The sequence below is a fragment of the Pelophylax lessonae genome (genome assembly GCF_965119305.1).
Source record: "Pelophylax lessonae genome assembly, chromosome: 11".
NCBI lineage: Eukaryota > Metazoa > Chordata > Amphibia > Anura > Ranidae > Pelophylax > Pelophylax lessonae.
Window position 1 is genome coordinate 205,704,465 of NC_138778.1, and position 144,179 is coordinate 205,848,643.

Genomic DNA, 144,179 nt, shown 5'->3' on the forward strand with positions numbered 1-144,179 from the left:
AATTATTGAAATGGTTTACCAGATCCAATAAATGCCAGAGAATGATGGAGAATAGATGGACATGTATGTATGTACTGGGAGTATGGACAGAGTTTTATGGTTAATATTGAACATAGAGAAATCATCCTTTAACTTTATTATACGAACATTGAATTATCAGGAGAGGTGTGTCTATGATCTCACCAGTTAAGGTATAGAATATCCCAACCAATGCAATGGGGATAATGTTTCATCCCTCTGGGTTTAACTTATGGTGATTTTTATAGCCCTTTGTTCATACCATATAAAAGAACAACCCAGATATGAGAGAGCACACATCACTACTGACAACACACCTTACACTTACATCACACACGCTACTACATCCATCTATAGACTCCATACTCCATCTTGCTACATCATTCATCTGAAACTTTGAGGGACGCCAAACGAAACTCCTCCCTCACTGGCATCCATCTTAAGACTCTGGTAACGACCATTTGAAGCTAGCCGCCATCTTAAGTGTGGTAAATATGCCTTGCTATGTTATTTGATTTTATTCAATATTGTTTATTTCCTTCCTTATATGTTTTATATTGCATATTTAAGGGTAATAAGATTACAATCCCAGCCGTATAAACCATGGTAGATTTTTCTCTAAAAAGCTGATTTTTGTTTTTATACATTTTTATTAATATCAGATTTAGCGCATTATTGCAAATTTAGTCTTCCGTTTTGCATGGCTTATTCTCGCTCCATCTACAGTGGAACGACTTTCGGAAATGCGATTCGCAGACAATTGTGGTCTATTTATATAGAACATTTACCTATGGTTTGTGCCATACCTGGAGAAATGGTAATCTTGCTTTCGTTTTACTTTCACTTTGTTTCAGTTTCACTTTCGTTATTGAGCTAAACATCACATTGCATTGATTGTTTGAAGTTAGTATTTTATGTAAGAGTTATCTTTTTTTGTGTCACTTCCTGTTTGATCATATATTGTGATTACATGTTTTGAGAATAAATATTTTATATATATTCCATACTGTAGACTGTACTCACTAAGATTGGTATATGCTTTTAAAAAGAAATTAATCAATTAAAAAGAATTCACTACATATTGATTTGTGGAATAAGTAACGATTCTCCTTCTTCACAGATCTTTGCTTATTAACCATAAATAGACACTGCTATATTCAGAGCAGTATAAATATTCTGACATAATGAAGTACAAGCGCAAGATATTATTATTAAATATTCTTACAGTACAGATAATATTTATAAGAAGTGCTAAAGGCTCTTTGCTTTATGTGAAAACGTGTGACGTAAAAAAAAAAGACAGATTTCCGCAAGTAGAACATGACCTTTATTTTTGATGTGAAGTCAGGTTGATTTTTGAAAGTTCCCTGAGACAGGAATCACAGTATCTGAAAGATTATCACAGAACAACAGCAAGTAAGCCTTGACCTTCATTGCAACCTTTTATTATTAATATTTTTTTTTCGTTATTTTACTTTAAATATTAACAGGATTTTTTTTCACATAAACAATCACAGAACAGACTCACAAACATGACAAAATAAATATACAAGTTTCACAAGTTCATTTTCTTTTTTTTACTTAAATAATTAATAAATAAATACAGCATTTTAATATACTGTTGTCAGTGCCTGGAATATCGTGGCCCTTTTTGTGATGGAGAAGGACGCAGTGGATTGTAAAAATTTACCACTGAAGCCTTCACCAGCAAAGAAGGGTGTTACATAAATTAAAAAAAATTACAACAAAAAAAAAAAGAAAAAAATAACTTTTTTTTTCCCTTTGCCCAATAAAATAAAATTAAACAAAAATATCAAAACTCCTGCTTTATAAAATATCTTTAAAAAAATCCCATTGCTTAAAAGAATAAATAACAAAATATATAAAAAATAACTAGGTTTCTTCAAAACTATTAGCTGTAGATAGTGTCTTTTATTTTTTTTCCCATGGAATATAATCTGTGAAAAGTTTTTTTTTTTTTAGTTACTGTTTTTCCATATTTTTTTCTTTTTTTCTTTTTGCTCTTTCCCCTTATTGACATGGGTGTCCAGTTAAAATAGGCAAAAAAAAATGAATAATTTAAAATAAACTTTAAATAAATATGAAAAATGTGTGGATTAAAAGGAATAAATTACAACAGAACTTGTTAAAAATTAAATAATTTACACAATTAATTAAAACTATCGCTATGTTTTTTTTTTTTTTCAATGGAAGTGCAGCTGTTCTACGGGTTATTATGCTAACTGCTTCGTATTCACAAACCTCGTGGATTCTATTTACAAAGCTAGGGCTTTTTCCTTTTTTTTTTTTTATTTGCAAACTACATGCAAAAGCTTTAAAAACCAGAACTTGAAGACGTCAGCTTGTACAGATCTAATTGTTTCTTAGGGACTTCATTCTCTAAAACATCTCTGCTGATATTCTGCACCATAAGGAAAAATACAATTCTGGAATTTTTTTTTTGCCCGTCAATTCAAAATACGTATCCACGGAAAGCCTCAGTGCACTAGTCAGTAGTTCTTTTTTTTTCGACAGGCAGTAAGTTAAGAGTTCATGTAGGTTCTAAAGTGCACAGTGAGAAGTTAAATGATATTTTGAACCCCCGTCAGTGCTTTGTGTCATGCAGTAAAATTTTCCTAACAGTCCCCAAAAATGAAGATTATATGGGGGGGTGGAAAGAATAAATAAGAAAAAAGTAAGGCTGGACTTAGCAAATTAAATTTTTAAAAGTTAAAGAAAACACTTAAAACTATTTTTTTTTTTTTTATCTCTATGCCTAAATACAATAACCTATTATCTCCGTTACAAAATAATTTGAAAATACGAGCTGTGAATAACTTTGTTAGGAGCGGTATTATTTACAAGGAAATGATTCCAGAACTTAGGACCTGACGAAGGTTCCTTAGCGTTTTCTCTGGAGTTCATAACCAAGGTTTAGCCATGGGTTTGCCTAGGTTTTTTTTTATTTTTATGACTAAGATGTAGACATAGATGCTTATTATAGGTCAGTTAGCTAGCGGTTAGGCATAGGCTATTCAATTATCTTTCTTTTTAATGGGGTCCAGGCGTAGGGTTTACCTGTTTATGGTATCTGGTTAGCTAAAATCCAGACCTATATTAAATAGTTATATGCCCTTTTTTACCGGGATTCAGGACTAAGGTCCAGGTATAAGTTACATGCTTGGCTGTTACTACAAACAGATATAGGGTGCCTGCTTGGTTTTTTTTTTTACAGACGAACAGATACAGGTCACTTTGTTTTTGTTTTTTTTTTTTATGGGAAAAATAGAGACAGGTTACCTATTTCTAAATTTCACGGTGAAGGATCATTGACTTATTCGCATTTCACTGTGGCATAGACATAGGTCCCCTAGTCACCCACCTTTCCCCTAAAGTTCACCTAAAAGCCTATTATAGGATTGGAAAATGTATTGCAATTAATGTACAGCTGTTTTTTTTTTTTTTTTTTCAGCTGTTTTCCTGAATAATTAAAAAAAAAAAAATAAGGTTAACAATAAAAATGTCCAACAAATTTACATTTAGGCACAGCAGACTCCAATAAATGCAACAAATATTGATGCCCTCGTAGGTGGGGTGGTACTGCTATCTTTTTCGTTAAAAAACTGGTGCCAGGCATCCAATCGAAAAAGGCGTCCCAACCCCTTCCTGCAAGATGCAAGGAACATTGTTGCTTTACAATTCTTGCACTGCAGCACACAAGGGACAAGAACGATACCGAATATAAAAAAAAAAATTATAGACACGGTAACATGACACAGAGATCTGGCCCTCCCACATCCACTCGACATCGGCAAATTCACGTTTTTTAAGGACGTTCACGTTATGCAACGCATTTTTTTGAAGCGGCTAGTCTTCTGATCTCCAACTGCTCATGGTAGGGTTAAGACACAAAAAAAAAAAAAAACGGCGCAGTTGGTAACTCCAAAAGCTTTCCCTGAGAACCGATAATCCTTTGCGCTTCTGTCGGAATTAAAGAACTGCTCTTCAAATGTTTCACGCAGAAAAAAAAAAAAGTAAAAAAAATAGTGAGGACTCTTCTTGTGTATAATACTTTGTCTTTATCTTCCCCTGCCAGACTTAGCTGCAAGACAATGACTGACATGGCCCAGACAGTTCATCCGTGGAGAGAAGGCTCCCATTTTGGCTTCCAGTTGGGTGTGGTCCATGTACAAATCTCAGGGATTTGCGGCGGTCAAGTCTTTTTCCGGGTTTCTCGTACGCGGGATGTAGACGGCGGTGGGGGGGGGGGAGGGGGGGCTGGCCCTTGACCAATATTCACTTTCGGTAAACCTCCTTTTTTTTTTTTGCAAATGATCCCCACATTCTGTCTGGTAGCCACATACAACTGACGGAAAAAAAAATGCAGTTTTTGTCCAACTTTTTGGGCTTCCTCATTTTCTTTTAAATTATTTTGGTCCTTTAGGTTTTGATTCAAAGTACAAACCGTGAAAGGTTCATGAACCTGAATACTAAATGGGAAAGTCCATCTATTCCCTTTTTTTTTTTTTTTTTTTTTTTTTTTTTTTTTAGACCTGAATACCTTTAACCGCTTGTTTGATACTTTCGAGCAAATCTTTGTTCTCTGGGTTTTGGTAACACTCTTTGTTACTGTACATGTCGGTTAGGGTGTTGACATAGGAATCGAAATTCTGTTCACTAATGGGCTCCTGTTTGTAGAAAGAAAGCAAAAACATAAATTATTTTTTTTACTAAAGATATATTATTATTATTTCACATACTTATATAGCACTGTCAATTTACGCAGCGCTTTACATATACATTACACATTCACATGAGTCCCTGCCCTCAAGGAGCTTACAATCTAAGGTCCCTAACTCACATACATACACAGTAGGGCCAATTTTTTTTTTTATACAGGATCCAATTAACCTACCAGCATGTCTTTGGAGTGTGGGAGGAAACCGGAGTACCCGAAGGAAACCCACGCAGGCACAGGGAGAACATGCAAACTCCAGGCAGGTAGTGTCGTGGTTGGGATTTGAACCAGTGACCCTCTTGCTGCTAGGTGAAAGTGCTAACCACTACACACCACTGTGCTTCCCTATGTACATATCTTTATAGAAGTTTAGTGGCTTGGTGTTCATTCTTCATAAAGTTTTACATTCTAGGTAATTCAATTTCGTAACTGTCAAAAATTGTTAGGTTGGCCAAACATTATACAATTTTTTGTACATTTTTCTTTAATTTTACTATCAACTATGTAGTAGAAAGGCATGCCTAATTGGATACAATTGAAAGTGTTTAATTTTGACCTTATATTATATGGTTTTTGGTAAATCTAACAGAAATTTGTACAAGAAAATTGAACATGTATGGCTAGCCTTATGCCTCGTACACACGCAACGATTATCGGCCGACCGATCGTCCGACTTTTGTCCAGAGTGGTGTTTTGTTGGTTGGAATGTGCCTAGACTGCACACGAATTTTCTTGGTCAACAAAAATCTACTTCAGAAGTGATGTCATGTGCTGGTTTACTTTCCGTGTGTTTTTTCTTCTCTGAGCATGCCCAGTCTTGCTCATGAGATTTTTGTCTGCCAAAATCTGTACTGACTGACGGAAAATCGGCCGTTGTGTTGACGGCCAACAAAAATTTTATAGTCTGCACACTAGATTTTTTTCAGCCGAAAAGTCGGAGTCGGTTGTCGGAAGCATCATACTAACAACCTGAAAATCGGCAGATCGGACGTTGGCCAAAAATTCCCGGCCAATAATCGATGCGTGTGTACGAGGCAATAGGCAAAAAAGTGAAGAATGGGAACAACAGCATTTGGTTTGGGATGATAATTACTTATGCTATAAAAATGACTCACAAAGATTTAAAGCATATTTTTGGTGTTAAGTGATGGCAGAGTTTGGCTTTCTAGAGGTGGCTGGAGTTCTGTCTAGTCTTAAGGATGAGGTTTTTGGTCTTTTCTGTGAAACAACAACTCACCAAGTGTGGAAGGCGAATGTTGGTAAGACTTCTTATGAGGGCGTGACTTAGTCCAGAAAGTTCTACAAATAGGGCATCGTTTTGCTCCTCGATGACCTTGTTTTCATCTTCAATGTTCTTCAGATTCTTCTCCATTGATGTTATCTGTAGTCATTAGAAAAAAAAACACCATTAATGTTTTGCAGAATTAAACTTGAGAATGCAGCCTACCTATTCATTCACTAGAGATGAGTGACATCATTGAGAATGCAGGTAATCCATTCACTAAAGTCCAGTGACATCACTGACAATACAGCCTATACCAGTGATGGCGAACCTTGGCACCCCAGATGTTTTGGAACTACCCATGATGCTCATAAACTCTGCAGTGTAGTAGAGCATCATGGGACATGTAGTTCCAAAACATCTGGGGTGCCAAGGTTAGCCATCACTGGTATACATCCTATCCATTCACTAGAGACCGATGACATCACTGAGAATGCAGCCTATCCATTCACTAGAGACCGATGACATCACTGAGAATGCAGCCTATCCATTACTAGAGACCAGTGACATTGTTGAGAATGCAGCTTATCCATTCACTAAAGTCCAGTGACATCACTGAGAGTTCAGCATATCCATTCACTAGAGACCGGTGACATCACTGATAATGCAGCCTATCCATTCACTAGAGACCGGTGACATCCCTGAGAATACAGCCTATCAATTCACTAGAGACCGGTGACATCACTGATAATGCTGCCTATCCATTCACTAAAGACCGATGACATCACTGAGAATGCAGCCTATCCATTCACTAGAGACCGGTGACATCCCTGAGAATACAGCCTATCCATTCACTAAAGACCGATGACATCACTGAGAATGCAGCCTATCCATTCACTAGAGACCGGTGACATCCCTGAGAATACAGCCTATCCATTCACTAGAGACCGGTGACATCACTGAGAATACAGCCTATCCATTCACTAGAGACCGGTGACATCCCTGAGAATGCAGCCTATCTATTCACTAAAAATATAACTAGGCTTGAGGGTCAGAGAGGCTTTGATAAATGTCACTGACCTGAGACTGTAGGTTGACCATGTCTGCTTCCATCTCGGTGTTGGATTCTGTGAGCTCGTTAATCTCCTTGTTCAGCTGTTTAATCTCTTCATCATTTTCTAACACTGAAAGAGGAAGCCAGCTGTCAGGAAGGCACAGGAGAGCAAACCAAATGTTGATAGCGATGGTTTTATATAAACTTTATATCACCTTGGTATTTATATAGTAATCTAAAACAGAAAATCCCAACTAGGGTTTTTAAAGACCAATCACCCAACTTTACATCTTCTACCTATTTATCTGTGCAAAATGACAAGTTCCAAAACATTCTAATGTATATTTTCTTCCATTTTCCTCTGCGCTGTCACTCCTTTTCAGTTGTGCAAATCTCCAAGTATGAGTTAGGATGTGCACAACAGATTTCCATCATTTCTGTAGGGCTTTTTCAGGACATGTTAATAGACTTTTACATATTGCATATCACTTTTCTTTTAGAAATACCTGTAGTGGTCTTTTCCGTACAGTTGGTAAGGGTGCACTTATATCTAAGAACAACAGACAGCAACATATCTGTCCAGTTCTGCGGAAATTACCTGTTCCAGGACCCATTATGACTTTAAAGGGGACCTCCCCAAGTGGGTATTATTTGGCACAGTGCAACCTCTCCCGTCCAGTGCTGGAATGAGGACAAAGAATAACTCTGCTGTGGAGTCAGAAGCTGCCTTGGGCTTGATAGTTAACAAATGTATTATGAATATCATAAAGGATTTAATAGCGCCTTACATCCCTGCCTGGTTGACATGTGGATGAGGTAGGTGACCGTGTCCCTATTTCTCAGAGAAAAGGGAAGTGTGAAACAGCCAATCACATGCGTTTTGACAAAGCAACCTGTCAAATTTTGCCAATTAAGAAATGTAGATCACTTACCATCACTGGTCTTGAATTTTGTCCCTAGAAGCTCGTCACCTGAGAGTTTTCCTTTTTTGGAAGCAAAAGAAGCCCGTGGGCAGCCTGACAAGCTGTGGATGAAGAAGTGAGAGAAATTCAGCATTGTTTACTGCAGGCAAAGCAACAACGACAGACACTCAGATCAATTTAAACCAAAGGGGGACTGGTGACCATGGGCAGGGTGATACTAGGGTTACCACCTCATCCCTTTAAGCCAGGACACATAATAATCACACATGTTCTGTGGCTGATTAATGTGGTAATTAAACTCACTTGCTGCCTTCTGTGCATTATATCAGCCTCAGATCCTGTGTGATTATTATGTGTCCTGGACTAAAGGGATGAGGTGGCAACCCTAGGTGATACAAAGATCAATGGGGAAGTGCTGCCATTTGAGTCTCCACAATTTATAAGACACCAGTGGGTGACCTGGCTCTTTAAACTCCATGATTAGAGATGGGCTCGGGCCTGTCCCCAGTCCCCATGTTCCCGATCCTAACAGGAGGCCAAAACTGCACTCCTGCTAATCACAGGCAGTCAGATATGATCTGTTCTTGAAACAATCACACACACAATGCCTCTTGCGCTTAGGAAAATGGCCCCTTCAGGAGGATATGCTTAGATCTTCATTATGTTTGGAAGCGGATAACCACGGTCTTGCTGCCCTCAAAGACTTGGGGAAGTCTATGTAGCACCCTCCTAGATAGGCGCTAGGAAAAAGCATTGTTATGCCCCATCTGCTTATCAGGGGAGCCTGATCGGTTAGTTGTGCCTGTTACATGTGTCCAGGTGTGAGTCACTTGGTCTAAGGGAGTGTCCCCACTGTATTCAATGGGGGAGTCTGTTGGACAGTGGAGGAAACATAGCCAGTGGCAAATGGGATTTTGTGGCAGTCCCAGTGGGAGGGCACCCTTACAGTGCATCCTGAGATTGACCATAAAAGCTGAGGGCGCATGTGACAGGGCGTCTTTGGCGGGAGGCAGAGTCCCAGGAGGAGGGTGACGGCTGTCTCTCCTCCTGCTGTTTGAGGAAGGTGGTCACAGGCAGTCGGCCTGGTGAACCAGGTGTGGAGCTGAGCTGCAGAGGATCCAGAGTGCTGACAGTGGAGCTGCTGGCAGAGTCTCTCGGGAAAAACAGTGTCCGTGAGTACCAGGAGATTTGCCACAGGGTTTGCCCAGGAAAGGGGACCACTCCAATGAAGTCAGGGGATCAAGGAGCCAGCTAACACACAGAGAGTGTTACAGTAAAGCGGGTGCCGTGTAGAGAACCCTGAAGAATAGGGACAAAGGGGGTGCCAGGAAGGGCCCTGAAGAGTGTTCTGTAGTAGAGTACAGCGTATCTAATACAGTTCATAACTTCTTCTTCACTGCTAGTGACAAGGTGAAGCAGCGGCCTTGCCGCACTCAGCGATACTTAGAAGTCCCAGAAATTGTGCATAGTTTATTCAAGTTGGAGTATCCCACTCATTCCCTTCTCCTATCCAAGTTCTCAATAAAACCACAAAAAAAAAAAAAAACCCTGGACTGTTTCTTGACTGAGGCAAGCACATTGAAAATGCTAAACTGTGGTGTTGTTGCTATGGGTAACCCAGGGGAATCCGTAACCAGAAGCTCCCAAGGGAGTAGTGCTCCATGTATTACCTGCGGTGGGTTAGGAAGCTGCCGTTAGCATGGCCCGATCCATCGCAGCCAGGCGTTGGGCAGGTGGGGCCCTCGTTTTTCAGAGACTTCCAGGAAAAGGCAGATCCGTTGAGAGTTCCTTCTTTTTGCCTGCGAGCAGCTAACGGGCAGCCGGACGCACTGCGGTGAGACGCGTATTTTCCGCTGATGTGCCCCAGTCCATCACACCCTGGCACTGGACACCTGTATGGAGAGAAATGTGTTATATAAATGCTTTACATTCTATTAACATGAACAATATATTTAAAGCCCAACACCTTTTTTATAACATTTTGGGTAGGGAATGGTCAAGCTTTTTTGGTGGTTTGTGTCCCGTTAGGGAGATTTACCTTCACTTCCTGTCCGGAAGACACAACAGGAAGTGAAAGGAAATCTTTTGAGAATGAGGAAAATGCCTTAGTAATTGTCACTGGAACAAGTGTCCCCATTGGAAGACTCCCCTATTCCTGTTTGGAATATTTAATTCTGAGAGAGTGACTGTCCCTGACGGGTGTTCTAATCCTTTACCACTCTATCCAAAAATAGGAAAGACTTTAGATACACTCATAGGAGTCCACAGTCTATTGGATTAGGGTGTACACCCCAAAGCTCACACACACGCCTTTCTCTGCAGCCTCAGCTGCACTGTACAGTGAATGAATGGGAGGGAAATTTTGGGGTGGGCGTGCGCCGTGCTAGGAGTGATGATTTGTATTGGGAGGGAGGGGGGATGGGGGAGGAGGATTTGTACTAGGAGTGGGGATTCTAGGGGTTTCTCCAAAAGAAGTAATATGGTAGAGGGGGGGGGATTTTTTTTTTTTTTTTTGGGGAGGGAGTTGTGCTGTAAGGGGTGATTGGGGGTTATGTGTGCCAGGAGGGGGGTATTTGTGCTAGGGGGGCGGGATTGGAACAGGGGGGAGGGGGAATGTACAGGGGTGGAGGATTTGTGATTGGTGGGGTTCTTTTTATTTTGGGGGGGGGGCATTTGTGCTGGGATTTGGGGGATGAAGGGGCAAAGATTTGTGCTGGGAGGGGAAATTTTGAGGTGTGCTAAGAGTGGTGATTTGTGTTGGGAGGGAGGGGGGATGGGGGAGGAGGATTTGTGCTAGGAGTGGGGATTCTAGGAGTTTCTCCAAAAGAGGTGATATGGTAAAGCGGGGAGGGGGTTGTGCTAGTAGGGGTGATTGGGGGGTATTTGTGCTAGGAGGGGGGGTTGGAATAGGGGAGAGGGAGAATGTGCAGGGGAGGAGGATTTGTGATAGGAGGGGTTATATTTATTTTGGAGGGGAGGGTGTTTGTGCTGGGATTTGGGGGATGAAGGGGGCAAAGATTATTTTTTGGGAGGGGGTTGTGCTAGTAGGGGTCATTGGGGGTATTTGTGCCAGGAGGGGGGATATTTGTGCTAGGAGCAGGGGGGTTGGAATGGGGGGGGAAGGAAAATGTGCAGGGGTGGAGGATTTTTCATAGGAGGGGGTTCTTTTTTTTTGGGGGGGGGGGCGTTTGCCCTGGGATTTGGAGGATGAAGGGGGTAAAGATTTTTTTTTTTTTTTGGGGGGGGGGGGGAGGGGTTGTGCTAGTAGGGGTGATTGGGGGTATTTGTACCAGGAGGGGGGATATTTGTGCTAGGAGGGGGGTTGGAATAGGGGGGGAAGGCAGAATGTGCAGGGGTGGAGGATTTGTGATAGGAGGGGTTATTCTTATTTCGAGGAGGAGGGTGTTTGTGCTGGGGGGGGGGATTTGGGGGATGAAGGAGCAAAGATTGAAGGGGGCAAAGTATTGTGCGGGGAGGGGGGGATTTCATCAGGGGGGCATACAGCATAGTGCCCAATTAGTTTTATTTTGGGGGGGGGGGATGTTTGCTGACACACAACGCTCATACATCTTGGGAAAGGGGTGCAGTTTGGCATGTTCACCCTGGGCTCTAGGTTACCTTGCCTTCACCAGTGGCGGCCCATCCATTGGGAGCGCAGGGGCGCCGCCCCCTATCCATACATCCGGCCCCCTAATCTACATGCAGGGCGCCGGACGCATGGATTCCAATGTTTTTTTTTTTTAAGCACATGATTAGAGCCAGAGGCTCTAATAGGCTTCAAAAAAGGGTGAGCTCAGGGCGCAGAGCACTGTGCCCTGAGCCCACCCAGTTGTGTGACAATAGCGAATAAATATTCGCTATCCCTACACTGATTCTCCTCCTGGCCAATCAATAAGCGGGTCCTGGGACCCGTTTCCCGATTGGCCGAAAGGGGAAGCCATGCTATTGGCCAAGGAGGAGGAGGGGGGAGGAGATGCAGGGGAAGCCCATGGGGGAGACTGAGGGGGAAACCGCCACTGTCGCTGCCTGCCCAGGGTGAGTGAGCCAGAGACTGGGGGGGGCGGTTGGTGTGGTCCGTCTGTGGCCCCCCCCCCCCCCGGCCCATGGAGCACCAGCCACCACTGGGTTTCACCATTGGATTAAACAGCAGAAAAGAACATAACTGGATTGCATCCCAGTAGCTGTGTTTGTCCAGTTCACAGTTACATAGTGATCCAAGCCACACTGGGGAGAAGTGTGGCACAAGATTTGAATTTATCCGCATGGTCTGGACCAGGGATCCTCAAACTACGGCCCTCCAGCTGTTGTAGAACTACACATCCCATGAGGCATTGTAAAACTCTGACATTCACAGACATGACTAGGCATGATGGGAGTTGTAGTTCCTAAACAACAGAGGGCCATAGTTTGAAGACCCCCTGTCTAGGCGATTAGAAACGAGGGCACGCCACGTTAACTGGGCTATGCTGTGTGAAGTAGAGTTTAGCGGAGCCCTTCTTTAATTGTCTCTCCGTGCCGCACAATTTCCTTCCAATATCGTCATCAGCGGGAACCCAGGAAAACATTAGAAGAAAGCCGCTGTGCGCCGATACATTTGCAAGCAAATTAGGAGGTCCTCCAGAGAGGGGGAGCGCCACACCGTTATAGCAGTTAATCTACCAGGTTTACACGGCTATTAGAAACTTTATGACATGTTAGAGGGAATAACTCACAGCGCTGAACATCTGTCTGCTGTACACATTCCGCCCTCGGAGGATTTCCTCTGATTCGCTTTTCTACTCACAAAAATGGATCTACTAGAGCAGTTCTAACAGTGGCTGAATCTCCTTCTGTGCCGCCAGGACTTGCCCTATCAGTAGCTCCCTGACCACATACTTGAACCCCCTTCCAAGATTTCAAGAGTTGAAACATGAGACTGTCAGATCTACATTTTCTAAACCTAGAAAAAGCCTCTACTCCATTTCTTAACACATGCCTGTGCGCTTTGTAGCACCCTCCGAGATAGGTGCTAGGAAAAGTCTTTGTTATGCTCCATCTGCTTATCAGGGGAGCCTGATCTGTTAGTTATGCCTGTTACATGTGTCCAGGTTGTGAGTCACTTGGTCTGAGGGAGTGTCTCCACTGTATTCAATAGGGGAGCCTGTTGGACAGTGGAGGAAACCTAGCCAGTGGCAAACAGGCTTTTGTGGCAGTCCCAGTGCAGTGCATCCTGGGATTGCTCATAAAAGCTGAGGGCACATGTGACAGGGCATCTTTGGCAGGAAGCAGAGTCCCCAGGGGGAGGGTGACGGCTGTCTCTCCTCCTGCTGTCTGAGGAAGGTGGTCACTGGCAGTCGGCCTGGTGAGCCAGGTGTGGAGCTGAGCCTAAAGGATCCTGTGGAGCTGCTGGCAGAATCATCTGGGAAAAACAGTGTCCGTGAGTACCAGGGGGCTTGCCAAGGGGTCTGCCCAGGAAGGGGGACCACTACAGTGAGGTCAGAGGATAGAAGGTCAGCTCACACAGTATACCAAAGTAAAGGGGGTGCCAAGTAGAACCCTGAAGAGTAGGGGTAAAGGGGGTGCCAAGTATATCCCTGAAGAGTAGGGGTAAAGGGGTGCCAAGTAGAACCCTTAAGAGTAGGGGTAAAGGGGGTGCCAAGTAGATCCCTGAAGAGTAGGGGTAAAGGGGTGCCAAGTAGAACCCTTAAGAGTAGGGGTAAAGGGGGTGCCAAGTAGATCCCTGAAGAGTAGGGGTAAAGGGGGTGCCAAGTAGAACCCTAAAGAGTAGGGGTAAAGGGGGTGCCAAGTAAAACCCTTAAGAGTAGGGGTAAAGGGGGTGCCAAGTAGAACCCTGAAGATTAGGGGTAAAGGGGGTGCCAAGTAGAACCCTGAAGATTAGGGGTAAAGGGGGTGCCAAGTAGAACCATGAAGAGTAGGGGTAAAGGGGGTGCCAAGTATATCCCTGAAGAGTAGGGGTAAAGGGGGTGCCAAGTAAAACCCTTAAGAGTAGGGGTAAAGGGGGTGCCAAGTAGAACCCTGAAGATTAGGGGTAAAGGGGGTGCCAAGTAGAACCCTGAAGATTAGGGGTAAAGGGGGTGCCAAGTAGAACCCTGAAGATTAGGGGTAAAGGGGGTGCCAAGTAGAACCCTGAAGATTAGGGGTAAAGGGGGTGCCAAGTAGAACCCTGATTAGTAGGGGTAAAGGGGGTGGCAAGTAGAACCCTGAAGAGTAGGGGTAAAGGGGGTGCCAAGTAGAGCCCTGATTAGTAGGGGTAAAGGGGGTGGCAAGTAGAACCCTGAAGAGTAGGGGTAAAGGGGGTGCCAAGTAGAACCCTGATTAGTAGGGGTAAAGGGGGTGCCAAGTAAAACCCTTAAGAGTAGGGGTAAAGGGGGTGCCAAGTAGAACCCTGAAGATTAGGGGTAAAGGGGGTGCCAAGTAGAACCCTGAAGAGTAGGGGTAAAGGGGGTGCCAACTAGAACCCTGAAGAGTAGGGGTAAAGTGGGTGCCAAGTAGAACCCTGAAGAGTAGGGGTAAAGGGGGTGCCAAGTAGAACCCTGAAGAGTAGGGGTAAAGGGGGTGCCAAGTATATCCCTGAAGAGTAGGAGTAAAGGGGGTGCCAAGTATATCCCTGAAGAGTACGGGTAAAGTGGGTGCCAAGTATATCCCTGAAGAGTACGGGTAAAGTGGGTGCCAAGTATATCCCTGAAGAGTAGGGGGTAAAGGGGGTGCCAAGTATATCCCTGAAGAGTGGGGGCAAAGGGGGTGCCAAGTAGAACCATGAAGAGTAGGGGAAAATGGGGTGCCAAATAGAACCCTGAAGAGTAGGGGTAAAGTGGGTGCCAAGTATATCCCTGAAGAGCAGGAGTAAAGGGGGTGCCAAGTAGAACCCTGAAGAGTAGGGGTAAAGGGGGTGCCAAGTAGAACCCTGAAGATTAGGGGTAAAGGGGGTGCCAAGTAGAACCCTGAAGAGTAGGGGTAAAGGGGGTGCCAAGTAGAACCCTGAAGAGTAGGGGTAAAGGGGGTGCCAACTAGAACCCTGAAGAGTAGGGGTAAAGTGGGTGCCAAGTAGAACCCTGAAGAGTAGGGGTAAAGTGGGTGCCAAGTAGAACCCTGATTAGTAGGGGTAAAGGGGGTGGCAAGTAGAACCCTGAAGAGTAGGGGTAAAGGGGGTGCCAAGTAGAACCCTGAAGATTAGGGGTAAAGGGGGTGCCAAGTAGAACCATGAAGAGTAGGGGAAAATGGGGTGCCAAATAGAACCCTGAAGAGTAGGGGTAAAGTGGGTGCCAAGTATATCCCTGAAGAGCAGGAGTAAAGGGGGTGCCAAGTAGAACCCTGAAGAGTAGGGGTAAAGGGGGTGCCAAGTAGAACCCTGAAGATTAGGGGTAAAGGGGGTGCCAAGTAGAACCCTGAAGAGTAGGGGTAAAGGGGGTGCCAAGTATATCCCTGAAGAGTAGGGGTAAAGGGGGTGCCAAGTATATCCCTGAAGAGTACGGGTAAAGGGGGTGCCAAGTAGAACCCTGAAGAGTAGGGGTAAAGGGGGTGCCAAGTAGAACCCTGAAGAGTAGGGGTAAAGGGGGTGCCAAGTAGAACCCTGAAGAGTAGGGGTAAAGGGGGTGCCAAGTAGAGCCCTGAAGAGTAGGGGTAAAGGGGGTGCCAAGTATATCCCTGAAGAGTAGGGGTAAAGGGGGTGCCAAGTATATCCCTGAAGAGTAGGGGTAAAGGGGGTGCCAAGTAGAACCATGAAGAGTAGGGGTAAAGGGGGTGCCAAGTAGAACCCTAAAGAGTAGGGGTAAAGGGGGTGCCAAGTATATCCCTGAAGAGTAGGGGTAAAGGGGGTGCCAACTAGAACCCTGAAGAGTAGGGCTAAAGTGGGTGCCAAGTATATCCCTGAAGAGTAGGGGTAAAGGGGGTGCCAAGTAGAACCCCGAAGAGTAGGGGTAAAGGGGGTGCCAAGTAGAACCCTGAAGAGTAGGGGTAAAGGGGGTGCCAAGTAGAACTCTGAAGAGTAGGGGTAAAGGGGGTGCCAAGTAGAACCCCGAAGAGTAGGGGTAAAGGGGGTGCCAAGTAGAACCCTGAAGAGTAGGGGTAAAGGGGGTGCCAAGTAGAACTCTGAAGAGTAGGGGTAAAGGGGGTGCCAAGTAGAACCCTGAAGAGTAGGGGTAAAGGGGGTGCCAAGTAGAACCCTGAAGAGTAGGGGTAAAGGGGGTGCCAAGTAGAACCCTGAAGAGTAGGGGTAAAGGGGGTGCCAAGTAGAACCCTGAAGAGTAGGGGTAAAGGGGGTGCCAAGTAGAACCCTGAAGAGTAGGGGTAAAGGGGGTGCCAAGTAGAACCCTGAAGAGTAGGGGTAAAGGGGGTGCCAAGTAGAACCCTGAAGAGTAGGGGTAAAGGGGGTGCCAAGTAGAACCCTGAAGAGTGATTCATTATACATTTCGCTTATTAACTACTTCACTACAGTGGCAAGGTGAAGCAGCGGCCTTGCCGCATTCAACTACAGTTAGAAGTCCTGAAATGGTGCATAGTTCATACAGTTGGAGTATCCCACTCATCCCTTCTCCTATCTCAGTTCTCAATAAAAACAACAAAAACCAAATCCCCTGGACTGTTTTCTGACTAAGCCACGCATTTAGCCCAAACCTACTTAAAGGGGCTTGGGGGCACAATGGACGCCGACCGCCGCATGACTATTTACTGCAGCAGTCAGCCCCCTACAGGCAAACCGACGTAGGGCTACGTCACTCGCCTACGAGCCTCTAGGGGGCGAGCGCGCGTCGCCAGAGGCGCGCTCCCGCTGGTTCACTAACATCCCCAAAATCAATGCCTGACCTCACAAATGTGCTTCTGGAAGAATGGTCAAACATTCCTAAACCTTGTGGACGGCCTTCCCAGAAGAGTTGAAGCTGTTATAGCTGCAAAGGTGGGCCAACTCAATATTGAACCCTACGGACTAAGACTGGGATGTCATTAAAGTTCATGTGTGTGTAAAGGCAGGCGTCCCAATACTTTTGGTAATATAGTGTATAAATTTTCCTTTAAGAGGAATAAAGATTCCATTAGAAATGTGTCTTCTTGTCACGTGGGGGGTAATTGCGGTGAGAATTATTTGTGTTAACATCTGTGATGGCTTCTTTGAAGGATAATTAACGTGGCGATGGGCTGGGAATCGCTCGTTGCCCAGTGGGTGGCCCCATAGCTCAGTCTTGTATGCTGAGTGGCGCTCGGTACCCCGCCGCTGCCGCAGAATAGAAAACTTAGCCCAGCCGCTGGGGGTGAGTATTGATGGAAGGCCCTTCTCCTGCCCCCGAGGGCCACAGGCAATTGGCAGCTGTGGGGGTTGATAAATGTGCCGCTTCTATGCGATGCGCTCACCATGGTGACTGTCACTCCATGCCGGCGGGAGACACTTAAACGCGTTTCATTGTTCATCCCCGGCTGATATCGCCCCGCACTCGGGAACAAGGGATTGTTGTTTTATAAAGGTGACACCCAGGAAGACACAAAGTACAGGAAAGTAGTGAAATTATTTTATGGCAAATTTTTCCATCTTCGGTTTGCAGGAAAGCCAGCAAACCAGCTGAAATGTCAAATCATCCTGACAACCGAGTGCCCAAATGAGGGAGGAGAACGGAGGGAGGAGAACGGAGGGAGGAGAATGGAGGGAGGAGAATGGAGGGAGCCACACATAAACCTTTCTGCAGGGTGTCAGCTGTGATAATGTAATAGCCGGTATCAGCAGAGACGAGGGGGAACACACTTCCCGCACCTCCAGCACTAAATATATAATATACCATGGGGTGCTGGGATGTGCTGGAGGGTCTATTGATGCTGGCTGCTGGGGATCTATTGTCACTGGGGGATCTATTGTCACTGGGGGATCTATTGTCACTGGGGGATCTATTGTTGCTAGAGAAGTCTATTGCTGCTGGTGGGGGAGATCTATTGTTTCCGGGGGTTCAATTGCTGAGGGTAGAGATCTACTGTTGGGGGGGGGGGTAGGTCTATGGTTGCTGGGAGGGATCTATTATTGCTGGATACTGGCAGATCTATTGTTAAGGGCATCTATTGTTGTTGTGGTGGATCTATTGTTGCTGAGGAGATCTATTGCTGCTGAGTGAATCTATTGTTGCTGTGGGGATCTATAGTTGCTGTGAGGGATCTATAATTTGTAGATACTAGCAGATCTATTGCTGCGGGGATCTATTGTCACTTGGGGAATTTATTGCTGCTGGTGGGGGTCTTGGGGGTATTGTTTCTGGGGGTTCAAATGTTGATGGGAGAGATCTACTGTTTTTTGTCACTGGGGGAATCTATTGTTGCTAGAGAAGTCTATTGCTGCTGGTGGGGGAGTTCTATTGTTTCCGGGGGTTCAATTGCTGAGGGTAGAGATCTACTGTTGGGGGGGGGTAGGTCTATGGTTGCTGGGAGGGATCTATTATTGCTGGATACTGGCAGATCTATTGTTAAGGGGATCTATTGTTGTTGTGGTGGATCTATTGTTGCTGGGGAGATCTATTGTTGCTGTGGGGATCTATTGTTTCTGGGGGATCTATAATTTGTGGATACTAGCAGATCTATTGTTGCGGGGATCTATTGTCACTTGGGGAATTTATTGCTGCTGTTGGGGGTCTATTGTTTCTGGGGGTTCAAATGTTGATGGGAGAGATCTACTGTTTTTTGTCACTGGGGGAATATATTGTTGCTAGAGAAGTCTATTGCTGCTGGTGGGGGAGTTCTATTGTTTCCGGGGGTTCAATTGCTGAGGGTAGAGATCTACTGTTGGGGGGGGTAGGTCTATGGTTGCTGGGAGGGATCTATTATTGCTGGATACTGGCAGATCTATTGTTAAGGGCATCTATTGTTGTTGTGGTGGATCTATTGTTGCTGAGGAGATCTATTGCTGCTGAGTGAATCTATTGTTGCTGTGGGGATCTATAGTTGCTGTGAGGGATCTATAATTTGTAGATACTAGCAGATCTATTGCTGCGGGGATCTATTGTCACTTGGGGAATTTATTGCTGCTGGTGGGGGTCTATTGTTTCTGGGGGTTCAAATGTTGATGGGAGAGATCTACTGTTTTTTGTCACTGGGGGAATCTATTGTTGCTAGAGAAGTCTATTGCTGCTGGTGGGGGAGTTCTATTGTTTCCGGGGGTTCAATTGCTGAGGGTAGAGATCTACTGTTGGGGGGGGGGTAGGTCTATGGTTGCTGGGAGGGATCTATTATTGCTGGATACTGGCAGATCTATTGTTAAGGGGATCTATTGTTGTTGTGGTGGATCTATTGTTGCTGGGGAGATCTATTGTTGCTGTGGGGATCTATTGTTTCTGGGGGATCTATAATTTGTGGATACTAGCAGATCTATTGTTGCGGGGATCTATTGTCACTTGGGGAATCTATTGCTACTGGTGGGGGAGTCTATTGTTTCTGGGGGTTCAAATGTTGATGGGAGAGATCTACTGTTTTTTGTCGCTGGGGGGATCTATTGTTGCTAGAGAGGTCTATTGCTTCTGGTGGGGGAGAACTATTGTTTCCGGGGGTTCAATTGCTGAGGGTAGAGATCTACTGTTGAGGGGGGGTGGGTCTATGGTTGCTGGGAGGGATCTATTATTGCTGGATACTGGCAGATCTATTGTTAAGGGGATCTATTGTTGTTGTGGTGGATCTATTGTTGCTGGGGAGATCTATTGTTGCTGAGTGAATCTATTGTTGCTGAGTGAATCTAATGTTGCTGTGGGGATCTATAGTTTCTGGGGATCTATAATTTGTGGATACTAGCAGATCTATTGTTGCGGGGATCTATTGTCACTTGGGGGATCTATTGCTGCTGGTGGGGGAGTCTATTGTTTCTGAGGGTTCAATTGCTGAGGGTAGAGATCTACTGTTGAGGGCGGTGGGTCTATGGTTGCTGGGAGGGATATATTATTGCTGGATACTGGCAGATCTATTGTTAAGGGGATCTATTGTTGTTGTGGTGGACCTATTGTTGCTGGGGAGATCTATTGTTGTTGAGTGAATCTATTGTTGCTGAGTGAATCTATTGTTGCTGTGGGGATCTATAGTTGCTGTGAGGGATCTATAATTTGTGGATACTAGCAGATCTATTGTTGCGGGGAATCTATAGTCACTTGGGGAATCTATTGCTGCTGGTGGGGGAGTCTATTGTTTCTGGGGGTTCAAATGTTGATGGGAGAGATCTACTGTTTTTTGTCGCTGGGGGAATCTATTGATGCTAGAGAGGTCTATTTCTGCTGGTGGGGGAGATCTATTGTTTCCGGGGGTTCAATTGCTGAGGGTAGAGATCTACTGTTGAGGGGGGGTCTATGGTTGCTGGGAGGGATCTATTATTGCTGGATACTGGCAGATCTATTGTTAAGGGGATCTATTGTTGTTGTGGTGGATCTATTGTTGCTGGGGAGAGCTATTGTTGCTGAGTGAATCTATTGTTGCTGTGGGGATCTATAGTTGCTGGGAGGGATCTATAATTTCTGGATACTGGCAGATCTATTGTTGCAGGGATCTATAGTCACTTGGGGAATCTATTGCTGCTGGTGGGGGAGTCTATTGTTTCTGGGGGTTCAAATGTTGATGGGTGAGATCTACTATTGAGGGGGGGGGGTCTATAGTTGCTGGGAGGGATATATTATTGCTGGTTACTGGCAGATCTATTTTTAAGGGGATCTATAGTTGCTGGGAGGTATCCAATGTTGCTAATTGTATCTATTGTTGCTGAATGAATCTATTGGGGCTCTATAGTTGCTGGGAAAGATCTATTGTTGCAGGGATCTATTGTTGCTGTGTTGTATCTATTGTTGCTGGGGCGATCTATTGTTGCTGAGTGAATCTATTGTCGCTGTGGGGATCTATAGTTGCTGGAAGTTATATAGTAAAAAATGACAGCGCTAAATCTAAATAAAAAACATAAAGCTGCTCGCACTTAAATTGACGAAACATTGTGATACTATATATAATATAAAAGTGCAGCGCTGCACTTTTATATTATATAAGAGATCTATTGTTGCTGGGGGGGGCTCTATTGTGGCTGAATGGCTCCGTAATTGTTGTGGGGATCTATATTGGCTGGGAGGGGTCTAATTTTGTTGAGGGTATCTATTGTTGCTGAATAAATCTATTGTTGCTCTGCAGATCTATAGTTGCTGGGAGGGATTTATTATTGCTGGATACTGACAGATCTATTGTTAAGGGGATCTATTGTTGCTGTGGTGGATCTATTGTCGCCGGAGAGATGTATTGTTGCTGAGTGAATCTTTCCTGCTGGCGAGTGGGCGTGCCCCCGGGATCGCTCCCGCGGACCGCCGTACAGCGATTCGCGGGAACCTGACGACCCGCCGCCGTATAACTGCAGCGGCTGGTCGGCAAGTGGTTAAAGCATTCTGTGTGCATGAGTTCCGATAGCAGTGATGGTGAACGTTGGCACCTCAGATGTTTTGGAACTACATTTCCCATGATGCTCCACTATACTGCAGAGTGCTGGAGCATCATGGGAAATGTAGTTCCAAAACATCTGAGGGGCCATGGTTCACCATCACTGTTCTATAGCATAAGGATAATCATTCACACAGCACAGCAGGTGCTCTATGGCTCTGTCAGCGTGTCACCCGGCTGTTAGGTGTGACTTTGCTGTGGCTGTACTGTGTTGCAATCTGTATAATCTGTAATATATATTAATATATTTATATTAATATATATATGAATATATCATTAATGTATATATATATATATATAATCTATATGTAATCTATATAATCTATAATCTGTGTTGTAACCACTTTAAGACCGGAGGATTTTCCCCCTTAATGACCAGGCCCTAGTTTGCGATTCGGCACTGCGTGACTTTAACGGACAATTGCGCGGTCGTGTGACGCCGTACCCAAATAAAATTGACGTCCTTTTCTTCCCACAAACAGAGCTTTCTTTTGGTGCTATTTGATCACCTGTGCGATTTTTATTTTTTGCGCTATAAACAAAAAAAGAGCGACAATTCTGAAAAAAAAATCAATATTTTTCACTTTCTGCTATATACCATTCCCAAAAAAAAAAAAATGTAAAAATCACATTTTTTTAAACATTTTAGGCCAATTTGTTTTCTGCTACATATTTCTGGTAAAAAAAAAAAAAAAGAAAATCGCAATAAGTGTATTTTGATTGGTTTGCGCAAAAGTTATCGCGTCTACTAACTACGGGAAAGATTTATGTCATTTTTATTGTTTTTTTTTTTTACTAGAAATGGCGGCGATCTGCAATTTTTAGCAGGACTGCGACATTGCGGCGGACAGATCCGATCCCTAACTGACATTTTTGACACTTTTGGGGGGACCAGTGACATTACTACAGTAATCAGTGCTATAAATATGCACTGTTACTGTAATAATGACACTGGCAGGGAAGGGCTTAACACTGTGGGTGTTCAAGGGGTTAAATGTGAGCCTAGGGGAGTGATTCTAACTGGGGGGGGGGGGGGGGCGTGGCTTCTGAAATGATCATAGAGACATGTGATCCTATATAGAAGGGTCGCATGGTCTCTGTGATCATTGGAGGCAGAAGGATGGATGGCTGTGTTTACATCCGCCGTCCGTCCTTCTCTGTCAGCGGGGAAGTATCGCAGGTGTCAGGTGGCATTCGGAGCTGCATGACACATGCGCCAGCTTCTCCGCTGACAAGCGGGAGCGCGCCTGCGGCGGCACGCGCTCGCCCCCTAGCTGCCTGCGCGCGACCGACGTAGAGCTACGTCAGTTTGCCCAGGAGCGGCTGTCTGCCGCAGTAAATCTGCGGCGGGCGGTCGTAAAGTGGTTATTAAGGTTAATGAACAAAGTCAGCACTCAACACCTGCTGTGCTGTGTGAATGATTGTCCTTATGCTGAAGATTATGAGGCACTGAGAGGATTCGGATGATTCCACTAAGATGACAACAGGTGTAACACCTCAACTTACTGTGTTCTGCCCAGCGCCTGCCGCACTACCCTCCTCCGCCGCCACCGCCAGGATTAGTTTGACCGTTCCCTCCCTGTCAGCTGCCTCACATCAGTTCTGAGAGAGCGGAGCAGGTAAAGCACTGTACAGATCACTCCGCCAAGCATCGGGGACGGAGAACAACAACAGGAACTCCACAGCATGTAATTCCACCCGAAAATTAAGAAAATAGTCCCTCAGCTCCCACCTCCTGAGTCCCTCTGCTAACCTAATGGAGCCCAGAAAAATATATCTATACACCCCCTATGCAAGTGCGGAGGTGTAATTTATTGAGCCCTATTTTTTTGTTTGTAAGAAATGCACACTTAGGCCTCTTTCACACAGGCATTATGTTTTTTTCCTCCGCTCCGGCACTTTTTTTTTTTCACGGACACGGGTGTCATCTGGTCTGTATGTCCGCATATCATCCCATCCGTTTGCGGATGATATACGGACATAATGTATGTCTATGGGGATTGCAGATGACACCGCTGACATCCAATTTTGCTTCCGTTCCGTTTTTTAAACGGAAGAAAAATAGGGTTCTGTTCCGTTCCAAAAAACGGAACAGAACTGAAAGGACGCAAATCGGATGTCAGCGGTGTCATCTGCTGACATCCGCAATCCCATTGACATGCATTATGTCCATATATCACCCGCAAACGGATGGGGTGATATACGGACATATGGAACGCCCGTGTGAAAGAGGCCTAAAGCTGCCTGGGCCCCCCCTGATCCGCTGATGGGGCCCAGGCTTGGTACAACAGGGCTGCTTGTACTGCCTTATCAGCGGCCCTGATTGGATTCTTCTTCTGTGTAGGCTAAGTGGTTACTGCTACAGTTAGTTTGATGAGAAGATCTCTCCAGTTGGTACAGGCAACAGTGGCAGCTGGTGCATTGGGGGCACAGGGGCGCCGCCCCCCTATCCATGCGTCCGGCCCTCTAATCTACATGCAGGGGCGCCAGACGCATGGAGTTCAATGGGGTTTTTTTTTTTTTAAACCATGTGATTAGAGCCAGAGGCTCTAATAGGCTAAAAAAGAGGGTGGGCTCGGGGCGTAGAGCACTGCACCCTGAGCCCACCCAGTTGTGTGACAATAGCGAATGAAAATTCGCTATTGACACATGGATCCTCCTCCTGGCAAATCAGGAAGCGGGTCCTGAGACCTGTTTCCCGATTGGCCGAAAGGAGAAGCCATGCTATTAGGTATGGAGGACGAGGGAGAAGACGCAGAAGACTGAGGGGGGAAGAAGCCAAAGCCGCCGTCACTGCCGCTGCCTGCTGCTGCACACCTCCAGACAGGGTAAGTGAGCCATGGGGGGGTCCTGGGGGGTATGGTGCATGGCCTTCTGTGGTCCTGGGGTCCTAGGGGGGTATGGTGCGTGGCCTTCTGTGGTCCTGGGGTCCTGGGGGGGTATGGTGCGCATCCTTCTGTGGTCCTGGGGTGGGGGTATGGTGCACATCCTTCTGTGGTCCTGGGGGGGGGTATGCTGCAGGGCCTGGTGTGGTCCGGACGGGGGGGGGGGGTATGGTGCGGTCCGTCTGCCGCGCCCCCCCAGCCCATGGAGCACCAGCCGCCACTGACAGGCAATAAAGCATGGTTTCAACTAAACAGGGAAGCTTTACAACCACCCCCCTCCCTCTCATTTTCAGTCCTTGTGTCACTGGGACAGGAAGCGAGGTGTAATATGTCCATCAGGGCTTACAAACACAGAAAAAAAGGCAACAAAATTATTTACTATCAAGTCTATCCTAAACTTTAAAAAAAAAAAGTTTTGGCTGAAGTTCAGCTTTGAGGTTTTTTTTAACCTTAGACAGCAGCCTAACTTTTATGGTGGTGTCACAGCCCCGCCCCCTTTTTATTACCTGAGGATTGCGTTGTGTGGTACATTGGCTACTATTACATGCTGAGCCAATCAAGAATACAAAGCAACAGAAATAGATTTTTTTGGCCAACAAAAAATTTCTGGAACTTGCATAAATAATCTTTTAAAATACAAAAGAAAGCTGCGCTTAGACTTGACAAATAATGAGCTAAAATGAATTCATTCAATTACTGCTTATTACAAGCTGCTGACACATATGTAAGATTAAACCATAATAACAAAATTAAAAAGAGGGGTGCAGCGCTAAGCTTCTCAAAAAAAGTCCACAAAAAACACACCCCTGACAACGTCATCGCTGACGAAACGTGTCGGGTGGGACTTGGACGCGTGACGTCATCGTGCATCGGGATGCAGCGGCCATCTTTGTGGTTTGAAACTAATCCAACCTTCATGTCATTACAGCGCTTTTACATCATGCTAAATGTGAGTTCAAATCAGTATCCATTTAATACATTTTTGCCTATTTGGAAGGTACAGTGAGCGATCGGTACTGGTCACGCCTGTGTCCATTCATAACTAAGCATTACTAAGCTGTGTTTACAATGTTTCAGTTTGTAAATGAACAGGATCCCGCTTAGTACAGAACACGGAGGAATCTCTGTCCTCAGTCCCTTTCTCTGTCTCAAAAGTGAGACATCAGGGGTCTGTTTAGACCCCTGATATTTCACCACACACCTCCCCCCCCCCCAAACACGGCTCCCAAAAAATGTAACATTTCTTTTATAATAAATAATGTTGTAAAAAAAAAAAAAAAATAAAAATAAAAAAATGCTGACACCGTCCACTGCCCTATACTGACACTGCACATTTTGTGTGTGTCTGTGTGGTATATATATATATATATATATATATAGATAGATATATAAACATATATATATATATATATATATTGTATGTGTATATATATATATATATATATATATATATATATACAGTGGGTACGGAAAGTATTCAGACCCCCTTAAATTTTTCACTCTTTGTTATATTGCAGCCATTTGCTAAAATCATTTAAGTTCATTCTTCTTCCTCATGAATGTACACATAGCACCCCATACTGACAGAAAAACACAGAATTGTTGACATTGTTGCAGATTTATTAAAAAAGAAAAACTGAAATATCACATGGTCCTAAGTATTCAGACCCTTTGCTGTGACACTCATATATTTAACTCAGGTGCTTTCCATTTCTTCTGATCATCCTTGAGATGGTTCTACACCTTCATTTGAGTCCAGCTGTGTTTGATTATACTGATTGGACTTGATTAGGAAAGCCACACACCTGTCTATATAAGACCTTCCAGATCACAATGCATGTCAGAGCAAATGAGAATCATGAGGTCAAAGGAACTGCCTGAAGAGCTCAGAGACAGAATTGTGGCAAGGCACAGATCTGGCCAAGGTTACAAAAAGATTTCTGCTGCACTTAAGGTTCCTAAGAGCACAGTGGCCTCCATAATCCTCAAACGGAAGACGTTTGGGACGACCAGAACCCTTCCTAGAGCTGGCCATCCGGCCAAACTGAGCTATCGGGGGAGAAGAGCCTTGGTGAGAGAGGTAAAGAAGAACCCAAAGATCACTGTGGCTGAGCTCCAGAGATGCAGTCAGGAGATGGGAGAAAGTTGTAGAAAGTCAACCATCACTGCAGCCCTCCACCAGTCGGGGCTTTATGGCAGAGTGGCCCGACGGAAGCCTCTCCTCAGTGTAAGACACATGAAAGCCTGCATGGAGTTTGCTAATAAACACCTGAAGGACTCCAAGATGGTGAGAAATAAGATTCTCTGGTCTGATGAGACCAAAATAGAACTTTTTGGCCTTAATTCTAAGCGGTATGTGTGGAGAAAACCAGGCACTGCTCATCACCTGTCCAATACAGTCCCAACAGTGAAGCATGGTGGTGGCAGCATCATGCTGTGGGGGTGTTTTTCAGCTGCAGGGACAGGACAACTGGTTGCAATCGAGGGAAAGATGAATGCGGCTAAGTACAGGGATATCCTGGACAAAAACCTTCTCCAGAGTGCTCTGGACCTCAGACTGGGCCGAAGGTTTACCTTCCAACAAGACAATGACCCTAAGCACACAGCTAAAATAACGAAGGAGTGGCTTCACAACAACTCCGTGACTGTTCTTGAATGGCCCAGCCAGAGCCCTGACTTAAACCCAATTGAGCATCTCTGGAGAGACCTAAAAATGGCTGTCCACCAACGTTTACCATCCAACCTGACAGAACTGGAGAGGATCTGCAAGGAGGAATGGCAGAGGATCCCCAAATCCAGGTGTGAAAGACTTGCTGCATCTTTCCCAAAAAGACTCCTGGCTGTATTAGATCAAAAGGGGGCTTCTACTAAATACTGAGCAAAGGGTCTGAATACTTAGGACCATGTGATATTTCAGTTTTTCTTTGTTAATAAATCTGCAACAATGTCAACAATTCTGTGTTTTTCTGTCAGTATGGGGTGCTATGTGTACATTCATGAGGAAGAAGAATGAACCTAAATGATTTTAGCAAATGGCGGCAATATAACAAAGAGTGAAAAATTTAAGGGGGTCTGAATACTTTCCGTACCCACTGTATATATATATATATATATATATACACACACACACACACAAACATATGTGTGTTTGAGCTAATCCAATAGACTGCGCACACCTATGGGACTTTAGATTGTCAGCTCCTTTGGGGCAGGGACGGAATTGAATGCACATTAGGTAAAGTGCTGCATACATTGTAGGTGCTATATAAACACTCCATAAAAATAAGTACAGTATACTCTTTTGAGACTTCTTTCCAGGCTGACACTATATACAAAAAAAATTTGATTATATTTGTATATTTTGTGTTTGCTTCCTTCATAGCTTGACAAGCCTTTTTATTTTATCCTGGGCACGCTCCCGTGAGGTACTCACTTCAGGAGTTCTGGGTCGTCCTTGTCGTCTTTCGTGGGCGTAACCTTCATTCCGCTTTTCTTGGCACGAGGACAACCTGACAAGCTGTAAATCGAAAGAAGAGGATGTAATTATTGCCGTATGGCGTGCTGAGATGTACATTCTATTCCCAGGCTGCTGTTCACCTGAGTGGCCTGGCAGATGCTATAAGGAGGGTTTTAAGGGAAATGAAGGCCAGTGAGTCAGACACTGCTGGGTCCCCGGGGCAATTAAACCAATCGCTTTTTTTCAGGGCTATTCAAATGCAAAGGCTTCTCTTTCCAGGAACGTTATCAAGTCTTTCAAAGGTCGTTTTTAAAAAAGGTTTTCAGTTTGGCAAGCAATACTTGTATCAAGGCAAGGCTTTCATGATATGTCAGTTTTTGGTGGATGATGACGAAAGGTTATTTTACTTGACAGCTTCTTGATGGCCAGGGTGATAAGATCTTCACACTTGAATAACCAAGGCACTTCACCTGTCATGGCCATTATGATGGTTCCATTCTTTCTGTTGGGTTTTTACATGGATTTATATTAAAAAAGAGATGGGAACATCACAAGATGAGGATGCTTAGTGTTTTAATGTGGGTGGAAACAGAGCCAGGAACTAGGGAATATCTTATCACCAGACTCTGTATTTTGGCCTAGGCCAACAAGGCCCAGGCCTAGGGCAGCACTTTGCAGGGGGGCAGCAAAATAGCGGCTTCCGCCTCCATCTGAGACTCTATTGGCGCCTGGTTGCTAGAGCTGCCTGGCGTCTAGCAACCAGTGGCATCACGGCCATGACTCCCTGGCCCTGCCCATATTTCAAAGTGGAGTAGGATTTAACTTCCTCCTCCTCCGCTCCTAGAGCTCCCCCCACCCCCCTCCACTCCCTTCTTCCTCTCTCGCCCATCCCCCTCTCTCTCCCACCACCCCCTCTCTTTCTCTCCCATCCCCTCTCTTTCCCTTACCCTCTCTCTCTTTCTCTCACCCCCTCTCTCCATTCCCCACGTCTCTCTCACCCACCACCTCTCTCTAACTCCCCTCCCTCTCTCTCACCCCCCATCCTCTCTCTCTCTCTCTCATCCCCCCTCTCTCTCCCACCACCCTCTGTCTCTCCCTCTCCCACCATGCTCTCTCTGTCTACCCTCACCCCCCTCTCTCTCCCACCACCACCCTCTCTCTCCCACCATCCTCTCTCTCTCTCCCACCACCCCCTCTCTTTCTCTCCCATCCCCTCTCTTTCCCTTACCCTCTCTCTCGTTCTCTCACCAACTCTCTCCATTCCCCCGTCTCTCTCACCCACCACCTCTCTCTAACACCCCTCCCTTTCTCTCACCCCCCATCCTCTCTCTCTCATCCCCCCTCTCTCTCCCACCACCCTATGTCTCTCCCTCTCCCACCACGCTCTCTCTGTCTACTCCCACCCCCTCTCTCTCTCTCACCACCCTCTCTCTCCCGCCACCACCTTCCCTCTCTCTCTCTCCCACCACCCTCTCTCTCTCTCTTTCTCTCTCCCACCACCACCTTCCCTCTCTCTCTCTCTCCCACCACCCTCTCTCTCTCCCACCACCATCTTCCCTCTCTCTCTCTCTCTCCCACCACCTTCCCTCTCTCTTTCTCATCTCCCCCTCAACCTCCCTTACCCACCCCCTTTCACCCCCCTCTTGTGAGATCTCGGGGATCCTTGCTGGGACTTGGACTTTGGAGGGAGTCACATCTGTTAAACAGGAAGGGGTGGGCAAATTTACATAGGAGGAGGAGGGGGGCGCCCATTTTTAGTCTTGCCTAGGGCAGCACAAAACCAAAATACACCACTGCACCCGAGTCTTCAAGAAATACAGGACACAAGGGCTTGACTCAATCCACCAGGCTTCTCAATACTCAATATAATAGCATTGGGTGCACATACCCTTTTAAAAGAAGGTCCACCCAAACTTTGTGGTGGGATCTCTTTGCCAGACTCCTCGGATATTCCTCTCTCCTTAGCCCTTAGAACAGAGGTCTCCAAACTGCAGCCCTTTGCTTGGCTTTATCTGGCTCTTGGGGCATAATATTCATCCCACTGATACGAGACACTATTCTGCCCACTGATAGCAACAATGGGGCCTAATTCCTGCCACTGACATCAACAACGGGGCAGTGTTAATTTTGGCAGCAAATTTCAATTTACCGTAGTTTTAGTCTTGGGACTAAAATGGCATTTTAGTTTTAGTCCCATTTTAGTCTTCTGCAAGTGTTTTAGTTTTAGTCATATTTAGTGGACTAAAACTCCAGTACATTTTAGTCGACTAAAACTCATTTTAGTCATCTATAATCGAATGGGTGTAGTTCAATTGTGATTTGTAATGCATTATTTAAGCATTTCTCTACAATTTCCAAACTCATTATATACTACTGCTGGTCCTGGAGTGAAAAATCTAATATGTTATTATTTATGGTATTAAGCTTTGAGCATGCACCAGTGTTAATTTTGGCAGCAAATTTCGATTTAGTTTTAGTTATAGTCTTAAGACTAAAATGCCATTTTAGTTTTAGTCGTATTTTAGTCATCTGAATTGTTTTAGTTTTAGTCGTATTTTAGTAGACTAAAATTGTGTTAATTTAGTCGACGAAAAAGTTTTAGTCGGTTTTAGTCTACGAAATTAACACTGCAACGGGGCACTATTCTTCTCACTGACAATAACAATGGGGCACTATTCCGCCCAGAGACACCAAAGATGGCACACTGTTTACCACTGATACCAGAAAGAAATGTATTTTCCCGCTGGCCACAGTTTGGCCCCCCTAAAGTTTGAAGGGCAATAAACTGGGCCTTTGTTTAGAAAGTTTGGAGACCCCTGTCTTAGAACAAAGTCAGCATGGCCTTCTTCCTGGATTCTTTATGATATGAACATATTGTAGGTAACTATCTTGTAATGCAGGGGCGTCAAACTCCCATTTCATTGCGGGCCACATCAGCATTATGGTTGCCCGCAAAGGGCCGGTTATTTGTTTAGGATTAGATGTCCAGAGCACCCCATGTCCTGGGGGGGCAAAGAGAAACCTTTCTACAGCTGCACAGAGGAGTGCAGGATCTGGCAAAGGAGTTCTGTCCTCTCTGCTGTCGACTACAGAGACAAGGTGGGGGCAGAGACAAGGGGGGTGCCGCAGCTGCAGGAGAGGTGCGAGGGCCACATGAAATGGCCTGGGGGCCGCATTCGGCCCATGGGCCTTGTGTTTGACACCTGTGTTGTAATGCCTTGGTAGGGTAGGTGGAGCGAAACATTATAAGAACCGGCTGCTGGGAACTCTGGAGAAGAGATGAAAACACGCCCTTTTTGTTGCCCTCTTTCTTCAGCCAATGCCAAAGATGTCCACAAAATTAAAAGCTAGAAAATGACATGACTTAATGCTATGCCTTGAGGAAACATCAGCCTGGCATACTTGCTTCAACAATCTTATGTAGATATTATAGAAAAGGCTTGCTTAATTATTCCACTGTCATGAGGATCATAATGCAAGTCATGGAAAAAGTTTCTCCCGTGTGTTTTGGGTACTTGTTTCGGAAAGGTGGTTGTATGAACATGACTCAGGTTATAAAAGAAACATAATGAGTTCTCAGGGGACCATACCTCCGATGAGACGCATAATTCCCTGTAATGTGTCCGGACCCATCACATCCTGGAGTGGGGCACCTGGGGAAGACCAAACAAAAGAAGAAAGTTAAGGCTCCAGTGTCTTTCACCTAGGACTTTTCTTACTGTAAGTACAGTAAAGAATAATTGAACATTTTACAATGGTACTTCTGTTCATGTAAAGAACAAATGTCTGGGAACCATAGCGGCTCCAAAAACTAACAATGTTAGGACAACACCACTGTATGGAGCCAATGGTGGACAATCAAGATATACACTATTGGCACTTTTCCACTGCAAGTACCGGCTCGGCTCTACTCGGCCCTGCTTGGCCCGGTTTGCTTTTCCACTGCTGGTACCGCATGGTACGGTTTTGGAACGGTTCAGTATGGTACGGTATGGTTTGCTTTTTCACTAAAGTAGTACTAAAGTTAAGTGGGTGGGATAACAACGGGGTGGGTGGGATTCTCTGACCAATCAGTGGCTAGTAGTGACTGCATGCAAAGGATTGTGGGATATGGTACCGGGTATGGTACCTCTTGGAACCACAATCGAGGTGGTACTGTTTTTGAGAGCCGTACCGTTCGGTTCCATGCAGTGGAAAAGCGCCGCCGTACCGTACCATACCAAACCGTTCCTACACCATACCATGCGGTACCAGCAATGGAAAAGCACAAAAGCGAGCGGAACCGTTCGGTTCCATGCAGTGGAAAAGCGCCATTAATTACCAAAAGTATTGTGATGCCTGCCTTTATAAGTACATGAACTTTAATAGCGTTCCAGTCTTAGTTCGTAGGGTTCAATATTTAGTTGTCCCACCCTTTGCAACTATGACAGCTTCAACTCTTCTGGGAAGGCTGTCCACAAGGTTTCACAGTGTGTCTATGGGAATGTTTGACCATTCTTCCAGAAGTGCATTTGTGAGGTCAGGCACTGATGGTGGAGAAGGCCTGGCTCTTAATGGCATCCCAGTCTTAGCCCGTAGGGTTCAATATTGAGTTGGCCCACCCTTTGCAGCTATAACAGCTTCAACTCTTCTGGGAAGGCTGTCCACAAGGTTTCAGAGTGTGTCTATGGGAATGTTTGACCATTCTTCCAGAAGCGCATTTGTGAGGTCAGGCCCTGAGGTTGGAAAGAAGGCCTGGCTCACAGTCTGCACTCTAATTCATCCCAAAGCTATTCTATTGGGTTGAGGTCAGGACTCTATGCAGGCCAGCCTAGTTCCTCCACCCCAAGCTCGCTCATCCATGTCTTTATGGACCTTGCTTTGTGCACTGGTCCAAATCATTTGATGGAGGGGGGATTATGGTGTGGGGTTGTATTTCAGGGGTTGGGCTTGGCCCCTTAGTTCCCGTGAAGAGAACTCTTAAGGCGTCAGCATACCAAGACATTTTTGGACAATTTCATGCTCCCAACTTTGTGGGAAGAGTTTGGGGATGGCCCCTTCCTGTTCCAACATGACTTCACACCAGTGCACAAAGCAAGGTCCATAAAGACATGGATGAGCGAGTTTGGGGTGGAGGAACTTGACTGGCCTGCACAGAGTCCTGACCTCAACCCAATAGAACACTTTTGAGATGAATTAGAGCGGAGACTGCGAGCCAGGGCTTCTCTCCAACATCAGTGCCTGACCTCACAATGGAAGAATGGTTAAACATTCCCATAGACACACTCCTAAACCTTGTGGGCAGCCTTCCCAGAAGAGTTGAAGCTGTTATAGCTGCAAAGGGTGCGCCAACCCAATATTGAACCCTACAGACTAAGACTGGGATGCCATTAACCACTTGAATGCTACTAGGACATGTGCATGTCTCTCGAGAGACCCCCTTATTTTATTTATTTTTTCCTCTCCCTTTCCCCTTTTGGTCTAGGAACTATTAAGGTGCAGTAAAGCTGGTATTGACATGTATGGAGGTACGAACCTAATTTTTCTTGTTATTTGTTGTTTCTTTTTCTGATTTTTTCCTTTTATGACTTTATGTATTGTTGAAAAATGTAATATATAAATGAAAAAAAAAAAAAGACATGTGCATGTAAAGACAGGCATCCCAATACTTTTGGTAATGTAGTGAAGCTTGTTCATAGTGTATAAATGATCCAATTTTTACGACAACCTGTCATTTCTATACAATGATGAATATTACAGATAATTTTTACATGCATTTTTTTTTTGCTGTTAACTATAAAAAAAATTTCATGCAAGCAGCTTGGCAATTTGCCGTGAAGAAACATGGACAAAATCTGCTTAGAGTTGGGCAAGTCTTGAGTGGCTCTATCATATCTTTTACATAACACTGAGCTTGTTTTGGAAATGTAAAGGTTTATTCCACCTTTCTGAGAAACCCGATATTCTGAACCAGAAGATGCTGGTAATGACCTTTCTAGACAGTGAGGGTACACATTTGAGACAAGAAGAGTCCTGAAGAAGCGAATGGCGCCCGCAAAACACATAGAACCTGGATCTCATTTTTGTTTTTTAATTGTATTAAATTTCTGGTCAGAGGCGTAACTAGAACCTTCAGGGCCCCGGTGCAAGAAACAACGAAGGGGCCCCCGGACCCCTGGCCAAGGCCCTTCCCTTCAAGCCTGGGGCTCCTCCCACTGATCCTGGGGCCCTTCACTCTTGTTGCGGGGCCCTTTATTACGGTCCTGCAGCGGGACCCTTTCACAAGTTCTGCAGTGGGCCCAGTAGGGGTGGGAGGACCAGGGGAGCACACAGGGGCCCAGAGACAGCAGAACACAAGTGAACTGGATAGGAGGAGTGGTGAGAGCAGCATACAGAGGAACCAATCTCCTCCATTTTCCTCTTGCAGCTGCAGGATGAAAAAGGAGGACAGTGATTTCTCTACATGCTGCCCCTCCTATCCAGGTATACAGTGGAGCTGCACGGGCCCCCTGGAGCATGGGGCCCGGTTGCAATTGGAACCCCTGTAGTTACACCCCTGTTTCTGGTCCTTTATATGCACTATGGTTAATGAAAAACATTCTACATGATGTGTTTTAGGTCCCTTTTGGGTAATTTCTTTTGCACATTTTGAATAAAAGCAATACTTTCAGTTTTATCCAATATTCTGTGTTTGAGTGCCTATTGGAGGTACACTACTATATTGTCAAAAGTATTGGGACACCTGCCTTTACACGCATATGGACCTTAATGGCATCCCAGTCTTAGTCCACAGGGATACATTTTGAGTTGGCCCACCCTTTGCAGCTATAACAGCTTCAACTCTTCTGGGAAGGCTGTCCACAAGGTTTAGGAGTGTGTCTATGGGAATGTTTGACCATTCTTCCAGAAGCGCATTTGTGAGGTCAGGCACTGGTATTGGACAAGAAGGCCTGGCTCTCAGTCTCCCTTCTAATTCATCCCAAAGGTGTTCTCTCGGGTTGAGGTCAGGAATCTGTGAAGGCCAATCAAGTTCCTCCACCTCAAACTCGCTCATCCATGTCCTTATGGACCTTGCTTTGTGCACTGGTGCGCAGTCATGTTGGAACAGGAAGGGGCCGTCCCCAAACTGTTCCCACAAAGTTGGGAGCATGAAATTGTCTAAAATGTCTTAGTATGCTGACGTCTTAGGAGTTCCCTTCACTGGAACTAGGGGGCCAAGCCCAACCCCTGAAAAACAACTCCACACCATAACCCCCCCCCCCTCCACCAAATGATTTAGACCAGTGAGCAAAGCAAGGTCCAACAAGTCATGGATACGTGAGTTTGGGGTGGAGGAACTAGACTGGCCGGCACAGAGTCCTAAGCTCAACCCGATAGAACACCTTTGGGATGAATTAGAGCGGAGACTGTGAGTCAGGCCTTCTCTCCAACATCAGTGCCTGACCTCACAAATGCGTTTCTGGAAGAATGGTCAAACATTCCCATAGACACTCCTAAACCTTGTGGACAGCCTTCCCAGAAGAATTGAAGCTGTTATAGCTGCAAAGGGTGGGCCAACTCAATATTGAACCCTACGGACTAAGACTGGGATGCCATTAAAGTTCATGTGAGTGTAAAGGCAGGCGTCCCAATACTTTTGGTAATATAGCGTACATTGAAAGTCACCTTTATTTTGTTTGTATGAGAGTACACATTGTGCTCACTGGGAAATGTTCATGGCATAGGCTGCTGCTGGCTAACTACACATTACAATGGAATATTCTGATAGAAGAAGGATTGCTTTTGTCTACAGTCCCTTTATTTCTGCCCACCAAGCATTTAAAAAAGCACGGTGAGTGCGTGAAACAGTAATAAGTAAAGCGATGAGCCTGCAGGTCTAAGGATCTGCGTACAAATATTCAGCTGAGTTAAACATTTGCTAGTTTCTGATTCTCCTAACTTAAAAATCGAAATCTGACTATAATAAACCGAATTTGGACTTTCAATAGCTAAAAATCCTATGCAGAGGTAATTAGGAGGCAAACTACCATTAGGGCACAACGGATATTTCTAAATCCCGTACAAACACATCAATGGGTAGGGTGGTTTAAATACCTGATAATGGCCTGAAGAATAATCTAGAAAGTTGCAAAAGGTGGAATAATCCTTTAAAGCACATGTAGGATTAAACATCATGCTGCAAAAGAGGAGGGTAGGGGAAGGAAATGCCGTAACTGAACTTTCCAATGATAAGTATATTTTGGAAGCATTATATTTTAGGCCTACTAAAATCTGGCCATAGGCATTATAACCTGATTGTACAATTTAAAGGTCTACTTAACCAATTAATTCCATTTGTATGCAGTCAGGCAGGGCATTGTGCTATGTGGTTATTTGAAATTCTACAATCAAACTGTAAGATATATACCCAGCTCTAGACTATGTTCCTCTATACCAGTGGTCTCTAAACGTTGGCCCAGGGGCTAAATGCAGCCCTTTGCTTGCCTTTATCCAGTCCTTGGAACACTTTTCCTCAAGCTGACACCAACAATGGGGCATAGTTCCTGTTACTGACATCAACAACAGGGCACTATTTCTCCCAATAACACCAATAATGGGGCACTGTTCCTCACACTGGCACCAATGATGGGGCACTATTTCTCCCACTGGCACCAATGATGGGGCACTATTCCTCCCACTGATACCAATGATGGGTCACTATTCCTCCCACTGACACCAATGACGGGGCACTACTCCTCCCACTGACACCAATGATGGGGCACTATTTCTCCCACTGGCACCAATGATGGGGCACTATTCCTCCCACTGGCACCAATGATGGGGCACTATTCCTCTCACTGGCACCAATGATGGGGCATTATTCCTCCCACTGATACCAAAGATGGGTCACTATTCCTCCCACTGACACCAATGACGGGGCACTACTGCTCCCACTGACACCAATGATGGAACAATATTCCTCCCTTTGGCACCAATGATGGGGCACTATTCCTCCCACTGACACAAATGATGGGGCACAATTCCTTCCAATGACACCAATGAAGGGACAATATTCCTCCCTTTGGCACCAATGATGGGGCACTATTCTTCCCACTGACACCAATGATGGGGCACTATTCCTCCCACTGGCACCAATGATGGGGCACTATTCTTCCCACTGACACCAATGATGGGGCACTATTCCTCCCACTGGCACCAATGATGGGGCACTATTCCTTCCACTGACACCAATGATGGGACACTATTCCCCCCACTGAAACCAAGGATGGGGCACTATTCTTCCCACTGACACCAATGATGGGGCACTATTCCTCCCACTGGCATCAATGATGGGGCACTATTCCTCCTACTGATACCAATGATGGGGCACTATTCTTCCCACTAACACCAATGATGGAGAACAATATCTCCCACTGGCACCAATGATGGGCACTATTTCATCTACTGGCACCAATGATGGGGCACTATTTCATCTACTGGCACCAATGATGGGGCACTATTCCTCTCACTAACACCAAAGATGGAGAACTTTCTCCCCCTGGCACCAATGATGGGGCACTATTCCTCCCACTGACACCAATGATGGGGCACCACTCCTTCCACATACACCAACAATGGTGCACTATTCCTACCCCTAATGCCAAAGATGCCTCCCACTGACTCCAGGACAATTTCTACTTGCAATGACCACAGTCCGAAGTCTGAAGGACAGTAGACTGCCCCTTTGTTTAGGAAGTTTGGAGACCTCTGCTCTATACTGTTTTTCTTTTACCATGGCACCTTTTGAGGCGGATTGTAGGGAATTTAGTATTTAATTGAGGTATTTCACAATCAAACTTCAATCAGCTGTCAGGGTACCATGAATATCTGTCGCTTAGAGAATGACGACTTATCATTTTGCCCTTTTTCCTTGCAGTGCAGGGATCCTTTGCTTGACTGCAACCAATGACATAATTTGGATGGAGTTTGCAGGGGAGTTTCCTTATATTTCCTACCCTCCCCAATATTGTACAATTGACAGGGGAGATCAAATTGGGTCAATCTAAGCAGATTTTGGCATGAAGCAGGAGGATACAAGAGCAGGGGGAAGAGGACAGGCAGAGGCAGCGGGAGCTTCAGCAGCAGCAAGTGCAGACATATCTCAGTGCAAACATACTTGAGATCAGCAGAATGGGCAGCCATGAGATTTCTGAGACTCTTGTCAGCAAGAGGACAACCAGAAAGGCTGAAAGAGAACAGATAGAAATCCGGATAAGCAAAACAAAAAAAAAAAGGAGAATGCGGGATAGTACTAAACAGCCTGCAAGCCAAAAGCGGAGAAGAGCATTGCAGAAACCACTAACCTGCGGTGGGAGGCATAGTTCCCTGTGATATGCCCACTGCCATCACATCCTGGGGTTGGGCAACTGTGGGGAGAGAAGACGGTATTAGAGCCTGGTACAGAATATGAATCACACAGAACTTGGCAAGTGTCAGTCAATGGTTACATGACTAGAAGGCCTCATTAGCTAACATCTGGATCTGCATTGCCTGCAGCAACCATTTAGAGCAAGGGTCTTCAAACTGTGGCCCTCCAGTTGTTTAGGAACTACAATTCCCATCACGCCTAGTCATGTCTGTGGCTATCAGAGTTTTACGATGCCTCATGGAATGTGTAGTTCTGCAACAGCTGAAGGGCCGTAGTTTGAGGATCCCTGATTTAGAGGACAGCTGTCATTTACCAAGACCAAGTGGGAAGATTAGGCATCTGCAAGTGTCATATGGCATCATTTCCTTTTTGCCAGAGGTTTATAGGTGATCCACGGAGAGAAAGGCTCATTTGGCAAAACTGCAGTCAATGATACTGCCTGTAGCAAGAAGCTTGCACTAGAAAAATGAGAGATGGACAGCATGCCCTGCTAAAAGCCCCAGCTTACAAAAAAACGAATTAGAGGGAGTTTTTATATCGCAAGGGTATATTATAAACAGAAAGAATAGACTGAATTCATATCTGATGGAAAGCAAGTGAATTGTTTCGCCACGTTCCATCAGAACCCATTGGTTACCCAGCAGATATTTTGTTCAATTTTATTTTTATTTCAGTATAAAATTTAATTGAAATTGAGATTGATTTATTGTATTCCTAAATGTATGTCTGGCATAAGAGCTCACTTAAACAACTTTATGTGGTTTAACCACTCTATTGGCAAGGCCTAAATAGGCATAGAAAACAAATTCTGATCTTTGCAGACAGAGACTGAGCAGACATGCTGCAATGCCCCATTACCTGGCCACTAAGAATGAACTGCACCATTCATCGTTTAGCATTTCAGGGGTGCTAACCATAGGGCCCAGCAGACGTCCAATGGTAATGAAACTTGTAGGGTGGAGTGGCTTGGTCACGTCATTGCGTTTACCCGGAAGAGGAGGCGGACGCCATCTTGCTTTATCGGAAGTTGTTTACGGAGACATACGCATGTTTTTTCACTTAAGTGAGTAGCACTCGCTTTTAAATAAAAGTTTGTTTTAAGGTTTTACACTATCTAGTGCTTTTTATTCATATGTTCCACGCAATGGAAGTTGGTTATATCTTTCTGGATTTACACCCTGAGACATCATCCCTGAGGTTGTGCTTTCTGGTTCAAGTACCGCTAGAGGTAGCGAGTGCCCTGCCTGTATTTAGGGGTCCACAAACACTGGTATGAGGACATCTTATTAGGTGTTGGTGATTGGCCTCCTTGGTGAGTGGAAGGAGACAACATCCATCTTCGATCTTTTGGCTGTTGGAACCATACATCTTCAACTTTTTTCTCTTTTTTTGTGGACTGTTTTCACGTTGGATTTAGATTTGATTACTATATACTGACTATTCAGATTTCTTTTAGCGCAACACTTTATGTTTACATAGGATGACCTACCAAGGGCCCAAAAAATGCCAGGAAGGGTCACAGGCAATTGCTATTTTCAGAGGAAGAATATCACAGCTAACCCCCAGATTGTTATCATGTGACTGGCAAATTACCTGTTTCAGTAAGCAACTAATGGCACTTTTCCACTGCAGTCCGGCTCGCTTTTGTGCTTTTCCACTGCATGGAACCGCATGGTACGGTGCAGGAACGGTTCGGTACGGTACGGCGGCGCTTTTCCACTGCATGGAACCGAACGGTTCGGCTCGCTTTTGTGCTTTTCCACTGCATGGAACCGCATGGTACGGTGTAGGAATGGTTCGATACGGTACGGTACGGCGGCGCTTTTCCACTACATAGTACGGCTCGCTTGAACAGTACCACCTCCGTTGTGGTTCCAAGAGGGCCGTACCGCTACCATATCCCACAATCCTTTGAATGCAGCCTTGATTGTTTGTCACTACTAGCCACTGATTGGTCAGAGAATCGTTGTTATCCCACCCACCTACTTTAGTACTACTTTAGTGGAAAAGAAAACCGTACCGAACCGTTCCAACACCATACCATGCGGTACCATGCAGTGGAAAACCAAACCGGGTCAAGCAGGGCCGAGTAGAGCCGAGCCAGTACTTGCAGTGGAAAAGTGCCATAATATTGTATATAATGCCATTATATAAACGTTTATGTCCTTTCTTGGTGCTGGTTGGACCATATTGTTTTAAAACTTTATTGATAATACAAGAATCTAGACACTGGCACCACTTTATAGCACACACAAGGGAATAAGCAACAAAAGGTTACCCCAGAGCAGCCTTTGCCAACCTTTTCAACACAGACTAACCCTTGAATTAACTTTCCGGTCTCAGGGAAAGGTATAGTCTTACTATATCTACAACTCATGTTACATCACTGTGATGGTCAGTGGGAAGAATGCTCCTTACACTTGTGGTCATTGGGAAGAATTGCTCCCTTACATATAGCTAAAAGATCAATGGTGTCAGTGAGAACTTATCTGAGAGTCAGAAACTGCCCATTGGTCAAGGAACCCCTTAGGTACTGGAGGAACTGTGGCTGAGGAACCCTGCCCTAGAGAAACCAAATTCTTGCTTAGGTTTTCAATAAAATTAAAGCAGATTGGTTGCTACTGGAAAGAGGTCTAATTTTCTGCTCACATTGATTTCTCTGGTTCTAATTTTTCAAACTCAACTAAAAAACCCTGTATAAGGTGGGCTGGTGCACTTGATGCGCACATTAAAACAAACATCAAACGCAACAAGAATTACAACACAGAAAACTACACACAATGCTGTGGACAATTGTCAACCTCTATAACACATGAGGCAACATGATCCTGAGAAAACGAGAAATAAAAAACTACAGTCTATTCTGGCAGGGATGTCGAAGCAGGTGGCGTCCGTGGAATAAAAAACTCAAATTACTCCCTCTGCGGAGTTAAACGTTCTAGGGTTACCGGGGCTCCTAAAATTAAAGTCTCATCGGTTTTCGGAAGTCTGCTCTGTTCCAGGAAATCTAGCCAGGCAGATAATCATCTTATCTATTTTCTAACACGTTATTTCACACAATGGAGTTTCAACAAAACACGCAGTCTGGATGGGGAAGGGATGAAATAGCGCGGTCCTGGAAAGACCACAAGAAACCTAAGCCGAAATTTGGGGTATGTTGTTTGGAGGGGGTTGCAGGGTTATAACTTTGATAATGGTGATACAGTTCTATGTCTAATTTCACAAGAAGAAATCCAGTCTACAGCAATGATGCATAGGTTAGAGTGAGAAACGGTGGTAGACTATCCAATGAAAAGAACAAAATGCAGAGCCTGGGGCTAAATAAAGCTAGATACTTTATTAAAGGTCTATAACTCTATTTTATAGAATACAAGAATTTATATTTATATATTTATATATATCTATTTTATATTCAAGACATTTCGCTATAAAGTATTTCTCATGATGAAATGACCACATGCTGTTCTGAAATTTGTAAACTTTTTGACCTGTGTATGTGTATATAAATATCAACTGCCAATCTGTGACAGATGAAGAATTTACAAAATTAATAAATTAAGGGTTCATGTGATCCCATATGAGCTAAGACTTAAAACCCATCCCAAATAAAAACTTGTTTTTTTAGATTTGGATGGGGTGGGGAATTCTTAGAAGGTTTGTCAACATTTTACTACAAAAAAAGACGTCCTCAATTGAAGTCGTGATGACGAAATGTGTCAGGGCGTGAGCATGCAGTCACCATAGCAACCTGGACGTGTGACGAAACCTCCGTACAGCTAGGTACCAAGCGGCGGAGTGTGGAGTGATAAAGCGGTGCACCAGGAGAGGTTATGTTTTGCTTTTGAATGTCATAATATATGTAAGTGCATTGGATGAGGGGGACAGGGAATTGTTTTTTTAAATAAACCATTCGTTTTTTAACAATATCACCTTATGAGTCCCTTTATCGTTTTTATGCAACTTATATGACTATGGAGTGATTGGTTTTGGGCTGCACACTGCTGAACAAGGCTGGACATCCCACGGATCTAGGAGGAGTGCAGTGTCTTGGTTCTGTTGGTGGAAGGAGCAGGACAACCAGTCCTTGGATCAGTAAAGGCTCAGTATCCATGGCCATCCGGTGAGTTTTTACTACCTAGGGGATTCCACTGGAGGTGCGGTGATGGTACATCTTAAGATCCCCAAACACTGGTGAAGGACTCTATCCCTTGTTTTTCCTGCTAAAAGGATCACGCCTTTAAGGATTCTGGCAGAGACTTTTTGCAGCGGAACCAATTCATGTAGCGCTGCTAATGTGTTGATTGCTTAGTTGGACTTTTGAGTTTTAGGGCATTTACACATATGGTATATTACTGTCAACATTTTACTGCTGTCTGTGGCCCAATTGCGAAGATTTTCCCTACTTCCTGTGTGTTTGAGGAACGTTGGAACAGAAAATATGAAAGGAGTGATAAAACACATGGAGTACAAAATCTGGTGCAGCTCTGCACTAGAAACCAATCAACATCCAGGTTATATCGTCAAAGCTTAATTGAACAAGCTGAAGTTAGAAGCTGATTGGCTACCATGCACAGATTCTAAGTGCTCCAGTTTTAGTAAATCTACCCCACTTTGTTGACAGTGAGGAAGTTTTAGAACATCTGCGAGTATTTTTTTTTGTTGCCAACACCCTATGGAAGATTTCATCTTACTTCCTGTCAAGGATAAGGTGTCAGACAGAACAGGAATTGAGAAAAATCTCCCCAACAGGAACATATGGTTGATAAGAACACATTTTCCAGTAGAGTGGTGAAGGTTCGGAGCCTCTGATGATTGCCATGGGTTCACACTGGGGAGATTTCTCATCACTTCCTGTGACGGATATCAGACAGAACAGAGAAAGAAGAGATGGGCAGCTTTGAAAATCTGAGTTTCTAGAAAAAAAAAAAAAAAAACAGTTTGGCTGGAGATGGGTTTGGAGCTTCCCAAAAATGTTTTAATAAAGCAAATTCATCAATCCAACTAACTGCTGTTTTACCAGTTCTCACGATCTTGTAAGCTTAGTCATAAATCATTAAACATTATAATCTCACTATCCAAGAAGCATTGCAATTTACACATTTCCTAGAGTATGTATCAACGCAGCAAAAGAAGCCATGAAAGTCTTGGCAGATGACTAGTCTGCTTTACTGTGGAAGGTTAATCAGTGCAATGTTTGACCCATTAAACTAAATTTTGTAATACCGTATCCCCATTCTCATGGTGCTCTTGCTGTACAGATACATGGCTCCCAACAGCTACATCATTCTACTTTAAGGATTGAAGCAGAACTTACTCATTCAGGAGAGCTCCTGCCTTTTTTCCAGCTTCTCCCCCTTTTGGACTTGCGCACCCCCCATCACGTACTGGCCGAAAATCCCGTTGAGCAGCAAAATATCTGGGAAAATATTGGTTTCAAGTAAGTTCAACGGGAGGGCCGTCTTATGCCAGACTTAAAGTGTACCCATCCACCTACACATGGTGGATGCTGATATTTTAAAAGGCTCGGCAGTTGCCCAACAAGTAAGCAGCCAATTAAATCAGGGCACGAACCATCCCGCCAATGGTGTTAGTGCTAGGCTGAGTTCTTGTTAGCATGTGTTGAGCCTACAATAAGTCTTTCTTAGCCTTTTGTGGGTGAAGGGTACGCTTTAATGCAGGGGTACGTCTAGGCAAAACAGGGGACCCTTTATATTTCTTAAAGGAAAAAGGAGCTGACTTACCTGGGACAATGAGCTCTAGGCTAAAAAATGGGACACTTATTTGTGCACCATTTTGTAGTCTAGAGCGGCTTTCCACAAACGCAAAAAATACAATATCCTACAGCCTATTGCAGTGATGGCGAACCTTGGCACCCCAGATGTTTTGGAACTACATTTCCCATGATGCTCAGCTACACTGCAGAGAGCATGAGCATCATGGGAAATGTAGTTCCAAAATATCTGGGGTGCCAAGGTTCGCCATCACTGGCCTATTGTATAATTGTGCAGTAGTCAATAGATCGAAGCCCCTCTTCTTGGTGTTCTTCAATACACTTTGGTTATATCTAATTTTTGAGAGCCATTATTAAAGAAAAGCATCCTAGACAACTCAAGGAACTCCTTTTGTCCACTTACCTGGTTGTCCTAACACATGTATGGGAGGTTATAACTGGAACATTCAGAAAAGTCTCACGGATTTTGCTACTCGTTGACTTAGAACTTACGTTTCCCACTCCCAGACTAAGCTATTGACCTATACACAGTTTACTTAACCAAGCCCCTTCCAGATTTACTTACGTCAGTAACTCTTTCTTGCTGTCCTTGGAAAGAAACTTCAGTTTGAAGTTGCTGAGCGTGACATCACCAGGATATTTGCGGTCTTCAAAGCTCTCCTCCTGCATCTCTTGATCATCGGCTTCTGATGAAGCAAAAGAGGCGCCGGCGGGTTCGGACTTTAAAGGAAGATTTCATAATTAAGTTTTACTTTTTTACGTTAATTAGAAACTCTGTATCACCAGACAGGGTTGAAGGAACATGTCCTCCGCAACCTACTTCTTCTGGCTCTTCTTCCCGCTGTCGATTTGGCTTGGTGTAGTCGATGGGTCCATCCCAGTCATCCTGTCGGGAGGTCTGGCTGGACTGGGGTGATGTCATGTTGCTGCTGGTGGCACTTGTGCAGTTTTGGCGTTGTGACTGGTCTGGGGATTTCATGCTGGGACTGCTACTGCAACTGCTGCTACTGGGGAATGTGCTCTCCCGTTTCCGGTGTTTGTTCATGCTTAAATCCAAAGTGCCGTTTTCATCTACTTCAATGTCCATTGACTGCAACCACAGACAGATCATTTTGTTTTTTTTTTTCTTTACTGAACCATTATCAAAATGTACTGGTGTAACTGGATAACATCTCCAGAACAGGAAGGAAAAAGCATGAAATGGCCTTCTACCAGTGACTATAAATAACTAAAATCGTATTTAAAGTGCCCCTGTCACTTTAGGCCTAGATTCAGTACAGAAGGGGCAGCTCTACACTTTGTCAATCATTAAGATTTTGGTCAGTTTTTTTTAAAACTGAACCTGCCCCCACCCTGAATAATTTAAACTGAGCAAATCATGAGTACATTAGCTAAGGTCTTCCTCAGTGAAAACTGCATGTCAAAATGACCAGTTATGTAAAGTCACATGCAAGTATTGACTTTGATAAAGTCTAGCTTGGCCTCACCCTCTTCTGCTTCCTAAGCCTACCTTTTCTCCTAATGTGATAGGGGGGCTAACCGACTAATGGGGGGAGTTTGGAAGGTTGGAGAAGGCGGTGCCATATTCATCTTTTGCTATACCTTTAGCTGCCTCTATCTTAGCATCTACTTATCATTTTGCGATACTTTTTTACTTAAAGTGTCAACCCATATCATTTAAACTCTCGAAAAAAATGTTGTATTACAGGCTGTTCATACTCATTTAGTCACTATGTGATTCGTTTTCTGTATTCTGCAAAAAAAAAAAAACCTGGTTGATCCTGCTGTTCTCTGTCTTCCCCTTCTGTTCATGTCCTCACTGCAGTTAGGGATTTTGTAGAGCAGTGTTGGCAGCCAGAGCACATGCTTAGTTTTCAGGGATTTTCTACCCTGAGCATTTCCTCCCCATCACATCTGAGCAGCCCATGTGACTATAGAGTCACACATGTGGGCACAGCGGTAAATGGCAGCCCATTTCCTCCCTCCTCCTTCATGCCCATTACCCAGCTAAACACAATGGGGGTGAAATATTACATCTTGATTGACAGAGGCTTCACCTCCCTCTTATTTTAGGACACAAGGCTGGAGGGGCGTGACACACCCTGTGACTGGCAGAAATCCGCCGACACCATGTTATTACCAAAAAAAATAATAAAGATTTGATTTCAAATATATATTTGTATGACAATTTAAAACAGTTTATTGATAATAAATATTATTTTAACTCTGTATCCTAAAGGCAGGTGTGACAAGGAGGAGAGGACTAGAAGCTCCTCCTGCCACTGTTTCCCTACAGACAGGCTGGGGAAGAGCTGGGTCAAGTGACAGCTGTATATCGATTAGGAAAGAAGGAACTTAGATTTTTTTTTTTAATTAAAATAATTAAAGTGCCATCATCCAACTGCAGAAAGAGAAGGGAGAATGTAAATTAATCAGTGTGAGTTTCATATTACTTTAAGGTGACCAATGCTTATGTATTTTTCATATACTCAGTTTAAATTGTCCAAGCGTGACACTGTTTTATTTTAAAGATGTATTTCTTCTGCAGATGTTACCAATTGCAGTGATGGGAGGTTAGGTTGTATAAATTAGGTGTGATTAGCACTGATGTTATACTCAGACATTTATTGAAGAAAAGGAGTAAATCAGTATGACAGGGCCACTACAAATGTCAAACCAACTTATTTTCCATCATTTTTAATATGTTGACTCTGATCTGGAGCTTGAAAAACAAAGGAATCCCCCTGGGGATGGGACTATGTAGGCAACCACACTTCCAAACAAGGTAAATCGCGGCTTTTGCCCGTGCCACCTACGAGCTATTTCCGTCCAGACACACCATCTTCCATAGCAGTGCCCTGTGTGATTTTACCTGCATGCAACTCCTTTGTCGCCTTGTACATTTGCCTGGTATGTTCTTACCTAATGTCTTTATTGTTACTACTATGTTTTGATTACTGTCTTTACATATATATATATATATATATATATATTGTGACAGGAAGTCAGGTAAATCTGTGGGTGTTGCCTTGTTTAGACAATTCACCAATTACTATCAGGTGTCGGCTGCGGAGGTAGCCAGAAAGGTTTAAGGATGTTGGAAAGCTTCAGCTATTCAGAATGAGGCAATTAAGGCCTCTATAAGTTATCCAGAGGATGACTACTGATTGCTGCATCCTGAGGCTTTGTGCGTTAAGGAGAGCAGTGAGCTGAGAAAGACTTCTGAAGGTGAGGTGGTGTTGATTTTTTCTGTGTGAAAAGAAAACAAATAGACTATTGGTTTTCTGCTGTATGACCAGCATTGTCTGCCCAGCAGTAGGTTGGGACAGACACCATAGTTAGGTTCCTGTGTTGTGAAGGTAGACGCCCCAAGTAGCCAGGGTTTATTTTATGTTTGTTTGATTTATGCTGTTTGGATGCTTGCACTTGTTTCCAGCAAATTGGAAGAATAAACCATAGACCGTTGTTTTCAACCACTCCTCGGCTGTCTCTCTGTGTAACGAACCCACCCAAGGGGTCACCCACACCCGCTAGAAAGCCAACCCCTTACAATATATATATGCGCACCTGAGATTACTATGTAATGACATTTACTTTTTTACCAATATCATTCAGGAAATCATATCTCTCCATTGTTATACCCCTGAAGAAAGGCAGCTGTGCCTGAAACGCGTAGGTTGGAGGATTTCCATATGTACATCATGCATCGGTGACTCACACCGCATACCATTTACATGTTATGTGGTTTTATTATTGCCTTCCAGGTTATCATAACTATGTAGTTTTTTTTTTCGTATGTCATGCACCTATATGTGACCAATTTCTGGTCATAATACCTTGTATATTCATATTCTACGACTTGTTTTTATCTATTGTTAACAAAATTATATCTTTTTTACTTTGTTTGGAAGTGTGGTTGCCTACATAGTCCCATCTCCAGGGGGATTCCTTTGTTTTTCATTTTGCGTAGGGACGGATGGCAACCCACATCCAGAGTTTCCATTAACCGGGGACTTTCTACACTGATCTGGAGCTTGGCTTAGATTTCTTGGCTTCATGCTTTTTCCAAGCCAAAAATCTCACATTTTCATTGGTTATCCTAGAATTAATGGCTAATCAAACATGGATTTGCCTAACCTGGGTGGTATTTCTCTGAAGATGAGGATAAATCCCCTGGATTTCAGGCATGCAGTATATAACTTTTTCCATGTCACCAATAATGGAACTGACAGAGCTAGGGGAGCACCATTTATCTGAATGGACATTTTTAACCAATGCTTGTCAATAAGACCTATTCTTTTAGAACTGAACTCACTTTGTTTGGCAGGTCCTGCTGTTTCGTGCTAAGATTCTCTGGCATCTCCCAGCACCGGGTGGAAAGGTTCAAGATAGCTGTTGCTGCCATGTGAGCAGCCTCTGCATCATGGGTGTAGTCAAAACCAGAGGAGGAAGAGGAAGTGCTTTTAACATAACTGCTGGATGGACTGTGGTTGGGGGATGAGGCCTTTGGATAAGGTTTAGCTGCAAAAAATAATAGCACAAGTTAGCATTCAAGACCCAGAGGGCCAACACAGGGTACAACATCAGCTTTAAATCACTAGGAACCATTGACATCGTAGAGAGGATCAGCACCCTGAACCAGTCAATGATGTCAGGCTATCCCTGTTGCTTACCCAAGGGGAAAGGTTATGGATGACCTTGCGGGTGTTCTGCTGCTCTTTCATTGTCAAATCAGAGGAAGGGAGAAATAGGGTGACTAAAGCCTGCCATAGACTGTTTCGAACCTCGGCTGGTTCAGCAGGAACCAGCAAGGATTCTAACCATGTATGGGCAGGCTACATGTGCCCAAGTTGATCGATCAATCAACATGGGTACAACCAGCCTGATGAATTTTACATGCATCTATAGCTAGTGGCTCTCCCAGTGAGGACGGCTGCCCCTGACGGGAGAATACAATGGCTTGATGGAAGGGATTGCCCTGTCAACACTGTCAACCCATGGTTGCAGAAAATAAAATTGCTCTGTGTATGACATGCTTAAGAATGCAGAGCCTCGGTGGCCATACTTAAGCAAGCCATACATAGAGCTAATTTCTTTCCTGCAACCACATGTAAAATCTGACACTCTGGTTGTACCCAAGTTGATCAATCAACTTGGGTACATTCAGCCTGCCCATGCATGGTTCGAATCTTTGCCAGTTCCTGCTGAACCAGCCAAGATTTGAACCGTCTATGGCAGGTCTTAGTCACCAATTAAATGGGGAAGAATCATTACTGAGATTTCAGTGGGAGGAGGTTGTCAAACTTTGTTTTTACACTCTGGTTGTACCCAAGTTGATTGATCAACTTGGGTACATTCAGCCTGCCCATGCATGGTTCGAATCTTTGCCGGGTCCTGCTGAACCAGCCAACATTTGAACCGTCTATGACAGGCCTTAGTCACCCATTAAATGGGGAAGAATCATTACCAAGATTTCCGTGGGAGGAGGTTGTCAAACTTTGCTTTTAGCGGATAGTTGAACTAAGGTAGGTTATGTATGTAGACCTTTTAATTGGTATCCTAGATTATGATTTTGCCTTGATTTCTGCTTGCATATTTATATAACTGACTGCACAGAGAGGAGTCTCTGTTTACTTTGCATGACTTAATTTTGTCAGTGCAGTTGCCCTAGTTACCCTAGTTAGACCTTCTCTGCTATTAGTGCAACTGAGCATATTTTATTACACCAGAGAATTATATTTTCCCATGGAGCAAAAATGACTCTTTCATTGGGGCTAAAGCGAGCTATCAGCAGCACAGGCATATTTGGCTAGCCGCCAACGTTGCCTCTGTGCCGTGTGCATGTTCGGCCTTGGCAGCAGAGGAGAGCGTACCACTGTGTTGCAACAACCAGGCCTATGTGCAGCCTGAACGCTCCTTGCTGAGCATCTGTGGCAGGATTACATAAGGCTCTTGGAAAGTCGGATTAGTTATGAACACTAAGGACTCTTGAGGCCACCGGCATTCTTATAACATTTTTCTACAGCTTCAGCATACCGAACAACACTTCCCAATCCAGACTGCCACCATCTTCTCAGACTACTCGAATACATTGTAAAAAGTTTAATCCAAGTACTTATGCTTTTCCAAAATTATAAGATTATTTTCCATTGTTGCTTCTGAATGAGCTGAAAAATTTAAAATCAGGCTTGCAGTGAAAATGGCTGCTCGGGAAGTTGGTGGGTGTTAGAGAAAGGACTTATTCTGGATGTGGCCATGACCAGTGTGGTTAGGAGAACCAGTAGCCTAAACATCATGCTGGAGGCAGTAAATGGCATGCTATGTGCTAAACTACAGACACAAAAAATTGTTGTGACCCCCTTATGCTATGCAGTTTTTTTAGCACACCAGGGGGAAAATCTTTTGTTGATTCTGTGGTAGAATTCACAAACTGCACAAACTGCACAAACTGCACAAACTGCACAAACTGCACAAACTATAAGACCCCGTTCACATAGGGGTGACGCTACTTGCTGGGGCGACCTGCGACCTCGGCGCGACTTGTGTCGCTCCTATTAGAACAGGTTCTGTGCTAATCTATGGCAGGCGACCCACCGCGACTTGTCAGGCGACCAAGTCGCGCTAGTGTGAACTGGTTCTAAAAGGCCAATTTTACATTCTTACATAGTTACATAGTAGGTGAGGTTGAATAAAGACAACAGTCCATCCAGTTCAACCTGTGTAGATGTGTGTGGCCGTAATCATCTCACATTCCCCTGAATGTTCTTCTCCTTGAGATGTACGTCTTAGAGTCTTTTAAAAGCCACCATACTACCCGCAGAAACCACCTCTTGTGGTAGACAATTCCACAATCTTGTAGCCCTAACAGTAAAGAACCCCCCTCGTTGCCTGAGGTTAAAACGCTTCGCCTCTAATCGCATTGTATGCCCTCGAGTCCTCATGCAATCCTAGCTTTTTTTCTATGCCGAGATCACCATTGAGATATTTATAAATTGCTATCTTGTCCCCTCTCAGGCGTCTCTTCTACAGGGAGAATAAATCAAGCGATTGCAGACGCTCTTCATAAATAAGGTCCTCCAATCCCCTAATTAGTTTAGTTGCCCTTCTCTGGACTCTCTCCAGCTCCATCACATCTCTCCTGAGGACTGGCGACCAGAACTGGACAGAATACTCCAGATGTGGTCGGACCAGAGTTTTAAAAAGCATTGTTGTCATTCCAAAATCTAAAACTTGGTTTCCATTATGGCTTGATGTCTTTTACTTACATTTAAAGGCTTTGGGTGAGTTTTCGCATGTCTGAATCTTTGGGGCAATCAGGCGTTTGCCGAAAACCTGAGCATCGAAACTTGCATAATCGAAGGTAACCTTGGAGTACTTTTCCAGTTCCTTGGCTAGATTGGCTCTTGGCGTTGAAGGAATCATATTGGGTCTGTAGCTGCCATACTGAGGGATCTCCAGCTGCTTCACAAAACACATGGGCCTGTTGGGTACAAGCAAGCAATTATTTTTTTCAAGAAGCCTCTGACCCCGCCAGAACCCAAATCTCCCAGATCTCACGTTTGGTGGGCAAGTCTACTTCCCGAATCTGAACTGTGTAACTTGCTCTCTCTATGAGTAGCATTATTAGGTTCACTAACCGATCTGTGACTGCTGCCCCTCTCTGCCAATCTCTCTACTGGCTTCCCCTACCCCATTGTATAAAATTCAAAATACTAACTACAACATACAATGCCATCCGCAACATCACCCCCAGCTACATCACCTACCTCATCTGCAGATATCACCCAAATCTCCTCTCTACTCCTCCCAAGACCCTCCTGCTTTCTAGCTACCTTGTTACCTCCTTCCATGCTCGCCTCCAGGATTTCTCCAGAGCTTCCCCCATCCTCTGGAACTCCCTGCCCCAGTATGTCCAGTCAGCTCCTACCCTGTCCACCTTTAAGCGATCCTTGAAAACTCACTTATTCAGGGAAGCCTACCCCACCTCCACCTCCACCTAAGAACTGCACTTGAGTCACCTCCATCAGGTCATCCCCTGGAGCTATTACCTTTTGTACCACCCCCCTTAGATTGTAAGCTCCATGAGCAGGGCCCTTCTATTCTTTCTTTTTTTAACTGTACTGTAATTGTACTGTCCCCTTTTTTATTGCAAAGTGCTGCGTAAACTGTTGGCACTATATACATCCTGTATTATAATAATAATATTTATTTCCAAGGCAAATATGATTTTGGCATGTGGCTGTTGGTAAATTCTTAGTATAAACCCTTATCCTAGCAGGCTTTACATATGTGGGAGACATCAAGGAGTCTGCAGTGAGCATGGTGAGGAACAGTGCTGGGACAAGGTCATCCAGCGCCCAGGGCGAAGATGCCAAACTGTGCCCCCTCTCCCGTTCACGTTGTGCAAGCTTAGGGGATCTGACACCCAGGAGTCACCCAGGTGCCCCCCCCATAGAGTAAACCATTGCTCCCAGGGCAACCGCCCCTCCTGCCCACCCCTTGTCCCGGCCCTGGTGAGGAATAACTCTTCTGTATTACAAACAAGTCAGCAAAAAGGGTTCCCAGGTCACCAGTTTACTCACAAAAAAGCGAGTTGAATAGAGATGTATTACAACAATGCCTGGATTGAAAATTGAAGCTATTAGCAGCTAGGCTACCTTTAACCCATTGCCCCACTTTCCCTTTACCTCTCCACAGTTTCTAGATCAGTCTGTAATCTACTGTATATGTAGGCCACTTGGTCTTCCCTAACCTGAGTATCCTGTCGGAGTTTGTGTTATTTTTGGTGAGATCTCCAGGCTGTTGTTGCTTCTCGTGGGACCGAGCCAACTTTTCAGCTGCAGCGATAGGACATCCAGATAAACTGAAAGCAAAAAAAAAGAGAAAATGCCATCAAGACCCACGATTCACATGATCTGCAGTATCCAATTTGCTTCATGTAATATTTAAAAGGGCACAAGGCTCCAAAAAGTTTATTTGTTCTTCATGCTCAAGTAAATGGATAGATATAAAATTTGACCAACAGTCGTAATAATACCTTCATAGAAGCTATGGGAAAGTTCGAAAACTAAGACTTGCCCCATTTAGGGGGCTTGTAATTGATTTACAAGCATCAATTTTTTTTATTTGTGAATGATCTAAGACAGCCTTTCTTAACCTTTTCAACACAGAGGAACCCTGGAAATAAATTTCTGGTCTCGGGGAACCCCTGCTAAAAATTAAAACTCATGACATTAGTGTGACAGTCAGTGGGAAGAATGCTCCTTACTTTTGTCATCACTGGGAAGAATTACCCCCTTACAGATAGCTAAAAGGAACAATGGTGTCATTGGCAGTGGCGGCCCGTCTATTGGGGGTGCTCCCCCTATCCATGCGCCCGGCCCCCTAATCTACATGCAGGGCGCCGGATGCATGGATTCCAATGGGGTTTTTTTTTTTTTTTGAAGAACGTGATTAGAGCCAGAGGCTCTAATAGGCTTCAAAAAAGGTTGGGCTTGGGGCGCAGAGCACTGTGCCCTGAGCCCACCCAGTTGTGTGAAAATAGCGAATGAATATTCGCTATTATCACACTGAATCTCCTCCCAGCCAATCAGGAAGTGGGTCCTGGTCTCGGGGAACCCCTGCTAAAAATTAAAACTCATGACACATTAGTGTGACCGTCATTGGGAAGAATGCTCCTTACTTTTATCATCACTGGGAAGAATTACCCCCTTACGGATAGCTAAAAGGAACAATGGTGTCATTGGCAGTGGCGGCCCGTCCATTGGGGGTGCAGAGGCGCCGCTCCCCCTATCCATGCGCCCGGCCCCCTAATCTACATGAAGAACGTGATTAGAGCCAGACGCTCTAATAGGCTTCAAAAAAGGGTGGGCTCGGGCGCAGAGCACTGTGCCCTGAGCCCACCCAGTTGTGTGACAATAGCGAATGAATATTCGCTATTATCACACTGAATCTAATCCCAGACAATCAGGAAGCGGGTCCTGAGACCCGTTTCCCGATTGGCCGAAAGGAGAGGCCATGCTATTGGCCAAGGAGGAGGAGGAGGGAGGAGACGCAGGGAGGCAGGGATGGAGGGGAAGGGGTGGTATGGTGTGCGAGCTGGTGTGGCCTGGGGGGGAGTATGGTATGATCCGTCTACCCCCCCCCCCCCGGCCCATGGAGCACCAGCCATCACTGGTCATTGGGAACTTATCTGAGAGGCAGAAGTTGCCCATTGCTCAAGGAGCCCCTAGCAACCTCAGGAGGAAGTGGAACCTTAGGGTTCCACTTCCACGGAACCCTGGTTGAGAAACCGTGATCTAAGGTAAGGGCTTGGTCCTTATATACCTCTGAGCTTTATTGTAGAAGTTAATGAGGTGAAGGTTCTAAATCATAGAACAGTAGCCTAGGTAGAGTTTAATTAATTCACAAAGAACGTCCAATGGTAGAAAATAAAATAAATTGTTATCTAGTCACCAGCGCAGTTACCTTCGGTGTGTGTTGCGGTTGCTGTTCACGTGACCCTGTCCTGTACATCCGGGTGTTGGACACTTTAATACATTCTCATGCATGGCCAGAACTGTATAATAGTAAAGGGACAATGAGAAATCTGTACAAAGAACTTGTTATAGAAAACACCCCACATCTGCGTCCTATTGCATATGTTCCTGTCCTTGATTATATTGGTAGCAAAAGCCAACTTTGTGACCCAGTCTGAGGAACAAAAAGTGTTCTTACTTTCTGGAGGGATTCTGTCTTTGTGAGGACATCCTGAGAGGCTCCTATGATGAGGATAAAGGCCGGTGACGTGGCCGGTGCCATCACAACCTGGAGTAGGGCATTTGATCTCTCGCTTTTCAGGTCTTGCTGCATCTGAGAAACAAAAGCAATTTTTTTTATGAGAGAGACATCAAAGCAGATCTCACGAAGGTTCATAAAATTCAAACTTCTAAATATTCTGATGTGAGGGAGAGTAGGGGGGGTTTAAAACCCCCTAGCATGATTGGGAGACATTTCCCCTCACCTTCTGTCCTAGAGAAACAAGAGAAAATGAGGGAACATTTTTTAAAAAAAAGGACAATCTTCTCTTAGATATGTGTCCCCATTGGATTCTTCTTCCTTTATTTCTATTCTATTGGTGACAACTCAAAATGTCACTTACAATCCTAGTAAAAACGGTGATCAGACCATAAAGAGAGTAAAAATCGATTTACCCACTTGCCGACCACCCTATAGCAGTTTTACTGCTACAGGGAGGCAGCTGTGTGCCAGATCACGTATATATACGCAGTCCCGCACTTCCGCCTGAAGGGGGCGCGCTGTGTGATTATTCACAGCAGAAGCTGATCTGTGGGTGACGGGCACTCGATGTCCGCTGGCACCCGCCGATCGTTGAGCAGAGACTCAGAAGGGACCTCTGCCTATGTAAACAATTCAGAGTTCTGTTCTGACAGGGAAGAAGGGATGGATTCGGTGTTTCTGCAAAGCAGGGGGTCAAACCCATCTCTTCCCCTAGCAGCACACATAGTAAACACATAGTAAACACAAACACTGGCTAGGCACACAGCTAACACAGTTAATTAAGGGGTATGAGAGATGATTACGGCCACGCGCGCCTACACAGGTTGAACTGGATGGACTATTGTCTTTATTCAACCTCAACTACTATGTAACTATGTAACCCTCTAGATGTTTAACACCTTCCCAGCCAGTGTCATTAGTACAGTGACAGTGCAGATTTTTAGCACTGATCACTGTATTAGTGTCACTAGTTCCTGCATAGTGTCAGTTAGTGTCAGATTGTCCGCTGCAATATTGCAGTCCCGCTAAAAGGTCGCTAATCACTACCATTACTAGTATAAAAAAATTGAAATAAATAAAAATTCCATAAATATATCCCATAGTTTGTAGACGCTATAACGTTCGTATACACCAATCAATATACGCTTATAGGGATTTTTTGTAGCAGAATACATATTGGCCTAAATTTACGAAGAAATTTGATTTTTTTCAATTTTTTTTATCGGATAGATGTTATAGCATAAAGTAAAAAATATTGTTTGTTTTTTTTTTTTTCAAAATTGTCGATCTTTTTTTGTTTATAGAGCAAAAAAAAAAAAACGCTGAGGTTATTAAATACCACCAAAAGAAAGCTCTATTTGTGGGAAAAAAATTATTTGGGTACAGCGTTGCATGACCGCACAATTGTCAGTTAAAATAACGCAGCGCAGTATAGCAAAAAGTGGCCTGGTGTTCTATCAGAATAGCACTACCTATCAGATTCTGCAACCGGAGGTGACGTACGGACTAGAACAACTTACTGCGCATGGGCCATGTGTTCCAACATGGCCGCTATGCGTTCCAATAGGCTATAGAGACAGAACATGAAGCAGCGGCGGACATCTTCTTACACCCACGCAAGTCTTGAATTTTACATTTATTTTAGCAGTAAACTCACCTTATATACCGAATCATAGTATTACTAGAACAACTTACTGCACATGCACCATCCATTCCAACATGGCCGCTATGTGTTCCAATAGGTTTCCTAATGTGACAGAACACGAAGCAGAGGTGGACATCTTCTTTCACTGCGACCGAGTGAAATAGTCTATTTCACTATATAATCAGTTTGTCACTGAGCAGTGCAGGGTGTACCAAGATGGCCGCCGCCGCCTTCTGTCTGCAGGTATCTCGCTATACTTACTAGAATAGAATAATAATACAAACGTAATACTGTGATTCAGTATATAAGGTGAGTTTACTGCGAAAATAAATGTAAAATTCAACACTTGCATCAGTCTAAGAAGATGGCTGCCGCTGCTTCGTGTTCTGTCACATTAGTAAACCTATTGGAACACATAGTGGCCATGTTGGAATTCATGGCGCATGCGCAGTAAGTTGTTCTAGTAATACTGCGATTCAGTATATAAGGTGAGTTTACTGCTAAAATAAATGTCAAATTCAACACTTGCATCAGTCTAAGAAGATGACTGCCGCTGCTTCGTGTTCTGTCACATTAGGAAACCTTTTGGAATGCATAGCGGCCATGTTGAAACGCATGGCGCATGCGCAGTAAGTTGTTCTAGTAATACTGCGATTCAGTATATAAGGTGAGTTTACTGCTAAAATAAATGTCAAATTCAACACTTGCATCAGTCTAAGAAGATGACTGCCGCTGCTTCGTGTTCTGTCACATTAGGAAACCTATTGGAATGCATAGCGGCCATGTTGAAACGCATGGCGCATGCGCAGTAAGTTGTTCGCGTCCGTACGTCACTTCCGGTTGCAGAATCTGATAGATAGCGATATTCTGATAGAACAGCGGTCATGAAGGGGGATAAATCTTCCCGAGGTCAAGTGGTTAACAGGGACACAAACAACAAGAACCTGACAGGGGTTCTAACCACACTATCTATAACTAAATTACGTTTTGGTTTTAGTTATGCTTTACTATAGGACATTTGTGGTCAGGCTGGTGGTAAAAGACGAAACTTTTCGAGCTTATCATTTTTTTTTTTTTTTTCGAAAAAATCTTCAAGGATGAAAATAAAGTGGCCAAAGATTTATAGTCAAGCTGCTGATAAAAAAAGGAAATGTCCCAGTATCACAGGCTTGTCATTTTAATGGGGGAAAAAAAATAATTTGAGATTTTCAGTAAAACTAAGCAGTAGCAAGATGCTTTTTTTTTTTTGAGAAAAATGATACAAAATACAAAAAAAAAAAAGAAGAAAAATAACACATCAGCTAAAAACGAGACGAGGATCGATGGGGAAGATTGTTTTTCCCTCTCGTTTTGGAGGATCTGTTTCCGGTAAACCATCAGACGGCCTCGGAGGGATTATTTTACACGTTGTGTTCATGAAGCTTCTCAGATAAGCGAGAGAAAGCCGCGGAAGGGATCAAAGGCTCGTAAATTGCTTAGGAAGCAAAAGTTTTAATCACCCTTGGCAACAGAATAACGATCATTATACTGAAGAGCGCCATTATTTCGGAAAGTGTGTTTCCTTCACCAGATAAAAAAAATAACTAATAAATAATATGACTTTTATTAGAATATGAATAAATAATATGACTTCGTAACATGTTTTTGCAGAGTCAGAACCATTAGATTCCTAAATATTTAAAAAAAGAAATCCAGGCTGAGCTAAAAAAACACACGAAGGCCGACTTAAAGCGGAACTAAACTGCATCTGAGCATCACAAACTGAAAACACTATTTAATTCACTTTTAATATTCAAAGCAAACTCACCTATGCATCCATCCATGTCTCCATGTTTAATTTTGTTGAGAAATTGCTTTGTAGAACACCCCCCTACCATTTCCAGCCACAGCCATCAGATGATTCATGTAACTTTTACTTCCTGGAATCCATCTGCCCTTAGTTCAGGCATGCAAACAGGAGGATAAGCTGAGAAAGCCCCTCCTTCCCTTCTCCAGATGAAAGAAAAAAAATGCCCATGAAGACTCATGGGATGTATGACATTATTTATGCCTAGGCCAGAAAGCAGGAAGCAACTAAAGGAATAAGTTTAACCTCTAGCCGACTGCCCGCCGCAGGCTGGCTCAGTTGCACGAACCGTCATACCTGTACGGCGATTCGCGAAAGCGCTCCTGGGGGCCCGCCCCTATTAGGCAGCGGGGAAGCTGATCCACGGGGCCAGCGGCTGCGATTGTCGCCGGGCATCCGCGATCGCTCCCTCCTGAGAGAGAACGACGACCTGCTGTTGTAAACACAGCAGACCGTTGTTCTCTCTGGAATGAACACAGAGAGCCAGTGATCCTCCGATTTAGGAACACTGTGTTGATTTCACAAGTCCATACCCCTTACAGTTAGAAAGAACTCCCTAGGCTCACACTTAACCCTTTGATCGCCCCTGAGTTAACTCCTTCCCTGCCAATGGCATTAGTACGGTAACAGTGCATATTTCTAGCACTGATTACTGTAGTAATGTCACTGGGCCCCCCCAAAAGTGTCAAAAATGTCAGTTAGGGGTCCGATCTGTCCGCCGCAATGTCGCAGTCCTGCCAAAAATCGCAGATCGCCACCATTACTAGTAAAAAAAATAAATAAATAAAAATCACATAAATCTTTCCCCTAGTTTGTAGACGGGATAACGTTTGCGCAATCCAATCAAAATACGCCTATTGGGATTTTTTTTTACCAAAAATATGTAGCAGAATGCAAATTGGCCTAAAAGGATTAAAAATTTGAATTTTTTTTGGGAATGTTTTATAGCAGAAAGTGAAAAATACATATATATTTTTTTTATGAATTGTCGCTCCTTTTTTGTTTATAGCGCAATAAATAAAAAACGCACAGGTGATCAAATACCACCAAAAGAAAGCTCTATTTGTGAGGAAAAAAGGACATCAGTTTTATTAGTGTACAGCGTCGCACGACTGCGCAATTGTCCGTTAAAATAACGCAGTGCCGAATCACAAAAAATGCCCTTTTCATTAAAGAGGAAAATCCTTCCGGTCCAGAAGTGCTTCAATTCACAGAGGAGGTCTTTTACTAGAAATATTACTCTTGCTCTGATGATCCCGGTGTGATTTGAACACCGTTTACATTAGTGGGCACAACTTACGGTTAAAATAGTTGATTGAGCGAGTTTAGCTCTGCTAGGCTGTGGACAATCACAGATATAGTAAGTCCCCCCACTTACAAACGAGTTCCATTCCGGGAGTTCGCTCGTAAGTCCAACTTATTTGTAAGTCCAACAAAGATCAGTGCTTGAAGGCAAAGGCAGTGCATGCTGGATGGGGCAGTCCCCCTGTCAGAACACAATAGCTCAGCTGGGGAGATCGCTGTACCAACATGCTTGGTGTTGGTACGGCGATCTGTCATTTTGTTTTTCATTCAACCTGCTGGGTTGAATAAAAAAACGTGTGTTTCTACCTTTGAGAGTTTGCAACTCGAAGGTTCGTAGGGGAATTATTGTATACAAAATCTTAGCAAGCTGTCAATGAGCTTTAAAAGCCCTCATCGACCTCTGTAGCTGCAAGTAATGTGGAGCAACTCATTCTGGAAGATCAGAGCACAAGTCCTTCTGTCAGCAGCTCAGCTCATCCTGCACCCCCCCTCAGAGCTTCTGCTTTGTGTTACACTAGGAATTAGAAGGCTGCTGAGTCACTGCTAGAAAGGGGGAAGCAAAGCAATGGAGTCACTGCTGGGATGGGAAGCATGGGGAGCTAAGCTTCTGAGTCATTGCTGGGAGGGAGCAGCAGGGGGAGCCAAACTGCTGAGACACTGCTGGGAAGGGTAGCTGAGCTGCTGAGAGTCACTACCAAGAGGAGAAGCAGGGGAGCTGAGCTGCTGAGAGTCACTACCAAGAGGAGAAGCAGGGGAGCTGAGCTGCTGAGAGTCACTACCAAGAGGAGAAGCAGGGGAGCTGAGCTGCTGAGAGTAAGACTTAAAGGACCTGAATGCGTCTGCTGTAAACTACTCCATACTGTCTGCAGCTACACAGGTCAGTAAGAGTTTGTTTGAAAGCTCATTTACTGCTTGTTAAGATGAAATAAATAACTTACTTACATTTTCATAGCCCGGCCACAGGTTCAATTTATGTTATCCTAATAGCTAACTAAGGATACCGTACTGGCCAATATATTCACCCAATATACACATCAGTTATAATATACTGTATCTAGTAGAAACAAAGAAACTGAATTACCATAAAAGTTTTTTCTCATGGTATCAATTGATCTATTTTGCTTGCTCTCCTCGGTTTGAAAGCTTTTAATGCTGTCCGTTGTCACCCTGCTCGGTTCCCGGACAACTTTAACTTGCTCAGCCTTTAGAGCTATTGCCTGTTCCAGAAGTCCCAGGTTCCCTCGGGTCATCATGTCGTACATTTCGGATTCGTCGGTCACTGCTGATTTTTGGGAGTGGCTGTCATCATCCTTATCGTCGTCTGACCGGACTTCCACAGTCACCGAGTATTCTGGTTTTGGGCTGAACTGTTCTTCACAGTGAATTTTTGGGGAGGCCTGAGAAGTACGGGGGGCAACATGGGTCATAATTTCCGATGTCTGTTCTTCTTCTTCTTCTTCATCATCATCTAAGTCATCCTCATCATCATCGTCAATGTCATCATCATCTTCATCTTCATCTTCATCCTCGTCGTCAATGTCTTTCTTGCATATCTCCTCTGAGTTGGTGTCCTCTCGAGGCTCCAGACATGATTCGCTGCTTCGTTCGCTGGTCACTTCAATGATTTCTTCTGCATCTTCTGTCTGGATGATGATCTCTTTGTCGCACACTTCCTCCACCACTGCTTCTTCCACCACCGGCTGGACAATCTGCACCACCCCGATGCTTGGTTTAGGTGTTTCCAATTCACTTTCTGGCAAGTGGCCCTCTGACACCAAGGTCTCTTTTGCAATTTGACCCAGATTTAGGAGGGAATTGACAATGATTTCCTGATAACTGCTGTAAGTGGCTTTTGTGGGCGTCTCATTGTTGGATGGTCGATCTTCATAGGTTTCTTTCGTGGAAGGGTTTTCAGCTGCAGCAAAAGAGAAAACGAAAATAGGTTATCTTTCTCACGTCTGCAATTACCGCCTGAAATGTTCAGATCTTGTAATTATGCAGTTCAAAAGCACAGCTTGAACAAAAGCCTGATTAGCAATGTCACGGAGAAGCAACAAAAAAGACGAGGTAATGGATAAACACCAAAATTACAACGATGATGTTTCCACTAGAGAGACCCATTTGGAAGATTTTTGTTTGACACTTCTACAACTGAAATTTTACAAACAGAAATCTGGAGCGTACAATAAAGCTTCAATCAGCCTAAATAATAGGTCATGTAAACAAATTACTAATGCCATTAACGAATATATGTAAATGTATACCAGCAGAGGAAATTAGGTATAAGTATTTATCTACGTTTGCTTAAAGCCTTTTCCTTTGTACTAGGCTAAAGGAAGTTTTAAAGCCCTGGGACCCAACCTGTGGCCCAAGGGTTCCATGCAACCCTTTGGTACTGATATTGTGGCCCTTGGGTCCTAATAGCCAATAGCAAACTGGAAACCTTGATTTGTAAGGGGCTGGGGATTTTAAGTACTCTCATATAACATGTTCCCAGTGTCTGACCATCTCTTGCAGCATATCTCTGGGCTTCATCCACACCTGTAGGCAGGGCAGCAATTAGAAACTTTTGGGCCCCTTACACAGCTTTAGGCCTGGGCCCCCAGGGCCTGACCATCAGGTTACATCCTCCTCCTCTGCGAGGGGGCCTTTGAATGCATATGACTGGCTTTTAGGACACCAGGCGGTCTTAGCAACCAAATATTTTGACAGTGGTGGCCAGTGGCAGGATGGGAGTCAGGAACCAGTGCAGCGGTCAGCACCAGCGGGAGTCGGGACTAGTTGTCAGTGTAGGGAACAAAAGGGGAAGTGCCAATTTGGAGCCCTGGGCAACCCTCTGGACTGGGCTCCTCAGGACTGGGCCCCTCAGGATGCCCGGGCCCCCTACATCTGTATGGGCTGTACCCCCCTGATGGCGGCCCTGCCTGTAGGTATAACTATTTATGCAAGTTTGCTTGAAGCCTTTTGTTTTGTGCTAGGCTAAAGGAAGTTTTAAAGCCCTGGGGCCCAACCTGTGGCCCAAGGGTTCCATGCAACCCTTTGGTACTGATATTGTGGCCCTTGGGTCTTAGTAGCCAATAGCAGACTGGAAGCCTTGATTTGTAAGGGGCCCGGGGATTTTAAGCACTCCCATATAACATGTTCCCCGTGTCTGACTCTCTCCTGCAGTATATCTCTGGGCTTCATCTACACCTGTAGGTATAAGTATTTATCCAGGTTAGCTTGAAGCCTTTTGCTTTGTACTAGGCTAAAGGCAGTTGTAAAGCCCTGGGGCCCAACCTGTAGCCCAAGGGTTCCATGCAACCCTTTGGTACTGATATTGTGGCCCTTGGGTCCTAGTAGCCAATAGCAGACTGGAAGCCTTGATTTGTAAGGGGCCAGGGATTTTAAGTACTCTCATATAACATGTTTCCAGTGTCTGACTATCTCTTGCAGCATATCTCTGGGCTTCATCCACACCTGTAGGTATAAGTATTTATCAAAGTTTGCTTGAAGCCTTTTGCTTTGTACTAGGCTAAAGGAAGTTTTAAAGCCCTGGGGCCCAACCTGTGGCCCGAGGGTGTCATGCAACCCTTTGGTACTGATATTGTGGCCCTTGGGTCTTAGTAGCCAATAGCAGACTGGAAGCCTCGATTTGTAAGGGGCTGGGGATCTTTAGCACTCTTATATAACATGTTTCCAGTGTCTGACTATCTCTTGCAGCATATCTCCGGCCTCCATTTACACCTGTAAGTATAAGTATTTATGCACGTTTACTTGAAGCCTTTTGCTTTGTACTAGGCTAAAGGGCCATACACACTATAAGATTTTCTGAAGACTTTTGCCTTCAGATTTACCTTTTCTATGTAGTGCAAGGGCCTGCCAGATTGCATACAAATTGAAAGTGTTTAGGTTTGACCTCATATTATATGGTTTTGGTAAATCTAAAGGAAAAAGTCTTCAGAAAATCTTATAGTTTGTATGGCCCATAAGGGAAGTTTTAAAGTCATGGGGCCCAACCTGTGGCCAGAGGGTTTCATGCAACCCTTTGGTACTGATAATGTGGCCCTTGGGTTCTAGCAGCCACTAGTGGACTGGAAGCCGTTATTTGTAAGAGGCTGGGGATCTTTAGTACTCTCATATAACATGTTCCCAGTGTCTATCTCTTGCAACAAATCTCCGGGCTCCATTTATACCTGTAGGTATAAGTATTTATCCAAGTTTGCTTAAAGCCTTTTGCTTTGTACTACGCTAAAGGAAGTTTTAAAGTCCTGGGGCCCAACCCTTTGGTGCTGATAATGTGGTCCTTGTGTCCAAGCAGCCACTAGTGGACTGGAAGCCTTGATTTGTAAGGGGCTGGGGATCTTTAGCACTCTCATATAACTTGTTTCCAGTGTCTGACTATCTCTTGCAGCATATCTCCGGGCTTCATCCACACCTGTAGGATGTAGCCAGTCCATCATAATCCACAGTACTACATCTGCAGTTTCTGGCAGTCCTCATATAGTAAGCCTCCATTCATTCACACTTCATGATTTAGAATCGTGGGCAGAATTGTTGCAATTTTTCCCGAGATTCCAAATCGATTTGCACGTTGGGGTGCCACTATCCTTCAACAGCACCCCAAACGCTTTGCAATTCTGCCTCGTTTGTCACATTACAGATTTGTGTGGCCAACCAGGCCTCTAGAAATCATGTGACGCTTGTTGCCCAAAAGAGAGCAGGAGATTCTTTTTTGGGTGACGAACATTTACTTGAATGGTCGGCCCTACACGCAGAATTGATTGAAAATCGCTCTGTCAAAATTGTGTAGCAGGAAAGCTCATTCCCGCTCTGTGATAATGTGAACGGGACCAAACATTACATAAAATTAATATTATGTGGGTGTTGTGAGTTTAGGGCTTCGCAAGGTGTTTTTAGTTTATTATTTATATGGAAAGGAATCTTTCTATAAAGACCTCATTGCAATGTGGTGGGTCACGGATGGGGCCCCTTATCTGTTAAGTAGCTTTCCTTTAAAGTGATCATTGGACAGAAGAAGAAGAAGTCATTTGACAAAAGTGTTTGGGTGGGTTCTGGTGGGTTTTCATACCCATTGTTTTTTTTTTTTTTAATATTTTTAAAAAGTTTTACTGCTGCATTCCAATAGGATAAAATGAAAGAAAATTTTACGTGGGGACAGAGGATTCATTAAAACAGCCTTTGAATGTGAGTGGAGTTTGGAACACCAGTGCACTAGAAGCTAGTGTCTTACTCAAAAAACTGAGCAGCATCTAATGGCTCGTTTCCACTGAGCTTTCTGGTTCGGTTCGGTACGGTACGCTATTTATGCCTTTTTCATTATGAATGGTACCCTAATTCCGAACAGTACCGTACCACTTTTTGGTACCCTTTCGTTGGGGTACCAAGCACATTAGTACCGTATCAACATGGTGGAGCTACACTCTGCAGAACTTTGATTGGTTGACAGAGAATCGTCCATCACAGCTTTCCTACTACACCACGCCTATCATGAAAGGGTACTATTGGCAGTGGAAACGCAATGTGTACCGTTCCGAACCGTACCGTACTGAACCGTACTGAACCGAACTGAACCGTACCACTCAGTGGAAACTAGGCATAACTGAACTTGAAATGTTGGTTTTAGATGAACCAACCCTTTAATAGTCATAGACAGGTGTAAAAGATAAGCAAGCACCTTCTCTGGGTTCAGGGCTTGGAGTCTCTTTGGGTTCAGTGCTTTCAGATTCCTCTTCCGTTTCTACAATTGTCCCTTCGGAGTCCTCTGTTCCTGATTCTTCATCTTTCGCTTCTGTCTCCTCGCTGCCATCGCTGTCCATGTTGTAGCCCTCGTCCATGGCCAGTTTGAGAGGATGGGACTTTCTCTTTGATGCTAGGAGCTGCTCAGCCTCCATGTCTTTCAGCTTGCGTTTCCGGGCCAAGGGGCAATTCTGTAAACTGCAATAACAACAAAAGTCCCTAATAAGTGCTGAATTGTAAAGTGATTTCAAGTGGGGCTTCCTGCTTAACGAAAAAAGCACTAATTGTCAAAACAGCACACAACTGGAGCTGCATATCCTTTGACTGGTTTTCTTACAGCAGTCGTTAAGTGGGGATGCTGATTGCATTTTCTTATATCCAGATGGCCACTAGAGGGTGCATTAACACATCTCTACATGAAATATGAGAATTAAAACAAATCATTATACATCGGTTTCATGCATAATGTGGCTTTACCTTCTGTGTCGTGCGTACTTTCCACTTGTGTGTCCTGAGCCAATACAGCCTGGAGTTGGACAGCTACAGAAAACAGAAGAACAAAGCATAAAGTTTTATTGCTTGGAAGCAGAAATGAACCATTTCTGATTTTCTTCCCAGCCTAGGGTTGTGCTGCTCGTTTGGATTGCGTTCTGGTGAACCATGTGACCCGGCCTCCACGTGCTCCAAAACAGATGAAACACTTCACCTACTTTAATTAATTGAGTGCTTCATTACGGTTTTATGGCTATGCTTAATTAAAGATTTGTATGTGCAACTACAGACGAAGACACCTTCCTGAGCCGACATTAACTCGGCGACTGCATGAAGAAATAATTAACGAATGCTATTTGACATCGGACGTGTGGAGGATGATAGCGAGAGGGAGAAGAGGCTCAAGGCGCTTCTCTTACTACATTTTTAATTGCTGCCTTCTTCTCAAATCTAGCGAGTGGGAATTTTACTTTTTTTAAGAATAATAATAAAAAAAAGCATTCGAGACTGCTGACATCACAGAAAATGCAGCCTATCTATTGAGTAGAACCAGTGACATCACTGAGAATGCAGCCTATCCATTCACTAGAGACCGGTGACATCACTGAGAATACAGCCTATCCATTCACTAGAGACCAGTGACATCACTGAGAATGCAGCCTATCCATTCACTGGTGACCGGTGACATCACTGAGAATGCAGCCTATCCATTCACTAGAGACCGGTGACATCACTTAGGATGCAGCCTATCCATTCACTAGAGACCGATGACATCACTGAGAATGCAGCCTATCCATTCACTAGAGACCGGTGACATCACTGACAATGCAGCCTATCCATTCACTGGTGACCAGTAACATCACTGAGAATGCAGCCTATCCATTCACTGGAGACCGATGACATCACTGAGAATGCAGCCTATCCATTCACTAGAGACCGGTGACATCACTGAGAATACAGCCTATCCATTCACTAGAAACAGGTGACATCACTGACAATGCAGCCTATCCATTCACTAGAGACCGGTGACATCACTGACAATGCAGCCTATCCATTCACTGGTGACCAGTAACATCACTGAGAATGCAGCCTATCCATTCACTGGAGACCGATGACATCACTGAGAATGCAGCCTATCCATTCACTAGAGACCGGTGACATCACTGAGAATACAGCCTATCCATTCACTAGAAACAGGTGACATCACTGACAATGCAGCCTATCCATTCACTGGTGACCAGTAACATCACTGAGAATGCAGCCTATCCATTCACTGGAGACCGATGACATCACTGAGAATGCAGCCTATCCATTCACTAGAGACCAGTGACATCACTGAGAATACAGCCTATCCATTCACTAGAGACCAGTGACATCACTGAGAATGCAGCCTATCCATTCACTAGAGACCGGTGACATCACTGAGAATGCAGCCTATCCATTCACTAGAGACCGGTGACATCACTGAGAATGCAGTCTATCCATTCACTAGAGACCAGTGACATCACTGAGAATACAGCCTATCCATTCACTAGAGACCAGTGACATCACTGAGAATGCAGCCTATCCATTCACTGGTGACCGGTGACATCACTGAGAATGCAGCCTATCCATTCACTAGAGACCGGTGACATCACTGACAATGCAGCCTATCCATTCACTGGTGACCAGTAACATCACTGAGAATGCAGCCTATCCATTCACTGGAGACCGATGACATCACTGAGAATGCAGCCTATCCATTCACTGGAGACCGATGACATCACTGAGAATGCAGCCTATCCATTCACTAGAGACCGGTGACATCACTGAGAATGCAGTCTATCCATTCACTAGAGACCAGTGACATCACTGAGAATACAGCCTATCCATTCACTAGAGACCGGTGACATCACTGACAATGCAGCCTATCCATTCACTGGTGACCAGTAACATCACTGAGAATGCAGCCTATCCATTCACTGGAGACCGATGACATCACTGAGAATGCAGCTTATCCATTCACTGGAGACCGATGACATCACTGAGAATGCAGCCTATCCATTCACTGGAGACCGATGACATCACTGAGAATGCAGCCTATCCATTCACTAGAGACCAGTCACAGAGCTGAGAATGGAGCCTATCCATTCACTAGAGACCAGTGACATCACTGAGAATGCAGCCTATCCATTCACTGGAGACCGATGACATCACTGAGAATGCAGCTTATCCATTCACTGGAGACCGATGACATCACTGGGAATGCAGCCTATCCATTCACTAGAGACCGGTGACATCACTGAGAATGCAGCCTATCCATTCACTGGAGACCAGTCACAGAGCTGAGAATGGAGCCTATCCATTCACTAGAGACCAGTGACATCACTGAGAATGCAGCCTATCCATTCACTGGAGACCGATGACATCACTGAGAATGCAGCTTATCCATTCACTGGAGACCGATGACATCACTGAGAATGCAGCCTATCCATTCACTGGAGACCGATGACATCACTGAGAATGCAGCCTATCCATTCACTAGAGACCAGTGACATCACTGGGAATACAGCCTGTCCAATCACTAGAAAAGTATTGTATCTCATTATAACCCTTCTAAGAATGAATTCCTTACCTTAAGTCCTGTCCAATAAGTTCCACTGGAATACCTGCAAAAAAAGCACAAACAATATACACACATTTACAACGGCTTCAGTGAGAAGCAGTAAATTGTTTCCTGTGAGGGGGGCGGGGCCAGGTAAGAGTTGTGTGTGATGTCATCAGTAGGGCCAATAAAAGAGGTGGCAGAACCAGCCAATGACTTTACTGCTACATCACACAGAGAAATAACACTGAATAATCAATACCTTTTTCTGATCTGACTGTGGATCAGTAAAGAAAACTTAGAGGCAGTGGATTCCTTTAAATGTACTCTAAAAAAAATCCAATGGATCCTTTACATTGTTCTAATTGCAAATAAAATGTAAAATAATAAAAGTAATATTGAGTGCTACCCTCCAAACGCTGTTCAGGAAGCGCTGCACTAAAATGATACACTCCACCCGGTTTACTCTGGACTTTGTATCATTCACAGCAGCTAGATTCAGCAGGATTTTCACAGTGCCTATGATGATGGTTATTTTATTCTGTACAGTGCAGCGTATTAAAGAGGGTGGAAATCTGTGCCCATCTTCCCGTAGTCACAAACGAAGGGCCCTTCAGAAATAAAGGACTGAATGCCATGTCCTTGTAGACAGGCCCAGAGTATGTGTGCCCTTGGCATCGCTTACCGACCAGCCCTTTACTACCGGCCCCCAGGGACCCCTCGCGCTCTCTGCTATCTATGCTCTGGACGTGAATCCTTGTACGTAATTAAAGGCTTTCCGCAGTTCAAGCAGGACTAATGAGAATCTGTGTTGGTCTAAATTTGTGAATGAATCTAACGAGAGATAACTTAAAGGGCCACTCCGGAGAAAATAACAAGCTATGTAAGATGGGCCATTTCAAAGACTTGACTTTTCCTATCAGGAACACTATGTGGATGATTTTCCATAGTAGGGGTGACATCATTTTCAAAAACAGGGGTTCTAATTCTTGATTGCCTGCGGATTACCGAAACCATAGCTCCCAACTGTCTCTGATTTGGAGGGACTGCCTAAACCTTAGATCCCAACTGTCCCTGATTTGAAGGGACCGCCTAAACCATAGCTCCCAACTGTCTCTGATTTGGGGGGACTGCCTAAACCATAGCTCCCAACTGTCCCTGATTTGGAGGGACTGCCTAAACCATAGCTCCTAACTGTCTCTGATTTGGAGGGACAGCCTAAACCATAGCTCCCAACTGTCTCTAATTTGGAGGGACAGCCTAAACCATAGCTCCCAACTGTCCCTGATTTGGAGGGACTTCCTAAACCATAGCTCCCAACTGTCTCTGATTTAGAGGGACTGCCTAAACCATAGCTCCCAACTGTCCCTGATTTGGAGGGACTGCCTAAACCATAGCTCCCACCAATCCCTGATTTGGAGGGACAGCCTAAACCATAGCTCCCAACTGTCTCTGATTTGGAGGGACTGCCTAAACCATAGCTCCCAACTGTCTCTGATTTGGAGGGACAGCCTAAACCATAGCTCCCAACTGTCTCTGATTTGGAGGGACTGCCTAAACCATAGCTCCCAACTGTCCCTGATTTGGAGGGACTGCCTAAACTATAGCTCCCAACTGTCCCTGATATGGAGGGACTGCCTAAACCTGGTATTCCCAAACTACGGCCCTGCAGCTGTTGCAGAACTACACATCCTGTGAGGCATTGTTAAACTCTGACATTCACATACATGGCTAGGCATGATGGGAATTGTAGTTCCTGAACAACTGGAGGGCCGTAGTTTGGGAATCCCTGGCCTAAACCATAGCTCCCAACTGTCTCTGATTTGGAGGGACTGCCTAAACCATAGCTCCCATGTATAATGTTTGGGGGGTTCTAAGTAATTTTCTAGCAAAAATTTTCTAGCAAAAAATAACTTGTAAACAACAAGTGTCAGAAACAGGCCTGGTCCTAAAGTGGGTAAACAGCGGAATCTGTACCGCTCACTCCAGCTGTTGCGGAACTACACATCCCATGAGGCATTGTAAAACTCTGACATTCACAGACATGACTAGGCATGATGGGAATTGTAGTTCCTGAACAACTGGAGGGCCATAGTTTGAAGAGCCCTGATGCATGCAGGGGATGGACATAAAGGAGGAGTACAGAGATTACACAGAGCAGAAACTAGGAGAATTATTAGCACATGCACTAAACGGGGGGCTTTTCTGGAGTGATAGGGTAACAGAGAAATAGAATTACGGGGGGCTTTCCTGGAGTTATAGGGTAACAGAGAAATAGAATTACGGGGGGCTTTCCTGGAGTTATAGGGTAACAGAGAAATAGAATTACGGGGGGCTTTCCTGGAGTTATAGGGTAACAGAGAAATAGAATTACGGGGGGCTTTCCTGGAGTTATAGGGTAACAGAGAAATAGAATTACGGGGGGGCCTTACCTCTGATTTGGGACCGTGTGCGTGTCCTGTTATCATCATGGTCTACATTCATCTGAAACGAGACATTATCAGAAGTGACGTCAGCAGATTTTATAATATAATTCACATTTTCAGTGGTAAAATCACAATGCAGAAGCTGGTTGACTCCAGGCAGATATAAACAAGAGTTGCCACCTCTCCGGGATTCATTTGGACAGTCCGGGTTTTGAAAAGTTTGTCCGGGTTTCAGACTGCCTGAAACCCAGACAATTTATTCCGACCGGGCTGTGACTCCCCAACATAGGCATGTGCACAGGGTGTGCCGGGTGTGCTTGGGCACACCCTAATCACCCTGTGTGGTGCGGATGTCCTTTGCAGATTGCAGTCCGCAGCATTCCCCCTTTAAAAAAGAAAAAATTGCTGTGTGCCGCTAAAATGTTCGGGCTTGGCTTAAAGAAAAGGTGGCAACCCAAATATAAACACACCAATCAATGCAGCTCTGTATTCGTTCATGCATCAATAAATGTCGTTTCTAAATGCAAAGAGTGTATGTACTCTTTGTACAGCCGCTCCCAGGCAAATCGCCGTACATGTACTTCGCTTGCGAGCACGAGGCTAGGGGGCGAGCACGCGCCGCCAGCGGCACGATCCCGCTCCTCCTTGTCAGCGGGAACTCTAATGCACGGGGCAGGCGGCTCTAATTGCCGCCTGACACCCACGATCGTTCCCTGCTGAGAGAGAAGGACGGTTGGCTGTTGTAAACACAGCTGACCTCTCTTCTCCCTGGAATGATCATAGAGCCCATGTGATCCTTCTATATAGGATCACAGGTTTCTGTGATAATTTCACAAGCCACGCACCCCACAGTTAGAATCACTCCCCTAGGCTTACATTTAACCCCTTGATCACCCACAGTGTTAACCCCTTCCCTGCCAGTGTCATTATTACAGTAACAGTGCATATTTGTATCACTGATTACTGTAGTAATGTCACTGGTCCCCCCAAAAGTGTCAAAAATGTCAGTCAGGGGTCCGATCTGTCCGCCGCAATATCGCTAAAAATCGCAGATTGCCGCCATTACTAGTAAAAAAATAACGAAATAAATAAATCTTTCCCGTAGTTAGTAGACGCGATAACTTTTGCACATACCAATCAAAATTGATTACTGTAGTGATGTCACTGGTCCCCCCAAAAGTGTCAAAAATGTCAGTCAGGGGTCCGATCTGCCCGCCGCAATGTCGCAGTCCCGCTAAAAATCACAGATCACCGCCATTACTAGTAAAAAAAAAAACAATAGAAATGACATAAATCTTTCCCCTAGTTTGTAGACGCGATAACTTTTGCGCAAACCAATCAAAATACACTTATTGTGATTTATTTTTTTTTTTTACCAAAAATATGTAGCAGAAAACAAATTGGCCTAAAATGTTAAAAAAAAATTATTTTTAATTTTTTTTTCAGAATGTTATATAGCAGAACGTGAAAAATATATATTTTTTTCAGAATTGTCGCTATTTTTTTGTTTATAGCTCAAAAAAAAAAAAATCGCACAGGTGATCAAATACCACCAAAAGAAAGCTCTGTTTGTGGGGGAAAAAAAGGACATCAATTTTTTTGGGTACAGCGTCGCACGACCGCGTAATTGTCCGTTAAAGTAACGCAGCGCCGAAGCGCAAAATAGGGCCTGGTCTTTAAAGTGGGTAAAACCTTCCGGTCCAAAAGTGGTTAAAAAAAAATTGCTGTGTGCCGCTAAAGTGTTCGCGCTTGGCTTAAAAAAAAAAGGTGGCAACCCTAATATAAATACACCAATCAATGCAGCTCTGTATTCGTTCATGCATCAATAAATGTCGTTTCTACATGCAAAGAGTGTATGTATCTAAGTTGCAGTGCCCTGTACAGCATAGCTTAGAGCAGGGGATCAAGAAGCTGCACAATCAGCCAATCAGGAATGCAGAGATGTATAGTAACTAAGTAGAACTACTTCACTACTGTACTTAAGTACCGAAAGGCGGTATCTGTACTTTCCTAGAGTATAATTTTTTTCTCCTACTTCCACTTTTACTTCACTACATTTTTTTGATGATTTCAATACTTCTACTCCGATATTTTTTTTTTGTGCTGCATAGTTACTCGTTACAATTATAAAAATTACCACTGCCAGAACAGTAGATGGCAGGTTTCATGAAGCTCAAAACATGTGTATTATCAGCGCATACAAAAATAAATACTACTGTATGTATAAATAAAAGCTGCATTTGAAATAATAAAAAACAATATGATGTTCAAACTTTTGACTTCTTTCTTTAATAACTACATAACACAGTACTTGTACTTTTACTTTCAGTACTTGAGTAGCAACATTTTTTTAAAAACTACTGGTACTTTTACTTTCAGTACTCGAGTAGCAAAATGTTTAAAAAAAACTACTTGCAATACTTAAGTACAAAAAATGTTGAATACTTTAGTACTTCTACTCAAGTCACTTTTTGATCGAGCACTTGTACTTTTACTCAAGTATGGGTTTCAAGTACTTTATACAACTCTGCAGGAATGCTGCAGCCCTCATATAAAAAGCGAATGACAGGTGCGTTGCTATGGATAAAGTGTGGTGACTTCAAAAACTGAGTGAGCTGAAGCTCCCATCATATACCAGTTTAATAAGTACTTGCAGCTCTCATATGATGCGGAAAAGCACGCTGGTAGAAGGAGAGAGAAGAGTGACAGAGAGATGAGCTCATCAGTCTGCTGCTTCTCCTTTCACTGTCCAATCACAAACTATGGGAGGGACAAGACCTGTAGGTGTCACCCTGACAAACAGGGCTGTGCTTTATGGCAGAGCTGTATAAATCTCAGGGACTGGATGGCAGGTCTCTCTTATACTGTATTTATTTAATTTGTGTATTTAGCTAAAGTTCATTTCACCGTTATTTATGATGCAAAGTCTTTTATTAAACGAAATGCCATCTGGTTGGGGTTGGCATCGACGTCAATGAGCTGTGTTGGCCTTGACTCTGATAAATAAAAGCAGCAGTAAAACAACAGATTGGGTTTTTATCTTACAGATATTTTTCATTTATGATATATTTTATGACAGAAACCCCAAGGCTCCCTCCACAAATAAATGGGCTGTTTGTATGGAGCCAGGAGAGGGCATCTAAGCTCCAGCAGTGAACAGAAGTGACTCCATATTGTTCTCTCCAGGGAACGGCCATGAACTGCTGCTTTGTATAGTGTTTGCATAGCAGGAAGAGTTCTTTCCATTTTTTTTTTTTCGGCTCAGATTGCTCTCTGGGATGTTCCATTTCCTGGGAACAAAAAAGCCCCAGGCCAGATCTGCTTTCTAATTATTGTGTGTGCGTTGTCCTATAGAACTCTCACTGATCTGGGCTGAACGCTCCCTCTGGTAATAAGTGCAGCACACAGCCAGGTTTGTTTAACGATGTACAGTGCAGTAACCAATAGCAGTTAACTGGGGTTCAACGAAGAGACTGGTTGTTAAGGGATAGTGAACTTCATGGAGCTTGAGTTCCTTGGTCTGCACACCCTCTGTGCTCATTATGGGGGGTTCCTGCTATCCCTGTGCTGAGTTCCCAGCCCTATAAAGTACACCTGCTGTGCCCATTACGAGGAGTTCCCACCATCCCTGTGCTGAGTTCCGGGATCTGTAGACCTGCTGTGCCCATTATGAGGAGTTCCCACCATCCCTGTGCTGAGTTACTGGGTCTGTACACCTGCTGTGCCAATTATGAGGAGTTCCCACCATCCCTGTGCTGGGTTACTGGGTCTGTACACCTGCTGTGCCCATTATGAGGAGTTTCCACCATCCCTGTGTTGAGTTCTCGGGCTTGTACACCTTCTGTGCTCATTATGAGGGCCTCCCCACATCATTTTGCTGAGTTCCTGGGTCTACATACCTTCTGTGCCCATAATGAGGGGTTTTCCACCATCCCTGTGTTGAGTTCCGGGATCTGTACACCTGCTGTGCCCATAATGAGGAGTTTCACACCATCCCTGTGTTGAGTTCTCGGGCCTGTACACCTTCTGTGCTCATTATGAGGGCTTCCCACCATCATTTTGCTGAGTTCCTGGGTCTACACACCTTCTGTGCCCATAATGAGGGGTTTCCACCATCCCTGTGTTGAGTTCTAGGATCTGAACACCCGCTGTGCTCATTATGAGGGGTTCCTGCTATCCCTGTGCTGAGTTCCCAGCCCTATACTCCTGCTGTGCCCATTACAAGGAGTTCCCACCATCCCTGTGCTGAGTTCCCGGTCTGTACACCTGCTGTGCCGATTATGAGGGGTTCCCACCATCCCTGTGTTGAGTTCTAGGATCTGTACACCTGCTGTGCCCATTATGAGGAGTTCCCACCATCCATGTGTTGAGTTCTCAGGCCTGTACACCTTCTGTGCTCATTATGAGGGGCTCCCATCATCCTTTTGCTGAGTTCCTGGGTCTACACACCTTCTGTGCCCATAATGAAGGGGTTCCCACCATCCCTAGGTTTAGTTTCCAGGTCTGTACACCTGCTGTGCCCCTTATGAGGAGTTCCCACCATCCCTATGTTGAGTTCTCGGACCTGCACACCTTTTGGGCTCATTATGAGGAGCTCCCACCATCCCTGTGCTGAGTTCCCGGGTCTGTACACCTGCTGTGTCCATTATGAGGAGTTCCCACCATTCCTATGTTGAGGTCCCGAGTCTGTACACCTGCTGTGTCCATTATGAGGAGTTCCCACCATTCCTATGTTGAGGTCCCGAGTCTGTACACCTGCTGTGTCCATTATGAAGGGGTTCCCACTATCCCTATGCTGAGTTCCCAGATCTTTACACCTGCTGTTCCCATTATGAGGGGCTCCCACCATCCCAGCAGTCAGTTCCTGGGTCTGTACACCTGCTGTGCCCATTATGAGGGGTTCCCACCATCTCACCATCTCTGCAGGATTTCATTATTTATTGTGTAGTATGTAAAATAATCTAACAGGAGGAGTTAGGAGACACAAAGGAGGGCAGGAATACACAAAACTCCTTTTTGGACAGGAGCAGAACCAGGATTTGTAGCGTTTATAGCACTTTTAATGAATAATAAAGCCAAGGGCTGATTCCCCACATAGGAAAACAATATCACATTTGTGCGGACTGACCCTTTAAGCAATCCCATGAGTCTGTATGGAAATGTAAGGATCCATTTATACTTCAGAGTTTTAAAAAACACAATTTGGAATGGCCTTATTCGAGCGTTATAAATATTTATAATGTTTCAGATCTCTTTAGCCACCGTTTAGAAAGGGCTGAGGTGTAACTGCTGAGGGGTTTAGGTAAATCCAGAATGGCATTTTCTTTATTAAACTTAAAGGAAACTGCATTATGAGTGCATCGACTGAAAAAATCTAGACTTGATGCTGGGGTAATTAGGTTTCTATAGATCTTCACGAATCGGAGTCCAATAATACCAATTAGCATTGGAATTTCAAAGCATCCTTGGTTTTATTTGTATTTACTGTATAGACCAGCCTTTCTCAACCTTCTCAACACAATGGAACCCTTGAAATACATTTCTGGTCTTGGGGAACCCCTGCTAAAAATGAAAAATCTACAACTCATGATACATTAGTGTGACAGTCAGTGGGACGAATGCTCCTTACTCTTGTCATCATTGGGAAGAATTACCCCCTTACAGATAACTAAAAGGAACAATGGTGTCATTGGAAACTTATCCGAGAGGCAGAAATTGCCCATTGCTCAAGGGCAACCTCAGGAGGAACCCTAGAGTTCCATGGAACCCTGGTTGAGAAACCCTGATATAGACCATGTGACCATAGCTGCCTAGGCTGGGAGTTCAGAAACAGTTTTTTGTTCTTTTTTTGAAGATAATATTGGCAACTTGTAATGTTGATGTTTTACCTACTGATCATGTGAAGCTGAAATGTAACAGAGAGGGTCAGCTTCCATATCGCCTTTAAAGAAAAACCCCAAATTGAGGTTTCTTAGTTGATGTTTGGATGAGCCACTGTTGGGTAGAAGTGTATTGTGCAATGGCTGTTGTGTTTCTGGAAGACCCAGAAGCTGAAATTGTGAGGAACCGGCTTAATGCCTTGTACACACGCAACGATTATCGGCCGACCGATCGTCCGACTTTTGTCCAGAGTGGTGTTTTGTTGGTTGGAATGTGCCTAGACTGCACACGAATTTTCTCGGCCAACAAAAATCTACTTCAGAAGTGATGTCATGTGCTGGTTTACTTTCCGTGTGTTTTTTCTTCTCTGAGCATGCCCAGTCTTGCTCATCAGATTTTTGTCTGCGAAATCTGTACTGACTGATGGAAAATCGGCCGTTGTGTTGACGGCCAACAAAAATTTTATAGCCTGCACACCAGATTTTTTTCGGCCGAAAAGTCGGAGTCGGTTGTCGGAAGCATCATACTAACAAGCCGAAAATCGGCCAATCGGACGTTGGCCGAAAATTCCCGGCCAATAATCGATGCGTGTGTACGGGGCTTAAGCTGCATGTAATTTTGCCTTCTTCTGGATACACTGGGAAAAATGTGGAACCTATGTCAGGTTTCTACAGCTGACCCCAGTTTTTTCATATACAGGGATGGAGACCATAGCATGACCTGCTTGTCTCATGTAAAGTCCCAAATATTTTATGAAATTAGGGATGGAGGCACTGTGCTATACAGGCAAATTGCCTCATATAAAGTCCCAATCTGTGTTTTACACTGCATCCACCAAGGGAATGGAGGTGTATGCTTCTCAGCTGGTCGTTCTCAGTTTGTACCATCTTAAGAACATCGCTATTAGGGTTTTGAGATACTAGACGAGTCATGGATGGAGGTGGGTTGGGGGGAGTTTGGGCTGCTCCCTCTCACCTGCCTCCTATCCATCCATTAGCAGCCATGTGCTCCCAGAGTGGAGACACTCAAATTTAAAAGTGTTAGGACTGCAGATAAAACAGGGTGCCATGTCGTGGCTCTGCAGCTTACACATGCGTTTGCAAATGTGTGTCAACTAAACCCCTGTTCTTTATTTATATCATGAGACAGGTCTACTTGGCTGGTGGCAGACTGGAGGGTGAGTACATCAGACTGGGGGCTGGCTGGCTTCTATGCACCTCTCTTAATTCTTTTCAATTAGTTTTTTCCGATACAGGGATGGAGACGCTGGGCATACCTGCTGGTGTCTCACTTAAAGTCCCACATAGCCCACATTGTCCAGGTTTCTACAGCTATGTAGTTCTCTTTTAAAGAGATTTCCCTAGACTTGCTGTCCTGGTATCAATGGAATTTTTCAGACAGGTGGTGACAGAAACCATTGTCACCGTCAAGGGAGGAGAAATCTCTCTTAAGAAACCCAACAGAGGTTTAAATAATTCCCCACTTAACCCAAAACTAAAAAAAAAAGGTTTTGGCTGGACACAGAATCGTTCTGTAGATTACTGAATTCTGTTCTCTTCCTGGAATCTCCCTATAAGGAGCGGTCCTCTTAAAACTCCAGTCACGTGAGAGACTCGGAGGCATGTTTTATTTTGATGATATTCCCTCTGGGGGTGTCTTCCCTGCCACTTCATTTAAATACCACCGACAGCGGGCCTATTGTTAACGCCATTCAGAAGACAAACACGCAGCAGTGGCTTCCTGATCGGCTGACACAAAGGATTCCAAAGCTGTCTCACTCCCAATGACATTAGCGTTGGGTATGCGTGTGTTTGTGTATGCATGTATTCATTTGTGTTTATTGCAGGACCGGCAGTGCCCTCAGCTCAGAGTCCTGTTCAATAATGGTTCACTGTCTGACCCTCCCTAATGCCCCGTACATACGCATCGATTATTGGCCGGGAATTTTCGGCCAACCTCCGATCGGCCGATTTTCGGCTTGTTAGTATGATGCTTTCGACAACCGACTCCAACTTTTCGGCCGAAAAAAATCTGGTGTGCAGGCTATAAAATTTTTGTTGACCGTCAACACAACGGCCGATTTTCCTTCAGTCAGTACAGATTTCGGCAGACAAAAATCTGATAAGCAAGACTGGGCATGCTCAGAGAAGAAAAAACACACGGAAAATTAACCATCACATGACATCACTTCTGAAGTAGATTTTTGTTGGCCGAGAAAATTCGTGTGCAGTCTAGAGCACATTCCAACCAACACAACAACACTGGACAAAAGTCGGACGATCGGTCGGCCGATTATCGTTTCATGTGTACGAGGCATTATTTAGGAGGGACTGTCCCTAATTTTTAAAGTTTGTCCTTGTTTTCCTAGGGGACAATAAAGAACAATTTTGACCTCCAGAAGCGCTATTAAAAACAGGGAATTTCCAGTTTCCTGGAAAATCTTCATAAAACAAAAGTCTCTTCTGCAGTCTCTTACAATGGACAGTAAGATGTCTTGCTGCCCTTTCTTCTTGGTGAGACACCTCCTGTCTATGGGCAACCATTCATCTGTATTTGCATATAGTGAATATTTAATGACAGGTCTTTGTGAGTAAAGTAACAGGTCAAGAGTGGCCAATAAATGGGCCAAGACTGGTCATTGAAAGGGCCAAGACTGGCTAATAAATGGGTCCAGACTGGCCTATGAATGGGTCCAAGACTGGCCAATGAATGGGCCAGGACTGGCCGATGAACGGGTCAAAGACTGGCCAATGAATGGCTCAAGACTGGCCAATGGATGCGTCCAAGATTGGTCATTGAAGAGGCCAAGACTGGTCAATGAAGGGGTCAAGATTGGTCAATGAAGGGACCAAGACTGGCCAATGAATAGGTCAAGACTGGTCAATCAAGGGGCCAAGACTTGCCAATAAATAGGTCTAAACTGGCCAGTAAATAGGTCGAGACTGGTCAATGAATAGGTCAAGATTGGCAAAGGAATGGGTCAAGACTGGCCAATGAACGGGTCAAGACTGGTCAATTTATAAGTCAAGATTGGCAAATGAACAGTTCAAGACTGGCCAATAAATGGGTCAAGTTTGGCCAATGAATGGGTCAAGACTAGCAAATGAATGGGCCAAGACTGGCCCATGAACAGACCAAGACTCGTCAATAAATAGGCCAAGACTGGCCAATGAACAGGTCAAGACATGCCAATGAGTGGGTTTTGGACTCTTACCTTGGGCTCTCGGCTGGTTAGTCTTGGTGTAGTGAGACAGCTGTTGATTTTCTCCCCACGGGTCCACCTTTGGTTCAGAAGCTCACCTCGGAATTCATTTTCTGAGAAAACAAAAAAACAAAGAAAACGTCACAAGAGCAAACAAAGACACCAGTATTGTCACCAATCCAATTTTTAAAGCAAGTGGACAGGTGACTTGGACAAGTTGTGAAACGTCTTCAAAACAGTTAAATGTGACCAACTACAACTAGCTATACCATGACCTGGATAAAAGAGAACCTTCACAGACACATTAGATATGTACAATACATAAAGCAGCTTTTTCCACTACAAAGAGTAAATTATGAGGAACATTGGTGGAACAATGCTGGTCAATCAAAACTTTAGCCCTAATAAACTGAACATTAGTAAAGTTCCGAGACACATATATGGTGGGCACTTAAAATGTAGAAGAAAGAGACAAAAAAAGGCCAGTGCATTAAGTTGCTAGGTGCAAAGCATAGTCTTTTATGATAAGTTGTAAGTATATGGCACTTAAAGCACATATAATATTTTACAGAGGCAATAATAATATTGGAAATCCTAAAACAAGGTCATTTAGGGCCCGTTCATACTAGAATGCAGTGCGGGAAAGCCGAATTCCCGCAACTCATTCCAATCGCACTGCCCTTGCGATCTGCTGTGGGGGTCAGTGGAATGTTAACAACACCCCAAACGCAGGTCTGTCTACCCAAACAGTGACTGCATCTGATATTGGCACGGTTTGGTTGATCATTTTTCTACCGGGCTTTGTCAAGCTACTTGGTGCCAAGTGGGCCACCAATGGGTCAAAGTTTGGACAATTTAGCCAGAATCAGCAGAAATACAGGCAGCAATGTATGGCCAGCCTGAATATTGTTCATTTACTTTCTGCTTTCACAAACCAAGTTTAACCACTTTCCAACTGCCCACCGTAGTTTTACTGTGATAGGCTGTGATAGGCTGGCTCGGCTGTGCCTAAGTCGGTGGTGCGCCGTGGTGCTGAGGGGCGAGCATGCGCCGGCGCCGCGCTACCATTCCCACTAGACAGCAGGGATGCCAATCCACGGGACCGGTGGCACTAGCCAACTGCCCAACATAGTTTTACTGCGACAGGCTGGCTCGGCTGCGCAAAACGACGTAGCCCCCAAGTCGGTCGGGCGTGTGATGCTGGGGGGCGAGCATGCGCCGGCGCAGCGCTACCACTCCCGCTAGGCAGCAGGGATGCCAATGCACGGGACCGGCGGCACCTGCGATCGCTCCCCACTGAGAGAGAAGTAAACACAGCTGACCGTTCTTCTCTCTGAAATGATCACAGGGCGCCTGTGATCCTTCCATATAGGATCACATGTCTCTATGACCATTTCACAAGCCACGCCCCCCGCAGTTAGAAAACGCCCCCCTAGGCTCACACTTAACCCTTTGATCGCCCCTAGGTTAACCCCTTCCCTGCCAGTGTCATTAGTACAGTAACAGTGCATATTTTTAGCACTGATTACTGTAGTAATGTCACTGGTCCCCCCAAAAGTGTCAGTTAGGTGTCCGATCTGTCCGCCGCAATGTCGCAGTCCCGCTAAAAACTGCAGTTTGCCGCCATTACTAGTAAAAAATAAATAAATAAATAGAAATGACATAAATCTTCCCCCTAGTTTGTTGTAGACGCAATAACTTTTAGGTACAAGAGCTTCTTTGGGTCGTCATGCGACCTGCGATTTTGTTTGCGCGATGTTACTGCGATTCAGCAGGCGGAAATCGCGGCAACATCGCACAGCATTTGGGGTGCCATTGTAAATCAACGGCAACGCACAGGCGTCTCGCGATTTGCAATGATTTCCGGATCACTGCGATTCTGCCCGCGGTCCGCTACGCCCACATGTGAACGTAGCCTAAATCTAAACTGGTAACCCTTAAACATTTTTAAAGTATTGCCTATGGAGATTTTTAAGTACCATAGTTTGTCGCCATTCCACGAGTGTGCGCAATTTTAAACCGTAACATGTTAGGTATCTATTTACTCGGCGTGACATCATCTTTCCCAATATACATAAAAATTGGGCTAACTTTACTGTTTAGTTTTTTTAACATTCAGTAAAGTGTATTTTTTCCAACAAAATTGCGTTTGAAAGACCGCTGCGTAAATACGGTGTGACATAAAATATTGCAACGACCACCATTTTTGCTAAAAATATATATATATATAATATTTGGGGGTTCTAAGAATTTTCTAGCAAAAACTACAGATTTTTAACTTGTAAGCAACAAGTGTCACTAATAGGCCCGGTCCGTAAGTGGTTAAGTTGTGGCGCTTGCACTCTCCAACGCATAGGCATGCATACAGGGGATACCCAACTGTGCATGTTTATGCCAAGAACCTTGGCTTTCAAATATCTTCAGACGGTCAGATTGAGCGATTATGAAAAAGTCTTTAACATAAAGCCGCTTAAATTGTTTCTCAACCTTTATTTCCTAAAATGGGAGCTTAATATAATCCGCAGCCAAAAGCGCCGCATTGATGGCTGTAAAGAGAAATGGGAAGTGACTGCAGGGCTGCGGTGCTGCAAGGCAAGATGGCGAATAACGCGAACTTCATCACTGGCTGCTATTTTAGAGAACGGGCAGCACAGCGATTGATTGATTGGAGAACGTTGAGGGTTATGCACCTGTCATTGTGAAAGAATTGTAAAAGAACCACAAGTACAAGCATGCCCTGGGCTGCAGTAGCCTCTTTAAGCTTGCATGTAAGGAGCTGTTGGATTTTTACGGTGATCTCATTTGCCTCGGCAGCTTGCCTTGATAGGACTGGATAGATCACAGAGCGGCGGTGGGGTGAGGGGCTACGCTATTATATTGCTTTTCCCTCCTCCTTCGCTCTCTCTCTCTTTTGCATTCGCTGTAATGAATTTCGCCTGCAGTAAAAATGGCATTTTATCCTTCCTCCAACCAGGCCCACAGTGCCCTCTCCCTTCTCTCATTTGCTCTACAGCTAATGTTTGTTGCGTGTCGAGCGATCACAACATGCCAGTCACGAAGGAGCGGCGGCAGCGTTCTGGCGGTTTTAATGCTAATTGTGAATATTTGCTGCTGACAAACACGAAGGACGGATGACTGACAGCTGCGCTCCCGACAGGCGCTGGCAAACCTCGCAGAGAGGAGCAGGTGGAGATTCGCCCGCCTGTTTATCAAACGCAATGTTCCAATCTCTACAAGCGCCACCCAATCATTATCTGGGGTTGATATTCTATTAAGCTCCAGCCAAATGGTTAAAGAGCGGGAGCGCAGGTTCGGGGATTGTTTACCTGACAAAGGATTTGTAATGGGAAGCGTTTGGTTTTGTGATTGCCGCCCTACCTCTAAGGGGCTGACTGGCAACTTTCGGCCTAGGGGGCAAGTACAAACTAGAGGCCCATGGTGCAGCAACTCGGCCTCCTTCCCACTCTCCCTCTTCCTGACCCCCTCCTGACCACTCCACGTACTCTCTACCCACTGGCATATTTGCCAACTGTCCCTTTTTTCCTGGGACAGTCCCTGCAAATAGGAGCCTGTCCCAGCTAATTTATATTGTCCCTGGAAGCGCCTGTTAATCGGGCTGCCTGTAAATGTTAGGCAGAAGTAGTGCAGCTGAATGGGAGACGTATTCCAACTCTGCTACTGTGGCCTTAAATGTGAAATTCCCTTTTTAATTTCCTGTAATTCTCTCTATATTGAGTAGACTCTATAATCTGATAAGTAGGCGAGATTAATTATGCAGAGTGGGCGGAGCTTCATGGAAGTGGGTGTGGTAAGTAATTGATAGCTGTGCTGCAAATTGTCCCTGGAAATTTTTTTTAAATGTTGGCAACTATGCACTGGCCCAATCCGGGTTCCCACCCTGCCCAGCGGAGGCTGATTGGGGGGAGCAGGCCGGGGCAGAAGAGTCTCCAGTGGGGTATGGAACCGGCCTCTGCTCAGACACAGTTTACACCATCCATGCTGGGGGGAGGAGGCCTGCGCTCTGTCCTTGTCTTCATCCCGCACTGGCATAGGTCAGCGACAGGGACAGTCCCTTTCTCTGCAGCCTGCAGTAAACAGTTTACTATGCTTCAGTTAAGAATGAAGACAGGCGCGATCAGTACCGATCACTCACTGTGTTCATTCGGAAAAGTAAGGGGCCAGTTAATGAAATATTTACCAGTCCCTTCCCTGTTCCTGAGAGGAGCTGCAGGGGGGAAGACATGAAGCAGGGGGAATCAGCACTGCACAGGGTGATTAGGCTGTGCCCAGGCACACTCAGCACACCCTGTGTGCACACCTATGGGGGATTATTTTTGCTGCACTGTGATGCAAAGCATTGCGCTCGCAGAATGCCTCCACCCCTGTCCACTGCCTTTTTAGCTTGGTTGGGGTGGGGGGGTAAAAAAATAGTAAATCAGTTGAAGATATTTTCATTTGATCGATCGTGCGGATCTGAATATATTAATCTCCCATACAGGAAAAATAAGTTCAACAGACTATAGCATTATCCCGACGACAAACATTTTCCACTGACTGATAGGAACTGGAAGTGCTGGTTGGCCTTCTCTATGACAATTGTTTTAAATACAAGCCATTGTGTAAAGTGCGGGACAATGTCTAAGCAATATTAAATCTCCAACGACCGACACCCCAACAGCAAAAGGGCTGGGACAAGGGGTGGGCAGGAGGGACAGCTGCCCTGGGCGCAATGGTTTTATTGCAGAGATGTGGGCGCCCTGACCCTAACCCTAAGGGAAGAAAGGGGACACAGTTTGGCATCTTTGCCCTGGGCGCTGGATGGCTTTGTCCTGGCACTGCTTTTACATATTTAAACCTGTCCATAGCTAGAACAGAGACATTGTCCGTCAGTATAATGAAATAAGCCCCAGCGCCTGGCAGTAACCGGAGAACAAGTCCTTTTACGCTCTCCAAGCTGCGCTACCAGTGTTGAAGAGCCATAAAGTGATCATAAAGCAAATATCCTGCGGATAAAAGGATTCTTCATCAGCCTGCGGGTGGGCGGCAGAATCTGTGAATGAAAAATTTACAGCGCCTTCCGACTTGCAGAGATTGGTAGTAATGTTTACATTTTTCATATGCTGCAGAAGATAATTCATGGAACACAAGCGAGGGTGACAGCCGCCCTAGGAAAGCAAGCGCACTTACTCATAGCTGCATTCGTTGGCAGGGAAATCAGCAAAGTTATCTCTCTACGATGGCTTGCTTTATTCTAAGTGCTAAGGTGGGAAGGAGCAGCACTGACTGTGTAGCATTGCTTTATAGCGTGCTCAACCTGTGGCCCTCCAGCTGTTGCAGAACTACAAGTCCCATCATACCTCTGCCTTTGGGAGGCATGCATTTAACTGTCAGCCTTGCAATGGCTCATGGGACTTGTAGTTTCTCAACAGCTGAAGGGCCACAGGTTGAGCACCCATGCTCTATAACAGTGATGGTGAATCTTTGCACCCCAGATGTTTTGGAACTACATTTCCAATGAAGCTCAACTACACTGCATAGTGCATGAGCATCATGGGAAATGTAGTTCCATAACATCTGGGGTGCCAAGAGTCGCCATCACTGCTCTATAACATGACCACACTCTGGTCACTTGGCAGAGCTCTGGTCATTTACTGGCATTCTGGTCACTTAGGAGCACTCTGGTCACATGACAGCACTCTGGCCCTTTAACAGCACTCTGGTCACTTGGCAGCAATCTGGTCATTTACTGGCATTCTGGTCACTTAGCAGCACTCTGGTCACATGACAGCACTCTGGTAATTTAGCAGCACTCTGGTCACTTGGCAGCACTCTGGTCATATGACAGCACTCTGGTCCTTAAACAGAACTCTGGTCATTTAGCAGCACTCTGGTCACTTGGCAGAACTCTGGTCATTTAGCAGCACTCTGGTCGTTTAGCAGCACTCTGGTCACTTGGCAGAACTCTGGTCATTTAGCAGCACTCTGGTCGTTTAGCAGCACTCTGGTCACTTGGCAGAACTCTGGTCATTTACTGGCATTGTGGTCACTTAGCAGCACTCTGGTCACATGACAGCACTCTGATCCTTTAACAGCACTCTGGTCACTTGGCAGAACTCTGGTCATTTACTGGCATTGTGGTCACTTAGCAGCACTCTGGTCACATGAGAGCACTCTGGTCCTTTAACAGCACTCTGGTCACTTGGCAGCACTCTGGTCATTTACTGGCATTCTGGTTACTTGGCACCACTCTGGTCACATGACAGCACTCTGGTCACTTGGCAGCATTGTGGTTACATGTCAGCACTCTGGTCATTTACTGACACTCTGGCCACTTAGCAGCATTCTGGTGACATGACAGCACTCTGGTAATATGGGGCAGCATTCTGGGGAAATGCTATCCTTCTAGTATGATCCTTTGATTTGCTAACATGACACTGTCTTTGGTGGCTTGACATCCTGGTGGTACTTCTGTAACAATAACTGGTGCTGCCTAGTGGCAGTCACATGGCACTGACTATGGCTCTGTAATAATATATCTCCGTCTGTCTCCAAATGTTCTAATTCCAAAGCTAGTTGGGGATATTCTGCCTGCCAGCCAAAAAGCTTAAACCTGAAGGCAATCAATGTCCTACAGAAACAAGTGATGTCACGAAGGCTCAAGAGTTTATTGCCACTCAGGATCCAGGAGTTCTGAGACTTTCACACCATCAAATATTGGCTTATGTCATTTTAACAGTTCCACCATCTTTTTAATCAGAGCCCTGAAGAAGGGGGAGTTTGACCCCCGAAACTCATCGGCTGTTTTGTGCTTTCCTGCTGTAAACTAATTTTTATCATTAAAAGATTTTGGACCCTTGGCCAAAGGTTTGGCACTCTTATTAGACTGTACACACCAAGGCAGAATATGACCACCACAACAGCCCAAGGACATATATATAATACTCATAGCTATATATTTAGTAGTCATTCCTATGGGGACTCGTGTCTTTTTGATGACACACTGGGAGAAGGAGCTAATTAAAGATAGTGCTGGTTAAAAATGACTCCGCTGCTTGCAAACAGTTACATCATCAGAGGTGTTTTCAGAACTGGTATGATTAAGCTCCTTCACTGGCATTAATCAAATAACTCCTTTGTTCCTCTCTCATCAAGATCTGTCACTGCCGCAAGCTCTCAACTTTTACCAATCTCCCCATAGAAAATCTATATTGGGAAATCGCTAAAAGCAATGTAAATAATAACTCTACCTTGCTATTTACTAAAAACCTATATAGAAGGCAGGGGAGCTTGCCATCCTACATTGGAGTCTTATGGCACACCACAAATCTTCTCCTTCAAAGCGTCTCCTAAAAATTTCGTCTTAGTTGCCCCACAGGGTTTAGAGACTTGGCCTTGCACCCTCTGGGCCATTCTTGTTTGCCTCAACTTTGAATAGCTCCAATAGTACATGTGTGTGCAGGCTTTCTGGGTGTCACTCGAATCCCAAAACTCCTATGCCATCCTCATTGCCAGTACAGAAACTTCAACCCTCCTGTATACATTATGCCAAACACAGGCTGTCCGGACCAATGCCAAGCTAGGACTGGACTCCTTAACATTAAGAGCCCATTCACACCTATACAAGTTAATCTGCCCATTTATTGTCTATGGGCCTTCAATGAGAATCCACACACCATGCTTGACCCATTTTTGGCCAATGCAACGCACCAGAATGTAATCACAGCTATACATTTTGGTTCTTTGAAAGGTCATGATGGTTGTTTATTTCACTGCATTGACATGCATTTGGGGGGGCATTAAAAATGAATAGGATACCCCCCTCCCCACTTCCCCAAAATGTAAGCACAATGCAAGCTAAGAGGCTCCTGACTTTGGAATCCACTATGCAGTGAACATATGGACCAGTGTCCTCACTACATGCTTCATCTTGAATTCTCAATAGACATGTGTTATTCGTTTGCTTCCAAATCGAATACGGACACATTTTTCGTTATGTATCCGAATCTCTGGATTACAATAGTAATGAATTTCAAGAATACAAAATACATTTTAATTAAATAAATTTCATTCTATTCGGATGACATGATGAGATAGTTTGGGCCTCTTGTTAACCGTTTGCCGACGGCCACAAGTACATATACTGCGGCGGTCAGCCCCGGCCAGGCAAAGTGACGTACCGGTACGTCACTAGCCTGTCACCTGCTCGTGAGCCAATAGCGTTCCCGGGGAAGTCCGTGCGTGTGACCGGCGGACCCGATGTCCGCCAGTCACTCGCGATCATCCGCCGTGAAGGGAGAAAGGCAGGCGGCTGATGTAATCAAAGCCGCCTGTCATTCTCCCCTGTGTAGGAATGGTGATCATACGGTTCTACTATGTAGGACCGTTGATCACTGTTCCTACACCAGTAGCCATGTCTAATCACAGTAAGAAGCACGCCCCTAGGGACACACTTAACCCCTCCTTCCCCAATAAAGTTAACCCCTTCCCTGCCAGTGTCATTTTGCAGTAACAGTGCATATATATATAGCACTGATTACTGTAGTAATGTCACTGGTAACCCCAAAAGTGTCAAAAATGTCAGTCAAGGGTCCGATCTGTCCGCTGCAATGTCGCAGTACCGCAAAAAAAAACGCAGATCGCCGCAATTACGCGTTAAAAAAAAAACACCAAAAGTGACAGAAATCTTTCCCTTTAGTAAGTAGTTAGTAAACGCAATAACTTTTGCGCAAACCAATCAAAATACGCTTTTTGCAATTTTTTTTTACCAAACATATGTAGCAGAAAACAAATTGGCCTAAAATTTTAAAAAGTTTTGATTTTTACATTTTTTTGGGGAATTTCATATAAAAAAATTTGAAAAATATTGTTATTTTTGCAAAATTTACGCTCTTTTTTTGTTTATAGCGCAAAAAGTAAAAATCGCACAGGTGATCAAATACCACCAAAAGAAAGCTCTGTTTGTGGGAAAAAAAGGACGTCAAATTCGTTAAGGTACAGCGTCGTACGACCGCGCAATTGTCCGTTAAAGACACGCAGTGCCGAATCGCAAAATACCCCCTGGTCAGGAAGGGGGTAAAATCTTCCGGGGCTTAAGTGGTTAAAAAGAATATAGCCAATCTCCTGAAATACTAATCCGGAACAATGAAAACGAATCCCAACATAGCAAACAAATTCCAAAAATGAATCATTCCAACATATCGAATATGACGAAACAAAATTATTAAATTAACGAATAAATCAGAAAATGAAATGTAACAGTTTTTTCCGTTATGCACATCTCTAATTCTCATTGCTAGGCAGATATAAAAACACACATTAACGAAGTTCTGTGTTCATTAATACTTCATTAAATTTGTTTTTTAAATGTCAGCTGTGTAAGTACCTGAGTTCGACCTGGTATCAGCCTCAATCCCAATACAGCTGACTTTAGACAAGGAGAGAAGAAGGAGCATGGGGAGCCAATCAGTTGTGCTCAATGCTCATTGGCACATTGTGCTCAATGTGCCAACTAGGGACATGCTTAGGGCTGCCACCTCATAGGGGCTGACTGGCAACTTTCGGCCCAGAGGCACATGGTGCAGCAACTCAGCCCCCCTCCCACTCTCCCTCTTCCCGGCCTCCTCCTGACCCCCATTCCACTCTAAAGCTCCACTCCAGGTACTCTCTACTCACTGTCCAAATCTGGGTTCCCGACCTGGCCAGCAGGGGGCGTTTGGGGGGAGCTGGGACAGCTCGGTTGGGGCTGGCTGGGGGAGGAGGGCCTCCATGCTGGGGAGGGGGGGGGGGAGGCCTGTGCTCTGTCCTTGTCTTCGACCCGCACTCTGTAGGTCAGCGGCAGGGACTTTTTACTTCTCTTCACCAGGAAACCTTTAGGCATGTCTTTGGCAGAAGCAGTGCAGCCTTTTTATGGGGGATCAGAGCAGCCCAGGGGGCAATTGCCCCCCAGCCCCCTGGCCCAGTCCTCCCCTGCCACCTCATCCCTTTAAACAAGGACAAATATTAATTACACAGGTTCTGTGACTGATTAAGATGGTAATTAAACTAATTTAGTGCCTTATGTGCATTATATCAGCCTCAGAACCTGTGTAATTATTATGTGTCCTTATTTAAAGGGATGAGGTGACAGCCCTAGACATGCTGATAGGAGGAGAGAGCAGACTGACAGAGAGATGAGCTCATCAGTCCGCTGCTTCTCCTTTCACTGTCCAGTCACAGGCTGGGAGGAGGGACAAAACCTGGAAGTGTTACCTAACTGCAGCAGAGAAAAATCAAGTTTCCTGCCCTGCCAAGCAGGGTTGTGCTGTGTATTTCTCAGGACTGGATGGGCAGGAATTTAAATTAGGGATCGACAGATTATCGGCAAAGCCGATATATCGGGGGCCGATATGCACTTTCCCCGATATATCGGAATCGGCCCCAGAGGTTACCGATATTGCCGATATTTCGGGAAAGTGCTGTACCGGAGGGATGCCTGCAGCTAGGGGCATCACCCCGATACCGGCGTCCATAGCCGAGTGTCGGCTGTCTTGTAATGACAACCGATGCGGCTGAGAAGTCGCTCGGCTGTCATTACAAGGAGCAGGAGGGGACGACCCCCCCCCCTGGCGCTGGCGAGGCTGCAATTATGGGGCACTGGCGCTGGTAAGGCTGCAATTATGGGGACTGGCGCTGGCGAGGCTGCGTGTATGGGCACTGCGCTGGCGAGGCTGCATGTATTGGCACTGCGCTGGCAAGGCTGCAATTATGGGCACTGGTGCTGGCGAGGCTGCAATTATGGGCACTGGTGCTGGCGAGGCTGCAATTATGGGCACTGGTGCTGGCGATGCTGCATGTATGGGCACTGGCAAGGCTGCATGTATGGGTACTGCACTGGCGAAGCTGCATGTATGGGCACTGCACTGGCGAGGCTGCATTTAAGGGCACTGCGCTGATGAGGCTGCATTCATGGGCACTGGTAAGACTACATTTAATTTTAAAAAAATGTTCTGAGTTCAAAGCTGTTTATTTTAAATTTCAGCTTTTTTCCTGAAATTTCTGCCCTAAAATTTAGGTGCGTGTTATACGCCGGCGCGTGTTATACGCCGGCGCGTGTTATACGCCGATAAATACGGTACTGTGGCAGGTAAAACAGCTCCCATGTATGCATTTAATTTGTGTGCTGAGCTGTTTGCCTGGAGTTCAGCTTTAATAAACGCATGATAATGTTGTATAGTGCATTGCTGTGATGCTAACAGACCTCGATACATGGACATAGTAATAATATACACATTAATGTCAGTCTTTATGGCATCCCAACTACAATTCGGAGCGATCCACTCCAAATTCACGATGAATGTCAGGACAAACAGCCAACCAGAAACTGTATACGATTCTAAACTGTATATCAAGTGAGCTCAGAGCAGCATCAATGCATCACCATTTGTACCGCAGCTAAGCCGCGTGAGGGCTCTTTATTAATCATCACTGTGCTGAAATAGATTCTCTCAGTCACTCTGCCTGTGCATACATCCAACCCACTCCCAGAATATATTTTCCACACTTGCTTGTTCTATTATTATTCTGCAGCCAGCGAAAAAACGAGAAAGAGTGAAAAAAAAAATGGATGCAGGGAGGCGTGAAAGAGCCAATGGGAAGGGGGTTGCATTACAATCTAGCGCAATGTAATAATAAATGATGGCATCATATATGCCTGCCCACTTCCTGGATGATATTTGTGGCTGGCGGACAAATTGAGAGAAAGATGCATTGTTAGCAGGCGGGGAGGGGGGGATATAAAACAGTTTTTTTTTTTTTCATCTCCATTTCAGCGTTATTGAAAAACTGGCCTTTACAGGATTTCCGCTCCAGCCGATTCCGAGAATTGGACAAGGAGTCGCATTTAATGGGGGATAAATAGGATAACTCTGTTTTAAAAAGGCTGCTGACTTTCAGGTTGGGTTCAAAGGATTTATTATTACTGATAATTGAAAACACCGTATAGAAGAAGGGGGGAATACACCTAAGACAGGGATCCTCAAACTACGGCCCCCAGCTGTTGCAGAACTACACATCCCATGAGGCATTGTAAAACTCTGACCTTCACAGACATGACCGGGCATGATGGGAATTGTAGTTCCTGAACAACTGGAGGGCCATAGTTTGAAGACCCCTGACCTAAGAAGAGGGGAAAATACACCTAAATTGTCACTTGGGCTACATCAAAATGTGACATTAATTAAAGTACTTATAGAAATTCAGGTAAAGTCCTACTCATGGGTGCAGGCTGTGCACAGTTGGCTCCCTTTCCTGTATTCCTAATGGAAAAAATTGCTAAAAAGTGTCTCGAGAGGCTAGACTTAAAGTATATCTAAAGTCAAAACTTTTTTTTTATTCCACCATGGTTCCACCATGAAGAAAAGAATAGCAGTGGAGCTATACCCTTCCTGCTTGGTTCATTTTTGGAGGACACTTGAATGGTTGAAAAAAGACACAAGTCCATCTAGTTCAACCAATAAAAAAAAAACTAAAATAAATAAAACAACCATACAATCCTATTTACACAATCCTATACCCGCAGTTGATCCAGAAAAAGACGGAAAAACCCCAGCAAAGCATGATCCAATTTGCTCCAGCAGGGGAAAAAATTCCTTCCTGATCCCCCCAAGAGGCAATCAGATATTCACTGGATTAACTTTACCTATAAATATTAGCACCCAGTGTTAATTTAGGAAAGTATCCATGCCCCTTTTAAAGCAATCTACTGAGCTGGACAGAACCACCTCTGGAGGGAGTCTATTCTACATTTTCACAGCTCTTACTGTGAAGAAATGTTTTCGTATTTGGAGATTAAACAGTGGCGGCCGGTGCGTCTGGGGCGCAGGGGCACCGCCCCCCCTATCCATGCGTCCGGCCCCCTAATCTGCATGCAGGGCGCAGGATGCATGGAGTTTAATGGGGCTTTTTTTTTTTTTAGTAACCTGATTAGAGCCAGAGGCTCTAATAGGCTTCAGCAAAGGGAGGACCCGGGGCGCAGAGCAGTGCGCCCCGAACCCACCCATTGTGTGACAATAGCGAATGAAAATTCGCTATTATCACAGGGATCCTCCTCCTGGCAATTTAGGAAGCGGTCCGATACGCACTTCCTGATTGGCCGAAAGGCAAACCCCATGCCATTGGCCGAGGAGGAGGCGGGAGGACTGAGGACTCGAGGAGACGCCGGGGGACTGAAGAGAAGCCGCCGCTACAGGTAAGTGCACTGGTTTCGAGGGGGGGGGGGCTTGGCACGCTGTTCATTCTGCATTGAAAGGGGTCACGCTGGCATCTCTGCATTGAAAGGGGGCACGCTGGCATCTGTGCATTGAAAGGGGGCACGCTGGCATCTGTGCATTGAAAGGGGGCACGCTGGCATCTCTGCATTGAAAGGGGGCACGGTGATCTCTGCATTGAAAGGGGGCACGCAGGTCCCTGTGCATTGAAAGGGGGCACGCTGGTCCCTGTGCATTGAAAGGGGGCACGCTGGTCTCTGTGCATTTAAAGGGGGCACGCTGGTACCTGTGCATTGAAAGGGGGCACGCTGGTCCCTGTGCATTGAAAGGGGGCACGCTGGTCTCTGTGCATTGAAAGGGGGGCACGCTATGCCTTAATTACTAATTACCCTTTCATACTTTTGTGACCTCAAAGTCACGCAATTTTTTACAGCGTTTTTTGCCGCAAAGCAATGCCTATTACATTTTTCTGTTAGCGCCCCCCCAAAAAATTTTGAGCACCAGCTGCCACAGAGACAAAATCTCTTTTACTATAGGCATAAAGAGTGCCCTCTTGTCCTCTGTGATGACCTTAAAGTGAATAACACCAAATTTTTGGCCCTTCCTCTCTTTACCTGCAGCTTTCTGGGACACGTCACAGGTGGGACCATTCACACAGCGCAGTTGGCAGCCGGCTGTGAAGCCGCAAGCTGTCACAGTCGGCTTCCCACAGTAAAGATGCCTGCACCAGGAACCCGGAGACTAGTGAAGAACTAGCCCGGGTGAGGACAGCGCTGGATCCCTTGACAGGTAAATGTCCTTTTATTAAAAGTCAGCAGCTACTGGATTTGTAGCTGTTGACTTTTACATTTTTTTCTTTTGCTAGAGTGAAGAACCTTTTTAACCCTCCTGCTCAATATAACAAAGTTATTTCCAGGAATAATCATAAAATCAAATAACTAATAATGACCAGAAATAAAATTTGTATTGGTGGTCGTCAGTGTAATCCTTATGATGGTGGTCAATGTATACAGTAAGTAACCCTTATGATGTTGGTCAGTGTAGCTGTGACCCCCTTATGCTGGTGGTCAGTGTAGATGTGACCCCTTACATTGGTGGTCAGTGTAGAAGCAACCCTTATGATGGTGGTCAATGTTAATGTGACCCCTTATGCTGGTGATCAGTGTAGATGTGACCCTTTACGATGGTGGTCAGTGTAGAAGCAACCTTTATGATGGTGGTCAATGTAGAAATAACCCTTATGATGGTGGTAAATGTAGATGTGATCCCTTATGCTGGTGGTCAGTGTGGATGTGTCCCCTTACGTTGGTGGTCAGTGTAGAAGTCACCTCTTATATTGGTGGTCACTGAAGAAGGGACTCTTTATGTTGGTGGTCAGTGAAGAAGTGACCCTTTACATTGGTGTTTAGTGAAGAAGTGACCCCTTACATTGGTAGAAGTGACCCCTTATACTAGTGGTCAGTGAAGGAAATCAATCTGCCACTGCTCTCTTCTTAAAGAACCCCTGGCAATCTTGTGAGGAACCAAAGGGTTCCCTGGAACTCTGGTTGAGAAAAGCAGATGTAATTTGAGAACTTTGGCGCACAGCGTAACCAATCCGACATTACGTAGAGGAACTGGGTCACCTTCAGGTGTGCTCAGGGCCTGTACATGTCCCTATCTCTTCGTCTCTGGGAAATACAGTGACATGAGAAGTATGTTATCCGCAGAGCGAGGGGGGAGGAGGTGGGGACAGGATGAGAAACAAAAGCTCCGGCAGCAGGTTGAGAACTGAGAATCGAGCAGGTGGGTCAAGTGGTTCTTATCTGCTGTCACTCTACGCCTCGGTAACCAGGGAATAGGAAGCAGACGTTAACCATCCATCTGTCCTCGGTTGACAAAGTGAAGGTGGCAAGAGGAGAGTTCATACTACTGGGAGGATAAAGATACTCCCTTGGTTGTTGTTAGAGGCCTCTCTTGGTTGTTGGTGCCACACCTCTTCTACCTCCATTGCTCCCATCTCCCGGAGGCATTGCCTGCCCATCTGTCACTCTGAATATAAGAGAAGAAGCTAGAATGTCTTTATACCACATGGCTCAGATGTAAAAGTACTCAAAGATGGTAGAATTCTCATGTCAGTCTCATTAACGATATAAAATGATTAACGATATAAAACAAGATCAACTGACTTGTTTTATCTGACAAGTCCACCCAGTAGTCTAGGTTGTGTGTTGCTAACTGCAATACATTTCTGGGTTGCTTCATCCAAATATTTCATCCAAAGGTGTCAGGGCCTGAGCTTCCCTTTAGTTTGCTTATTTTGTTGTTGAGACAAAAACTTTTTTCTTAGTTTTAGATAGGGTAGGAAAGTATTATAACCCCCATCTGGGTTTCTACTGCTTGCTGGTGCCCCATTAGAGAGTTTCTATCCTGCTTACAATGGTTTCACAAGACAGGAAGTGAGAAGAAATCTGCAAGAGGGACACGGAAATAAAGAAAACAAGATCTGACAGGGTTTCTAGACTTCTCCTATTCTAGTTTTGGGTTGTGTCACTGTCACTTCTTGTCTGGTGAAAGGTTGTCAGCAGGACAGGAAGTGAAGAAAAATCTTCCTTTCCTTGAACCAAGATAAAAGTTTTGGCTGGACATACACTTTAAGGTAACTTTGTCCCTTTATTAAGCAAATGCATCTCCAGCCAAAATTGGATTCGTTATGGATAGAGTGAGAACCTCTGTTAGGTTAGATTTCCTCTTACTGGTGATTTCAGTGTCAATATTACAGGAAATAAATGGAGATCTGAAAGAAGGTTACGTTTAGCAATAAAAAGGAGGGTCTCATTAATTTATGGAGCCACACTTTAATTTCTGCTGGCTGAATTGGCCCCATGTGTTTATAGCATCACTACCTCGTGAGTGGTAAAAACTATATTGGTTGCTCAGCACGAGAAGATTGTTCCAAGTGCGAATGTCCGAAATCTCAACTTACAAATACCTAAAATTGATCTTAAAGTGGACCTTTTAGGCTTCGTTTACATGGGTGAACTATAGCATACCCCCATGCGAGGGTCATGTTTGTCCGCACAGGGATGCACAGGTGCCCCGTGAATCCCCACATGCAGGCAGTCTCATTCAAGTCAATTGGGACGCAGTGGCTGCAGGACACAGCCATTGCTCTCATAACAACGGTGGTGTGGGTGTGCCACCCCAAATCCAGACAGTAGGGGGTTGTTTTACTAAAACTGGATGAATACAAAATCTGGTGTAGCTCTGCATAAAAACCAATCAGCTTCACAGTTTTTTTTTTGTCTAAGCTTAATTTAGCGATGGCGAACCTTGGCAACCCAGATGTTTTGGAACTACATTTCCCATGATGCTCATGCACACTGCAGTGTAGTTGAGCATCATGGGAAATGTAGTTCCAAAACATTTGGGGTGCCAAGGTTCACCATCACTAGCCTAATTGAACAAGCTTAAGGTTAGAAGCTGATTGGCTACTATGCACAGGTGCACCAGATTTTGCACTCTTCAGTTTTAGTAAATCAATCTCTATGAGTTCGGGATCATGCACCCACATGGCTGGCAAATTGGGAGCAGCGGGTGTGTCCCTGCTGCCACTGCCTTCCAAAAGAAATGAATGGGACTGCCTGCACCGCGATGCATGGACGCCTGTGCAGCCCTATGGGAGCAAACACGGCCCTCACAGGGGCGTACGCTATGATGTGTCTATGTGAACGAGGCCAAATTCACTTTACTAGTTTGCATGAATATATTTCCGACATATCACTATATTCAGCAACAGTATAATTTAAAAAAAAATTTTTTTAAATTAAAATGGCCCATTCAGTGACTTTGCCCGGGCTGAGAAGATGTAATCAGTCTGCTGCAGGTAGGAGGAATAATTTTTCATTGCCCCCCGTGATCCGTTAGACCAGGGATTCCCAAACTATGGCCCTGTTGCAGAACTACACATCCCATGAGGCATTGTAAAACTCTGACATTCACAGACATGACTAGGCATGATGGGAATTGTAGTTCCTGAACAACTGGAGGGCCGTAGTTTGGGAATCCCTGCGTTAGACTGTACATTGTAACGTTCTAGGAAGTCGCAAGGTTAGAGCACCTCATATGGCAACCACTGTATGTTTTGTCATGATGTAACGTGGTGCAAGCCACACGTAGATCATAGGGAGCCCATGTTCCATCTGCATAGGGATTAATCGATACTCCTAGCCATCAATCACTAGTGGCTTTAGCAGTACCATTGAGTTATGACAACACCCTTCCATAGAATCAAAACTGTGAAGGATCTCAAGAAGCGTGACTTGTATGAGGATAGTCAGATGTCTTCTGATCATTAGTGATATAAGACGTGCTTTTTTTCTTTACATAGTGCTATCCACATACATGCAGTGAAAAGATCACCACCAACAGCATTAAATTTCCAGTGCGCATTTAGGTATTGCAACCAGCACCAGTTTTTTGAGACACCATCTTTTGTTGCATCGTGCTTGGGATATTATACTGGATGGTTCAGCTATTTCTTCAGCACAAATACCTGCGTAAACATGGGCTAAATGTCGCTAGCCTCCGCTGCCGGCCTCCATCTTGTTTCCTCTTTTTTTTTTTCCTCATTACTTTGCCTGTGATTTAGCATCTGAACCCTTTCACATTTAGCAATAACCAAATGCAAGCTGTGTACTTTAATCTTCCAAACACAGGCACACCGCTGTGAAAATCATACACACGCGGCTCCCCCTGCATCGCGTGCCCCCATCCTTTTCCATTTATATGCAAATGCCGACCTTTCACCCCAGCTGGCTATGCACAAGAATATTCCTAAAAATGCAAATAAAAGCGTGCAGTCATTTTCACACTGCTGGAAGGTTTTATTCCCTAGTGTGCGAGTGAGAGGCCGGGCGTAGTGGCCAGAGTAATTATATTCTGTGTATCGAGCTGGGGGTTTGCAACAGCCGCTGAGGAACTGCAAGTTCCAGCATGACAAGCCAGACAGTTTTCACTCTGACATTGAAAAATTAAAGGGATAATCTGATCGGTTTATTGGCGTCAAGGGCGCTTTCAGTCATGAAGCCCTGTGTGTTGCCCTTACCAACCAGAATCCACTTCAAGATCTTACAAACAGTCATTTTCACATTGCTAGAAGATTTTATTGCCAGAGAGAGAGAGACCTGGTGTAGTGGCCGAAGTAATTATATGCTATTTATCCAGCTGAGTATCTACAATGGTCACTGAGGAAAAACAAGTACCGCTGTGACATGCCAGCTAGACTTCGTGTACTGCTTTGGGAACATCAATAATCTGATTCATTGATTGGCATCAAGGGTGCTTCCAGTCTTGAGGCAGTGTGTGTTGCCCAACCAGCAAACAGGACATACTCCCATAAGGAGTTTTTTTTATTCCTAAATGCCCCATGGCAAACAGCATCCCCCTCAAGGCATTACTCTTGTAAAGAGTTCTTAGATGCAGTGCCCAATAGCAAGCAAAATCATTCTCAAGGCCTTCCTCCCGTAAAGAGTTCTTAGATGCAGTGCCTCACAGCAACCAGAATTCCCCTCAAGGCCTTACTCCTATAAAAAAAAGTTCTTAGCTGCAGTGTCTCATAGCAACCAGAATCCCCCTCAAGGCCTTAGTCTTGTGAAGAGCTCTTAGATGCAGTGCCCAATAGCCAGCAGAATCCTTCTCAAGGCCTTCCTCCCGTAAAGAGTTTTTAGATGCAGTGCCTCATAGCAACCAGTATCCCCCTCAAGGCCTTTCTCCTCTAAAAAGTTCCTAGATGCAGAGTCTCATAGCAACCAGAATCCCCCTCAAGGTCTTCCTCTCGTAAAGAGTTCTTAGATGCAGTGCCCAATAGCAAGCAAAATCATTCTCAAGGCCTTCCTCCCGTAAAGAGTTCTTAGATGCAGTGCCTCACAGCAACCGGAATTCCCCTCAAGGCCTTACTCCTATAAAAAAAAGTTCTTAGCTGCAGTGTCTCATAGCAACCAGAATCCTCCTCAAGGCCTTAATCTAATAAAGAGTACTTAGATGCAGTGTCTTATAGCAACCAGAATCCCCCTCAAGGCCTTTCTCCTCTAAAAAGTTCCTAGATGCAGAGTCTCATAGCAACCAGAATCCCCCTCAAGGTCTTCCTCTCGTAAAGAGTTCTTAGATGCAGTGCCCAATAGCAAGCAAAATCATTCTCAAGGCCTTCCTCCCGTAAAGAGTTCTTAGATGCAGTGCCTCACAGCAACCGGAATTCCCCTCAAGGCCTTACTCCTATAAAAAAAAGTTCTTAGCTGCAGTGTCTCATAGCAACCAGAATCCTCCTCAAGGCCTTAATCTAATAAAGAGTACTTAGATGCAGTGTCTTATAGCAACCAGAATCCCCCTCAAGGCCTTAGTCTTGTGAAGAGTTTTTAGATGCAGTGCCCAATAGCCAGCAAAATCCTTCTCAAGGCCTTCCCCCTGTAAAGAGTTTTTAGATGCAGTGCCTCATAGCAACCAGTATCCCCCTCAAGGCCTTTCTCCTCTAAAAAGTTCCTAGATGCAGTGTCTCACAGCAACCAGAATCCCCCTCAAGGTCTTCCTCTCGTAAAGAGTTCTTAGATGCAGTGCCCAATAGCAAGCAAAATCATTCTCAAGGCCTTCCTCCCGTAAAGAGTTCTTAGATGCAGTGCCTCACAGCAACCAGAATTCCCCTCAAGGCCTTACTCCTATAAAAAAAAGTTCTTAGCTGCAGTGTCTCATAGCAACCAGAATCCTTCTCAAGGCCTTAATCTAATAAAGAGTACTTAGATGCAGTGTCTTATAGTAACCAGAATCCCCCTCAAGGCCTTAGTCTTGTGAAAGCTCTTAGATGCAGTGCCCAATAGCCAGCAGAATCCTTCTCAAGGCCTTCCCCCCGTAAAGAGTTTTTAGATGCAGTGCCTCATAGCAACCACAATCCCCCTCAAGGCCTTAGTCTTGTGAAGAGCTCTTAGATGCAGTGCCCAATAGCCAGCAAAATCCTTCTCAAGGCCTTCCCCCCCGTAAAGAGTTTTTAGATGCAGTGCCTCATAGCAACCAGAATCCCCCTCAAGGCCTTAGTCTTGTGAAGAGCTCTTAGATGCAGTGCCTCAGAGGAAACAGAATTCCCTTTAAGGCCTTACTCCTATAAAAAAGTTCTTAGCTGCAGTGTCTCATAGCAACCAGAATCCCCCTAAAGGCCTTACCCCTATAAAAAGTTCTTAAATGAAGTGTCTCATAGCAACCAGAATCCTTCTCAAGGTCCTACTTCTATAAAAAGTTCTTAGATGCAGTCCCTCATAGCGACCAGAATCCCTCTCAAGGTCTTACTCCCGGAAAATGAGTGCTTTAATGCAGTGCCTTATGGCAACCAGAATCCCCCTCAAGGCCTTACTCCTATAAAAAAAAGTTCTTAGATGCAGTGCCTCATAGCAACCAGAATCCTTTGCAAGGCCTTACCACTGTAAAGAGTTGTTATTTTTGGATGCAGTGCCCCATGGCAACCAAAATACCCCTTAAGGCCTTACTCAGTAAGGGGTTCTTAGATGCACTGTCCCATAGCAACCAGGAACCCTTTCAAGGCCTTACTCAAAGTAAAAAATTATTATTCTTAGATGCAGCTCCCTATGGCAACCAGACAGAATCAAACCCTTTTCAGACCAGGACAACTCAGGTTCTGACTGAGTGCTGCAGGCTATGGGCATGTGACTAGCACCTGAAAACTCTAAATAAAGGCAATGCGTTTTCCACCCTACACTAGAAAAATAACAAATGGAATCGGAAAAGTATGCTATGGCCAACACACATGCCTTTAAATTAAGAATGCCTTAAGTTGGCAAAATCCCCCAATTAGCTTTTCTTTATGATAGTTTAATATTTGACTGGGTTTTCCTAGTCGTTAGAGGAAGTAAAAAAACTGTTGTCCCTCTAGACCAGGGATATGCAAACTGTGGCCCTCCAGATGTTGCAGAACTACAAGTCCCATGAGGCATAGCAAGACTCTGACAGCCACAAGCATGACACCCAGAGGCAGAGGCATGATGGGACTTGTAGTTTTGCAACAGCTGGAGGGCCACAGTTTGCATATCCTTGCTCTAGAACCTTTTGAGGTCTGAAAATATTGTAAAGTAGGATCCATCTTCATTCATAGCCAGTTGACATCACACTCTAGGTGGCCATTTTGTTTGCTTAACCAACATTCATCAGGGTGAACTGTATGTAAACCTCTATAAGGAAAAACTGGCGTCATGATGAGCACATGGGGTTCAAAGTGCCTCTTTAAGGTTACAAAAATTCTGGCAGGCTGCCACTCAATCAGTGCATTCTGAGCCAGCTGAATGAACGGAAGCCGAGGCAACTTAAGTGTCAGCCATTCTTTCTGACAGAACGAATCATAAAGCATTTCAGTGAGCAAAATGGCTACCTCAAATCTGTGGGAGTCTAAAGAAAATAAAAGCTACAACCTGATTGGACATACTATATATTCAGGCTTCTCTGGGGCAGTCGGCAGTAGCCATGCCAATGAGACGTTTTCCATTGGCAACCAGAAGAGACCTTTGCTTGGTTGGGTTACTGTACTGTTATTGCCCTGCCAGTTGTCTTACGGGATAATGCCTCGTACACACGCAACGATTATCGGCCGACCGATCGCCCGACTTTTGTCCAAGTTGTGTTTTGTTGGTTGGAATGTGCCTAGACTGCACACAAATTTTCTTGGCCAACAAAATTCTACTTCAGAAGTGATGTCATGTGTTGGTTAGTTTTCTTTGTGTTTTTTCTTCTCTGAGCATGCCCAGACTTGCTCATCAGATTTTTCCCTGTCGAAATCTGTACTGACTGCACGAAAATCGGCCGTTATGTTGACGGCCAACAAACATTTTATAGCCTGCACACCAGATTTTTTTCGGCCGAAAAGTCGGAGTCGGTTGTCGGAAGCATCATACTAACAAGCCCAAAATCGGCAGATCGGACGTTGGCCGAAAATACCCTGCCAATTTTCGATGCGTGTGTACGGGGCTTAAGGCCCACAAGTGTCAAATTAGTTCGCAAGCTAATACAATTATTTCCATAACAAAACGTTGCAAGTGACTACATATTGTCTCCCCCCCCCCCCCCCCCCAATGTAGCCAAAGCCGGAAGCAGAAATCTAGGCAGGAAACAAGAGACAGCTGTGCAATCCGGACAAGCTGATTATAAAATGTAATAGAAAATGAGGAAAATGAGCGTCCGGCTACCCAGTAAATACCGGCTTTTAAATAAATGAAAGGCACGCGCCTTCAGTTTGTGTTTAAACTGGTTCAGGGGACTCAGCTACCTGCCGGCTGTTTCTGAGTTTTATCCTGGCATCCATCTGGTACCCCGCTAACTAAACCTCTGTGTTTGCTGGTATCATCTAAACAGCCCTGGAAATATACAATCTGGCACCTTCCCTGGTTTCGGCATTCTACCCACATTAGATGACAGTCTTTTGTGGGTAGAATGAACAACTTGTTCATCCAGGACAAATTGTGAAATTTTAGTTACACCAGCGTATCTGCCAAATGTCTTCTATTTTCCATAGCACAGGGGATATTTTTCCATGTCCAAATACCTAAATATACAACTGAAATGGGGGATGTGTTACCTACTAAAGGATTTCTATATCTGTCCATCTAGTCCTGAGATTTACAAAGCACAGCTAATTCAGTGATCTGACTTTTTTTTATTGCAGTTAGGTCATCTCCCCCTACCATCAGCCTGTGATTGGACAGTACGTGAGCAGCAGAATACAGATGAGATATTTCTTTCTTCTCTTCTCCTGTTGGCATTTTCCTTGTCAAAATATTTGCATTCAGCACTTAGTGTTGCCCCTCCCCTCCCAGTTTGAGATCTGCTGTATGGCGGATTAGAAGAGGCTGATGTCAAGTCAAATTCAGCTGCTTTCACTTGTTACATTTAATGATTTTAAACCAACCTGGAGTTCAGCTTATAGATAGTAAAGTGTTTCTCACGCAGGGTGCTATGGGATCCTGGGGTGCCATCTGGGTTCCCCTGGGATGCCTCAAACATGGGACCCAGTTTGCCCTAGATAAGTCTGAACTGCCATATAGCAGACAGGACAGCTCTGTGATAGGGGGACTATGTGATTTGGGGGCTCTGTGATGATGGGGGCACTCTGATATTATGGGGAGGCACTGATGATGGGGAATTCTAATGTATAAGAGGGCCTCTAATGTAATTGGGGGACCTCTAATGTGGTGAGGGATTCTAATGTATAAGGGGGCCTATGAAGTCATGGAGGGCCTCTGACGTGAAGGGGTGACACGGACATGAATGAAGGACCTAAATATGATGGAGGGGCCTCTGATGTGATGGGAGAACCTCAGATGTGATGGAGGGGCTTCTGATGTAATGGGAGGACCTCTGATGAAGTGGAGGGACCTCTGATGTGATTGAGGGGCTTCTCGTGTAATGGGAGAATCTCTGATGTGATGGAGGGACCTCTGATGTGAGGGAGGGGCTTCTCATGTGATATGAGAACCTCTGGTGTGATGGAGGGGCTTCTGATGTAATGGGATGACCTCTGATGAAGTGGAGGGATCTCTGATGTGATGGGGGGACCTCTAAAGTGATGGAGGGACCTCTGATGTGATAGAGGGGCTTCTCATGTGATATGAGAACCTCTGGTGTGATGGGGGGGCTTCTCGTGTGATGAGTGGACCTCTGATGAAGTGGAGGGACCTCTGATGTGATAGGAGGACCTCTGATGTGATGGAGGGACCTCTGATGTGATGGAGGGACCTCTGATGTGATGGAGGGACCTCTGATGTGATGGGAGGACCTCTGATGAAGTGGAGGGACCTCTGATGTGATGAGGTGACCTCTGATGTGATTGAGGGGCTTCTCATGTAATGGGAGAATCTCTGATGTGATGGAGGGGCCTCTGATGTGATAGGAGGACCTGTGATGTGATGGAGGGGCTTCTCATGTACTGGGAAAACCTCTGATGTAATGGAGGGGCTTCTAATGGTATGGGAAGACCTCTGATATAATGAAGGGACCTCTGATGTGATGGAGGGACCTCTGATGTGATGGGAGGACCTCTGATGTGATGGAGGGGCTTTTCATGTGACGGGAGAACCTCTGATGTGGTGGAAGGGCTTTTGATGTACTGGGAGGACCTCTTATGTAATGGAGGGACCTCTGATGTGATGGGGGGGGGGGAACCTCTGATGTGATGGAGGGACCTCTGATGTGATGGAGGGACCTCTGATGTGATGGGATGACCTCTGATGTGATGGAGGGACCTCTGATGTGATAGTAGGACCTCTGATGTGATAAAGGGACTTTTGATGTAACGGGGGACCTCTGATAAGATGGATGAGCTCTAATGTGATTGAGGGACCTCTGATGTAATCGAGAGACCTCTGATGAGATGGAGGGACCTCTGATGTGATGGAGGGACCTCTGATGTGATGGAAGAACCTCTAATGTGCTGGGGGACCTCTGATGTAATTGAGAGACCTCTGATGTGATGGAGGGACCTCTGATGTGATAGAAGGACCTCTAATGTGATGGGGGACCTCTGATATTATGGAGGGACCTCTGATGTGATGGGGACCTCTGATGTGTTGGGGGACCTCTGATGTGATTGAGGTACCTCTGAAGTGATGGAGGGACCTCTAATGTGATGGGATACCTCTGATGTGATGAAGGGACCTCTGATTTTATGGAGGGACCTCTGATGTGATGGGGGACCTCTGATGTGATGGGGGAAACTCTGATGTGATGGGGGAACTTTTAATGTGAAGAGGGGCTTCTGATGTAAAGGTAATTTCATCAAGGTGGTTGTGTTTATTTCCCCAGGCTCAGGTTTCTCATGGATAAGCAACATTTACATCTTTTACATTTAAAACTGGGGTGCCTCAACATTTTGCATACTTTTAAAGGGTGCCACCACTGAAAAAAGGTTGAGAAACGCTGAGATAACCAAACAGTCGCAACATTGGCCCACCTGGTAGCATTGTTTTGATTGGGTCCAGTACTGCCGCTCCTGCATTTTTCCAATAAATAATTTTGTTAATAAAGAAACTCCAATTGTGCTAATGGGACGATCGTTTGGAAGTACTTAATCTTTTCTGTAACCTCACCCGCACACCCTGCAGTGTGAGAGGAAGGTTGCACCATAACACAGTTGCAGGGTTTCCTGAATAGCATTTCTGCTATCGTCTTGCCTGGATTTGCTGTGGAACAGCATAGGCCTAGAAAAAAGGGTTAACAGCTGAAAATATGTAAAAAGCATGCATGCAGCGGTGGTGATTCTGCACACTCAGCTACCTCTGGTGGGTCACGTGACTTCCAGCAATAATTCAAACGCTTCTGGTGCAATTTCACTCCTATCTAGTTACACTGAGGCGCGCGGCGTCCCCTCTCCCTGTGTTGCTTTTTTTTTTTTTTTTTTTTTTTGCTTCTCATTTTCAAACCGGCATCAGTGTTAATAAAAGACTCAGCCTTGAAATGACAGAGAAAGGAAATTGATTTTTTTTTTTCACTGCGTTCAGAAGATATTTTGCAAATTGCTGCACGCACGAAACCTGCTGAAACGGTTGTAACTTCTTCGGTGCTGGAATAAATATCGCATAAAACACTTAAAGAGGACCAATCGCAGTTGTTTTTTTTTTAATGGGTGATCTAGTTTATATCAATTATTAACGATTTGCCACTTGATTTAAGGCATATTAAAAAACATGCCCACCTTTCTTTATTTTGGCTTTTGTCATAGAATATTTGGTGTGCTGGTAGAAAATCACGGGGCCCCATACAACCTATTGACAGGGCCCCCTTCCTGGCCAGAAGTGACTGAGGACATTGATTTATCAGTCCCTTTCTCTGCAGCCTCAGCTGCACAGACAAATGAATTGGAAGCGCTCTAAGGCTTCTTGCTCATTCACCAACGTAAGCATAGTAAACACATTTTACTATGCTTCAGTGATGAATGGACACAAGAGTGATTGGTACTGATCACTCACTGTGTTCCTTCAGAAAAAGGAAGGGGTCAATAAATTATATATTATTCGTTATGGGGTTAGGTACCTCAGGCCTAAGGGTTGGGGGGACTTTAACCATCCAAACCATCCAAACCCAACCAATTTAATCTATACTCAGATCTCTCCTGACTGGACAGACAACTCCAATTCGGAGCAGAACCTAGCCCGACACCATAGCATCACTTGGATGGGACCTTCCGACGTTCCATTCGGCAATTTAGGGGCCTCCAAAGACCCACGACACAGCCAGTAAGTTTATACCCTTTAATATACACAGCATCCCTATAAGACAAATACGGTCTATCTGAACTTACTCAATACTTTGCAGATCACAAGGCTCACGCTCTCGCTGTTTCTTGAGGGAACTTCATCTCCGCTTACGGCAAAACAAATGTATGTACTAATATTTCTTGGAGATACCACTGTTTGACATATCAATCAATGGTATTCGCCAACTAGTAACTAAGATTATTCATATTATTTCAGAAACAAGTGTGACTTATACCCTTGAAAAAGGCTCCAGGATTGAGCCGAAACGCGTTGGGACGCAAAAAGAGGAAAACTCTCTAAACACAATAGAGAAGCTTCCTATTTTATCAAGTCACAATCTTCACATCTGTCACCATTTCATTATCTTTATCACCCTCTTCACTTAGGGGTCTACAACCCCTCACCTTACCACTGTGTACTGTATATATAATGTTTTTCATACAGTAAACAACCTTATTTTTATTATTATTACTACTTTGTATTATTCATTACTCTTCGCACCTTGCCCATAAAGTCCCCCCAACCCTTAGGCCTGAGGTATCTAACCCCATAACGATTACGATAGGGACGGCGGCAAACCCCACACTATCCAATAGGTAGATAAGGATCAACCAACCCCCAAAATTATATATTATTATTATAATATTATTATTATCCATCCCCCTGTGTGCCCACAGCAGTGTTTCGGCAGCGCTGTGGGGGAAAGGGGCACACAGGGTGGCCCGGACAGCAGTCAGTCCCCCTGCTGATGGGTCCTGGGCCCAGTACAGGGTGGCTGGCTGTACTGCCTAATCAGCGACCTTGGGTGTGCTACTGATTAAAAAATGAAACCCTAGGAAATAAAACTACAGCCTAATTGTAAAATACCCTCCCTCTTTTTCTACATAGTTGATAGTAAATCTAAAGCTGGCCACACATATCACAGTCTGACCTAAGATTTAGTATGTAATATGAAGGCCCACCTAAATAATCCATTCCCTTTTTCTATGCAATTGGATAGACTTCCATGCTATGCAGTTATCCTAAGCTTGTACCATGTGGCATTTCAGTTCCTATGGATCTACAACTTCACATTAATAAGTAATAATAAAGTGGAAATAAGTTTAGTGATACTTACCTTTGCTTCAATGGTCTGACCCTATGTGGTCTCTCGCTGGTGTCAGCGTCTTCTCCCCGGCTTCTTCCAGATGTCGGTCTTCTGCCACCTTGAACGGCATGCACAGGAGTGCAGTCATCCTGGCACACAGGCTCTGGCAGGAATGTACACTGAGCTGCACAGTGTACACTCTACAGAAGGCGGCAATCAGGCAGGTACGATTATTTTATTGCAGAAGCAGTTCCATGTCTCTTCTACAATAAAGAGCCTGCTCCCAGTTTTGAATGTTGCAGGCTTTTTAATGAACCCATGCTGTTAACTAATCATCAGCAACAGTTGGAAAATCTAAAGAATCAAGCAACAGAATGGACAAATGGTCATTTTATGCTCCATTGATCATTATGAGTTATTCTCAGGTTAGTTATGCTAAATTGGCCTTCAGGCTTAAGAAAAGACCCACCTAACATGGCCAGTTATGAATGCATTGGGTGAAGCTATGAAAAATTTGTATGTCTGTTGGCGTTCCCTGACCTCTTGAGGATGAATCTGAGCTTACAAGGGACAAAAAACTGTCAAAGATGTTTTCCGGCTATTGATAAGCCAGGACATGGTAAGCCAGGTGCCTTACCCTTTGTAGACCACACCTCCAAAACGATATGGTGATACCACCTCTCTCCTGCGCTTAGAATCCAAGCTCTCCGACCACACTTCCCACGGGACTCACATATGGCGTCTCGGATGGCTAGAGTCTTGCTGCCCTAAAAGGACTGGAGTAGTCCAACAGTACTACAAGCAAAAAGAAACAAAAAGGGCGCACCGACCTAGCGCATTATCCTCAATAATAAACAACATAAAAATGGCTACTCACAAACAGAAGTAGGAAATAATCATATCAGGCTCAATTGCTCCAGTGTCAGGAATAGTCCATGTATTAGTCCATAGTCCTGTTGACGCGTTTCGAGTGGCTCAATGGACTAATACATGGACTATTCCTGACACTGGAGCGATTGAGCCTGATATGATTATTTCCTACTTCTGTTTGTGAGTAGCCATTTTTATGTTGTACAAATAAAGCCATATTATTGAGGATAATGCGATAGGTCGGTGCACCCTTTTTGTTCCTTTGTAGACCACAGCCTGTATGTACATCCACTACAACTGGTCCTAATTCTCCAAAAATATTCCATACATATTCTCTACATATTGGCCCAGGACTCAGGAATCTCTTCTTTTCCCTCTTACTTCCATTTGATTGAAACAAGCAGTGCATGTTAGTTGCGGCCATGTGCATTGTTCTATACCAGGGATCTCCAAACTACTGCCCCTCCAGCTGTTGCGGAACTACACGTCCCATGAGGCATTGTAAAACTCTGATAATCACAGACCTGACTAGGCATGATGGGAATTGTAGTTCCTGAACAACTGGAGGGCCATAGTTTGGGGACCCCTGCTATATACACATCACAAATCCCATAGTCCCTAGTCCATCTCAGGAGCGAATAAGAGGGGGTGGCTATGTTCCTACATAGAGTGGGACCGTAGAGAACCTACATAGCCACCCTCCAAAATCTGAAAGTGAGATCACAGCAGCAAAAAATGATTTTGGAGATTTGAAGAAGGCTGAGAGCAATCAAATATACACTTTCAAATAAGGAATACATACTTGAATAGAATTTGTTTTAAACCCAGAGTTTAGTGTCACCTTGGGAATGACCATTCAGTGGCTCAATCCTGCAAGCAAGGTCACTAAATCTAAAACTAAACCTGAATATTCAGAGCTTGTGTTGCCCAAAGTGACACTCCTTTCGTCACCAAAATACAAACTAATAGCAGATACTTCCCTTATGCTCACACAATCTTCTTGGAAAGATACCTTTCTGTGCAATTATCTCAGCCTTTTATCATTTTATGTCTGCCTCTATATCTATCATTTTCTAAGACTCTGTTGGATGGAATGGAATTTTACATAAAGAAGCCATTAGATTTCTCATTTATGGTGCCTCCTGTGACATGCACTGTGCGTGAATGCCACTTACAATCAGATTAGGTTGACTCCAGCAGCCATTTTGGGGGTTTCCATGTTTGCAAAGGTCACCGGTAAAAGTAGAAAAAAGCAGGAGGAGGTACCAGAAGGATATGGGGAAGCAAAGAACCATCCAAAAGAAGGAACAGAAAATCTGTACAGACGTACTAAATGGATTGCAAAGGACAATAGTACATACAGATCAAAAAAAGTGAATTTCCTTTCTGCTTTTGTTTGCATTTTGATAGTTATTCTTGCTTATGATTGCACCAAAGAAATTATATAGCCCTTTTAATCAACTACGTTATTTCATCGAGGACTCTGCCTTTCCTTCAAGCTAAGATCTGGGTCTTCCTTCTCTACTCAAGGCCAGGCATCTCCTCCTCTTCCAGCTCTGGGCCTCCTCTCTCTCTCTTTCTCATCCTCTCTCTCTGGAGCTGCTTCTCGCATTTTATTGGTCCCTGATGAAGTCTCAGCTGTTTAATTCCCAGTAATTATGAAGAGCTTGAAAAGTCTGGTGAAAAGTCACCTGGTCCTACAGCCACCTCTCGGCCCCCTGTAACCTCGCTTCGAGTCATGAGCCGTGCAAATCAGCTGTTGGCAAGTTCATTTGTAAAACAATGGTGAGCCGAGGCCTATAAAAAGCTTATGAATGTATGAGGCAACAAAGGGAGACGGAGACTGTCAGGCGTTCGTCCTTTACGCTAAGCATAATAGAGACACAAGTGGGGCTCCAAAGAAAGACACTTAACCCACAGCGGTACTTCGCAGATTCCGTGTACTCTGTTGTATATGAGTGATATGAACAAGCTGAACTAATTATTTCTTCATGCTGGGCTGAAATTCTTCCAGCTCCGATGTATCGCTTATGGTTCCGCTTTATAGTAGACCGAGCAATCAGCGCCGAGCGAGATTGGGGGCACGTAGGTAATAATGATGTGTTTAATAAAGAAACTTGGTGGGTGACTTCCTAGGCATTTTTCCCACAGAGATCCCACTATGATGCTCTGATCTACACATCAACAATCCATAAGATTAATATATCTAAACCTCTTTTTTATTTTTTATAGTTGTCCTATTGGTGGTCAAGGATCAAGAGTTAGAACCTTTGTCAGGTTTATGTTGCTCTTTGTGGTCTCATTAAGGAGATCCCCTCTCATTTCTTGCCCTGGTGACACATGAAAGACATCCAGATATCGATACAATTCAGATGCTGGCTCTAACCATTCTTGAACTTTTTAGCAATATAGCGAATTGGCCAAAGTTGGCCATAGCCTGCCCAAGGACTAAAGCCTCGTACACACGCATCGATTGTTGGCCGTGAATTTTTGGCCAACGTCCGATGGGTCGATTGTCGGCTTGTTAGTATGATGCTTCCGACAACCGACTGCGACTTTTCGGCCAAACAAAATCTGGTGTGCATGCTTTAAAATTTTTGTTGGCCATCAACAGAACGGCCGATTTTCCATCAGTCAGTACAGATTTCGGCAGACAAAAATCAGATGAGCAAGACTGGGCATGCTCAGAGAAGAAAAAGCACACGGAAAGTAAACCAGCACATGACATCACTTCTGAAGTTGGTTGTTGTTGGCCGAGAAAATTTGTGTGCAGTCTAGAGCACATTTCAACCAACACAACAACACTGGACAAAAGACGGCCGATCGGTCGGCCAACAATCGTTGCGTGTGTACGATGCTTAAGTCATTTCCCAGGAGATGTTATTGTATTCCTACACCAGTACAATATACCCCACTAAAGGGGCTAGGTTTGTCCTGAAGGTTTCCCTTGAAACATCTCCTGTGGGTATCTTCAATATAGGATTTACAGTATATAAAAGATTTGTCTGAAGTTGGCCTTTGCCTGGCCAATGACAAAGTCTATTCTTAGGAGATGTTGTGGTATTCCTACACCAGCTAGCGAGTATAATATAACCCCACTAATAGGGCTATATGGAGGTTTCACTTGAAACATCTCCTCTGAGTAACTTTCATGTAAGATTTATATATATATACACAGTTGAATAAACTCAAAATTAGCCTTTTCGTTGTCCTAAAGGACACTCATCATCTAAAGCCTAGATGCATCATAAAGAAAACCTAAATACAGTATGTAGGCTGCCATTGCTGATCTCATTTTGAAAATGCTAGTTCCCTGGCTGTCTCTGGCAGGCCTGAAACAAACATGCACATGCAAATCATCGATGCCAGCTAGCATATTCAGAAGGTCAGCAACGGCAGCCTATGTATATATTTTTGAATGGCATTCTCATTTAAAATGCCATTGTCCTAGAGCAGGGGTCTCTAAACTTTTTAAACAAAGGATCAGTTTACTGTCCATCAGATTTTACGAGGGCTGGACTGTGGCAAGTTGTAGAAAATGCCCTAGTGTCAGTGGGAGTAGACAATGTCTCAAGCATGGAGGTCAGTGACAGTAAAAATATTAAATATATTAATATATATTAAAATTATATAGTGCCTGTTGTCAGTAGGAATAGAGCCCTATTACTGCTGTCAGTGGGAGGAATAGTGCCCCATCATTGGTGTCAGTGGGAGGAATGGTACCCCATCATTGGTGTCAGTGGGAGGAATAGTACCCCATCATTGGTGTCAGTGGGAGGAATGGTGACCCATCATTGGTGTCAGTGGGAGGAATGGTGCCCCTATCATTAGTGTCAGTAGGAGATTCAGTTCCCCATTATTGGTGTCAGTGGAAAGAAAAATGCTAGTGGAAGGAATATGGCTCCACCATTGGTGTCTATGGGAGGAATTATGCCTCATATCAGTGAGGAACAGTGCCCCAAACGCAGCATACAGGCAAGCAAAGGGCCACGTTTGGCCCACTTGCCACAATTTGGAGACCGCTGTCTTACAGCAAGACTGTTATGGAGACAAAAAGCACAAGACATCCAGTACTGGTGCCAAACTGGTATGGCATCAAGGCCATTGTTCCTCAGTGAAGTCACTGGCAAGGAGTGCTCAGTTTTCTTAACTTTAGCCCCTCCCACAAAATGGAGACTTCTTCTCTAATGCCTGGAGAACACCAAGCTATGACCTACAGCAACCAATCTTACTTTAGTTTTTAGCCCCTAGCCTGCACTGAGAAAATAAAAACATGGCTTTTGTTTGGCTAGTTGCCCTGATTTATGAAACTCTGGGTTCCACTATCTGGTTTTAGCCCACCAGGCTCTTTAAAAAAACTTTTTGCCAACAACGTGCTATTCAGGAATCCTCTGTCCACACATATGCCATTGTTGGTGAAGCTAAAACTGCAATGGATCACATAAAACTCAGTAAAGATAAACGTAGTGGGGCTGATGACTTTAGCACAGCTAGAGCATTGCCTGGACATCAGTTTCCTGATGGATTTACTTGCCCCCTAGAGTGGATCTACAAGCAGGTGACTGGCATGTGGCTGCCATTTAAAGGGTATTTTACAGGCCTGGTGGGTAAAAATAGTCCTTCTTACTGAAGTTATTAATAGGAAGGATATCATAGGGCAGCCATAGTCAGCAGCTGGCAGTTGGGAGAGCACCAAGAACCCGGGCTGAGCCCAGGGGCTGGATGATCTCCTGCTGCATCCTGGGCCCATGTAGACTCGGCCTTGCATCCTCAAGGACTGGAGAAGCTTTTGAACGGTGCTAATGCACAATCAAATATTTGCTGTCAGTGCTATAAAAGCGAGGACTTCTCTGACTGTGAATGCATTCGTACTTTCCCTGCCCTGAGGGGCCATTCAGCAGTTATTACAAGGCCCGCTACAGTGACAAAATGAATCCCGTGATGTGATTCATTGTACGCTAGTTCAGGCAGGTCTGTGGAATTAATGAGCACGATTACAAAGCGCCGTGGAATATACTTGCACTGTATAATGAACGTGTAGGAACGGTAATAGTTGTGGCTCATTTATTAACAGCAGTTAGATACGGTAACACATAGCAACTGGATCTACCAGCCAGCAATCCAGCTCTTAAGGGCATTATATGAACACTTGAATGTGGTGCAGTTCACTAACTAGAGAAAATAACATGCTTCCCTTGGATCTGTCAGTGTCCATGTGATGCAATGCTGAATTCACTTAGGGAGCGGCCATTTTGAAAAATTATCTGTAGTGCTCAGGCACCACAGATTTACGAGCTGAGAGCGTTACTGGATATGGAATGGATCGCTTTGCACCCAGTTGTTGGTAAATCTAAAGAACATTTGACAGAGATTATACAATCAGATTGCAACTCATGTAGTTACCGTATTTTCCGGCGTATAAGACGACCCCCCTATTACATGATCTTCCGGTAATACTTATACTTAGGTTACCTTGGAGATATTATACTCGGCGTATAAGACGACCTCCCATTTTTGGGGGATTTTTTTGAGGTTCAAAAGTAGTCTTATACGCCAGAAAATACAGTATCTTAAATTATAGGAAAAATGCCCACGCTGCTCCTAACTGCCAATTTCATTCTTCCTTTTATTTTCTGACCCCCCCCTCAAAAAAATGATATCTATTTTTTGATTGGCTTCTTGCTTTGACCAATCTGTCTCCTTTAGTTTTTTTTTCCTTCTGCTTCTGTGTAGTATTGTCTGCCGTAGCGTGACCCTCCATTCTGCCAAGAATGGGGCTGAAGTGTTTATAGTATTTTAATGAGGTTTACAAAGCCGGGCAAGCCGTGCTTCAATGTTCCCAAGGGAGGGACTTTGATTGGCCGGGCAAAGTTAAAGGCTTAGCCTGGGGCACTGTACAAGGAGGTGGGCGGGTGGCAGGGACCTTTGCATTGCCGCAGGCTGAGGCCTAGATGCCTCATGCATAAGATGAGTGGACTGGAATTTTGTAATCCTGCACATGAAAGATAATGTGGGTTCCATTGTATTGCTGGTCACAGACACAGGCAACCTATGGGTCCATTGAGGCTTTAGAACTACAAGCCCCAGAATGGCATTACAAACTTGTATGTCAGATCCCAGGAGCTGAGTGGATGATTCACCTAAATAAGCCTGCTGTTGCCCAACTTTTTTGAGCCTTTCTTTTATTGTCAAGTGAAATTAATTCCCGCTGTATCATGAATTGGACATAAAGGTTTCGGGCATTGAAAATATTTAAATATGATACACATTCAGGAGCATTTGCAGAGTGAAGCTATACGTGTCATTGGAGCTACCCAGCTAGTGTCTCCACCACCATTGCTCGGTGACCATGGCTAATTTTTGGCTCTATACCCTACCGGTAAAGCATTCAATTCTAGAATGAAACCAAAGGACCTAAAGGAAACACACACAACCCTATGGATAAACATACAAACTCGAGCAAGAAAAAATCCTTCAATCAATCCCTGGACACTGTAACTTCACCTGGATGTGGTCATTTTGCTTTTGAACTTTTTCCAACTTTAGCCCTACCAGGATAGTGCCTCCAGTGCTAATCTCGGGGTTGATTCTCTGCACCTAGATCTCTATAGATGCCAGTATATGTTGAATTGGCCTGAATTTGCACCTATGAAAATGGAAGGCAATCGGAGTATGAGAGGGAGGAGGACAAGCATACAGTCCTAAAACATTAAGGTGCAGTGCATGGAAGTGCTGTGAAAAGGATGCCTTGGAAAGTTACTTTAAGTATTACTAAAGGTGTTTTTTTACTACTAAAGTTATTTTTTTTTAAATAAAATACCAAGCATGGTGTACCTACCTGCTATGTGCAATGTTTTTGCACAGAGCAGCTATAATCCACCTTTTTCCTGCTGGCACTCCTGGCTCCTTTTCCCCCGCTGAGTGTCTCCATAGCAAGCCACTTGCTTTGGAGACATTTGTGCATGCCCACTTCCAATAGAAACACAGAGCGTGTCTCAGCTCCTCCCTCCCCCCTGGCTATTATTGACAGCAGTGGGAACCAATGGCTCCAGCTGCTGTCTCTGAGCCTATGAGGAGGGAGAGAGCCGAGAGAGCCACTGCTCTCCTGCACATTGCTGGATAGAGATCAGTCTTACGTAAGTATTGGAGGGGGGGGGGGGAGAGTTGCACACAGAAGGTTTTTTTTTACCTTTATGTATAGAATGTATGGAGGTAAAAAACCTTCAGCTTTGTTTCAACTTATCGCATTGTATTTATTTGTAACTCTCCAGTTATCAACTATGTCCACCCAACTCTTCATCTAAATACAATCCTGTAGCCTTCAGCCTTTAAAAAAAAAAAAAATAACTCTTTAAAGTATTAACCGATTATCGGCAAAGCCGATATGCACTTTCCCCGATATATCGGAATCGGCCCCGGAGGTTACCCATACTGCCGATATTTCGGGAAACTGCTTGTACCAGAGTGATGCCTGCAGCTAGAGGCATCACCCCGGTACGGGCGTCCATAGCCGACGGTCGGCTGTCTTGTAATGATAACCGATGTGGCTGAGAAGCCGCTCAGCTGTCATTAGAAGGAGCGGGCTGGGACGTCCCCCCCCTCCCGTCACCTTGCGCGGCTTGCCCGGGTCTCCCGTCCCACCAGGAGACCCGGGCAGCTAGCCTGCACAGCCGCCGAAGACCCGATCAAAGCCGCATTCGGCTCTGATCGGGTCTCCATGTAAAAACCCGGAAGTGATGTCATGACATCACTTCCGGGTACTCTGCGCCAAATTAAGAAAAAAAAAAAACAGCATTCAAAACAGCCAAACTTGGCGTTTTGAAAGCTTTTAAGTGCAGAGGAGAGGTTTGGGGTCTTTTAGACCCCCCCCCCAGATCCCTCCACAAGAGTACCTGTCAAAAAAATAAAAATAAATAAATAAAATAAAATACATTTTTTTTACTTAATGTACGAAAATATTGGCCAATATCGGCGGATACCGATATGCATTGGCCAAAATCGGCAATAAAAACACGATATCGGTCGATCACTACTTTAAAGACTTTCTTAAACCACTGGGGCCAATGTACTGCTTGCATGCTTGCCCCTAGCAACCAGTTCCCTAGAGGTAATTTTTCTAAGCATCACATACACAAAGATTTAGTCCTAATAGTTCTCAAGCGTTTAGTGAATACGACTATGGAAATATACCTATTGTGTTCATCCTTGCGTTCAAGGTTAATATGCAAATCTGTATCTCATCAGTTGTTGCTAAAACATGAAATTAATGGATGAACATAACCCACGTGTGCATGGTAAGAAGTTGATATATTTAAAGGGGGGCGTGGTTAAGCCTGTGATCACTTTACAAAAAAAAAAAAAAATCACATTACCAAAAATAAATTTATAAACACATTCCATCATCTTAAAAGTTCCACCTAAAACTACTAGGTTCATTCAACAAGGCAAGAAAAAAGGACAAAGGGGAGTAACTAATTACATGTTGCACGTCATTATTAATCTACGCTGGTGAGTCATAATTTAAAAAAAAAACAGACTCAGCATAAAAACTTCAAAAACCAAACCAAAAATTAAAAAAAAATTGTTTTTATACTCAAAAGTGCAATAAATTAGTATTTTCTTTAGACCAGCTAAGGGTAAAGAGGTGACCTTAAATGTGTAAATAGATAGCAACTAGATATAAAAGGTCATAGCAATAGCTAAACACGCAAACAAAATAAATATAATGAGGTTTGCAATGCAAAAGGTAGCAGCGAAGAACAATGCATGGAGCCCAGCAGGCTGATGTAGTGTTTGTGTTGAAGTTAATAGTACATAGTAGGGCAGGGAATGAGTCAGTTGTGTTCTTTACACACACACGAGCGATGGCCTTGTTGGTTGTAGTGCTCGCCTCTTGTATAGCACAATAATCACAAGATACAAAGCATTGTTGGGCAAAGGGAGGCTGCTGACAGCTTCGGTTTCTATGACAGCATAAAAGGCTCACAGCAAAAACCTAGGATTCCTGGAATCCTAGTCCTTTGTTTGCCATTAATTAAAGTGACCATATGGAGCAAGCTGATAATGGTAGCAGATGATCCAGAGGAAAGAGACAGACAGAAAGAGAAAGAAACAAAAAAAATGAATTCGGAGAAGGAAGAACTGGTATGAAAAGGCTTTTTCCGAGTCCGGATAGGTTTAAACATGGGAGGCTTGACAATGAATGCTTGATAAAGGTAGCAACGCCAATCACAGAATAGGGCTTACTCACGGGAAAGCCTAAACGTGGGCTAATACTACTTCACACAATAAAAACAAACATAAAAAAAAATAATAATATTAAGAAGAAATTTAATTCATTTTAAAAAGAAAGAATTGTATAAAGAAATCACAAGTCTCAATTATTCCAACATTGTTATCAATATCAATACAATACAAAACATTGCAATAAAAGAATATATTGTTTCATTTGGTAAGAAAATAGTTGTTAAATTAACTTAAAAAAATAAAAAAAAATAAAAAAAAATAAAACAACTCTCCAACACCAACCACAACGCAGCAAAAGTTCCCAAGAAAGTCTATAGATACTTGATTTCAGTCTTAACAGGATGATTAAAACAAGCACAAGAACAAGCAAAAAGGCTTTAAAATAATTAAAGAAAAAAAAAAAAAACAAGATTTTAATAGCTTGAACACATTTTATTTTTCTCTAATATACCATATCAAAAAAAAAAAAAAAAAAAATCTTTTTGATTAGAAAATTGTTTCCTCTCGTGACGGGGTTGCTACGAAATTGCCATTTTGATATGCCCAGAATAGTGGTCTGAAGGTTATGAAAATATAAGGGGTGGGAGGTGGCTACTGAAATCACTCTTCATATTTACGGTCATGCAAACATCTCTGAACTAGTTATAACAGGTTTTTATTCTACAGTCCAGGCCTACGCACTGAATATCTGCCCTATAACTGATCCAGAGTTTCCCTCTCGAGGGGTGCATGATAGAGCCCCCCCACCCCCCCCCCCCCACCATCCTCCCCCCTCCCCCACAAAGGAATCACAGCCCTGTACACAAAGATATGACTTGACATAGTCCTGAGTGACCATGCAAGGTCTCCAATGAACGAGAACTGTCCAAGGTGCTGAACTGGCTGTTTTTCATTGTCCCCCCCAAGCACAAACACAATGTGACTTACCTTCTTGTTACAATGACATCAAAGGGGAGTAGTCAGAGGATGTGCATGCTTAGGAGGCTGTGATGGAGAGCAGTCCTTAGTAAGCTGTTTGTGGGTCCCACTTAAAGCTTTCTTCCCCTTCCAGCGAGCAATGGTGATGACTTGGACCTCATTCCCTTGATGAGCGATCTCAATAGGAGACCAAGCTTCCACCAAGAGTAAGGGGGGGTTAGGGGTGGGGTGGGGGGGGTCCCTCTGTAACTCCAAGCCTTGCAATGTATCTGTTTACTCTTCGAGGTGAAAGAAATTTACAGTAAAGCACCAAAAAAGATGGAGCAGCTCATTTTTCCTCCAGGGGAGCCAGTGGGCAGGCCCAACTCACTACAACAACCTATGATTGCCTTCGCTCCAGCCAACAGAAGGTGCCTAGCTCGACCAAACTGTTTAATAATTAATATGCAAGGACGTTGGAGCTTCTTCAGCGGGGAGGGGGCTGTGAAAGGCTGCAACTGTCACCCCAGCCATCCCCGCACATTGACAGCTTTTGGTAGAGTCCAATAATTTTCCAACAGAAACACCCAGCGGATGATCTACGCTTGTGTGTGTGCAGGGCTAAGGGAAAGTTCCACTTCAGATTCATCTACGGGGTGACCTTTTTTTCCCTGGTAAGGAAGAGGCAAGTTGGCATTGGACCTCCATGATGCCGAGCAAGCTCTCTCTGTAAGCCTCTTAAAGTGCTCGCTACACAGTAAACAACTACACATGTCACCAGCGGCGAGAAAATGGAGCACTTAACTCCTTCCTCCCCCTGCCTGTGCAAGCAGCTCCAATCTAAAGATAGCTAACTAAGCCTGACTAAGCAAAGGGCTGGAGATTGCTTAAGACAGCAAATAAGATACATCAAACCATGAGATGAAAATAGAACCTACATTTTTTTTAATACCCATTGCAGAAAAATAAAATTGTGTTAGTCTTCTAGGAATTTTACTACTTTTTTTTTGGTTCTAGACTTTTTATTATTTTAGCTTTTAGAATAATATGCAAGTTTGTAAATGTGTTCAAAGGGTAAAAAAAAAGGATTGCTAAGTTCTAAGTAAAAAAAATTAAGATTGAATACTTACAAATACTTATTTAAAGGATTGCTTAAAAAAAAACAAAAAATCAAGATTAAATACTTACAAATACTTATTTAAATACGAATACTTTTTGTAAATGTGTGCAAAGGGTAAAAAAAAAAGGATTGCGTAAAAAAAAACAAAAAATCAAGATTGAATACTTACAAATACTTATTTAATTGCAAATACGAATACTTTTTGTAAATGTGTGCAAAGGGTAACAAAAAAATCAGTATTTGTAAGTATTCAATTTGATTTTTTTACTTAGAACTTAGCAATCCTTTTTTTTTTACCCTTTGCACACATTTACAAAAAGTATTCGTTTTTGTAGTTAAATAAGTATTTGTAAGTATTCAATCTTGATTTTTTGATTTTTTTTTTTTTTTACTTAGAACTTAGAAATCCTTTTTAACTACAATACGAATGCTAAGTTCTAAGTAAAAAAAAAAAAAAAATCAAAAAATCAAGATTGAATACTTACAAATACTTATTTAATTACAAATACGAATACTTTTTGTAAATGTGTGCAAAGGGTAACAAAAAAAAAAAGGGGTGCTAAGTTCTAAGTAAAAAAAAAAAAATAAAATCAAGATTGAATACTTACAAATACCTATTTAATTACAAATACGAATACTTTTTGTAAATGTGTGCAAAGGGTAACAAAAAAAAAAAGGGGTGCTAAGTTCTAAGTAAAAAAAAATAAATAAAATCAAGATTGAATACTTATAAATATTTAATTACAAATACGAACACTTTTTGTAAATGTGTGCAAAGGGTAAAAAAAAAAAAAAAAAGATTGCTAAGTTCTAAGTAAAAAACAAAAAACAAAAAATCAAGATTGAATACTTATAAATATTTAATTACAAATATGAATACTTTTTGTAAATGTGTGCAAAGGGTAAAAAAAAAGGATTGCTAAGTTCTAAGTAAAAAAATTTAATTAAAAATCAAGATTGAATCCAAATACTTATTTAATTACAAATACGAATACTTTTTGTAAATGTGTGCAACGGGTAAAACAAGAAAAAAAGATTGCTTAGTTCTAAATAAAAAATAATAAATCAAGATTGAATACTTACAAATACTTATTTAACTACAAATACGAATACTTTAAAAAAGCAAAGGATGAAGCATAGCAAATGCACAAAGAATCTTGTTTTGCAGCAATCAATAATTGCTTTGATATTAAGCAAACGTCATTGATGTTCACCTTCGACTTTGTACTATTAAGGTCATGCGTGCGCACAGGAACAATAACAGCTCCAACTAAACACTGCAATGACTGTGCCACACAATAACACATATCGAATGTCAGGTTTTATTCCTGCTACTAGGAATGTCTTATATAAAGCTGAACATCCTTTGCAGAACACACCACAAATATTTTTAGAGAGGACATTCTAACGATCTCACATTGTTTGATCAACATTTATACAATTAGGCAATGACATACTCACACAAAGATGTAGTTATTATATATCCTGTTTTCATTGTTCCTGAGCACCGATGTGTTAAAAAAAAAGTATAATGCTCACTCAACAACCAGCACAGAGTTGACGTCACTCAAACAACTTTCGAGTTTATTTGAAATGTTACTAACTTCTCTATTTGCTGAGAAGCTCATCAGTTTATGAATTGGGCATCTCAACAACTTGTGACCTGTAATGCTCAGTAAATACACTCAGTGGGGTTGATTTACTATAACTGAAGAGTGCAAAATCTGGTGCAGTTCTGCATAAATACCAATCAGCTTCCAAAATCTGGTGCAGCTCTGCATAGAAACCAATCAGCTTCCAAAATCTGTATAGAAACCAATCAGCTTCCAAAATCTGGTGCAGTTCGGCATAGAAACCAATCAGCTTCCAAAATCTGGTGCAGTTCTGTATAGAAACCAATCAGCTTCCAAAATCTGTATAGAAACCAATCAGCTTCCAAAATCTGGTGCAGTTCTGCATAGAAACCAATCAGCTTCCAAAATCTGTATAGAAACCAATCAGCTTCCAAAATCTGGTGCAGTTCTGCATAGAAACCAATCAGCGTCCAAAATCTGTATAGAAACCAATCAGCTTCCAAAATCTGGTGCAGTTCTGTATAGAAACCAATCAGCTTCCAAAATCTGGTGCAGCTCTGTATAGAAACCAATCAGCTTCCAGGCTTTATTGTCAAAGCTTAATTGAACAAACTGAAGTTAGAAGCTGATAGGGTTGATTTGCTAAAACCGGAGAGTGCAAAATCTGGTGCGGCTCTGCATATGAACCAATCAGCTTCTAACTTCAGTTTCTTCAATTGAGCTTGGACAATAAAGCCTGGAAGCTGATTGGTTTTCCATGCAGAGCTGCACCAGATTTTGGAAGCTGATTGGTTTTCAATGCAGAACTGCACCGGATTTTAGAAGCTGATTGGTTTCTATGCAGAGCCGCATCAGATTTTGCACTCTCCAGTTTTAGTAAATCAACCCCACTGTTTATTCATTATTCAAGAACAAATGACAGGTATAGCAAACTCAGCTATCCTTAAACAGAAAATACTGCCAACAATGATAAATGAAACACAAAAATTCATTGGAGTCTTGACACAAGAACACAAGTTGGTAACAAATAACAAGGTGGACATACTATATTATATTTAAAGAATACAAAGTGTAAAAAAAAAAAAAAAAAAAGGTTTTACTGTGCGGTTGGAAGTATGGATGGACTGGGTAGTATATTGCTATTTAGCCTGTAAAGATTTCCGTTTGATCCTAGTGGAGAATAATCAGCACCAACGGGCTGTGGACAGCTCCTCAATGGTAATAAACTATGAAGCCTCCACACTCCGCTCAGGGCTCCCTACACAGCCAACATCAATAATATCATAAAAGATGTGCATGGAGATCTATTCAGGATTTCCATGGCATAGCACAAGGCCATTGTAATATTATACCACACATAAGGGTCAGGGGAAGGACTTCTCCAGAAAATAAATACCATCTCAATGAGGGGGAGAAGATAACTTTACTGGGGGGGAAGCAAAGAGGATAACATTTTATAAGATATGGAAGTACACTACTTGGCTTTGTTTAGTTTCTGAAAGTTAGAAAGAAAGTTTTCAAACATTTTAAAGTTATATATATATATATACACACCCATACACACACTTTATCTATCTATCTATCTCTGCTTCTCTCTCTCTTTCTTCCCCTCTCTTTTTCTCTCTCTATTATTATCTCTCTTTCTCCCTCTATTTCTTTCTTTCTCTATTTTTATTCTCTCCCCCTTTCTTTGTATTTATCTCTCTCTCTTTCTCCCTATTTCTTTCTCTCTTTCTCTCTATTTCCCCCATCTTTCTCTTTCATTCTCTCTCCCTTTCTCTACATTTATTCCTATCTTTCTCTCCCTATGTCTCTTTCTCACTCTCTATTTCTAACTCACCCTTTATTTCTGCCTTTCTCACAATCTCTCTCTTCTCTCTTCCTTCCCTTCTTTATCTTTTTTATTTTTTTCCCTTTCTTTGTCTCTCTTTCTTTCAAACTATTTCTAACTTTTTCCTCACTATTTCTAACTCTTTCTCTCCCTGTATTTCTTCCTCTCTTTCTCTGTGTACTTCCTTTCTTCTTTCCTTTATCTTTTTTTTTTTATCTCCCCCTCCCCTTACTTTTTCTTCCACCCATCCATCTTTCTTTCTTTCTTTCTTTCTTTCTTTCTTTCTTTCTTTCTTTCTTTCTTTCTTTCTTTCTTTCTTTCTTTCTTTCTTTCTTTCTTTCTTTCTTTCTCTCCCTCATTTCTTTGTCTCTCTTTCTCACTCTTCCTCTCTGTTTTTGCACTTCTTCACCCCCCCCCCCCCCCCAATTTTCCATTATCAGAACTACATCACAGAAATGCAAAATATATATTTGGGTACAGGTTATAAAAAAATGTGTTTAAAGTTAAGATGTATCCTAACTTTCTTTTTTTTTCATGTCTGCATTCTCTAGATCTCTCTTTCTTTCAAACTATATATAACTTTTTCACACTATTTCTAACTCTTTCTCCCTCTTTATTTCTTCCTCTCTTTCTCTGTCTTCTTCATTTCTTCCTTCCTCTTTCTTTATTTCTTTCTCTCTCTCTCTCTCTTTCTTTCTTTCTTTCTTTCTCTCTCACCCTCTTTCTTTCTTTCTTTCTTTCTTTCTTTCTTTCTTTCTTTCTTTCTTTCTTTCTTTCTTTCTTTCTTTCTTTCTTTCTCCCCCTTATTTCTTTCTCTCTCATTCTTCCTCTCTTTTTTTTGCACTTCTTCACCCCCCCCCCTCCCCTCCCTCTTCATTTTCGATTATCAGAGCCACACCATTGAAATGCAAAATAAAGATTTGGGTACAGATTATACAAAAATAAAATATTTTAAAGTTAAGATGTATCCAAACTTTCCTTTTCTTTTTCATGTCTGCATTCTCTAGATCTCTCTTTCTTTTAAACTATTTCTAACTTTTTCAAACTATTTCTAACTCTTTCACTCCCTTTATTTCTTCCTCTCCTTCTCTTTATTCTTTCTTTCTTTCTTTCTTTCTTTCTTTCTTTCTTTCTTTCTTTCTTTCTTTCTTTCTTTCTTTCTTTCTTCCTCTTTTCTTTCCTCTTTTCTCCTCCTTATTTCTTTCTCTATCTCTCTCTCTCCCTCTCTCATTATTCCCCCCCCCCCAATTTTCCATTATCAGAGCCCCACTATTGAAATGAAAATTAAGAATTGGGTACAGATTATACAAAAAAAAAAAAAACAATTTTAAAGTTAAGATGTATCCAAACTTTCTTTTTCATATCTCATGCATATTGCATTAGAGGAAGAGGACATCGGGATTCACTTAACAAAGGAGCAGAGGCTGTTGACTTTTTTGTCTTGCACATGATTCCCCTTGTTCATCAACATTCACTTTCAAAGTAAACATACACTTTTCTAGGTGAACGTCTTTCTCTCTCTCTCTATGCACACAGAATGATGCTGGTTAAACTTTACAGGTTGGAGCACTTCCAACCAAACTCAGATTGTGCAGAAGCAAAGAGTAAGACAGGATTGGATCCACTTGCCTGCATGCTGGAAATTTTTTACTGGTGATATTCTGAACTTGGAAGTGATCCCTTCCCTATTCATCTATAAGCACAATTTTTTTTTTGTATGTGTAACCGCTGGTTTCAAAATCGGGCAGGGTCACTCATTCAGGGACTTTTCACTCTCTTTGACCAGCTTAGCATCTTTTAGTTATTGTGCTACACATCTTAATGCTTTTAAGTACTCATAAATGGTACAAAGGTTTATTAAATATTTACAATTTCCATCATTTAAGGAGTCTGCGCATTTTTCCACAATAAACGGATTGCTGTATAAACGGCTGAATGGACTAATTTTGCTCATACATGGAAATAACTTTTTTATATACTACTGTTTGTGTGTGCAATTGATGATAAATCGCTGTCTGGCATATAGGTACATCCTAAAAAGTTTAGTGACCATCCAATCGATGCTTAAACCATTGTTTCCGCCCTTGTCTGGGCCCCTTTAATGCCGTGAGCGAGACCCACCGATTGTAAATAAGCCCCCCTCTTAATAAAAACACGAAGACAGCCATTCTTAGTGGACTCGCTAACTCGGGACCTCAATGGGAAGAAAAGCAAGTTGTGCCTGCACTTAGCCTAATTGGCAAAAAGTCTCCTCAGCTAGCAGCTGGGGAAAGATTTGCCTTTCTCTATTCCCTCCTATGCAGATGGGCACCCTTAATACTACAGACTACAATTAATGCCGTTGTATTTGATGAATTTAAATGGCCCTGCATTAATATTGTATATGGAACAGCTGAAGGGTTGGGCATATCGGCAAGAAGAGACCCCTGGCAGATGGAAGAAAAAAAAAAAGTTTTAATAAGCCCTGGAGCTAACATTGTCATAAAGCCCCCCTCCCCCACCTAAAATCCCACCCCTCAGGACATGCAATTGCCTTTGTCTGCAAAGAAAGTACAAGTCTAAACTTTTCTCTCGCTCTCAATGGGATGACAGATTTACATTCAACTTTTTTTTTTTTTTTTAAGCAAATTCTAAAACTTGGTTTGTGGGTCAGACGTTAAAACTTGACTGAAATTCGGCCGCACTGCACTGATCTTTAGACAAGTTTCTGAAATGTTTTATGAAATAAACACACAACTACTGCTTCTAACAAACATATTTATCTGTTCTTTTGAAAACTTTGTAACTTATAAGACTATAAGAACTCTTAGACATCAATATCAAAGAGCTGAGCTTTCTAATTCTACCCATACATGAGAATGAATGTTTGTAGGTGGACCATTTCTGATGGAAGTCTTGCTGTCTATATTTACTAAGAGATCGAAGAATATTAGTTGAACAATTCAGTAGGGACTTGGATAACATGAGGTTTATCCACAGCATTCAATGGTTCCTTAAAACTTGAACACTTGATATGGCACACTGGATTATGGCTTTCCAGTGTAGGAGAGGAGTTGTGGTACAAAAGACTATGGATTTCCAGTGTAGGAGAGGAGTTGTGGTACAATGGACTATGGCTTTCCAGCGTAGGAGATGAGTTGTGATATAATGTACTATGGCTTTCCAGTGTAGGAGAGGAGTTGTGATATAATGTACTATGGCTTTCCAGTGTAGGAGAGGAGTTGTGGTACAATGGACTATGGCTTTCCAGTGTAGGAGAGGAGTTGTGGTACAATGGACTATGGCTTTCCAGTGTAGGAGAGGAGTTGTGGTACAATGGACTATGGCTTTCGAGTGTAGGAGAGGAGTTTTGGTACAAAGGACTATGGCTTTCCAGTGTAGGAGAGGAGTTTTGGTACAAAGGACTATGGCTTTCCAGTGTAGGAGATGATTTGTGGTACAATGGACTATGGCTTTCCAGTGTAGGAGATGATTTGTGGTACAATGGACTATTGCTTTCAAGTGTAAGCAGTGATTTGCGATACAATGGACTATGGCTTTCCACAGTAGGCAAAGATTTGGGGTACAATGGACTATGGCTTTCCAGTGTAGGAGATGAGTTGTGGTACAATGGGCTATGGCTTTCCAGTGTAGGAGATGAGTTGTGATATAATGGACTATGACTTTCCACTGTAGGAGATGAGTTGTGGTATAATAGACTATGGCTTTCCAGTGAAGGCAGTGATTTGTGGTATAATGGGCTATGACTTTTCAATGTAGGAGATGAGTTGTAGTATAACAGTCTATGGCTTTCCAGTGTAGGAAATGAGTTGTGGTATGATGGGCTATGGCTTTCCAGTGTAGGCAATGATTTGTGGTACAATAGGCTATGGCTTTCCAGTGTAGGCAGTGATTTGCGGTATAATGGGCTATATGACTTTTCAATGTAGGAGATGAGTTGTGGTACAAGGGACTATTGCTTTCCAGTGTAGAAGATGAGTTGTAGTATAACAGTCTATGGCTTTCCAGTGTAGGAAATGAGTTGTGGTATGATGGGCTATGGCTTTCCAGTGTAGGCAATGATTTGTGGTACAATAGACTATGGCTTTCCAGTGTAGGCAATGATTTGTGGTACAATAGACTATGGCTTTCCAGTGTAGGCAATGATTTGTGGTACAATGGACTATGGCTTTCCAGTTTAGGCAATGATTTGTGGTACAATGGACTATGGCTTTCCAGTGTAGGCAGTGATTTGTTGAAATCCATCTTTTCGGAACACACCAAACAACAGATTATCCCTTTCAAGTATGAGTACCCTGACTATAAATTATTCCATGTAATCTGATTGTAGGACTGTTATTGATTATTAGAAAGCGCTAAAGAATGAGTGACATCAAGAGCATGTGCGTGGAAAAACTCCATAGATTTGGTTGCAGAGATTTTTAGACATACGTAAAAATCTCTGCACAAACTGGTCAAAAATAAAAGGTGAGTGGCTAAAGGTTTTTAAAAACCTGGGCTTTGAAATTGCGGTCCAGTGACCATAGCATGCAGGGAAAGATGTTGGATCTTTACCAACATGCAACAAATGTTACATTGGTGCATGGACGAGCTAAGATGGAAACTGTTTTGACTTCTTCTGGATCAAGAGTATTGGAATAAGTCTGTCTTTTTTGTTACAGTATTTTCTGCTAAAGGATCTAACTGCATAAAAAAAGCAATCAACAAATCGGGAGAGGCTGCGGGAACTTATTGGGGCAAATTTACTAAAACTGGAGAGTGCAAAATCTGGTGCAGCTCTGCATAGGAACCAATCAGCTTCCAGGTTTTATTGTCAAAGCTTAACTGAACAAGCTGAAGTTAGAAGCCGATTGGCTGCCATGCCCTAGATTTTGCACTCTCAAGTTTTAGAACAACCCTCCCCCCCCCCCCCCCCCCCCCCAGTACGTACAGTCTGGAGGAAAGAAGGAAAAGGGGAGACAAGACTGAAACCTTCAAATTCACGAAGGCAGTAAATAGGGTTCAGGGGGGGCAGTGTGTTTCATGTAAAGCTAAGATCAAGAACACGGGGGACATGACCTCAAGCTAAACAGGAGGACAGAAAGTAAATTAAAATAATACTTTACTGCAAAAGTAGTTGATGCTTGGAAGAGACTTCCATCAGAGGTAGAGAGTTAGTCAACAGTAAGTGACTTTAAACATATATATATATATTTATATATATATATATATATATATATATATATATATAGACAAAAAAGTTATAAAAATATAAATAAAAAAAATTAAAAATGGGGCAAACTCGATGAACCACTTGGTTATTTTTCTGCTGTTACATTTCTATGTAATAATACATTTTATTAGGTGCTTATTGCATAGCCTAAACATATTCTGTTAACTCAGAGTAAGATAATCTCTGCAGTAAAACTCTAGACAAAAAAGTGAACAGATGTACTCACCCCCCCCCCCCTCTTTAGATTGTAAGCTCCCACGAGCAGAGCCCTCCTACCCTCTTGTTTTGAATTGGAACTGCACTTTCTTCCTTTGTATTATAATTTTATATAGAAATAGTTTGTATTATAAAGTGCTTAGTAACTTATTAGTGCTTTATATATCCTGTATCACAATGATATGATATTATTTTTTTTTATTTTTTTATATATAATACATGTCACTCAAAGGAATATGTCTAAAACCTCAGCTTTAGGTTAGTTATGTGATATAATAAACACAAGGAACACATGAGAACCCAAACTTTACCACAATACGTTTTTAAGTCCTAATAAACTCAAACAAGTCAATGCTCGTGGGTAGCTGATATTAGCAGGTGTTTTCTTTTGTTGTAATAAAAAAGGACGAGGAGACGGAAAATCCATGCAGCATTGATATTTACAAGTAAATCAACCGATTAAAATGTTTGAAAAAGATAACCTGGGTGTCTGAAAACTACATGCACCACACTTTTTTTTTTTTTATTGTTAAATATTTTAATTTTGTGTGAATAGAATCAAATATTTTTACTTATAATATCTAATGTTCTTCTGTAGCATCTAAAAAAATAAAAAAAATGTTTTCCCATATTTGTACAATTTTCTTAATTAAAATGTTGCTAGAGATAACCGATAAGTTTTGAGATCAACCGATTACAAACATCGAAAGCATTCTTTATTGCTTGGGAAGGTTTTCAAAAACTAAAATTCTGCTCCCCAAATTTTTATTTTATTTATTTTTTCTACAGAAAAGAGAGCGATTTCTTTATTACGCTTCAAATTTATTTATTTATTTTTCCTACAGAAAAGGAGGCGATTTCTTTCCTACGCGTTGCCTACGTGGGGACTAAAAAGTTTACCATTGCGACAAAGATAAGTAACTTTTTGCAACCTAAACGTGATCCAAAGTTCCATCAAAATAAAACAAAACTTAACAGGACGAATACAATAACTGATCAAAGTTACACAAAGTCACACAGAGATGTAGTAGTTAAAAAAACACAAAGTTTGCAAAAAAAAAGTTTACTGACCTAGAAAAGTTTCACACAACGTCATGTTGGCTGCTTGTCTGTTTCACCATCCACTTTAGAACTGTTCGCTAAGTTGTTACTTCATTCCTGAAAACTTGCAAGCAAGTACCAAAAGCTTATGTGGACAAGAGGCCGTGTCCGGCCCAATCACAGCGGGCCTGGGATAATTACACAACAATGGCATGGACGGGCAGCCAATCCAACCCTTGTAAGCACAAACAATTGCTATAGAGCAGAAGGACAATGACAAGCTGCTGACTCCCCCCCCCCCCCCCCTCTGAAGACTATTCACAAAGTCCATGCAGCGACTTAGCAGCTCTGTACACTTGGAGCCAAGCCACTGCACTACATACATACTGCATAGGAAAACTGCACTACATACATACTGCATAGGAAAGCTGCACTACATACATACTGCATAGGAAAGCTGCACTACATACGTACTGCATAGGAAAGCTGCACTACATACATACTGCATAGGAAAGCTGCACTACATACATACTGCATAGGAAAACTGCACTACATACATACTGCATAGGAAAGCTGCACTACATACATACTGCATAGGAAAGCTGCACTACATACATACTGCATAGGAAAGCTGCACTACATACGTACTGCATAGGAAAACTGCACTACATACATACTGCATAGGAAAACTGTACTACATACGTACTGCATAGGAAAAGTGCACTACATACATACTGCATAGGAAAGCTGCACTACATACATACTGCATAGGAAAACTGCACTACATACGTACTGCATAGGAAAACTGTACTACATACATACTGCATAGGAAAGCTGCACTACATACATACTGCATAGGAAAGCTGCACTACATACATACTGCATAGGAAAGCTGCACTACATACGTACTGCATAGGAAAGCTGCACTACATACATACTGCATAGGAAAGCTGCACTACATACATACTGCATAGGAAAACTGCACTACATACATACTGCATAGGAAAGCTGCACTACATACATACTGCATAGGAAAGCTGCACTACATACATACTGCATAGGAAAGCTGCACTACATACGTACTGCATAGGAAAACTGCACTACATACATACTGCATAGGAAAACTGTACTACATACGTACTGCATAGGAAAAGTGCACTACATACATACTGCATAGGAAAGCTGCACTACATACATACTGCATAGGAAAACTGCACTACATACGTACTGCATAGGAAAACTGTACTACATACATACTGCATAGGAAAACTGCACTACATACATACTGCATAGGAAAGCTGCACTACATACATACTGCATAGGAAAGCTGCACTACATACGTACTGCATAGGAAAGCTGCACTACATACATACTGCATAGGAAAACTGCACTACATACATACTGCATAGGAAAACTGCACTACATACATACTGCATAGGAAAACTGCACTACATACATACTGCATAGGAAAACTGTACTACATACGTACTGCATAGGAAAGCTGCACTACATGCATACTGCATAGGAAAACTGCACTACATACATACTGCATAGGAAAGCTGCACTACATACGTACTGCATAGGAAAACTGCACTACATACATACTGCATAGGAAAGCTGCACTACATACATACTGCATAGGAAAACTGCACTACATACATACTGCATAGGAAAAATGCACTACATACATACTGCATAGGAAAGCTGCACTACATACGTACTGCATAGGAAAACTGCACTACATACATACTGCATAGGAAAACTGCACTACATACATACTGCATAGGAAAAGTGCACTACATACATACTGCATAGGAAAGCTGCACTACATACGTACTGCATAGGAAAACTGCACTACATACATACTGCATAGGAAAACTGCACTACATACGTACTGCATAGGAAAACTGCACTACATACATACTGCATAGGAAAAGTGCACTACATACATACTGCATAGGGAAATTGCACTACATACATACTGCATAGGAAAGCTGCACTACATACATACTGCATAGGAAAAGTGCACTACATACATACTGCATAGGAAAGCTGCACTACATACATACTGCATAGGAAAACTGCACTACATACATACTGCATAGGAAAAGTGCACTACATACATACTGCATAGGAAAAGTGCACTACATACATACTGCATAGGAAAGCTGCACTACATACGTACTGCATAGGAAAACTGCACTACATACATACTGCATAGGAAAACTGCACTACATACATACTGCATAGGAAAAGTGCACTACATAGATACTGCATAGGAAAGCTGCACTACATACATACTGCATAGGAAAAATGCATACCTGTGTTTTCCTGTTATCACATCAAGGCTCCATTCACACCTGAACGCAGCACAGTGACAGCAGCTGCAGCTCGTTTATTATAAACTTTGTGTTTTTTAGTGGAGAGTTTTTTAGAGTGGCACCTCCCTCCGCTCCAAAAACGCTCCAAAGAAGCTCACCTACCAAATCTTGGCACACAGTCAGGAGCGTTTGACATTGCGATTTTTTTTTGCCACAAATGTAGTGCGTTTTGTCACTCGACAACAGCAGCAAATTCACACCAAGTTTGGGGAGCCATTATGAAATAATGGCATAACAAACACGTCCCATTGTTTGCGTTTTTGTGTTTTTTAGTGGAGCGTTTGTGGAGCAGCACTATTCCTTTGAATGGGCCTCGCTCCACTCTAAAAAAGATCCAAAGAAGCTCACGAACCTAGTCTTGGCACAGAGCCAGCAGCGTTTGACATTACGATTTTTGTAGTGCTTTTTGTTGCTCGACGATCGCAGCAAAATCGCACCGCGTTAGAAATAATGGCATTGCAAACGCATTCCCGTAGTATGCGTTTTTGTGTGTTTTTAGTGGAGCGTTTTTGGAACGTCACCATTCATTTGTATGGGCCTCCCTCCGCTCTAAAAACGTTACAAAGAAGCTCACCTACCAAATCTTGGCACAGAGCCAGGAGCGTTTGACATTGCGATTTTTTTGCTGCGGTTGTAGTGCACTTTGTCTCCCGACAATAGCAGGAAAATTGCACTGCGTTTGGGGTACCTTTAAAAAATAATGGCATCACAAAACACGTCCCATTGTTTGCGTTTTTGTGTTTTTTAATGGAGCATTTTTGGAGCGGCACCATTCATTTGTATGGGCCTCCCTCTGTTTTAAAAGCGCTCTAAAGAAGCTCATGCACCAAATCTTGGCACAGAGCGAGGAGCGTTTGACATTGTGATTTTTTACTGTGATTGTAGTGTTTTTTGTCGCTTGACAATGGCAGCAAAATCGCACCGCGTTTGGGGAGCCATTATGAAAAAATGGTATAACAAAACACGTCCCATTGTTTGCGTTTTTGTGTTTTTTAGTGGAGCGTTTTTGGAGCGGCACTATTCCTTTGAATGGGCCTCGCTCCACTCTAAAAAAGATCCAAAGAAGCTCACGAACCTAGTCTTGGCACAGAGCCAGCAGAGTTTGACATTACCATTTTTGTAGTGCTTTTTGTTGCTCGACGATCGCAGCAAAATCGCACCGCGTTAGAAATAATGGCATTGCAAACGCATTCCCGTAGTATGCGTTTTTGTGTGTTTTTAGTGGAGCGTTTTTGGAACGTCACCATTCATTTGAATGGGCCTCCCTCCGCTCTAAAAACGTTACAAAGAAGCTCACCTACCAAATCTTGGCACAGAGCCAGGAGCGTTTGACATTGCAATTTTTTTCCTGCGGTTGTAGTGCACTTTGTCTCCCGACAATCGCAGGAAAATCGCACCGCATTTGGGGAGCCATTAAGAAATAATGGCATTGCAAGCGCATCCCGTAGTTTGCGTCGTTGTGTTGTTTTTAGTGGAGCATTTTTGGAGCAGCACCATTCATTTGAGTGGGCCTCTCTCTGCTCTAAAATCGCTCCAAAAAGGCTCTCCTACCAAAGTTCTATCAGTGTCTGGTTAAAGCTTGTAGGAGGAGTTTTCATTCTCCCCTGACCTTCTTTCTGGACAGTACTGATTGGCCCTGTGCTGATCACACACAACAAACTGAGCATGTGCAGAGTGCCCCCAAGGCTGTGTTCTAGCAGGAGATGGGTTGGGGACAGTGGAGGAAAGAGAGGATCAGAGAAGACAGGATCAAACAGCCTTTTTACACAATGCGAAGAATTAACCCCTTAGGTTCCACAGTGAGTATAACAAGCATGCTTTACTGCATATACAGACAGATTTTACTGTTGTGGGTTTAGCAACACTTTAAACCTGCTCCTATCCCCTTCTAACTTCTAATCTAACTATCCTGTAGGAGGAAGATGTTTATAGTTAGCTATCCCTCTGGTCTGGTCATGCAATCCCCTCTGCCGGCATCAGGAGAGAGCAGCCAACAACCGATTGCATGCCTGGCCGGTGACATCACCCATAGGCTATGGGACATATGTTGTCGGCTTCCCTCCTCTCCACTGAAGCCAGCCCCTGGGAGCGGGTCACGTGACTGGACCGGAGCACTCTGAGAATAGGTAAGTATATGTATCTACCTTCTACAGCACAGGTGTCAAACACAAGGCCCGCGGGCCGAATACGCCCCCACCAGGCCGTTTCATGTGGCCCCCGCACCTCTCCTGCAGTTGCAGCACCCCCCTTGTCTCTGCCCCCACCTTGTCTCAGTAGTCGGCAGCAGAGAGGACAGAACTCCTTTGCCAGATCCTGTGCTTCTCTGTGCTGCTGCAGAAAGGCTCGTCTTTGCCCATCCCCCCTCCTTCTCAGCAGTCTGCAGTAGAGAGGAGGACAGAACTCCTCCTATAGATCCTGAACCTCTCTGTGCAGCCACAACACCACCTTGTCTAAGCTTCCCCTGGTCTCAGCATTCAGCAGATTCTGTAAGCTGACTCCAGCTCTCCTCTGGTCCTCCTCCAGACCTTGCCATTTCTTCTTCCCAGATCCACCCCCATCTTCTTCCAGGCAGTAGCGCAAAGGTAAGGGGGTGCATTGTGATGTAAGGAAGAGGGGTGACTCTTGACTTATGATGGTGGGGGGGGCTCTTGACATCTCATGTAAGGGTGTAAGAGGGGCGTGGGGTGCTCTGGACATCTAATCTTACAGATATAAGCGGCCCTTTGAGGGCAACCATAATGCTGATGCGGCCCACAAAGAAATTGAGTGTGACACCCCTGTTCTACAGGGTAGTTCGATTAGCAGTTAGAAGGGGGTGGGAGCAGATTTAAAGTGATATTAAAGGCAACGCAGCATTGGGACTCAGGAGCGAGCCTGCATGGGTGACCCCATGGAAAGCGGCTTTCTGTGGGGGCACACGATGAGGAGGAGGGGCCTGGAATGTCGGCGAGGGACCCCAGAAGCAGGAGATCGGGGCTGCTCTGTGCAAAGCGATTACACAGAGCAGGTCAGTATAGGCATATCTGTTATTTTTTTTATTTTTTAAATACGAAGCTTTACAAGCACTTTAAACAAATTTCTTAAGGCTCTATTCACATCGCGGCGTTCCGTTTTGGGGGCGGAATCGCAGGGATTCTGACCACGGTTTGGAAATTCCGCAAATCTCGGGACCCTCTTCCGATCACCATTACTTTAATGGCACCCAATTTGCGGCACGATTTTGCCGCGATTGTCGCCCGATGATTGTGTGGTCTTATGTCCTTTAAGGCAGGGGTCTTCAAACTATAGTCCGCAAGGCACGTCCAGCCCGATACAGGAATTTATCTAGCTGATGTGCACAGACTGGGGATCCAGATCAGTACGTGGGGACCCTGATATAATGGGGACTCTGATCAGGACCCAGATGCAAGGGGGACTGATGGAGACTTTGATGTAAGAATGACTCTGATATAGACACTGATGTAAAAGGGGACTCTGATGGGGACACTGATGTAAGGGGGGAATCTGATGGGGATACTGATGTAAGCAGGGACTCTGATGTAAGGGGGAACTCTGAAGGTGGAAGATGATGTATGAGGGGACTTTGATGGGGACTCTGATGTTAAGGGGGGACTCTGATGGCAAAAGCTGATGTAAAAGAGGACTCTGATGGGGATCCTGATGTAAAGGGGGACTCTGATGGGGATCCTGTTGTAAGGGAGACCCTGATATAAGCAGAGAGTCTGATGGGGACACTGATGTAAGGGGGGAATCTGATGGGCATACTGATGTAAGTGGGGACTCTAATATAAGGGGGAATTCTGTTGGCAGACGTTGATGTAAGAGGGGACTTTGATGGGGACCCTGATGTTAGGGGGGAACTCTGATGGCAGAAGCTGATGTAAGAGGGGACTCTGATGGGGATCCTGAAGTAAAGGGGGACTCTGATGTGGATCCTGATGTAAGGGAGACCCTGATGTAAGCAGAGAGTCTGATGGGGACACTGATGTAAGGGGGGATTCTGATTGCAGATGTTTATGTAAGAGGGGACTTTGATGGGGACCCTGATGTAAGGGAGACCCTGATATACTGTAAGCAGAGAGTCTGATGGAGACATTGATGTAAGGGGGGATTCTGATGGGGACACCTGATGTAAGGGGGGATTCTGATGTAAGGGGAACTCTGTTTGGAGACATTTATGTAAGAGGGGACTTTGATGGAGACCCTGATGTAAGGGGGTAGGGACTCTGACGTAGCGGGGGGGGGATCCTGATGGCCGAAGCTGATGTAAGAGGGGACGCTGATGTAGGGGGCAACTCTGATGGTGGATGCTAATGTAAGAGGGGACCTTGATGTAAGGGGGACTTTACTGAAAGCGGAGTTCCACTCGTTTTTGTGTTTATAAAAAGTCAACAGCTACAAAAAGTGTATCTGCTGACTTTTAACCACTTAAGCCCCGGAAGATTTTACCCCCTTCCTGACCAGGGGGTTTTTTGCGATTTTTTACTGCGTGAATTTAACGGACAATTGCGCGGTCGTGCGACGCTGTACCTAAACGAATTTCACATCCTTTTTTTTCCCACAAACAGAGCTTTCTTTTGGTGGTATTTGATCACCTGTGCGATTTTTTGATCATGCGCTATAAACAAATAAAGAGCGTCAATTTTGCAAAAATAACAATATTTTTCACTTTTTTTTTTATATGAAATCCCCCCCCAAAAAAATGTAAAAATCAAAATGTTTTAACATTTTCGGCCAATTTGTTTTATGCTACATATGTTTGGTAAAAAAAATTGCAAAAAGCGTATTTTGATTGGTTTACTAACAAAGGGAAAGATTTTTGTCATTTTTGGTGTTTTTTTTTTTTTAACGAGTAATGGCGGCGATCTGCGATTTTTTTTTTGCGGGACTGCGACATTGCGGCGGACAGATCGGACCCTTGACTGACATTTTTGACACTTTTGGGGGTACCAGTGACATTACTGCAGTAATCAGTGCTATACATATGCACTGTTACTGTAAAAATGACACTGGCAGGGAAGGGGTTAACTGTATTGGAGAGGGAGTGGTTAAGTGTGTCCTAGGGGCGTGTTTCTAACTGTGATTGGATGTGGCTACTGGTGTAAGAACAGAGATCAACGGTCCTACATAGTAGAACCCTCTGATCTCCATTTTTACACAGGGAAGAATGACAGGTGGCTTGTTTACATAAGCCGCCCGACTTTCTCCCGCTCTACCGACGATCGTAGTGTGACCGGAGGACATCGGGTCCGCTGGTCACACGCCCGCACTCCTCTGTGAACGAGCCGGGGCGGGCGCGCGCCTCAGCGGGCGCGCGCTCGCCCGCAATTGGCTCAAAAGCCGGTCACAGGCTAGCGACGTAGACCTACGTCACTCTGCCTGGCCGGGGCTGACTGCCGCAGTAAATATACTGTGCGCAGTCGGCAAGCGGTTAATAAACACACACTCACCTGTCCCACGATCCAGCGATGCGGCCGCCCGAAGCCTCGATCCTCTCCCTCTCCTCTCAGCGGCGCTGGCATCACTGGTGTGGGCACCCAGCTATGACAGCTTATGGCTTCACAGCCGGGTGCGCACTGCGCATGTGAGAGTTGCGCTGCGCATCCTGAATGGCCGGCAATCTTCTGGGACCTGTGATGTGTCCCAGAAGATTGAAGGGAGAGAGGGGGAGAGGAGAACTTCTGCTCAAGCCACCTAGGTGGCCTGAGCGGAAGTGGGAGTGGGTACCTGTCAAATCCAGGTACGTGCTCCCCCCATAAAGAAATTACATGCCAAATGTGCCATGTCAGGGGGTCAGGAGTATTTAAAGTGGAAGTACCACGTTTGGGGGGAACTCCGCTTTAACCACTTTACTTTAGATATACTCATCAGAGGGGAAGCCGATGCAGCGGGCAGGCGGCTCCAATTGCCGCCTGACACCCGTGAACGCTCCCCGCTGAGAGAGAAGGACGGTCGGTTGTTGTAAACACAGCTGACTGTTCTTCTCTCTGGAATGATCACAGAGCCCCTGTGATCCTTCTATATAGGATCACAGGTCTCTATGGTCATTTCACAAGCCACGCCCCCCACAGTTAGAATCACTCCCCTAGGCTCACATTTAACCCCTTGATCACCCATAATGTTAACCCCTTCCCTTCCAGTGTCATTTTGACAGTAACAGTGCATATTTTTAGCACTGATTACTGTAGTAATGTCACTGGTCCCCCCAAAAGTGTAAAAAATGTCAGTCAGGGGTCCGACCTGTCCGCCGCAATGTCGCAGTCCCACAAAAAAAAAAAAAAAAATTGCAGATTGCCACCATTACTAGTAAAAAAAAAAAAAAACAATAAAAATGACATAAATCTTTCCCGTAGTGAGTAGAGGCGATAACTTTTGCGCAAACCAATCAAATAATGCTTATTGCGATTTTTTTTTTTTTACCAAAACTATGTAGCAGAAAACAAATTGGCCTAAAATGTTAAATCATTTTGATTTTTACATTTTTTTTTTTTTTTCAGAATGTCATATAGCAGAATGTGAAAAAGATTGTTTATTCTTCAAAAATTTTTGCTTTTTTTATTTTTTGTTTATAGCGCAAAAAATAAAAATCGCACAGGTGATCAAATACCACCAAAAGAAAGCTGTATTGGTGGGGAAAAAAGGACATCAATGTTATTTGGGTACAGCGTCGCATGACCGCGCAATTGTCCGTTAAAATAACGCAGTGCCGAATTGCAAAATATATATATATATATATGTGTTTTTTTTTTTGGCTATAGATTATATCTATTATATTGGGAAGCCCCTTACGAATCTATCCTATCATCAATAATAGGCTTTTCAAATTATATGTTCCAATATTATCTAGATGATCTGTTTTGGATCCCATACTTGCCCAAGAGATATTTCTGTTGCCTTTGACTGACCTTTGTCCATTTATTAGATCTCCCACCAATTGGATCTGGGCCCCCTATGGGAAGGAGTGACGGGGATATATCTACATAGTTTATGTTTCCACTTGAGATGGTGGAAATTGATACGATTGTTTATATGAATGGATCTACAATATATTTGCTATCTCTGTTTTGCATTTTTTTTTTTAGACTAATTCCTCCTGAACAATACTCCTGACGAAGCGAATTTCTGCGAAACATGTTGAGTAATTGGAGGCGGATGAATGATCCCTCAGGATGGGGCTGTTTTGGTGCAGCAGGGGCACATTTTGGATTGTCTATCTCCCTACGCGGGATTTTTTCCTTTCTGTATACGGACTTTGTCCAGGTGGTGTTCACTAAAATATATGTTTTTTTGATCATTTGCGCTTAATATTTGATTGCATTGACTTTATTATGGACAAAGACTCTGTGTAGGGGATTTTATCATCCTCTTCCCCGGCTTACACCAATCAGTCATTTTCCAGCCTATTGAAAACTTCAGATATCAAAAAAAAAAAAAAATTGATAAATTCAAAATAAAATGATAAATGTAAAAGTGAATACATGTGAAATAAACCTGTACACAACTTAAATTAAATCAGAATGAAAAAAAAGTTAATGACAAGTCCATAGATAAGTGTAAAAAATATCAAATAGACGTATAATGGGAGATTTACTAAAACTGGAGAGTGCAAAATCTGGTGCAGCTCTGCACAGAAACCAATCAGCTTCGAGGTTTTATTGTCAAAGCTGATTTGAACAAGCTGAAGTTAGAAGAGGATTGGCTACCATGCACAGCTACACCAAATTCTGAGTGCTCCAGTTTTAGTAAATCTCCCCCATAGTGTCCAAAAAATTAATATGTGAAAAAAATATATATAGATAAGTTCCATGATCCAGACCACCATAGATCCCAATGTGCATACAGAAAAAAAGGTGTTCAGTGATCCATCCACCTGATGTGCGACCACCAACAGAAGGAATGACAGCTTACCAGAAGACCAGTGGCCTCCAAACTAATGGAAAGGTCCACAACACTTTTATCAGGAAAGTATCCACAATATGGAAAGCATCAGCAATATGTATTCAGGCGTGTATCCAAATTGAACGATTCCCAAAATTATAAAGGAACAGAACGATCATAGCGCAACCCAGTCAGGCAATAAAACATTTATTACAAAAGAAGTGCACTTACAGATGTGATATATATGCAAGCGTGTACATCTTTCCAAACGACAAAACAAATGAGCTGCAGCGTTCCTAGTGTGTACGAGCCGGCTAGAGTGCGCAGTGACGTCATGTCTGGTCCTACTCAACGCGTTTCGCCATACGTTTGATGTACACTACATGGCGGTTGAGATATTTTTGTGCTTTTATTCAGGGTGTATATTTCTGAAAAGTCTCTAACACATCCATGTCCTGAGGAAGCCAAGGTTGTGGGCGAAACGCATCGATCAACCACACTGCAGGATGTGTTGTGTTATGTAATACACCGTTTGCATGCTGTACTTTTATGTGTTGATTTAAATATTTTGTTTTCAATAAAATGTATACATTTTTTTATGATCTATTTTTCTCTTATATTTTGGGCATATTAAAATCCTCATTTTCCTCGTCTGCTGGGATTTGCCCGGTCAGACTTGGATTTACCCAATTTTTAAGGGATTGTGCCGGTATTTAGTAGATAGATATTTACTCTCCACCCAATTTTCATTGGTTGGGGAAGTACAACACCAATTTTCTGATTCAATGTTAGAGGAATATTTTTTTGTCTTAAAGAGGAGTTCCGCCACCCCCTCCAAATATTAAAAGTCAGCAGCTACACATACTGTAGCTGCTGACATTTAATATTAGGACACTTACCTGTCCTGGAATCCAGCGATGTCGGCACCGCAGCCTATGTTTCAGGTGCTGCCGCCGCCATTGCCGGTAAGGGAACCCAGCAATGAAGCCTTTCGGCTTCACGAGCGGGTCCCTAATGCGCATGCGCGAAGCGCGCTGCGCATTCCTACTGGCTCAGCGGTGGAGGAGGGGGCTGAGCTTCCGAGTGACAGGGCCGCGGCGCCGTATCCTGGAAGTGGGGAAGGGTACCTGTCAAAAACAGGTACCCGTTCCCCCCTCCCCCCTGAAAGGTGCAAAATATGGCACCGGAGTGGGAGAGGAAGCAAAAGAGCGGAAGTTCCACTTTTGGGTGGAACTCCGCTTTAAATGTCCTGGTTTGGTCCAATTCTGAGGGCCTAGAGGCCTCTATTGGACCAAACACATCAGTATATGTGTCATTTATATCCCCCCCTTTCTTCAAAGGTGGCCATGTGTTTTTTAATGTTTGTATAAATGATTAAATATTTTTTTTTTTATATAAAAAAAAAAGTATTGAATTGTAAGTCTTTTGCGATACCATAAAGTCCTTAGTGCCTCAAACCAATTTTTCTATGACATCTCCCACGTGTGTTCAGCGACACGGTCGTCTCTACTACAGCTGTGCTATCCCCTTAGCAGATGTGCTGTTTTATCCTCCTGGGTCCATTATTACATATCCAGTTGGAGGATCTGTAAACACAGCGCCGCGGTATACGCCGCCCTGTCATGCCAGCGAAATCACGCAATCTGTTTTTTTGCGAGCCGGAGCTCTGGGTAGGGGTTGAGCCGGCAGCTGTTGGGGTGCAGAGGCATGGCTCGGCCGAAGATTTCATTACGGGAGACAGCAAGCAGATGTATCGCATTAGTCCAGCACAGGCCGTAGCTCTGTACTGTGTCACTGGAACGTCACAAAGATCAGATGGACCTGTCATTCTTCCTCCGCTCTCCCAACAATCTAATCACAGAGTAAGATCAGCACTTGCAGCAAGTGTGTGTTCTCAACTGTCACTTGTCCATAAAGCGAGCCTTTTAGAAACCTAGGCATTCGATCCGAGCATTGGATGGCAGCGTTTTGAATGCAGAGGTCATCTTTAGTGAAAACCGCATGTCAAAACGACGACTGTAACTATAGATATAGGCAGCTGAAGTTATCAGCAGATCTTGACATTTCCTGCAAGCTTTACTGTCTCCTCCTCCTACATTCTGAACCTCCCATTTGTTGCTTTAACATGATAGTTACATAGTTAAAGTGGAGTTCCACCCAAAAGTGGAACTTCCATTTTTTGCTCCCCCCCCCCCCCCCCCAGTGCCACATTTGGCTGCTTTCAGGGGGGAGGGGGGAACGGGTATCTGTGCTTGACAGGTACCCTTCCCCACTTCCGGGAGAAAGTGCCGCGGCGCCGTCCAACGGAAGTTCGCCCCCCACCTCTCCTTCTTCCTCTGCTGCTGGGCCAATTAAAAAGTGCAGCATGCTTTGCGCATGCGCAGTAGGGAAGCCGAAAGGCTCTACTGCCAGGTTCCCTTACCCTGAATGGGGGCGGCAGCACCTGGGAGCCAATGTGAAAATCAGCTTCGGGTGCCGACATCGCTGTAACACAGGTACCCTTCCCCACTTCCCGGGAGAAAGCGCCGCGGCGCCGTCCAACGGAAGTTCCCCCCCCTCTTCCTCTGCTGCTGGGCCAATTAAAAAGTGCAGCATGCTTTGCGCATGCGCAGTAGGGAAGCCGAAAGGCTCTACTGCCAGGTTCCCTTACCCTGAATGGGGGCGGCAGCACCCGGGAGCCAATGCGAAAATCAGCTTCAGGTGCCGTCATCGCGGTAACACAGGTACCCTTCCCCACTTCCCGGGAGAAAGCGCAGCGGCGCCGTCCAACGGAAGTTCCCCCCCCTCTTCCTCTGCTGCTGGGCCAATTAAAAAGTGCAGCATGCTTTGCGCATGCGCAGTAGGGAAGCCGAAAGGCTCTACTGCCAGGTTCCCTTACCCTGAATGGGGGCGGCAGCACCCAGGAGCCAATGCGAAAATCAGCTTCGGGTGCCGACATCGCGGTAACACAGGTACCCTTCCCCACTTCCCGGGAGAAAGCGCAGCGGCGCCGTCCAACGGAAGTTCGCCTCCCCCCTCTTCCTCTGCTGCTGGGCCAATTGAAAAGTGCAGCACGCTTTGCACATGCGCAGTAGGGAAGCCAAAAGGCTCTACTGCCAGGTTCACTTATCCTGAATGGGGGCGGCAGCTCCCTGGAAGCCAATGCGAAAATCAGCTTCGGGTGCCGACATCGCGGTAACACAGGTACCCTTCCCCACTTCCCGGGAGAAAGCGCAGCGGCGCCGTCCAACGGAAGTTCGCCTCCCCCCTCTTCCTCTGCTGCTGGGCCAATTGAAAAGTGCAGCACGCTTTGCACATGCGCAGTAAGGAAGCCAAAAGGCTCTACTGCCAGGTTCCCTTACCCTGAATGGGGGCGGCAGCTCCCTGGAAGCCAATGCGAAAATCAGCTTCGGGTGCCGACATCGCGGTAACACAGGTACCCTTCCCCACTTCCCGGGAGACAGTGCCGTGGCGCCATCCAACGGAAGTTCGGCCCCCCTCCTTCTTCCTCCGCCGCTGGGCCAATTAGAAAGTGCAGCACGCTTTGCACATGCGCAGTAGGGAATGAGCTGTGAATCCGAAAGGCTCTACTGCCGGGTTCCCTTACCCTGAATGGCGGGGGCAGCATCCAAGAGCCGATACGAAAATCAGCTTCGGGTGCCGACATCGCGGGAAACCTGGACAGGTAAGGTCTTATATTTAAAAGTCAGCAGCTACAGTATTTGTAGCTGCTGACTTTTAATTTTTTTCCTGGGGGGGGGGGGGGGGGTGGACCTCCGCTTTAAGTTGAAAAAAGACACAAGTCTGCATTTTGGTAAATATAAATAGATCCTTAAAGTGATATACAGTATTAGGGCCGGTTCACACATATGCAATGCGGGAACCGTGCAAATCAACTACGTGTTCCAGCATCGCACTTACAGGCAGTTCACACTGCTATATGCGAATCACTGGGGGTGTCAATACAAAGTTAACGACACCCCCAGATCAGTTTGCATATCGCAGAGCGAACTGTCAGTTCGGACATGAATTGGATCGCATAGGTGTAAATACCCATGCGATCCGATTCTGGTGCGGACCAAAAAAAGGGTCCTGTGTGACTTTGGTCCGAATGCAATGCGACTTTATCCATACAATCTGTATGGCTGAATTCGCAACGCACAGACATCGCATGTGATTTGCAGAGCAGTGCGCTCTGAATCACATGCGATGTCTGACATCACATATGTGTGAACTGACACTTAAAGGGTTTTTTTTTGTTTGTTTTTAATACCAAACATGTTATACTTACCTGCTCTGTGTAATGGTTTTGCACAGAGCAGCCCGGATCCTCCTCTTCTCGGTTCCCCCGCAGACGTTCTTGGCTCCTTCCCCTTGACCAGTGCCCCCAATAGTAAGCTGCTTACTATGGAGGTATTGGTGCTCCCGAGCCTTGCTCTATACATCCATAAGACACACAGAGATGAGATTCGTCTCTGCCCCCCTCTCTCCTCATTGGCTGTGACTGGCTGTGACTGTGACACCTCATTGGCTCACTGGCTGTAATTGACAGCAGTGGGGGCCAATGGGGAGAGATAGTCCTGGGGCAACCGTG

General features: G+C 44.0%; 1 protein-coding gene across 4 annotated transcripts; it reads right to left on the reverse strand.

Annotated features, from left to right (window-relative positions):
• Positions 1–4,287: 4,287 nt before the first annotated feature.
• MYT1 (myelin transcription factor 1) lies at positions 4,288–119,090 on the reverse strand. 4 transcript variants are annotated; one of them, XM_082271594.1, is made up of 24 exons: positions 118,384–119,089; positions 79,745–79,845; positions 70,657–70,708; positions 68,255–68,288; positions 65,626–65,688; positions 65,087–65,346; positions 60,491–61,324; positions 54,551–54,685; positions 54,302–54,392; positions 52,587–52,697; positions 51,100–51,314; positions 48,150–48,355; positions 44,655–44,924; positions 44,400–44,554; positions 43,418–43,519; positions 38,039–38,101; positions 37,852–37,920; positions 31,307–31,369; positions 27,693–27,776; positions 9,626–9,847; positions 7,965–8,056; positions 7,059–7,162; positions 5,994–6,137; positions 4,288–4,706 (listed from the first exon to the last, which is right to left on the reverse strand). In XM_082271594.1, the coding sequence occupies exons 3-24, from the start codon at positions 70,706–70,708 to the stop codon at positions 4,566–4,568; spliced, it is 3,510 nt and encodes a 1,169-aa protein (XP_082127720.1). In that variant the 5' UTR covers positions 79,745–79,845; positions 118,384–119,089; the 3' UTR covers positions 4,288–4,565. The 4 variants fall into 4 exon arrangements, with proteins under 4 accessions (XP_082127720.1, XP_082127722.1, XP_082127721.1 ...); XM_082271596.1 differs by lacking the exon at positions 43,418–43,519; XM_082271595.1 differs by lacking the exon at positions 37,852–37,920.
• Between the last annotated feature and the right edge of the window lie 25,089 nt (positions 119,091–144,179).

Coding starts and splice junctions, on each gene's coding strand:
- MYT1 (XM_082271594.1), bottom strand. CDS start 70,708: ATGAATGTAGACCATGATGATAACAGGACACGCACACGGTCCCAAATC. Junction 61,325..65,086: donor AAGCCCTGAACCCAGAGAAG/GTGCTTGCTTAT, acceptor CTTTTGCTGCAG/CTGAAAACCCTTCCACGAAA. Junction 54,393..54,550: donor AGACAGAATCCCTCCAGAAA/GTAAGAACACTT, acceptor ACTATTATACAG/TTCTGGCCATGCATGAGAAT.